A 144,179-nucleotide genomic window follows, 5' to 3' on the forward strand; every position below is an offset into this window, starting at 1 on the left:
CGTGTGGGGAGGGCTCAGAGAGTATGGGGTAACGGACTGTCTTATTGTGGCGGTCCGCTCCCTGTATAATCAGTGTCAGAGCTTGGTCCGCATTGCCGGCAGTAAGTCGGACACGTTTCCAGTGAGGGTTGGACTCCGCCAAGGATGCCCTTTGTCACCGATTCTGTTCATAACTTTTATGGACATAATTTCTAGGCGCAGTCAGGGCGTTGAGGGTATTTGGTTTGGTGGCTGCAGGATTAGGTCTCTTCTATTTGCAGATGATGTGGTCCTGATGACTTCATCTGGCCAAGATCTTCAGCTCTCACTGGATCGGTTCGCAGTCGAGTGTGAAGCGACTGGGATGGGAATCAGCACCTCCAAGTCCGAGTCCATGGTTCTCGCCCGGAAAAGGGTGCAGTGCCATCTCCGGGTTGGGGAGGAGATTTTGCCCCAAGTGGAGGAGTTCAAGTACCTCGGAGTCTTGTTCACGAGTGAGGGAAGAGTGGATCGTGAGATCAACAGGCGGATCGGTGCGACGTCTTCAATAATGTGGACGCTGTATCGATCCGTTGTGGTGAAGAGGGAGTTGAGCCGGAAGGCAAAGCTCTCAATTTACCGGTCGATCTACGTTCGCATCCTCACCTATGGTCATGAGCTTTGGGTCATGACGAAAGGACAAAATCACGGGTACAAGCGGCCGAAATGAGTTTCCTCCGAAATGAGTTTCCTCCGCAGGGTGGCGGGGCTCTCCCTTAGAGATAGGGTGAGAAGCTCTGTCATCCGGGAGGAGCTCAAAGTAAAGCCGCTACTCCTCTACATCGAGAGGAGGCAGATGAGGTGGTTCGGGCATCTGGTCAGGATGCCACCCGAGCGCCTTCCTAGGGAGGTGTTTCGGGCATGTCCGACCGGTAGGAGGCCACGGGGGAGACCCAGGACACATTGGGAAGACTATCTCTCCCTGGCTGGCCTGGGAACGCCTCGGGATCCCCCGGGAGGAACTGGACGAAGTGGCTGGGGAGAAGGAATTCTGGGCTTCCCTGCTTAGGTTGCTGCCCCCGCGACCCGACTTCGGATAAGTGGAAGAAGATGGATGGATGGATGGATGGATGGATGGAATATTTCATGAAAAAGAAATTGCACAGCACTTTCATTACATCTTCAATAAATGCACAAGTTTACATGAACATTTTGGACACTTTTCTATCAATTGGAATGGTGTGGAGGGATGATGACATCATTTTCAAGATGATAATGCATCTTGCCATAGAGCAAAACCTTTCATTAAACACCTTTAACTTGTTAACAAAAACATATATTTCATAAATAAGTAAATGTAAATTATATATATGAATGAGGTAGATCCCCACGACTTGATCAATTGAAAAGTAGCTTGCCTGCAGAAAAAGTGTGAGCACCCCTGGTCTAAACTGTACTGTTTCATATAATGTATTCTCTTCCTTTGCAATCTACTAATAAAAGTTTCAATCAATCTATCAATGCAAATAGTCAAAATCTTAATCTAATTGAAAATCCGTGGTGGAAATTAGAAGAAAATGGATATGACAACACCAATCAGAGAAAGCTGGGGCAAGATTGATAAAGAGTACTGTTTGTCACTCGTTAAGTGCATGCCTCAGAAACTGTTATAAAAGCCAGAGTTAGTGCAACAAAGTACAATATATTGCCAAAAATATTTGGCCACCCATCCAAATGATCAGAATCAAGTGTCTTAAGCACTTGGCCCGGCCACAGGTGTATAAAATCAAGCACTTAGGCATGGAAAATGTTTTTACAAACATTTGTGAAAGAATGGGTCGCTCTCAGGAGCTCAGTGATTTCCAGCGTGGAACTGTCATAGGATGCCACCTGTGCAACAAATCCAGTCGTGAAATTTCCTCGCTCCTAAATATTACAAAGTCAACTGTCGGCTTTATTATAAGAAAATGGAAGTGTTTGGCAACAACAGCAACTCAGCCATGAAGTGGTAGGCCACGTAAACTGACAGAGAGGGGTCAGCGGATGCTGAAGAGCATAGTGCAGAGAGTCTTTCTGCACAGTCAGTTGCTACAGAGCTCCAAACTTCATGTGACCTTCCAACTAGCCCACATACAGTTGGCAGAGAGCTTCATGGAATGGGTTTCCATGGCCGACAGCTGCATCTAAGCCATACATCACCAAGTCCAATGCAAAGCATCGGATGCAGTGGTGTAAAGCACATCGCCACTGGACTCTGGACAGTGGAGACTCGTTCTCTGGAGTGATGAATCACGCTTTTCCATCTGGCAATCTGATGGACGAGTCTGGGTTTGGAGGTTGCCAGAAGAACGGTACATTTCGGACTGCATTGTGCTGAGTGTAAAATTTGGTGGAGGAGGAATTATGCTGTGGGGTTGTTTTTCAGGAGTTGGGCTTGGCCCCTTAGTTCCAGTGAAAGGAACTTTTAATGCTCCAAGATACCAAAACATTTTGGACATTTCCATGCTCCCAACCTTGTGGGAACAGTTTGGAGCGAGCCCCTTCCTCTTCCAGCATGACTGTGCACCAGTGCACAAAGCAAGGTCCATAAAGACATGGATTACAGAGTCTAGTGGGGATGAACTTGACTGGCCTGCACAGAGTCCTGACCTGAACCTGAAATAACACCTTTGGGATGAATTAGAACGGAGACTGAGAGCCAGGCCTTCTCGACCAACATCAGTGTGTGGCCTCACCAATGCGTTTTTGGAAGAATGGTCGAACATTCCTATAAACACACTTTGCAACCTTGTGGACAGCCTTCCCAGAAGAGTTGAAGCTGTAATAGCTGCAAAAGGTGGACCGACATCATATTGAACCCTATGGGTTAGGAACGGGTTGGCACTTCAAGTACATATGTGAGTCAAGGCAGGTGGCCAAATACTTTTGGCAATATAGTGTACTAGTGGTGTATTGTGTTTTTTTGTATTTCATGATTCCATAATTTTCCCTCAGAAGTATTTTTCACTCTGCTTTATATAAAAATGAAACTGTTACTGACAACTCCATTTTTTATTTTCTTGATTTCTTTTATTGTTTCTTAAAGCCAGAAAGTTGCCATTTGAATTAAATATAGTTTTGTGTCATGCCTGTTATCGTTTTTTCCGCAAAATGACATCCTCCAAGACTGGTGATTCCATATTTTTTTTAAAGTGTTGAAGACCAAGATAACATTTTTATATGATGCATATAAACATGTAGCCTTTATTTTGTTGGTATCACAACATAACTGAAAATGTATAGTATATACAGTAAATTTAAAATAATGACAAAAATATAAATTAAAATGGTGCATAATTTTAAAAATGTTCAACGTTTTTCAAGCTTGTGGAAATATTTACCACTTACAGTACTTGTCTTCACCTAAAACTATATATATTCTGTCATTTGGATTTAATACATGCAGGCTTGTGTTTGTGTATACTCTATCCTCTGATTACACTTTAGAGGGAGGGCAAAGGCATTAGCGTCATGTGCTTGATGGTGTGCAAAGCTTTACTTATGCTGTGTAGAGATGACATACATCTAAAGTAAAGTGCTGGTACTTGTATGCAGGGATTTGTAAGGTTATCTCATGACCACCTATTTATTCCAAAAGAAAATATTGCTTTGGTTCTGAGGCATATTTGTCTTCTCAAGGTTTGTATCGGACTTGCTAAACTAAATGGCTTGGATTGACTTTATGTTAGATCCACTATGGACTGGACTTTCACAATATTATGCTAGACCCACTCAACGTCCATTGCATCCGGTCTCCCCTAGAGGGGGATGGGGGGGGGGGGGGGGGGGGGGGGGGGGGTTGGGGGGGGGGGCGGATTTTTTGGGCTCTGAACTGATGATGTCGTTGTGGCTTGTGCAGCCCTTTGAGACACTTGTGATTTAGGGCTATATAAATAATCATTGATTGATTGATTGTGGATTGGTTGTTTGTAAATGACCACGTTAACTGTGTTCTCAGTTGTATAGTTACCATAAAGTTTGTGTTTGATCCGAAGGCTAAGCTAAAAAGTTTGTTAATTTCTGTCAAAAAAAAGTGAGTGTGTTAGTGTTAGAATAATTGTTTGTAAGTTATCACAAACAACTTTATGTTGAAATGAGTTCTTAGCAAAAAGACCAAAAGTCGTCTTTGAAACCTACCAAGAGTAAGGCTCGTAAAACTCCACTGTGAAGGGAGCGGGGGGAAGCAAGATGGTGTTCCTTCGTTCTTTCATGTATGGTAATCAACAGAAGGATGTTGTTCTGGCCCAAGGACTTCAAAGCGGAGAGATGACAGGATCTGCCCAATTTCCAGACGAACTCTTTTTGAAGTATTTTACGAACTATTTTTGAACTATTTTATGGAACTCTTTTTGAACTATTTTACGACCTCTCCTTTTGAACTGTTTGGTAACCAAAGGCAACACTGTTTACGACCCACTTCTCTCTGGAAGCAGCTGTGGTCAGGTGGGGGGAGAAAGTAAAATAAAGAAAGAGGAGTGCAATCTTTTGGCAGAGCGTGCTGGAGATTGTAGAAGGATACAATGTCCCTGCGACTCTCCTCAATATATTGAGTCCAAATTGAATTCTGTCTCTGTTTAATTATTTGCCTCTTGTCTTGTTTAATAGATGTCATCAGTGTTTGAACCTGACAGTTAGTATTTTTTCTCTCACAACAATCTGTGTACTTTTGACATGCATCTAATTATTCAAACAGTGTGAAATAATTTACATACCAAAACCTTTATCATGGTTAGGCAAGAGTTAAACAGTGAACAAAAGTTCTCAAAAAAAGTGTTGGTTTGGGAGGCACAGGATGTACGTGACCACCAAACAATGACCTGTCCGGAAGTTGGGTAGTCTGTGATCCGGAGCAGGATCATTTTCCGTAATCTTGTTGACACAAGTAACAAAGTCAGGTTTTACTAGGAGCACAATTTCCAGTTGAATGAATTAATGTTTTTTTTTTCATATGTGTGACACTGCAAGATCCTGTGATCCAGGAGAATAATAAAGATTTTGAAAGTTTTACTATTTCTATTTATATCCTCATTATCCCCGGTGTCAAATTTAGAACCCAGCTGATTAAATGACAAGACTTTGTGTACTGAATAAGGTCTTGGAAGCTACTCTCCCCACATGGTAATGGTCACTTTTTCTCCATCACATTGTCTCACAGTCTGTGGAGGTCTTGCTCCTCCGAATTCTTTGGACCACCAAGGACAGACATGACAGCCTCGTTCATGGTTAAGAACAATGATTTATTTTTCAATAATAGCCTCTTCTTGTGCTTTCCAGCCATCAGGTCTGGCCAGTTTTGTCCGTCTCGCTCTCACTCTCGTTCGTGCTCGTGCTCGTGTTACACCATCAACAACTCTCCCTTCTCTTTCCCGACTGCTGCCTTTAACAGAGCGACAGGTGATCAGACAAACACTCCTAGCTGGGTCATCTACGCACCTGTCGCTGATCTCGAAGCCGGTCCTGGCACACCCTGCTCTGCTGCAGGTCCGCAGCCCCCCCCCCACACACACAGTCCTTTTCAAAGTTGTAATTGCAAAGGTTGTTTGATTAAAAAAATCAGCAGAAAGTTTCCGGAACATTGGAAGAATATAGAATATGCATCAGAGTCGATCTGATTATGCGTGACACCGCTTAAGATTTGAACTAAGTACTTAAGATAGGATTAACTCATAGGATTAACTTTGAATGATTATTGCTTCTTCTTTGGATTTTTGTGACATTAAGTGTAAAACTGTCAACAAGGGGTGTTTATAGGGTCTTATTTTTAATTTAACTCTACATTTAAAACAGTTCCTTGGGGTCTACAACAGTGGTCCCCGATCTTTTTTGCACCACGGACCAGTTTTATGTAGGCATTATTTTCAGGGAACGGCTTTCCACTTGTCCCAGATAAATACAGCAAGAATAAGTGCATGAAAAATACAACTCACTATAAGGCTGAATTAGTGGGAGCCCTGGGCTTGTTTCTTTGCAATGAGATGCAAATGGAAATCAGCCTTTATATTTTATATGTTCATTAATAAGCATTGTATCATGTCACAAAGTTATAACAAATGGCAACTTCTTATGAAGAGTTTTATTGTGCATCTCTAAACAAGCTTATTGGTGTGTCTAGTGCAGGGGTCGGTAACCCGCGGCTCCGGAGCCGCATGCGGCTCTTTGATCACTCTGATGCGGCTCAGCTGCATACATGCCGACCCCCATACATGCCGACCCCCCCAATTTCCCACTTCCAGATTTCAGTGCCTCTCGCAGAAAACTCCCGGGATTTATATTCTCCGATTTTCACCCTTACAATAATAATAAGGGCGTGCCATGATGGTACAGCATTTAGCGCCCTCTACAAACTGTATAAACAGCTTGCCAGCCCAGCCTCTTGTTATGTGCATCTTGTGCTTGCACACGTAAGTGACAGCAATGCATACTTGGTCAACAGCCACACAGGTTACACTGACGGTGGCCATATAAAACAACTTTAACACTCTTACTAATAATGCGCCACACTTTGAACCAAAACCAAACAAGAATGACAAACACATTTCGGGAGAACATCTGCACCTTAACACAACATAAACACAACAGAACAAATACCTAGAATCCCATGCAGCCCTGACTCTTCCAGGCTACATTATACACCCCTGCTACCACCAAACCCCGCCCCCACCAAACCCCGCCCCCACCCCAACCCTGCTCCCTCACACATCACCCCCCCCCCCCCCCCCTCTGTGCGTCGGTTGAGGTGGGCGGGGTTTGGTAGCGGGGGTGTATAATGTAGCCCGGAAGAGTTAGGGCTGCATGGGATTCTGGGTATTTGTTCTGTTGTGTTGCGGTGCAGATGTTCTCCCGAAATGTGTTTGTCATTCTTGTTTGGTGTGGATTCACAGTGTGGCGCATTATTAGTAAGTGTTAAAGTTTTTTATACCGCCACCGTCAGTGTAACCTGTGTGGTTGTTGACCAAGTATGCCTTGCTGTCACTTACGTGAGCAAGCAGAAGCCCCATGCAATGTGTGGCTGGGCCGGCACGCTGGTTGTAGTGGGCGCTAAATGCTGTACCATCACGACACGTTCTATAAAACATTTGCCTTGAAATTCGTAGTCTGCCAGGAAAAATCGGGAGGGTTGACAAGTGTGACGCTGTCAAGCGCAATTCATATAAAACCCGCGGGCCGCACTAACATTCAATTTTCATATTAAGGTGTGGGCCGCGTGTCTGAGACCCTTGGTTTATACATAGCACAAAGCAAAAAAAAAACTTTGTATGCAGTGTTATTTCATTTTAAATTTCAAAAGATTTTTGTGGCTCCCATTGTTTTCTTTAATTTGTGAAACTGGTCAAAATGGCTCTTTGACTGGTAAAGGTTGCCGACCCCTGGTCTAGTGGGACAGGACAAAGTTAAGTCGGAGAAAATGCGGTAGTTTATGAATTATTTAATAATTCTCTGCGGCCCGGTTGCAAATGTGTCACAAACTGGTACCGGTCCACGGACCGGTGGTTGCGGACCACCGGTCTACATAACATGTAATGGTGCCACTTTGGTAAAACTATTTGTAGCAAAGTGGACTAGGTTTAAGACAAATTGCCGCTTTACTTGTAGTAACAGACAAGATGGACTTTATCCTTTTGTTTGACATAAAAAATTGATAGCGCCACCTAAAAAAACAACAGGACACACGTTCAATACCAATGAGGCAGGAGATGAGAGCCAATAAAACATAATTACAAAGTGTTAAAATTCATTAAAAAAAAGACATACCACGCAGGTGGGTTAATGTAAAAATAATGCAGTGTTGAGGCTATAGCGACAGGGAAGGGGTGGGGCGTGGGGTGAGGACCGGATGAGTGGTATCCCAAAGTAACAAGGTCACCCCAATCACACAGCACACCAAAAGGGGAAAAGACACTACTCAGGGCACCACTGCGGCCTGTCCTCAGCAACTAAAAAACGAGAAAATAAAAATAAATAAAGAATACAAAAAGGAAAAAAGTGTTCTAAACAGGCGTAAACAGTTATTTGTAACTAGAAATACAATCAATGGTATAGCCCTTAAAAAAGGCATGCCATGTATATAAAGGTATATTAAAATGTTAAACATACAAACGTTTGTAGATTGGATATTTCTCATTGCCGAGAGCTCAAACCACTCGTAAACGTTTTTGTGTGTCTGTATGCGGAATAAAACTATGGAACAAACTGGACTTAATGTGAGGAACTCGCATGGCTGCCGTTTTGTGACTCCAAGATGCAAGAACCAGGAGAGCTGAGAGCAGGTATGATGAGTTTTAATCTCATGCAAAAAAGAAAATAAAGCAGTCATGCATAAATGTTCCAAACATAGAGTGTTATCATCGAGCACTGAGGCGTGCTCGAGACAAAGTATAAATAGGATACATGTTGATTGGCAGCAGGTGTGGACCGGCTGCCAATCAACGGCAGGTGAGGAAAAAACAGTGCTCAGCGGAACAAACAGAAAATATAACAAAATAAGAGCACTGACAGGAAGTAAATACAAAAACAAGGAAACAAACAGAAATGAAGTGACAGATCGTCACACTTACAACACAAGCAATGCCAAACTATTAATCGATTTAAACTATTATACAAACATCGGGTCTGGTTCAAATATAGAGATGAGGGTCTTTAACTTGACCTACTGCTGTACTCTGTCTCAAAGTGTTAACATGTGCTCAATGTTTCCTTACCGTTATTGCTATGTTGTCTATTGCCATTATTGCTATGTTGTCTATTACCATTGTTGGTATTTTGTCTATTACCATTGTTGGTATATTCATTATTCCTACATTGTTGATACAAATTATTGTTACAGTGTAATAATTATTGTTACCTGTGGTAATGCCACTATGATACAACATTTGTATTATAATCCTTAAACAAAGTAAGAGTGAAACTCATGTGAATAATCACTGAATGGAGAACTGGGGGTGGGATTAAATAAGTTATCTTCTTCCCACTCCCTTTCAGGCAAAACTGGACAATCATGCATTACATACTGTACATTACCTTTTGCACTATATTAATTTATATTATTATGTGTTGTCAACTTTGTACTTTTTTTTTATGTCATTGCCTGAAATAAATTAAAAATTAAAAATTAAAACATACAAACTGAGACAAAGTGGCACGGTAAAGGTGCCAAACCTATCCGAGTGCAACGATGGGGCAGACAAAGCTCTGGTGTTTTAATGATGTGGTCTTTTAATGATGGCAGAGTAGAAGTCAGGCAAAGCAACAGTTCAGTGAGTGAAAGGTATGTAGCAGTGGCCCCTTAGGTAGCACACAGCCAGACAAACTTTGCAGCCCAGAAAAGGGGGAGACAGGCACCGTCCATCGGCGAAATAGCAGTAAAACATAATTGACATTAATACAAAAAACACAACAATGGTTGCGTACCTGCAGACAGCCACAGGAGAGCAAGAGACAATCCCGATATAGTTTGAACCTCGACAACAACGCGCCAGAGTTGGACAGCTTACGTTGAAGTGGAATTACTCCAAAAAAATATATGTCAATTATTTTAACACCTGTGTTAGTTATCACAACCCAAACAGGCACTTGTCACATACCTGTAACCAGCATCATGAAGACACATGGCAAATAAGCAAGGTTGGTCTCAGTACTAGCACAGAGAAACCGTCTACAAGGTAACAATTAAATGGCTGACACACAGCTAACAGTTACCTGTCTACATACCTTCAGTGCATACGAGAGGATGTGAGTCGACCAGGTAGTGGGCCCGACACAATGCCAGAGAGCGGTGCGGGACTAACCCACCCAATTATATAGTGACCCCGAGTGGCAGCCTAAAGTCATGATAGGCCACTATCACCTGTGGATAATGAGGTTAATCTCCAAGTGATGAACAACTTCATCCTTCTACATATTGAATAGATTTTGTTTTACAAACCATCTTCAAGCCGCTTTACGATTGTCTCTTCAGAATGCGCCGTATTGTAGGCGGTCTTATATACGGGCCAACGTTCTCCTCCAGGCTAAGGCCCTTCGACTGGTTTTATTGCTTCCATATCGAGTCTACTGACAGATCAAGGTTCAAGGTTCAAGGTTCAACTTTATTGTCCCCGCGGGGAAATTTGTCTTGGACACAATGCATCATTGCTTTCTTAACATACACAAAAACAACAGAACAAAAACACAAGCACAGACACAACCACAACCATACAACTAACATTTAAACATCAGAACATGGAGCTTGATAGACATAGGTGGCACTTTGATGTAGGCATAAAATCTACAGTATGGAGATAAAGATAAAGTACCAGTGTGCATTGCACTAGAGCTCATGGATAAAGTGCTGTGTGCTAAAGTGCTTAGTTCTAAAGTGCTATGTGCTAAAGTACTATGTGCTAAAAAAATGCTAACCTATGTATTAACATTCTATTGCACATTGTTGGTCAGCTTAATGGAGGCTGGGACAAATGATAATTTAAGGCGGTTAGATTTGCATAGTGGGACCCGGAGACTTCTCCCTGATGGCATGGTTCCAAATTCAGGGAAGAGTGGGTGTTGTGAGTTGGAAATAATTTTCTTAGCTTTTTTCCTAACTGCCTGCTCATAGATGCTCTGTATTGGCTCATATTCTTTCCTTCCTACGATTTTCATTGCCGTTTTATGCATGCCGGCCAATTTGCTTTTTAGCTTAACGGTTAGGTTGCCAAACCATGAGGTGATCCCGTATCTAATGATGCTCTCTACAATGGCACGGTAGAAAATCATCATGATGTGGCTGCTTACGCCGTACAATCTTAATCTTCGCAAAAAATAGAGCCTCTGTTGCAGTCTATTGCACAGTTTGTCAATGTGTGTCTTCCAGCAGAGAAGATTATCAATATGAACCCCTAAATATTTATATGAGGATACCTGGGTGATTTCCTGATTTTTGATGACCACTGGCTCATGGTCAGTCACTTTCCTCGGATCCAAAACCATTTCCTGTGTCTTGGTCACATTTAGAATAAGATGGTTGGTATCACACCACCTAATAAATAGGTCTATCTCGTCTTGGTACACAGAGGGGTCCGTATCCTTGTGTAGAAGGCTTAGGAGCACGGTATCGTCCGCAAATTTCACCATATAATTGTTAGGGTGCACAGTCCTACAATCATTGGTGTACAATGTAAACAGTGTTGGTGATACAACGCAACCCTGTGGGACGCCTGTGTTGCAGTGTTTGGTGTCTGACAGTGTTCTGTTGACCTTCACTTGTTGTGTTCTGTTTGTTAAAAAAGAGTGGAACCATTTGATCAAGGTGGAGTTTACACCCATGTCTTTGAGCTTCTCCAAGAGTATGTGAATTTGCACTGTATTAAAAGCTGAGCTGAAATCAACAAATACAATTCTAGCATAAGCTTGTGTGTTCTCAAGGTGCTTGGAGATAAAGTGCAAGGTGCAAAGGATTGCATCATCAGTACTGCATTCCTGCTTGTACGCAAACTGGTACACATCTAAATTTGGCTTGACATCCTTCATGAGCAGTGACACAACAAATTTTTCAAAACATTTCATAACAATCGAAGTGAGAGCTACAGGACGATATAAGTTGTTGCATTAGAAATGGCAAGAGCGGAGGATTTTAGCATGCATGTGCATGTACAACAACAGTCAACTTTATTGTCAATTATTCACATGTACAAGACAAATCGAAATTACTTTTTCAGCCCTGAAATTTTTGAATGAAAGAAACAGCTGTTCTAAATGGGTCCACTGGATGTTGCAATAACAATTATTTGTATCTTTGTAGATGATGCTACATATGTACAAAAAAACACATGATGTAGCAAGGCGACTCAGTAAAGAATCTGGGTATTATCTTCGACCCAACTCTCTCGTTTGAGTCACACATTAAGAGTGTTACTAAAACGGCCTTCTTTCATCTACGTAATATCGCTAAAATTAATTATATTTTATTCACTAGCAACGCTGAGATCAATATTCATGCGTTCGTTACATCTCGTCTCGATTACTGTAACGCATTATTTTCGGGTCTCCCTATTTCTAGCATTAAAAGATTACAATTGGTACAAAATGCAGCTGCTAGACTTTTGACAAGAACAAGAAAGTTTGATCATATTACGCCTATACTGGCTAACCTGCACTGGCTTCCTGTGCACTTAAGATGCGACTTTAAGGTTTACCTACTTACGTATAAAATACTACACGGTCTAGCTCCATCCTATCTTGCTGATTGTATTGTACCATATGTCCCGGCAAGAAATCTGCGTTCAAAGAACTCCGGCTTACTAGTGATTCCCAGAGCCCAAAAAAAGTCTGCGGGCTATAAAGCGTTTTCTATTCGGGCTCCAGTACTATGGAATGCCCTCCTGGTAACAATTAGAGATGCTACCTCAGTAGAACCATTTAAGTCCCATCTTCAAACTAAATTGTATACTCTAGCCTTTAAATAGAACCCCCTTTTAGACCAGTTGATCTGCCGTTTCTTTTCTTTTCCCCTCTGCTCCCCTCTCCCTTGTGGAGGGGGGACACATGTCCGGTGGCCATGGATGAAGTGCTAGCTGTCCAGAGTCGGGACCCGGGGTGGACCGCTCGCCTGTGCATCGGTTGGGAAAATCTCTGCGCTGCTGACTCGTCTCCATTCGGGATGGTTTCCTGCTGGCCCCACTATGGACTGGACTCTTACTATTATGTTGGATCCACTATGGACTGGACTCTCACAATATTATGTCAGACCCACTCGACATCCATTGCATTTGGTCTCCCTAGAGGGGGGGGGGGGGTTACCCACATATGGGGTCCTCTCCAAGGTTTCTCATAGTCATTCACATCGACGTCCCACTGCGGTGAGTTTTTCCTTGCCCTTATGTGGGCTCTGTACCGAGGATGTCGTTGTGGCTTGTGCAGCCCTTTGAGACATTTGTGATTTAGGGCTATATAAATAAACATTGATTGATTGATTGATTGATGTAGTACATCAGTCGAGGAAAATGATCAAACTACATAAATAACATCCTGTAATTTGATTTTGATATAATTTTTACCTTGATGGATTAAAAATTGACACCAATGAGTTGACTAATTGACATTATCACTAGAGATGTCCGATAACCTAAAAAGTGTCATGAGGTGGAGGTTTTCGCAGCTTACTGCGAGGATTGTTCTTCCGGCATGCAATCGGACTATACTGGACAAGGTTTGAAGGTAGGAACATTATTTAATTATTCAAACTCAAAGTACTACAAAAAGCGCTCAAGGCGAAGGCACAGCTTAACGCAGGAAACAAAAGCTAAGACTTAGCATAAACTATGGACATGAAACATGTAACTAAAAACATGAAAAAACTCACTAAACCGTGGCTTGAAATAAATAGCAAGAACTATGGACATGAAACAAAAAGAATTACTGGACACGGCATGAATCGAACAGCATGAACTATGGCAAGAAAAGTCAAAACAGAGCAATGTCCCCAGGACGACTAAGTGGCAAAACAGGCTTAAATAATAGTCTCTGATTAGAGCAAGTGCCTGATCCGAACACATGAGACAGGTGAAACTAGTCAGTCGTCATGGAAACTAAAACAAACAAGGGAGCGCAAACAGGAATTATGGAGTCTTAAACAGAAAATAATAAAAAACATGATCCAGACCACAGATCGTGACAAAAAAGATGGATATTGATCGCATTAAAACAAAGTCTGTCTTCTCTCTCCGACCCTCTTTAACATGTTTCTCAAGAGAATCAGGACCCACATATTGAAAATAAGCATGTACGATGTAAGAACAGTCAGCATTGATGGCAGAATGATTATCAAACTTACATTTTGGTGATGACATAGACAGTCTAGCAGGGAAAGAGAAGCTCTCGGACCATGAGAAACTACATTTTCTGGTCTGGTGAGACAAAGATTGAAGTCTTTGGTGTGAATGCTAGGCATATTGTTTGGAGGAAACCAGGCACAGCTCATGACCAGCCCAATAGCACCCCAACAGTGAAGCATGGTGGTGGTAGCATCATGCTGTGAGGATGTTTTTCAGCGGCAGGAAGTGGAAAACTCATCAAGGATAGAGGGAAAGATCCTAGATTAAATTTAACACTTCTTATCCAACCTGAAGGCGCTTGAGAGGTGCTGCAAAGAGGAATGGGAAAAACTAGCCAAAGATAAGAGTGCCAAGCTTGTGGCATCGTATTCAAAAATACTTTAGGCTGTAATTGCTGCCAAAAGTGCATCAACAAATTATTGAGCAAATGATATGAATACTATTGTGATTTTTAATGTTTGAATGTTTAATACATTTGCAAAATTTTCAAATTAAAAAAACATTCTTACATGGTCATTATGGGGTATTATTCGTAGAATTTTAAGGGCAAAAGTAATTTATTCCATTTTGAAATTAGGCTGTAACATAACACAATGTGGAAAAGGTGAAGCTTTGTGAATACTTTCCGGATGCAATGTAAGAGAAGGGATTGAGCCTTCTCTGAGTCAAGCATTCAAGAGGGCAGAAGATTAGAAGAATACAGGAGAGGGGTGACAATAATCGCCAACGGTGCCCCAAAAGTCTTCCAGACTATGGTATAGGACAGGACAGATACATTTTTGCTCTGACAGATTTGAATCCAAACACAATTCAGGTCAAAGGATGTAAATATTAGTGTACCTAATTTATTTTTTGATTACCAGTACAGAAGTTTCCTGAAGCAGTTGAGGCCAGCAGATCCATCTGCGGTTGTGGGAACACAGTGTATGAATGTGCTCATCTGTATCTCTGTGATGTTGGATTACCACATCATTATCAAAGAAGTTAATGGAAAAAAGCACAGGCAGTGGTACAGTCAACTCAACTGTGCACTAGGATACTTTATTTTAAAACATTTGTATCTTTTCTGCATGGAGAAAACTTGTAAACAGCAACAGAAGTTCATAACAAACCTGGGAGTCAGGGGACACAACGTAACTGTCTATTGACTAAGGGTGAACGACACATCAAAAGTTTGGACAAAACATTGATTTGAGTGCTGTCAAATGTTTATATTTTTTATATATTTATAAACCCATTAATTCAAATAAATCATGGTTAAATATCATCAGTAATTTATCATTATTAATTCTGTTTCATTTTGCATGAGCAAAGAGAGTTAAGAAAAAAGGAAATATACAGTATATGAACTTGAGTGTTTTTATTGAATACCTTTAATCATGTTTGTGTTAACAATGTTAACAATTCACGTTTGTTTTTCCAAACAAACATACATCCGCAATGATATGGACCTGTTACTCTTTTTGTGTTGATAATATGTAATACAGGGGCGTCAACATTGGGGGAGGGGGAGGGGGGGGGGGGGGGGGGGGGGGGGGGGGATGTTTTGCCCCAAACACGGGGAGCACCCTGAGCTTTTTTAAAGTTTGAAGATTTTTTTCAGCAATTTAAATATGTAAGTTATGAAAAAGACGTCATACATGTTAATATGAAATCAATATTGCCGTAAAAGTTCGATAATAAGACTGAATCCCCACTAACGATCTGATGATAAATATACATGAATCAGCTAATCTCTGTTTTACACTCTGAAGTAAAAGGAAACTTGACAGGTTTATAATCATACTTAAGTGAATAGTGACAGTGTATATGATTACTTAAACACATATTCTGGCCACTTTATGTTGAGTTTGTTTGCACTTTGGGCCAACTACTTGTACAACCTGTCCGTATTGTGTTGCCAAAGAGGTTTCAGGGATTCTGAATCATTTTCCACTGCATATGGGTCAAGTGAGTTAACATTTTAATCAGATTAATAATTATAATAAATTAATCTGCTTTGACACAGTCATTTTAACAGTCCTACACAACAAAAATATAAACGCAACACTTTTGTTTTTGCTCCCATTTTTCATACATTCAACTCAAAAATCCAAAACTTTTACTGTATACACAAAAGACCTATTTATCTCAAATGTTGTTCACAAATCTGTCTAAATCTGTTTAAATCATTTAGTCTTTGCCAAGATAATCCATCCCACCTCACAGGCATCCCAAGATGCTGATTAAAAGGCTTGATTATTGCACAGGTATGCCTTAGGCTGCCCACAATAAAAGGCCACTCTGAAATGTGCAGTTTTATGACAAAGTACAATGTCATAGATGATTTTAGGGAGCATGCGCTTGTCATGCTGACTGCAGGAATGTCCACCAGAGCTGTTGTCCGTGGATTAAATGTTAGTTTCTTTACCATAAGCCGTCTCCAAAGGCATTTCAGGGAATTTGGCAATATTTGACAGAACACGCGTAACCACACCAGCCCAGGATCTCCACATCCGGCCGGTGTACATCCATGATCATCTGAGATCAGCCACCCGGACAGCTGCTGCAACAGTTGGTTTGCATAACCAAATAATTTCTGCGCAAACTGTGAAAAACCATCTATGAGAAGCTCATCTGCATGCTCGTCGTCCTCATCGGGGTCTCGACCAGACTGCAGTTGGTCGTCGTAACCGACTTGAGTGGGCAAGTTGTCACATTTGATGGCGTCTTGCACGTTGGAGAGGTGTTCTCTTCGTGGATTAATCCCGGTTTTCACTGTTCAGGTATTCATGGTGGGGGCAGGGTATGGGCAGGTATATGTTATGGAAAACGAACGCAAGTGCATTTTATTGATGGCAGATAAATGGGAATTGTAAAAAAAAATTAAATTCTGCCCAACATTTACAATCATTATGAGGGACAGGATTTTAAAGGTGATAAAAAAGATGATAAAAAAACGCTAGGTACTAATATTTATTTATTTATGTATTTATTTTTTAAATTGTAGTTTGTGTACATGTACATACAGACCAAACATCATGGAGTCTCAAATAATAAGGTTTAACCCTAAATGTGTTAACCTTATTTGGGGATTACTTTGAATCATATTCAAAACCCTGAACTCTTAAAAGTTTCTAGAGACAATGCATACCTTGATATAAACTATATAAATACTGTATATACAAATTAACTCAATGTTGCTGTAATTTCATTGTCAGAACAGTGAGAAGGCTTAAAAATTATGAGGGTTAGTTTATTGCTTTTCCAAAAAACTGTTAAGTTAAAAGAAGTGTTTATGGTAGGAAAACCAGTAAATGGGTTCTAGTTTTTCCCTCTATATGCATATTTCATTATTTTTATCACAAACAATAATATTTAAATCGAACTAACTAAAGTGCTTTCAAACAACCCAGCAGCCCAACATGTAGTGAAATTGTTCATACGACTCAGGCAGGGAAAACATTGAGAAGAGTCTTGTAGCCTAAAATGTGATATGGAACATGGCATTTTACACAACTTTTATCTGGTAAAAATAGGTAAATGTAGTGTCCACAATTTAATTGATATCTGTTGATGATTTTTTACACTTTGTGATACAAATCAAATCGCCAAAAACAAGACAGTCAAAACAAAAATCCAATATATTTCCCTGTTTTTGCTCTGTCAGATACCATTGGCCTTATTGAGTGAATTGTTACTCCCTTGTTTTGTACCCATTTGAGCCCTCATGGCTTCCCCAACAGCATCTGTCAAGGACAGCTTGTCTTCTGCTTCATTCTCTCTGTGATAAAAATAGTTGAAATTGGAGACAATTACAGGAACAGGTAGAGCGATGGTCAGTACACCAGCAATGGCGCACAAGGTACCGACCATTTTACCCCCCAGGGTGATAGGGCACATGTCCCCGTAGCCTACAGTAGTCATAGTTACCACTGCCCACCAAAATCCATCCGGTATGCTGACAAACTGTGTGTTAGGCTCATCTACTTCAGCAAAGTAGATAGCGCTGGAGAAAAGGATGACTCCAATAAAGAGGAAGAAGATGAGTAAGCCAAGTTCACGCATGCTAGCCTTGAGGGTCTGTCCCAGAATCTGCAAACCCTTGGAGTGGCGCGAGAGTTTGAAAATACGAAAGACTCTGACCAAACGGATAATCCGTAGAATGGCCAACGACATATTCTGTCCAGAACTCTCTTCTGGCTTTGTGACCAGCTCTGTCACCACAGTGACAAAATACGGAATGATGGATATGATATCAATAATGTTCATGAGATTGTGGAAAAAATCTCTTTTGCTTGGACAGACCAAAAATCTTATAAGTAGTTCAAAGAAGAACCAGGCAATGCAGGCAGTCTCAATAATGAAAAATGGGTCCGAGAAAATAGTGGGTAAGAAACTAGGCGTCACCATAGAAGTGTAAGCTCTGGATAGGTTGACTGGCTTTGTAGTCGTGGACACGACAACGTCAGTGTCATCTCTGAATTCTGGCAGTGTTTCCACGCAGAAAATAATGATGGATATAACTATAACCAGTACGGAGACCAATGCAACACCCCGGGCTGCATTGGAGCTTTCTGGATACTCAAACAACAGCCAGAATTGTCTATAGATATCATTATTAGGCAGTGGGATCTCAACATCCTTAATGAATCCTTCTTCTTCTCTAAACTGCTCCATGGCTTCATTTCCAAGCTCATAAAATATGATTTCATCTGTAAATACATCCAGAGGCACGTTTGCAGGACGTCTGACCTTACCCCCGGACTGGTAGTAATACAAGATCCCATCAAAACTGGGTCGGTTCCGATCAAAGAAATACTCGTTCCTCATTGGATCAAAGTAGTTCATTCTCTTCTGAGGGTCTCCGAGAAGCGTATCAGGAAACTGGTCTAATGTTTTTAGCTGTGTCTCAAAGCGAAGACCGGCAATATTAATAATAACTTTCTGCTCTCCGTCGTCCAGCCCTCTTTTATCGACAAAAAGGTCCTCACAGCACTCCTTAGCAAGTTGGCTGAAGATGGTCTCACTTTCCTTGGTGCCCTCACTGCTTAGCAGCAACTTCCAATTGGAGATCATACTGGCACGACTACTTCTTCCCTCTAAGCTCGGACTTAGCATCGGGGAATGGAGTACTTCCAGTGTTTGTATAAATGGGAGGGGTGTCGACGAGGTGGAATCCCACATACATGAGGGAACAGGACTCGGGTGGGATGGCGGGGCGGAAAATTGTGGTGTACGCAGAAGGTAGTTTCCGCCTGGGATGTTGTGGTCTGGGGGTACGTCCAGAGTAAGCGCTGTGGTCTCATCAGCATCAGAGTCCACCTCATCATCAAGGCCGACTTCAAGGTCATCCAGGCTCCCAAAGTCTACCAGGGCCATATCCATGGCTCTGGTTCAGCAAAAGCCGGTCTGTAGGACCCAGGATAAAACAACTGTATGAACGTGGATAAAAGGCTCAGTCAGCAGATACCAACTGCTTGGCACCCCAGCACTCAGTCCAGGAAGGACTGTCTTCTGTTTTCTGTCCCACACCTGCAGATTGACAGAGACAATAATGTACTTAGTCTCCAGAAAATAACCTGAGAACAAAGGGAACATCCATCCATCCATTTTTTACCGCTAGTCCCTTTTGGGCCTGCAGAGGGGCTGGAGCCTGACCCAGCTGCGGAAGGCTCGGGCGGAAGGCAGCGTACACCTTGGACAAGTCTCCACCTCATGGCAGGGACAACACAGATAGACAGACAACATTCACACTCACATTCACATGCTAATTTAGTATCGGCAATAAACCCATCCCCAAGTGCATGTCTTTGGAGGTGGGAGGAAGCCGGAGTACCCGGGAGGAGAACATGCAAAACTCCACACAGAAAGATCCCGAGCCCAGGAATCAAACCCTAATTGTGAGGCACGAGCACTAACCACTGTCTCTTATCTCATGACTTCTTATGTACAATATTTAAAAGCCAAGACAAGGTGCCAAAATAAATATGTGAGTTGAGGGGAGGCAAGTAGGAATAAAGAAATAAAGAAAACAATAACTAGCTACTTCTTTCTCCAGTCTGTTATTGATGTGTCATTCTAACTGTTAGAAAAGCAACATAAAACAAACTAAGACCTAGGTTGTTTGTTTAGCTAACACTTTTAAAGGAGAATGTGGTAGTGCGAGGACAATGGAATTGCGTATACATTAGTGCTTAATGTGTATGGGCCCCGCTTGATACCATGAATGCTATTCTGCACTATGATCTATAAAATCTTTGTGTTTACTAAAAGGGAGGGTCCATCATTTAAGTGTGTGCGGCTTTTTACAAATGTCATTATAATACCTCATGCATTACTAGATGTTACGACCTATCTTTGTTTATTTAAAGCCCTCACCTAAAACCAGAGTTAGTAATGCCGGTCTTGCCAGAAGATGGGCAGGATAGAGACAATAAGAAAGAGAGAATGTCCAGCTGAGCGGAAAAATAAATAGGATAGCATTAAAATTGTAGGGGAGACAGACTGGAGTTGAGGAACTGGGTGACATGACTGCAAAATAAAGCAACAAAAAACTGGACAGACAGGATGATAACACGGCAGCAACAAGAGAGGGGCTGTGTTTAGTCAGGAGAAGATCACAATAGCCTGCATGTGTTAGAGAAAGAACAAGAAAAAATATGTTTTGTTCTCTTGAAGGTAACGGTGTCTATGGAGCGCCAAATATGTTGTTAAATCTGTTGATTATGCAATCAAGGTTAGGCTTTTGACCTCTTTAAAACACTTGTAGAATAATGTTTTTGTTATTATATTTCACAATAAAGTAAAATATAGTTCACTGCTTTGACTGTGGAAACTTACTAATTATTTGTTAGTGCACACACACGGTTATCAGACATAGCTTGTAAAATTGATTTTAAATATTTTCAAATGTTTCTAAATTAACTCTATTTTTATGCATTGTGAATAAGAATGTATTGCCCCTTTCCACCAAAAGTTCAGAAACTTTAAGTTCCTGGAACCTTTGGTTCCTAGAACTACAGGTTCCTGTAGACTTGTGAAAAACACTAATTAGTGCGACTATCTTGTGTTTTACTCAGCTGTAGTCTTTAAAGGGGAACATTATCACAATTTCAGAAGGGTTAAAACCATTAAAAATCAGTTCCCAATGGCTTATTTTATTTTTCGAAGTTTTTTCAAAATTTTACCCATCACGCAATATCCCTAAAAAAAGCTTCAAAGTGCCTGATTTTAACCATCGTTATATACACCCGTCCATTTTCCTGTGACGTCACACAGTGATGCCAATACAAACAAACATGGCAGAAAGAACTGCAAGCTATAGCGACATTAGCTCGGATTCAGACTCGGATTTCAGCGGCTTAAGCGATTCAACAGATTACGCATGTATTGAAACGGATGGTTGTAGTGTGGAGGCAGGTAGCGAAAACGAAATTGAAGAAGAAACTGAAGCTATTGAGCCATATCGGTTTGAACCGTATGCAAGCGAAACCGACGAAAACGACACGACAGCCAGCGACACGGGAGAAAGCGAGGACGAATTCGGCGATCGCCTTCTAACCAACGATTGGTATGTGTTTGTTTGGCATTAAAGGAAACTAACAACTATGAACTAGGTTTACAGCATATGAAATACATTTGGCAACAACATGCACTTTGAGAGTGCAGACGCATTTAAATATTTTTAAGCTAAATTATTGGTAAACACAGTTTATGTATAATAATTTACGTAAAACCGTGAGTAATGAATAAAGTTTTCATCAATTAATATATTCTGTAGACATACCCTCATCCGCTCTCTTTTCCTGAAAGCTGATGTGTCCAGTTTTGGAGTTGATGTCAGCATCTGCTTTGAGTGTCGCAGGATATCCACACATTCTTGCCATCTCTGTCGTAGCATAGCTTTCGTCGGTAAAGTGTGCGGAACAAACGACTGACCATTTCGTCGGCTTTCCCCACAGCCTCGTATTTTGAACAAATTTCGTCCAATTTCTTGCCACTTTCGCATCTTTGGGCCACTGGTGCAACTTGAATCCGTCCCTGTTCGTGTTGTTACACCCTCCGACAACACACCGACGAAAGTGAGAAAATGGCGGATTGCTTCCCGATGTGACATCACAACGAATAATAGAAAGGCGTTTAATTTGGCAAAATTCACCCATTTAGAGTTCGGAAATCGGTTAAAAAAATATATGGTCTTTTTTCTGCAACATCAAGGTATATATTGACGCTTACATAGGTCTGGTGATAATGTTCCCCTTTAAACTAGTATGCAGTATAATGCTGTTAATGAATTTTTACAAACTACATTTTAAAATGCAAAGCGCCGAGAAATGGACATACTTTTTAAACCTACTGTACCCAGTGGTTCTTAACCTGGGTTCGATCGAACCCTAGGGGCTCGGTGAGTCGGCCTCAGAAGTTCGGCGGAGCCTCCACCGCAGAGGTCAAGACACACCCAACTCATCGTGTAAATAAAAACTTCTCCCTATCGGCGTATTATGGATACCACCAAACAATGTTCCCTCTAATTTTCCATCTGATTTGCAAGTGTGTAATTTGTTGTGAGTTCATGCACTGTGTTGGTTTTGTTCTTTGAACAAGGTGATGTTCATGCACGGTTCATTTTGTGCACCAGTAAAAAAAACATGTAACTTTGTCTTGAATTTGAAAAAAACTTTTTTTTTAATTTTTCACTAAAGAAGAGTTCGGTGAGTGCGCATATGAAACTGGTGGGGTTCAGTACCTCCAACAAGGTTAAGAACCACTGGTATAGAGGAATATTCAGTATTTAGCCGGCTTTCAAAGCGGCGAGGCAAACCTGCTCACTGGGACTTCGACATAGTTGTTTAAAGATAAATGTGAAATGAAGGACAAGGGAAACAAAGGTAAATTACATCAAATATTAACTATTTACTTTGTTACATGCCGTAAAAGTAGTCGGTGACACGCCATTTGTGTAGTTATTCGTATAACCTGAGTGAACCGAATGCTAATGCTAACGCTAAATCTGATACGTTTATGTTGTCGCTGTATATTGTTATTCACAACTGAAATGGATCATAAGGAATCAACCTGACCCTCATGAATATATCATTTACTCAGGGGACGACTTTCTGACTGCAGAATACTTTGGATAAAAGCTTGACTTTTTATACAAAATCTGGTACGTTTTCTTTTTAAATCATATCCTTTTTGTTTATTATCGCTTTATGTTTCATTTACTTACACTTTAGTAAAATAAATATGACCTAATGACTGTTTATTTTCATGGTATCAGTGTAGAAATATACTGCAACCAGGGCCGTTGCTAGGAATTCTGGGCCCCCTGAAAGAGTATTGGCGTGGGCCCCTGTAGCCCATTTATTGCCACCTTCAATATTCTTGTTTGTAGTGTTCTTGACGGTGCCTGGTGAAATATACCAATTTGTTTACTTTTATTTACTAAATGACTGAACAAGTAGGCTAATTGTCTCGGCCACCCTGAGTAGTGATATACTCTCACTATTCTTAGAAAACGTTTTTAATGCCCTTGGCCCCTGCTCTACTGCTCCTGCTCCTGCTCCTGGCCTTCTTCTCAACTCTTTTCTGGTGTCCGGACTTGTGCTTTTTGGTGGGCATCCTAACCCTGCTGGAGTTCGCCCGCACTCACTTAATTTTGATGAGGAAGAACCATGGAAAGAACGTGCGCTGTGGACCAATGTTACTCCTAATTTTTCATGTCCATCCATTCATCCATTTTATACTGCTTGTCCCTGTCGGGGTCGCGGGGGTGCTGGAGCCTATCCCAGCTGCACTAATGCATCTGAGCAAATGCACAAACTCCCTGAGCATTCTTGGGACCGCATGTGAGCAACATCAGACGCGTACACTGTCGCCTCACCAGCATCACACACAGCTGTCCCAAACCTGACATCATAACAAGTTAAATATACAACATAAAGTAGCAAGAATCACGTCAATAATGAAGAAAGCAAAACATGTTTTAGACCAAAAATCACTTCATATTCGCTACTGCTCGCTAGTATTACCATATCTGAGTTACCATGTAGAAATATAGGGAAATAATTACAAAAGTACACTTCATTCACTAATGGTGTTACAAAAAAGATCAGTTAGACTAATACATAATGTTGGATATAGAGAACATACAAACCCTTTACTTATTGAATCAAAGATACTGAAATTCCACAACATAGTGAATTTGCAAACAGCTAAAATTATACACAAAGCAAACTATAACCTGCTACCCAAGAATGTACAACAATTCTTCTCAAAAAAAGAGGAGAAATATAATCTTAGAGAAAAATGTAATTTAAAACATTTGTATGCACGTACAACACTTAAGACCTTCAGTATATCTGTATGTGGAATCAAACTACGGAATGGATTAAGCAAAGCAATCAAACAATGTGCTAATATGATCCACTTCAAGAAACTCTTCAAACTTAAAGAGTTTACAAAGTACAAAGAAGAAGAACAATGAAAAACATTCTGAATTTATTTCATCCATCTATTCTTTCATTCTCAAAATAATCTTACTCATCTCACCATATGAAATATGACTTACTTCACCAATTATTATTATTATTTTATTTTTTTATTGTGATTACTTATGGAGTATATTGTGAATAAATTGAGAACAGGAAGTGAACAAAAGTTTTAGCAACTGTTATGTAAAAGAAAAGGGGTAGGATTAAATAAGCTCTGCTTCTTCCTACTCCTTTTCAAACATGTTGAAAAGAGAAACTGGAAATTGTGATGTATCATGTTGTATGCTAGCATGTTCGAAATAAACTCAAACTCAAACTCAAACTCAAACTCAAGCTCAAATGTGTTAATTTAATAATGCATTACATACTATACATTACCTTTTGCACATTATTAATTTATATTACTATGTGTTGTCAACTTTGCACTTTTTTATGTCATTGCCTGAAATAAATAAATAAATGAAAAAAAAAAATCAAAATAATGACATATGTTTTTTTTTATTTGGTGTGATGACGGCAGAAAGTGACCGTTTCTGCTTGATAATACTATTGTTGCTGAACTCCTCCTTGTCCTCCTTAAAACGCCTCGGCTGGCACGTCATTGTTTTATCTATTGTGACCACTTGTTGACATGGTACAGAATAAATTGTTATGTGTTTATTTGGTTTAGAGTTGAGGTTGGATTTGTATTTTGTGCGCTGCATAGATTTCCCATGCATGGAGGACACGTGGGAGCAGTGCGCAATTGTGCAGGCGCACAACTTAGAGAAAACATTGGTGTGGACCTAAAACATTTTTAGGAAGAGGGTTATTGAAATGAATAAAATTTGAATATTGTATGACTTGTGGCTTTGCTTTAATTCAGATTAATGTATATACAGTATACATATTTATGGTAACTGTGGAGGTTTCCCTACTCGGGGTTCCCCGGACCACCAAACTTCTCCACACGAGCCCGGATCAGGGTTACAACACTGTTTTATTTTTCTCAATTGTGTCTCTCATGTGCTTTTCAGCAATTGTCTTTTGTGCTCTCTCTCTCTCTCTCTCTCTTATGCGCGTGCTCTCGCTCCAGCTTCCACCACCTCTCTCCTCCCCGGCTACTGCCTTATAACAAAGCGACAGGTGATTAGATAAGCAGGCCCAGGTGAGCCATCTACGCACCTGTCGCTGATCTTGAAGCCGGTCTTGGCACACCCCGCTTCGCTGCAGGTCCGCAGGCCACGCCCCCCTCCACATGGGGAATATATCCTACCACTAATTAGTTGCTTATTAACATGCAAATTAGTAAAATATTGGCTTTAATTAGTCATTATTAAGTATTTATTAATGCCTTATTCTGCATGGCCTTATTATACAACCAGTAAGCCACTAACTGAGAGTCTTCCCTCAATAACCTCAGAACTATTGCTTATCAGTAACCCTAACCCTAACCCTTATATGTTCCCCTAGTGTCCAAATAACTCAAAATTAAGTATTTGCATGTTAATAAGCAACTAATTAATGGTAGAATATGTTCCCCATACTAAAGTGTTACCATATATATATATATATATATATATATATATATGTATGTGTGGGGAAAAAAAATCACAAGACTACTTCATCTCTCTCGAGATGAAGTAGTCTTGTGATTTTTTTTCCCACACATACATATATTGCGCTCTACTACGGTATCGAGCACTATTTTTTGGATAACCTTATTAAGACATATATATATATATATATATATATATATATATATATATATATATATATATATATATATATATATATATATATATATATATATATATATATATATATACATACATATATATATATTCTGCATATATATATATATATATATATTCTCTATACATATGCATTATATTAGTTATATTATATTATATTAGTTTAGTGACTGCATAATCCTTTGTCATAAAGGCTGCTAGGGGCAATGTGTAGGCAATGTAGAGGGCTGTGGGCCCTTAGAATTGTCATCACCTTTCTCCCCTATACGACGGCCCTGACTGTGTGAATTGTGATGGAAACATAACCCACACATATTTACAGGAACTTAAAGTTCCTGATCTTTTGGTGGAAAGGGGCCTAATGTGTGCATGATAGTGCATAATAGAATATGAACCTATTCTGGGTATTTGCTTTCAACTTGTCAGAGTATTTTGCATGATCCCTTTATTACATTTTATCTCTCACTATTTAAGACCCTTGCATCATTAGAGTGCCACTGACTTTTATTTGGCAAAAGCAAGGGTTATACTGTACATGATCAAATGTCAAATTTGTGTTGCACAAATCACCATGCCATACTTCTTGGTCCACACACCGTAAAACACATTTGTGTGCAGAGCCATGCAAGGAAGCAGGCACTACAATGTAAAAAGAACATGCCTGAGCAGCCCCAGCAGACTTCTTGTCAACAGTGTCTAATGCTCATGTCTTTATTTGTAAACTTAGTATTCAAATCTTTAGCAGTTTGTGAATAAAGAGCATTGACAGTTGACATTTACAGTTTACCAGACAATAATGCACTGCTGTGGCAGGGAGGATAATTCAGTTTTTAAGAAAGTGGGGCGTGACCTTGACTTGTGGTTGTACAGCTTAAACGAGAGGTGTCACATGGGGCCCATGTGAACGCCTGGCGCTCTGTCTATTTTAGCCATTCTATTATTAAGCAGCAAGTCGATGAAGGACAAGCCCATGCAACAAGATTTTGACCGGCATGAGATGCAGCGAGTACATAAACATATAGGAAATCCATACGTAAATAACGTGGGGTCCGCTCCAGAAAAAAATGGTATTGCATGTTGCTGTGGGAAACCTCACATTTGTGTGAATTAACCCTTTTGACTTCACCAGATGTGTGTAAACATGAACAGATGTTCAGCCAGATCTAGCTTAGCTACCAACCAAATCTTCCACATTAGATCAGATCTAATCTCATTATGTGTGTCCAAAATGCAACTTGATATCTACTGTATATATTGCATTAATATGAACTATAAAGTAGAAATCACCTAAAATAGTAACAGCACATTTACTTGCATAGTAACTGTCTCTTTTAATGCTATAATAAATTATAGGGATTGTATTGGCTGATCCAATAACTTTAAGGGTTAAGAAGTGAAGTACTTAGTTTGAGTTAATGTTGTACTGGAGTATGCATTGCAGGCCTAATAATAACTTGACATGCAGTTTTAGCACACTTGTTAAAAATCATACATCATACATCCATTTTCTACCGCTTGTCCCTTTCGGGGTCGCAGGGGGTACACTTCTGTTCCAGATGTTCTGTTCAAAGAACTCCGGCTTATTAGTGATTCCCAGAGCCCAAAAAGAGTCTGCGGCTATAGAGCGTTTTCAATTTGGGCTCCAGTACTATGGAATGCCCTCCCGGCAACAGTTAGAGATGCTACCTCAGTAGAAACATTTAAGTCCCATCTTAAAACTCATTTGTATACTCTAACCTTTAAATCAGACCTGGACATTCTGCGGCCCGCGGGCCACATCCGGCCCTTTGTGCGTCCCAGTCCGGCCCGCGTGAGGCCAGTCATAAATTACAAAATACATTTTAAAAAGTATCTATGTCGAGTGTGCAATACAACGGTGCTGCTTTTGTTTTGAAAAGCGTTATTTGTATTACTTCCATGTGAACGTATGTGCGTGTGTGATTGTGAGTAAATGTGAACAGCGGCAATCACAAATTACAAAATAAAGTTTAAAAAACATCTATGTCGTGCGTGCAATACAACTGTGCTGCTTTTATTTTGAAAATTGTTATTTATGGGCGTATGTCCGGGTGTAACCTGTGAGTGAAGGTGCACAGCGACAAGTTGATGACGAATGCCATGTTTTCAACAAGACATAGACTGCCAAGTATTTCTTTATAGAAATTACGCGGGACTCCTCCGGCCGTGAGCGACGGCCCACGGCCTGGGCAAGCCGCTTGCGCGCTGACCGAAAGGCAAGTGTCATCGAACCCTCGGCTTGGCCGGTAGGCATCCCGGCCCAGGGTAAAGGTAAAGCCGTGTGCTTAATTTGTGGTACACAGGTTGTTGTGTTTAAAGAATATCATTTTAATCGCCACTAAACGATGACGCACGAGGAAAAATAGCAGAATCTGTCTGATAAAGAGCACGCAAGGGAGGCTGATGCGTTGATGGTAAAACTGCAAACCCAACAAGGACTTTTTGCCAAATTTCACACCCCCAGAGATGCAGCCATCAGGACAAGTTTCGTCATTTCTCACAAAATCGCCAGAAAAAGTAAGGCGTTTTCTGACAGAGAGTTTATTGAGGAGTGCTTATTGGACTCTGTTGCGCTGATATGTCCAGAGACTGACTTTTTTTTCGCTGGCTTTGGATGAGAGCTACAATGTATGGGACACCGCCCAGCTGCTCATCTTCTTACGTGGGATAACTGCCGACTTTCAAATCACGGAGGAGCTGGCAACCCACATATGCGGTCCTCTCCAAGGTTTCTCATAATCATTCACATCGACGTCCCACTGTAGTGAGTTTTTCCTTGCCCTTATGTGGGCTCTGTACCGCGGATGTCGTTGTGGCTTGTGCAACCCTTTGAGACACTAGTGATTTAGGGCTGTATAAATAAACATTGATTGATTTATTGATTGATTGAGATGTTTGTAGCTTCACATATTTAGGTAGTTAAATTTTCTGTAGCGGTACATTATCGTCTCAAAACAATTTAAACCTAGTCAATATTACTGTATTCATTTGCAAAGTTTGTAAAATTGTATTCGTTTGCAGAGAAACAAAACTCATACAATTTGTATTTTCTCCAAACTCCTAATATTACATATCAATATTCTAACTGGTCATCTATTGGAAGTTTGCGTGTTCATGTTAAATAAAAAAATGTAATTTACAGTGGCAGGTGATTGGGAGGTAGAGTATGTTTGGGTTCCTGCTCTTGGGAGGACAATGTTTTGGTAGAGCTGATATTTTTGGATGTAATTTTCCGGATTAATGCTGGCTGAGCAGCATGGTGCCATAAGCCGAGGGATCTCTTCTCTCAGATCAACACAGATGCCAGCGAGCCATCATGTGCAGACAAGCACAAAACATATCTACCCATCCCCCCGCCCCCATTTTTCTTCCTGCTTTGGCATGTTTTTTGGATGCCATCACTTTATAAAACATCTGGCAACACCATGGTTAATTTTGTGAGAGCAAGCATACCTTGGGTTTTGACATTGTGGATTATGCAGCCAGAGCAGTCCACCCCATGAACACTCTGTGTGTTGTTTGCTGTCAAAGTTCAATAATAAGGTTGCTTGAATCAAATAAGGAATGTGTAACACTACCTAGGCTTCACCCCCTTGCAAAGATGCAAAATAGTTCATTCCATGGGGTAGAAGCAAACCCAGCATGGAACATTTCATTGTTCACTCAACAAAGATGTCCTAACTTCTTCAAAACCTACTTTAATGCGATTAGCACAAACATTTGGGAACCTGAAAAAGGAGATAGAAGAAATATTTAGCATGTTTTTGCCTATTTGTGGCAACACTTGACAAAGTTATGTATCAGTCTCACTTTTGCATCTCATAACACATAACCGGTGCTATCAAGGAACCTTGATTAAAGTTCAAAACAGAGGTATTATACTTTTTAAAGTCAGTGGAGGCTAAACCCTCAGTAGATATACTAATAATCGTAATTGTATACATTACATAACATATAAGATTATACACCATTTTTCATCTATTCTTGTTTTTTATTCTTAAACCGACACTTTTTTGGCTCGGCATGACTTCATGCCTGTTCATCCAATATACACCGTTCTAACTTCATAATGTTTATCCCATTCAGGACTCTTTGGGACTTTTTCAACAATTTTCTAAAAATTCCCAGATTTTCCAGTCTCTCGTGAAATCTTTCCCATTTAAAATGAATGGTTTTTTTTTTTACTTCCACAATTTCCACATTTTTCAATTGATTCCAACTACAACACATTCCACTCATCCTGGTAATTGAAACTAGCAAATTTCCAGGTTCTAAAACATTCCAGAAATTCCCAGACTTCTCGGTTTTCCAAAACCCTATTCCAACCCTTTTTCCTTTCAGTTTTACCGTCCACATTTCTTAACCAATTCCAGCCATTGCTCCACCAAAACATTTAACATATTCAGGACATCAAACGTATCTATTTTATTTTTCCTGAAGGTTTCCCAGTTTTCCCGAAATTCTAGGAATACCCATTTTCAATTACAAAGTGTTACAAAGTTAACATTTCTCAGTCGATTCAAAATTTTTTGGCACAGAACCATTCATCACATCCAGGGCAATTGTGCTATCATCCATAATTTAAACATTTCCAGAAATTCCAATATTTTCAGGAAATTCCCATTCAGATGAATGGGCAATTTTCCAAATTCCAAAATTACTGCATTTCTCAACTGTTTCAAACCAATCCACCTTTAACACATTTTGAAAATTCAAATGAACAATTTTCGAAGATCAACAATACTACTATTACTTCTACTCTCAGGAGACACGGAACTAAACCCTGGACCTGTAACCACCCGGTTAATGTTGTCCCGCCTGGCGAAGCCTAGCAATGCTGCTGCTAACGACGCCATTGAAACTAACTTAGCTATGGGACCTTGTCAGAGCTATGCTAAAAATATTAGCTCTCCACCTACGCCAGCCTCTATTGCTCATCTCAACCCGAGCTCACGTGTGCTCCAGCGGTCGGCGACTAGAAGGAGGACTTCACACCGTTCATCGATGCGATCGGCGGGCCGGCGGCGGAGGAGGACGAGCCAGACACCGGTGAAGACAGCGGTCCGGAGGCGGACAGCGCGACGGCGGACAACGAGGTGAATGTCGACAACTACACCCCGGTCTGCAGTAGAGATGGCGGAACGGGTTTCCTCGCGGCCTCTCCCTGGTCCCTGGCGGTCGGGGCCGCGGCTCCTGGACCCGTAGCCTATACAGGATTCAGGGGCCTCTTCATCCATACCTGGTCTTTGTTCTAAGCTACACCAAAGCCCGCAAAATCAACAATCCCCCCTACCTGCCCCCCTCCCCCCCCTCCAACTCCGCCCCTCCCCCTCCCCCTTCACCTGGCTGACCAACAATAGGCCCCCCCTCCCCCTCCTCCCCCTCCTCTCCCTCCTCCTCCCACAAGCCTCTACATCAAAACAGAGAACTGGACTGCTCTTCATCTTCATCTTCAACTTTAATTTCAAAAACAACATCCATCCCTCCTTTTTCTGGACATTACCACTACACAGCACTCTGATGCTCTTTTTGGTTCCAGTGGAATACACATCATTCACCTTAATGTAAACAGCCTCTCTGAAACCAAACTCGACCAAATAAGAGAAATGTTCCTCAACAAGAAGGTAAAAATCATGTGTTTCTCTGAAACCAAATAAGATCAAAGTGTTCCTGACTCAGAGATAGAGATAGAAAACTTTTCGGTTATCAGAAAGGACAGGAATAAACATGGTGGGGGCGTTTGTATGTATATTCACCAGGATATAAAATACATAACTCGCACTGATCTCGACCACAATGCCCTTGAATCTGTGTGGGCGGAAATCAAATTTAAAAACGCTAAGGATAGGGACTGTATACAGACCCCTAATCAGAGTGATGTCTATGGGGCTCTCGATGAGTGCTTGGCTGGGGTAGACTACGTGGAGAAAATTATAACTGGAGATCTGAACACAGATATTCAACGCAGAGATGTGCCTGTCTTCAGATCCTAAAGCAAGCTTTTTAATCTGCACGGTCTGTCCCAGCTAATAACACTACCTAAAAGGGTGTGTGATTCCACCCAATCAACCATAGATCTCATTCTCACTTCAGACCGGCCTAAAATAAAAAATAGTGGGGTCATGATCTGTGGTCTTAGCGACCACTATCTAACCTTCTGCACCCGCAAAATAGCTAAACCCATAGTTAACGGCCACATAACAGCTCAATCCAGATTCCTTAAAAAATACTCCAGTGATAATTTCAACCTAAAATTAGGTGAGTGGGACTGGTCCCCTGTGCTCACGAGCAACCTGGTTGATGATGCTTGGGAACGTTTCAAAACAGCGTTCCTAGCGATACTAAAGTACATGGCTCCCGTGAGAACAGTCAGGATCAAAGCCCGCTCTGATCCATGGATGAATCCGGACCTATTAGCTACCATTAAAGACAGAGACAAAAAATACTCCGAATACCAAAAGTGTAAAACCGAAGTAGTTATACAACCCAATAATATCAACCTCAAATCACTCCTTTCAACACTCAAAAAGCAATGCAATAAATTAAGAAATAAGACAACCAACCTGACTAAATCCTTAAAAAAAAATTACATTAACGACAAAATAGAGGAAAACACAAATAAGTCACGTGAGCTCTGAAAAATCCTCAACAACCAGCTTCCTGGTTGCAGCCAGAAACTTAAAACCAGACTCACCAACATCAACATCAAGGAGGGTGACTCCCTCATTACAGACAAAATGGAGGTAGTAAGCAGTCTTAACACCTTTTTCACCAGCATAGCCACAACTCTAGTCAACAAGCTGTCCCACCACTCTGGTCGCTTTGGTGTAGAATAATTTACAGCCTTATACAGAAAGCTAGGAGTGTCCAACAAAGATTTCAAATTAGAAATGGTCTCAGCTGACGAGGTGCTTAAAAAATTGAGCGCGCTCCACCTAAACAAGGCCACCGGCCTTGACAATATCCCCTCCAGATTCCTCAGGGACTCTGCCACCACCATTGCCCCAATCATCACGCACATAATAAACCTCTCAATTACACAAGGCCAAGTACCAAAAGATTTCAAGATAGCAAGAGTAACTCCCCTCTTTAAAAAATGAAGCAAATTGGAACCTGGCAACTACCGACCTGTTTCTATTCTCAGTTCCATTTAGAAAGTAATGGAAAAAATAGTTTATGAACAGGTCGATGGTTACCTTGCCACTAATAAACTCATGTACAAATTCCAATCCGGCTTCAGAACTAACCACTTCACTGACACATGCCTTCTCTATCTGACCGACCACATCAAACATGAGGTGGACGCGGGCAAATACTGCGGCATGATCATGCTGGACCTTCAGAAGGCCTTTGACACCGTTAACCACGCTATACTGTTGGATAAGCTCAGAGCAATCGGATTTGATAAAACCTCATCGAGCTGGATACAATCTTACTTGGAGGGGAGGGAACAGGTTGTAGAGGTGAACGGCATCGTGTCACCCCCCCTCTCAGTAAGCTGTGGAGTCCCTCAAGGCAGTATTTATTAGGGTCTTTAATATTCCTAATATACATAAACGACATGTCATCAGCATGCGACTGTGAATTGTTCTTGTTTGCGGATGACTCGGCCCTGCTGGTATCCGGCAAGGACAAGTCACAGGTGGAGAAAATCCTCAGTGCTGAACTCTGTAGAATTTGCACCTGGCTCGCTGACAACAAGCTATCCATACACTTGGGTAAAACGGAATCTATCCTATTTGGGTCCCACATCAACCTTAAGAAAGTCAGTGACTTCACTATAAAAGTGACATTGTAATCACCAGGAAAGATGAGGTTACCTACCTAGGCTCCATTCTAGTGGCTAATCTTTCCTGTGATAAAATGGCAACCAAGGTAATCAAAAAGGTCAACCAACCAACGAGATTTCTCTATAGAATCTCCTCTCTGCTCCACAAAAGCACCATGAAGATTATAGCAGGAACTCTCATTCAACCCTTTTTCGATTACACATGCACCTCCTGGTACCCTAGCACCTCCAAAATCCTCAAATCTAGACTCCAAACATCCCAGAACAAGCTAGTCAGATTACTTCTAGACCTCCACCCCAGATCCCACCTCACTCCTACCCACTTCTCCAAAGTGGGCTGGCTCAGGGTGGAGGACAGAGTAAAACAACTTGCACTGAGCCTGGTCTATAAAATCCACTACACCTCCCTGATACCTAAGTACATGTCAAACTACTTCCTAAAAGTAAATGACCGCCATAACCACAACACCAGGGGGAGCTCCACTAACCACGTTAAACCCAGATTCCGATCTAACAAAGGTCTTAACTCGTTCTTTTTCTATGCCACATCAATATGGAATTCACTCCCAGCAGGTGTAAAAGAAAGGGCATCTCTATCCTCCTTCAAAACCGCACTAAAAGAACACCTCCAGGCAACTTCAACCTTAAACTAACACCCTCCCTTTCACATCCTACCTCCCCGGATTGTAAATAATCAAATGTAAATAATCAAATGTAGATACTTATTCTTACACTTTCTGATCTCTCTCTCTCTCTATGTCCACTAATTGCTGTACATATCCTACCAAGTCAGTCCTACACTGTTACAATGTTCATTTCTCTGATGATGCAATTGTTGATGACTGAAGTGTTGATATCAACCAAACCTAACCCCCCCCCCCTCCACATCCCACACCCCGGGTTGTAAATAATGTAAATAATTCAATGTATATACTCTGATGATTATTTTGTGTGATGACTGCATTATGATGATAGTATATATTTGTATCATGAATCAATTTAAGTGGACCCCGGCTTAAACAAGTTGAAAAACGTATTCGGGTGTTACCATTTAGTGGTCAAATGTACGGAATATGTACTGCACTGTGCAATCTACTAATACAAGTTTCAATCAATCAATCAATCAATCAATCAATCAATCCTTGGTTTAGGTTCATTCTCAGTCCTATCAAAGCATTTTAAAAGCAAGATACTTAAAGTTGATGCTGTGTCAGCCGTGTGTGAATGAGCTGTTTAGGTTCCTTCCATAGCAACACACAACGAAAGTAAAGGAAATCATTAAAATAGGTGGGTAATACAAGACATGATGTAAAATATATTTTTAAGATAATATGGTTCCATGAGAATACACAACCCTTTCAATCAAGAGACAAGTCAGTGTTAATTAACACAAAGTTGACTGTGACCTCGTAAATCTTTTGTGGATTCCTCCTTCACATTTCATTCTATTTTAAAGTATTTTACACTCTTTGTAAACAAAGTAGAGGTTAATTGTCTACCTTAAGGATAATCAGGGCCACTTTAATTATTATCGGGTTTGTACAGACTAGTAGGCAACTACTGAAGCAAGGCGAACACAAGTCTACACCGCTAAACATATTTTGCCACCTACCCCACACATTAATACTGGGACCGAAATTGTTAAATTTCTATACAAAGACATTTTCAAAGTTACAATGGACTTAAAGTTAGGGCTATTTGCAGACACCACGACCACCTTTTGTTCAGGAGAGAACACACAGAAAACAAATAACAAAAAATGAATACATTAAAGAGATGGTTTGACAAAAAACGACTATCCTTGAATCACAGTGAAACTAAAATAATTGTATTTGGTAACAGTTATAGAATTGAAAGACAGACACAAATACAAATGCAGATTAGACATTGACAAAAAGAAAATAACTCAAATGTATAGGTGTAACAATAGAAACCTCTTTTATTAAAATAAATACAACATTTAGTGGCAGAATTATAATAAATAAAGCAAAATATGCATTGGAGCAAAAATCTGTTTATATTCTCTACTGCTCGCGTGAGGTAAATAGGGCTCTTGATTGTGTCTTTTCAAAGAGGTCTTCAAGCTGCTCTTTGTTTGGTCCCTCACCTAGGACCTGTTTGTTTAGGGAGACCCTACCAGGGGGCAGAGAAGCCCCCAGGCAATATAGCTTCTAGGATCATTGGGACATCCTCACATGTTGATTTTATACTTTGTTGTTTTATCATTATCTTTGAATTATTTATCTGTATATTGTAAAGTGTCTTTGGGTCTTTTGAAAGGCGCTTATACATTCAATGTTTTTTATTATTACTATTATTACCACGATAAAGTGACAGCTGAGGGGAGGATTTTTTCCCACATTAAGTTATCAAATCAATCAAAGTTTTTTTATATAGCCCTTAATCCCTCTTCCCTCACCCTGGGTGACTGGTGCACTGGATGCCCAGTGGGTACGGTTAATAATGTGAGAGTCCAGTCGTAGGTTTTTGATACTTCACAATTACTATGTATTTAACAGTGGCGTGCCCCTATCAATATTTCATATACTGTATATAGGGAGCAACATCAGAGGAAATTAAATTAAATGCCTCTTTTATCCATATGTCTGGCGCAGATGTGTCGTTAATGTGCAGTCTCCTCCGCAAGGCATTTACAAGATGCAAGCTGACAGGGGTGTGTCAGCAGGCTTCAGGCCAAGTTCCTGTGCACAACAGCTGGGGACAAAATCCGTCTTTGGCCTTTTGACAACAGAAAGACCCACACATTCATGTACTAACACAGACTGCAACACTAGGGCTGGACAATTAATTACATTTTGATTTTGATTTTGATTTTGATTATGGCTTCTCACGATCATGAACATATAATGATATATTTTTTAAAAGAAACAATGTATGGGCCGCACAACGTGCATGCAAATTCCGGAGCTTGTGACGGTGAAATGGATCATCAATCAATCAATCAAAGTTTACTTATTTAGCCCTTAAACACAAATGTCTTAAAGGGCTGCACAAGCCACAACAACATCCTAGGCTCAGATCCCACATCAAGGCAAGAAAAAACTCAACCCAATGGGAACAACGAGAAAGCTTGGAAGGGACCACAGGTGTGAGGACCCCTGGGTGACCGGTGCAATGGATACCGAGTGGATACAGTTAATAATGTGAGAGTCCAGTCCATAGTGGGGCCAGCAAGGGATCCTCTTGCATGTAGACAAGTCGGGGCGCAGAGACATCACCGACTGATGCATAAGGAGTGGTCACCCCGGGTCTCGACTTCATGTGCAAGTCCAGTCCATTGGGAGGCCAGCAGGGGATCATCCTGAACGGAAACAAGTCAGCAGCGCAGGGACGTCACCAACTGATGCACAGAGGAGTGGTCCATACTGGGTCCTGACTTTGGACAGCTAGCGACTCATCTGTGGAGGCTGCTTCGTGGTCACCTGATAACTTCTCCATGCAGGTGAGGGGTGCAGAGCAGAAAAGAGAGACAGCAGATCAACTGGTCTAAAAAGGGGTATATTTAAAGGCTAGAGTATACAAGTGAGTTTTAAGATGGGACGTAAATGCTTCTACTGAGGTAGCATCTCTAACTGTTACAGGTAGAGCATTCCAGAGCACTGAAGCCTGAATAGAAAACGCTCTAAAGCCTGCAGACTTATTTTGTTTTCTGGGAATCACTAATAAGCCGTAGTTCTTTGAATGCAGATTTCTGGCCGGATTAATGGTACAATACAATCAGCAAGATAGGATGGAGCTAGACCGTTAAGTATTTTATACGTAAGTAGTAAAACCTTAAAGTCACATCTTAAGTGCATAGGAAGCCAGTGCAGGTGAGCCAGTATAGGCGTAATATGATAAAATTGTCTTGTTCTTGTCAAAAGTCTAGCAGCCGCATTTTGTACCAACTGTAATCTTTTAATGCTAGACATAGGAGACCCGAAAATAATAAGTTACAGTAATCGAAGGAGACGTAACGAACACATGAATAATGATTTCAGAGTTGGTGGTGAACAAATTGGGACAAATTGGGACAAATGTTAGCGATATTCCGGAGATGAAAGAAGGCTGTTTTAGTAACACTCTTAATATGTGACTCAAACGAGAGAGTTGGGTCGAAGATAATACCCAGATTCTTTACCGAGTCGCTCTGTGTAATTGTTTTGTTGTCAAATGTTAAGGTGGTATTATTAGATAGATGTCAGTGTCTAGCAGGACCGAAAAATCAGCATTTCCGTTTTGTTAGCATTAAGATGTTAAAATTTAGTGGACATCCATTGTTTAATTTCATTAAGACACGCCTCCAGCTGACTACAATCCGGCGTGTTGGTCAGCTTTAGGGGCATGTAGAGTTGGGTGTCATCAGCATAGCAGTGAAAGCTAACACCGTATTTGCGTATGATGTCACCTAGCGGCAGCCATAGGTGGATTAATGAACGGGCCTACCGGGCCCAGGCCCAGGGGGCCAGAGCCCCCAAGGGGCCAGGTCAACTTGGCCCCGCGGCCACGACCCACAGAGGGTCATAGGCCCCAAAGGGCCAGGGCAACTTGGCCCCGCGGCTGCGACCCACAGAAGGCCAGAGGCCCCAAGGGGCCAGGTCAACTTGGCCCCGCGGCCACGATCCATAGAGGGTAAGAGGCCCCAACGAGCCAGGTCAACTTGGCCCCGCGGCCGCGACCCACAGAGGGCCTGAGGCCCCAAGGGGTCAGGCCAACTTGGCCCCGCGGCCACGATCCATAGAGGGCCAGAGGCCCCGAGGGGTCATGCCAACTTGGCCCCGATCCATAGAGGGTCAGAGGCCCCAAGGGGCCAGGCCAACTTGGCCCCGCGACCACGATCCACAGAGGGCCAGAGGCTCTCAATCATTATTATCAAAGCTAATTCTCAAATTGGATCACACAACCTCACTCACATATTCTTTATCAATTATTAAAGGTTGTTTCTGAATTTTGATCACAGAACTTAATGCAAATATTCTTGATTGATTGGCAAAGCTCATTCTCAAATTTTGATTACACAACCTTACTCTAACAAATTATCATTATCAAAAAGCTCTATCTCGAATTTGGATCACAGAATCTCACTCAAGTATTCTTAGCTGTGCCCCTCCCCCATCGAGTCTTTCATAAACCGGTCTGTTCTTTTAGAATCTCCTCATTTGGTACTTTGAACTCGTGAGTGACTGCTCAAAATTTGGTTTCCTTTCCCTCAGTTCAGACTCAGAGATAATTTGAAATCATTCCACAAGAAGTTTAACGCGCACACACACACGACACACACACACTTGAGTTGAGCATTACTTGGAAATTCTTATATTTTCCATTTTGCTGTTATTATCAGCATCTTCCCATTTTGTCCTTTTCTTTCAAAAAAGTTTACAGTCTGACATTTGTCACTGCTGTCAGTTAATAACTTTTTGGTCTTTGACCCATTTTGTCATTTTCTCGATTCGATCGTCACTGACCACTCTCTCCTGTCTGGCAGACATCGTTGCTGCCATCATAGCCAGCAAGCTGCCTGCAGATAGCAACATTTTGGTGTCCTTTGTGAAAATATTTAGAAAGTAGACAAAAGTACACAAAGTTGTACAACTATTATTTTATGATCTTTTTTGTTTGTTTGTTTGTTTCTCTGTTACTGTGTGTGGCCAATTAAGCGACTTTTGGCCATACCTGGCTGGTGACATTTAGCGACTTTCTGGTTGTTGTTAAAATTAATAATAGCAACAGTTCTCTTCATCTTAATGCAATTTATTGTGTCTGTCTCTCCACATTTTGCCATTAGGTACTTTGAGCTCTTGTTGGTCAGTCACTCTAAGGTACATTGTTGCTGCCATCATAGCTAGCAAGCTGCCTGCAGATAGCGACATTTTGGTGTCCTTTGAGAAATATTAAGAAAGAAGACAAAAGTACAAGACATTGTACGATTACTATCTTTTTAAAAATTATTTGTTTCACTGTCAGTGTGATTGAGCGACTTTACCGCTAGATTTCACGTCTTTTGGCCATACCTGGCTAGCGACTGAAAACATCATTTAGCGACTTTTTGGTTGTGAAGATAAGTGGTAAAAGCAGATCTGCCTGTTGGTCTTCCCACATTTTGCCATTTGGTACTTTGCACTCTTGTTGGTCACTCCAAGGCATTTGTCCCTGCCTTCAGCTAGTCACTTGGCTCTTTTGGAATTTATTTCACTGTAATTGGCTCTCTCTTTCTCCTCAGTACAAATCAGTCTGTTCCCTTGCCATTCATCACTGACCACTCCGCTCTCCTGTCTGTCAGACAGTGTTGCTGCATGCAGATAGCTTGGGGTCCTTAGTGAAAATATCAGAAGAGAAAAGTACACAATTATCTTAATCATCTTTTTTTATTCACTGTCAGTCCTTCAGTGAGTCCCAGTGTGTTGGCGATTAAGCAACGTTGGCATTCGATTTAGAGACTTTTGGCCATACATGACTGGCGACTCAAAACGTCATCTAGTGACTTTCGCTGTCTGAGTTTAGCATTGATTGGAAATCTGTTATCAGTTCTTATAGAAATCAGCTGATTTCTGCTTTTGACTGGTAATGCTAGATTGCTAGTTTTGAAAATTGCATCACTCACACACACACACACACACACACACACACACACACACACACACACACACACACACACACACACATAGTTGGTTAAGCTGTTGTGATAGGCAAAGAGCCAATGTGCACAGAAAGAAGGGAAATATGGATCATAAACGTCTAAGTGGAGGAGCTAGAAAAAAAATTCAGCAAGAAAAGAAAAAAAAGGAATCAGTTTTACTTGAGAGTGTTCCAAATATCTCCAGCTTCTTCAGTACAAAGACATCTGCTGAAAGCAATTCTATAAATGCTACTGCAAATTCAGCTAAGGTTAGCAATGCACCTGAGCTAGCATGTAGCTCCCAAGATCCTGAGACCACTACAAGTGTACGCACTGAACCAAATGCTTCGGATGCTAATGATTCAACCAACTCAGCAGTAGCCAGTTGCTCGGATGAATGTGAGGTCACTGCACCTCTGGACAGCATAGAAAATGAGTTGAATCTTTCTTCAACACCATCTACAGTGACAACTCTACCTAGTGATCCCGCTAAATGGGCCGATACCCTCACTGAGTCAATGAAGGAAGTTCTTATTCAAAGAGGTGCAAAATCATTTCACAACCGTCACAGCCATTATCCAGCTTCTGTGAGGAACAGTGGGCTAGGAGGCAAAACCCGATGCCTAAACAATGAATATTTTACTTCACACCTGCCCAATGGACAACGAGTACAAAGAGAGTGGATGATGTACTCTCCCTCTACTGGTAATGTTTACTGCTTTGCATGCAAACTGTTTTCCCCAAAAACGCATTCTTTTGTGACAGGCTATTGTGATTGGAAACACTCAGAAAGATTTGGTGAACATGAGCGAAGTGCTGAGCACATAACCTGCATGCAAGCAGTCTTGAACCGCGCCACAGGTGCCACAGTTGATGCAGACCTGTTCAAACAGTTTCAGGCAGAGAGCAGCATGGAGGCAGGTGTTACAAAGAGTTGTTGCAGTCATTAAATTCCTTGCAGAAAGGGGCCTTGCATTTAGGGGTAAAAATTAATCGTTAGGGTCTCCTCTCAATGGGAACTACCTTGGTATTCTGGAGGTCCTGGCTGAATTTGATCCCTTTCTAAAGGATCACATCAGAAAGTTTGGGCAGATGGGTCGAGGTAATACCTCATATCTGTCCTCCACCATTTGTGAGGAATTCATTGAATTGATGGGTGCAAAAACCAAACAGGCTATAGCAGATGAACTGCAAGCAAGCAAATACTACTCTATCATTGTGGATTCAACCCCAGATTTATCTCATGTGGACCAATTGACATTCATATTCCGTTTTGTTAGCAAAGAGGGCAGTGTTGTTGAACGCTTTGTGGGTTTTGAGCCCATTACTAGCCATACAGGTGAAAGTTTGGCTAACTGTGTCATGTCTGTGTTGGAAAATCTAGGGTTAGAGCTGTCAAATTGCAGGGGGCAGGCTTATGATAATGCCAGCAACATGTCAGGGAGGTATAATGGGTTGCAGGCTCACTTAAAGAAAAGCAACCCATTAATACACTATATTCCATGTGCAGCTCACTCTTTGAATTTGGTGGGAGTCAACAGCATTGACAGATGTGGAAATGAAGTCTCTAAGTATTTTGACTTGATTCAGTCTATTTACAACTTCACAACTGCATCCACACACCGATGGGACAGGGTATTTGGCAATTCCAACATAGATCTCACACTTAAAGCTTTATCCAACACGCGTTGGAGTTGCCGTGCAGAATCTACCAAAGCACTGTGGCAGAACTACAGTAAAATAAGAGCAGCACTACAGGGTATTTCCACTGATGACACAGAGAAACGAGACACACAAACTGAAGCTGACAGTCTAGTGCGGAAGCTGGATTCACTTGAGATGGCCTTCATGGCAGGCTTTTGGGACACTGTTCTGTCCATATTTCAGGCCACAAGTCTGCAACTTCAAAAAGCAGACATGGACCTTGGTACAGCAGTTAGATTGCTGGAATCTCTGCGCACCTTTGTTCTCTCCCAAAGAGATCTATTTGATCATTTTGAGCAGAAAGCCTTAAACATGTTGGGTGGCACCCCATCTTACAGGGCTGAACGGACGAAGAAACGTAAAAAGTTTGCTGATGAATCAGCATCCCCAGATGTTGTGCTTGAGGGAAGGCAACTGTTTCAAATAGAGACATTTATTGCCTCTATTGATCAACTGAGTTCAAGCCTTAATCACCGTCTGGAGGCCTACAAACATCTGAACAATTTGTTCAGTGTCCTTTTCTCTTTGGATACAGAGTCCAATGCTTCAGTCCTTCACAAGGCCAAGATTCTCACTGAATCATACTCATCTGACCTCAATGAAAGTCTTGGACAGGAGCTTATACAGTTCAAATCTTTTATACAGCTCAACAACACTGATGAGGAGAGGACCCCTTCAGGACTGCTCAAAACAATAATACATTTTGGACTACAGCCTACGTTTCCTAATACATACATTGCGCTACAGATTTTTCTCACTCTACCGGTCAGTAACTGTGAGGGAGAACGCTCATTCTCTCTTTTGTCAAGAGTCAAAAATGAGCTGCGCACAAGAATGACTCAGAAAAGATTAAATGCGTTATCTCTAATGGCAATTGAGAGTGAGCTGACAAGAGAGTTGGACTTCAATGATGTGGTGGATGATTTTGCGAAATTGAAAGCACGAAAGAAACCCCTTGCTTAAAGGTGCACTGTGTAAGATTTTTAGGTTGTTATTTCCAGAATTCACCCATTCACTAATGTTAGGCTACCTGTTTTCATGAATACTTACCACCACCATAAAATTCTAAGTATCCATTATGACTGGGAGAATTGCACTTTCGCCATTTCTGGGAACTGTCTGTCACCTGGATTCTGAAGATAGGATTGACTTTAGGCAGAAGCTTGGTGCTTTCTCTGGCAAACTGAACCTCAAGCTTCATTCTCTGCAGCTTTGCATTCTTGTTCAGACTTTCATCGACAAGGAACTTTTCAACTTCCCCACTATCGTGAAGGGGCCACCAAAAGATTTCAGTGTGTCCAGCATGTCTAGTCTCTTCTTCTCCTGTCTTTGAGCCATCTCTTGTTTCTCGTCAGCCCAACTCTCGAATTTTGCCTTCATGAGTTTACTCCAGTTGAGTTCAACCTCTCTTTTTGCTTGTGCTGCTGCCTTGAAACCTCTGAAGCTCCTGGCTCTTCTGTAAAATTATTGACCTATTGACTGCGTTCAGTGTGCCCAACTTCTTCAGTCTGTAGTCCACCTTGCCACATTGTCTCTCCATCCCAATGTTGTGCACAGGGGTGCCATCAATGTTACTAGCCTGTTCACTGACAGGGTCCATTGGGAAGGTCTCCTCATCCATCCCATAGTCCATCCTCTGCCTGGCCAGGACAGTCTTCAGATGGGGCAGCATGAGATCTGTCAGCTGCTTCACTTCATCCAAGTATTCGGCAGCCACGTCTGACACTGAGTTCAGGACATGTCCAGTGCCTGTCCAGCCACTATAGCATTCTTGCTGTCTACATCCAGATCCACCATGAAACTCTGTAGCACTTGCTCCATCTTCATATCGGCCTCCGCCAACCGCATCACTTTATTCATGGCACTGCTGAAGCCCAGTGTAGTGTGGGTGCCACAAAAGATCTGCCCTGCTGGTTTTTCCAAGTTGTTCATCTCTGCCAACAGCTTTGAAAAGCCTTTGTTGTGCTCTGTGCTGTCAGTCATATGTGCATCTACAAGTTTATAAACATCCTCCACATTGACTCCTCTGACCGACGCCAGTATTTCGAACCCCATATCCACTTGCATTTCTATGTCCTCAGTGGTCTCTGGGTGAATGGGTAAGACAGGCAGAGGAAATGGGCTATCTTGACCTGCATGCAGCCCTTGTACCATGAACTGGCCTACACCTTTCTTTGTGGTGCTCTCCGATGCATGTGTTATCATTTTACCTTTCTCCTTCTCCTCCTCAAGCTTTCCCACAAAATAGATACAGACTTTGAGCCTCAATTTGCTGCACAGCTGCCGTTATGCCAAAGTGTTTTCCTAAGATATTATTTTATTTTTAATGATAGAAGGGAGGAAAAGGGGGCAAAAATCATGTCCAATTTAGTTTTTTGGGTGGGGTGGGGGGGTTATTTCATGATAGGTACCAACTTCCAATACATAATATCTCTCAAATGACCCAATGCACCATCACTGAAGTGGGCGTAATCATTTTCCAAAATGTTTATTTTTAGGCCATTTATCCCCTCCCCCTACCTGTGTCTGTGTGAAACCTGTGCTTGTCTGTGTGGTATACCTAATAGTGTGTGTGCAGTATGTGCACTCTTCTGTACAGTACAGTGTGCATGTCTGTTCACAGTATACAGTATTTCTTGCATAGTGCGTGCGTGTGTGTGCGCGTGCACGCGCGGGGTTGAGGGGCCAAGACCATGTCAGGCCCAGGGGGCCAAAATTTCTTAATCCGCCCCTGGCGGCAGCATGTAGATGCTGAAGAGTGCAGGGCCAAGAACTGAACCCTGTGGAACTTTGTACGTTACCATAACATACTCCGAGGTCACATTGTTATGGGAGACGCACTGCATCCTGTTAGTAAGATAGGAGTTAAACCAAAAAAAGGCTAAGTCTGACATACCAATATGTGTTTTGAGGGACGGCGTGTCGTGGTTGGGAGAGTGGCTGTACCAGCAACCTGAGGGTTCCTGGTTCAATCCCCATTTTCTTCCAACCTAGTCACGTCTGTTGTGTCCTTGAGCAAGACATTTCACCCTTGCTCCTGATGGGCCGTGGTTAGCGCCTTGCATGGCAGCTCCCGCCATCAGTGTGTGAATGTGTGTGTGAATGGGTGAATGTGGAAATAGTGTCAAAGTGCTTTGAGTACCTTGAAGGTAGAAAAGCGCTATACAAGCATAACCCATTTGATACGTTCTAATAAAATGTTATGATCTACGTTATCCAAAGCAGCGCTAATATCAAGTAGCAGCAACATGGATGACACATCAGCATCCATAGTTAGTTAGATAGGATGAGAAGTGAATGAGTGGAACAAAGACCAGGTCTACAAGAAGTCTCAGATCTCATCATGGTTGCTACTTATTATGTGACACAGCACAAGTATGCTTAATTTATAATTAATAATCACTAAACTCAACAGATACAGTAAGGCATATGATTTCCGCATATAGGTAACCACGGACGAAGTCACATAATTGGTCAATAAAATGGATTCCGCTGTTAAATGCAGAATATCAGGGAAATTGACATAAATGTGAGAGAAAGTATTTGTGTGGGAAAATAATGTTCAAATTAACCGCCCGAAACATGTCCTGGACTTAACAATGTTGAGATGGCCACTTTGACACAACGACTCAACTATGAAGCTAAAGCTGGCGAGAACAGTCCGTACACCCACAACACCTCTCATCTGCTTGTGTTGTTGTGAACGACATCATTGATGTAACATTAATGTACAACCATCAGTCGCAACTTGAGAGGGTCACTCTATTTTTTTTAAACCCTCAAATTGTCTCTACTAGTAAAGCTGATAACAACAGCACAGCACACTTTCTTCCTTCACAATAATAGCACAATGTGCCACATTTGGTCTGACTGCACTAACAAAATAAAGGTTTCAAAAAAGTACCTTACACAAGCATAATGTACTCAAATCACTTATTGATACTTTTACACAACTATTATGCTTTGACCAATAATTCTAGTCAAAAGTGTCCAAAGATGTATTACACCAATAAATGTGAGGATTTTTGCATTTACTGTAATTAACAAACATTTGATTACATTTTATTTGACACAAAAAGCACACACTCTATGGTTGTAAAATAAGTGTAAAAGATAAAAAATGGTATTAAAAAAAGTTTAATATTATTGTTTTTTATATTGTTATTGTTGTTTTATTACTGTTGTTATTTTACTGGATGTGGTTTATCCGTTACTAATTTGTATTCCTTTTTTAAAACTATATTTAAAGTTGAGTTTTGGTGGTGCAATAAATACTCATGTTTGCAATTTAATACATAATCGTGTTATAATCATAATTACAATACCCATCTAAATAATCGTGATTATTATTTATGCCACAATAGTCCAGCCCTTTCCTAGTAAAATACAAACGTCCTGTAAAAACTGCTCTATCAGCTCAAGAAGTGCTATTTACTCATTTACTTAACATGTGACCTAAACAACACAATATTAGATATTCAGTATCATTCAAATATATATGCTCACATCCACCTAGTGTGGCAAATTTGAATGTCCCAGAAATATCTCATATATAATAGTAGTTCAAATTAACACATAATTAACAATGCACCTGATAAAATCAATTAAACACACATTTGCACAGATTACTTTTTGCGCAGCTTTTTAAATGCAGACAGAGTGAATACATTCTTCCCAGAAGGGGATAACTTATACAAAGCCCTTTTCCACCGCAGGAACTATTAAAGGAAATTTCCCATTTCCCCTGGTAAATGAAATACCCCCCTGCGTTTTCACCAAAACATGGTTAAATAATGTTCCGTGGAACTAATGCAGTTCCAAGTAGCTAGATAGTACTTTGAAAAGTTCCTGCAGGAACATTAGAGGGGGAGGCCTGTGCTGTCAAATGTTGGTTGGTTTAACACAGTTGGGGTGTTTTTCAAACTTTTGAAGGTGATAGTTCAGCCACAATTACAGTATGCAGGGAGACAACTTGTTTATTTCTTGTGTATTTTTCTTACAACATACTTGACAACAGGGAGAAAATATGACGAAAGGATCTTTTGACTTGCAGGAACTTTTATGGGGTATCTGTGTGCTGAAAAACGCTGATTAGTAGAACTATCTTGTAGTGTGTTTACTCAGTCGTAGTCTTTAAACTAGAATGCAGTTTCATGCTGTTTATTAATTTTACAAACTTCATTGGGGACGGCGTGGCGAAGTTGGTAGAATGGCCGTGCCAGCAATCGGAGGGTTGCTGGTTACTGGGGTTCAATCCCCACCTTCTACCATCCTAGTCACGTCCGTTGTGTCCTTGGGCAAGACACTTCACCCTTGCTCCTGATGGGTGCTGGTTATGTGAATGTGTGTGTGAATGGGTGAATGTGGAAATACTGTCAAAGCGCTTTGAGTACCTTGAAGGTAGAAAAGCGCTATACAAGAATAACCCATTTATCATTTATTTATCATTTATTTCAAAAAGCTACAAGAAGTGGACAGACTCCTTCAAACATATTTACAGAGCATTATAAAGTAAATATTCACGAATAACTTTGTTACCTGCTGTAGTCAGTGACACACCATTTGTGTAGTTATTAGTCTCAACCCGAGTGAACCGCATGCTAATGCTTACTTGCTAATGCTAAATCTGATGCGTTCATGTTGTCGCTGTGCATAAACCTTGACATTGATTATTTATATGTTGTTGTTTACAGCTGAAATGGACCATAAGGAACCAAGTGACCCTCATGGATTCTTCATTTACCAAGGGAAGGACTTTCTGATTGTTGGACACTTTGGACAATAGCCTGACTTTTAATGTATAATCGGGTACACCTTGTTTTTAAATCATATCATTGTGTGAATGCTGAGAATTTTGCTTTGTATTTAATTTACTCATTGTATTTTTCGGACTGTAAGGAGCAGTTACAATCCTTTTATTTTCTGAAAAATCGGCCTTATATACGGAATAATTCTGGTTGTGCTAACCGACCTCGAAGCTATTTTCTTTGGTACATGGTGTAATAATAAGTGTGACCAGTAGATGGCAGTCACACATAAGAGGTACGTATAGACGTGTTGTTGCACTAGTGAGCCACGGATGAGGAGATGCTGCTCCGTTATTGATTTAAGTAAAGTCTGAATGTCATTCAAACCGTTAGCTCCATCTTTTGACACTTCTTCCACCCCGTCCTTGCACGCTACACCACTACAACAAAGATGGCGGAGAAAAGACGCTACCGAAGGTGAGCCACGTAAATAAGACCGCCCACAAAACGACACATCCTGAAGCGCTTGAAGATGGTCTGTAAAACATAATCCATGCAACATTTTGACCAAATAACCACCATTACATGTTACTTAGACCACAAACTATTGTTTTAAATGTAGAAAAAAAATCATATTTTTGACACCTTTAATGCGTTTTATAATCCGGTGTGCCTTTTGTAGAAAAATGGACCAGAATAGACCCGCTCATCGGCAGTGCGCCTTATAGTCCGGTGCGCCCTATGGTCCGAAAAATCCGGTACAGTTTGACCTAATATTGTCTGTTTATTTACATGGTGTATCAGTGTAGAAATATACTGTACAACTCATCCAGGTTAAAGGTTAGAGGAACTTTCCAAGTTCCTGAACTTTTGGTGGAAAAAGGCCTAATGTCTCTATTTAGAGAGAGATTTGCTCCACAGCCAATCTTATTTTAACCCACATCCTTAACTATGAAAAACACAATCCCTCCCTCCAACCACTCCACCTCCCCCTCCATAGGAGATTAAGCACGTCTCATTTACAGAAATGTTACATTATTTTCCAGAAGTCCTTTTTTTGTGTGTCAGACAGTAAAACTACAGCCATCTGGACTGACTATTATACTAATCCCAGGTGCCACACAAACATATAAAGCACTAACACACACGCACACACACACACGCATTCCCACACTCACACAAATATGCCAAAACAATGCAATGAATAACAAATATGATGGTTGATAATTACAACCAATTTATATGTAATGTGTTCATGTATTTGTGCTGTTTTAATGATTTATACATTTACTTTCAAACAGATTCAATTCAGTAGTAACAATAGGATCATTATTGCTCACATCCTACCAATGCACTCATTTTTATCTTTCTGGTTAGTTTTTGCAGCTGTTGCCTGTTGGTAAAGCAGATATGATTAGTTTCAACAACAACAACAAAAACAACAATAACAACAACACAATAGAGACTTTAAAATGTAGGTGCAGTAACTTGACACTCGAAGGTAACTTGAAATGTATTGCTTGACTTTTGACCTTGGTGAAGTGAAGGGAAGTGAATTATATTTATATAGCGCTTTTCTCTAGTGACTTAATATCTAAGTTACATTTAAACCAGTGTGGGTGGCACTGGGAGCAGGTGGGTAGGAGCTTTAAAATTTGTATTTTCATTTTTGGCCCTGGAAACAGTTACTTTTGATTTAGTGTTAGTAAAGATTTGACTTGGTAAAGGAAAATGACTATGATTATAGTGTCAGAAATAGAGGATAGCGGAAGTCCATGTGAGTACATTACGGTACAAACCACACTATTGTACAGTATCTAATTGGGTTAGTTATTGGCCTCTAATGTAACAATGTGTTCATATTCCTGGGCAGATATACGAATGCTCTTAAAATGTCACAATAAAGGCATTCTCTATAACCTGGCAGTCTGCTATATTCCTACATGTAGCCTACTTTTAAAGGGTGTATGTTAAATGCAAGAAGATAATTAACATTGCAGTGATCGACAGTAATTTACCATTTAATATGTTAAAGGGGAACATTATCACAATTTCAGAATTGTTAAAACCATTAAAAATCAGTTCCCAGTGGCTTATTACATTTTTCGAAGTTTTTTTCAAAATTTTACCCATCACGCAATATCCCTAAAAAAAGCTTCAAAGTGCCTGATTTTAACCATTGTTATATACACCCGTCCATTTTCCTGTGACGTCACATAGTGAAGGCAACACAAACAAACATGGCGGAAAGAACTGCAAGCTATAGCGACATTAGCTCGGATTCAGACTCGGATTTCAGCGGCTTAAGCGATTCAACAGATTACGAATGTATTGAAACGGATGGTTGTAGTTTGGAGGCAAATAGCGAAAACGACATTGAAGAAGAAACTGAAGCTATTGAGCCAAATCGGTTTGAACCGTATGCAAGCGAAACCGACGAAAACGACACGACAGCCAGTGACACGAGAGAAAGCGAGGAGGAATTCGGCGATCGCCTTCTAACCAACGATTGGTATGTGTTTGTTTGGCATTAAAGGAAACTAAGAACTATGAACTAGGTTTACAGCATATGAAATACATTTGGCAACAACATGCACTTTAAGAGTGCAGACAGCCCAATTTTCATCAATTAATATATTCTGTAAACATACCCTCATCCGCGCTCTTTTCCTGAAAGCTGATCTGTCCAGTTTTGGAGTTGATGTCAGCAGGCCAGGGAAGCTAGTGTCGATAGGGGGATTAGCTCGCTCGTCTGCGGGAACAAACTGCCGCTGTTGTGCCGTGCTACCGAGGTCCTTTGTCCCTGAATTGCTCACACACTCCGGCAGATTCAATGGGGGTCTGGCGGCAGATTTCTTTGACTTTATCGTTGGACATGCATCTGCTTTGAGTGTCGCAGGATATCCACACATTCTTGCCATCTCTGTCGTAGCATAGCTTTCGTCGGTAAAGTGTGCGGAACAAACGTCCAATTTCTTACCACTTTCGCATCTTTGGGCCACTGGTGCAACTTGAATCCGTCCCTGTTTGTATTGTTACACCCTCCGACAACACACCGACGAGGCATGATGTCTACAAGGTACGGAAAACAGTCGAAAAAACGGAAAATAACATAGCTGATTTGACTCGGTGTTTGAGAAAATGGCGGATTGCTTCCCGATGTGACGTCACAACGTCATCGCTCCGAGAGCGAATATTAGAAAGGCGTTTAATTTGCCAAAATTCACCCATTTAGAGTTCGGAAATCGGTTAAAAAAATATATGGTCTTTTTTCTGCAACATCAAGGTATACATTGACGCTTACATAGGTCTGGTGATAATGTTCCCCTTTAAGTCTTGTAATTTCTGATTAGACGTTTAGATGAACTTTTTGAAGAATCCTAGTTTAAAATCAATGGGATATACAGCTATTGAATGACACCATTATGGGTATCATCTGATGGCTACTGCACTGTATGTGGACTTTGATAAAAACTGCTGCACTTTATATACTTCTGCACTTTAAATGAAGCTGCTAAAATACTGTAACTTGACCACACACTGATTTGGAACTCACATACCCTCTATGTATTGTACTTGTATTTTAAATTGTTTATCATTATGTAATTTTAATATTGTTGTGTATTTTCAATCCTGTGTAATTTTATTGTGGATGTTAGATGCACCATAAAAGGACTTCAGATAGAAATTAGCATGGTGCTAAATCTGGTGCAGCCATCATCCTAATGTAACTGCACATTGTCCTTCAAATTAAAAATACAAAAAAAAAAAAAGGACTCTGCACACCATGCTAAAAGGAAGTAGATGCGAGATTTTCTAGACATCGGTGAAATAAAAGAAAATAAAAAGTATCACAATGTAGTGAAAATAATAATGGTTGTCAATGTTATTGAGTGTAGCAATATTTAAAAAGGTTAAGTAATAACAAATTGAACTGTCATAAATGTTTAAAAAAAAAAGGTCATACATTACATTTCAAATGTTCAAGTTAGTGCTGTATGCTCTGAACTCAACATGCATTGAATGAAATGATGTAGAGAGCTCATTTATAAAACTCAGAACAGGTAGGGAACATAAAGAGCGTACAACAAAGTACAACAATTGTTAAGGTTGCGTATCAGAAGGCCTCTGGTGGTTGTTTGCTTTGTTTTAAGTTTCCCTGGTGTTCAAAGTATTCTGGTATGACATTCAAGCGCCATCACAGCTTGGGAACAAGCATGCAGTGCTCAATCACACGCTCACTCAAACTGTTGCACTTGCTTCCACATGCAAGGATGGAAGTGACTTACCTCAAATCATTTGCCGCCGAGACCTTCAAAACTTCCCGACTCCCCTAAAGCTTGGGGTCCATGGTGCACACCGGTCCAAGTTGCCACATCAACATCTTGCATTGTTCTACCAACGGGGACAACTGACCCCACATCCCCCCCACCAGCCCCTCCCCTACCCCTCCCCCGAGGTCACCCCAGGGCCAGATGTGGTAGTGATATAACAAGAACATGATTACGGTTTATTTAGCCAATTCCCTGCTTGTCTTCGTCCTCAATAACATTGTGCTGCACGTTGAGAGAGAGAGAGAGAGAGAGAGACAGAGAGAGAGAGAGAGAGAGAGAGAGGGAGGGGGTGGGATGGATTGGGGGTCTATAAAGGGAGAGCGAGACTAAGGAGATTAAAAACGAGGTTGTGTTTTCTAACCTCTGCCTCATGCTCTCTTGGCTGCACTCCATGATCATCACTTCCTCACTTTCATCTCTGATTAATGCTGAAATAATATTATTGAATTTATATTCTAAGAAGATGTAATAAATGGAAATATGGTGGGGCACCAACTACTTTTGGGAGATACCAGGAAATTAATATTCTAGATTACTCCTTGTTGGACATTTCACTTCCACGCGTTACAATGTTATGAATTTTACGGATTAAATTAAATGAAATAATATTTTGATAGAAGTCCTCATGTTTGATTGCCTGTCACATGTGTTGCTAGGCAGACTTCTGACATTACTCTACATTTACTCCCAATAAACACTGCACAAACAAAACAGGACACAAATTGTAAAGAGAAGTGAATTATATTTACATACCACTTTTTCTCTATTCACTCATAGAGCTTTACATCGGAAAACCCAGCCATCCATCCACCCATTTTCTACCGCTTGTCCCTCTCGGGGTCGCAGGGGGAGCTGGAGCCTATACCAGCTGCATTCGGGCGGAAGGTGGTGTACACCCTGGACAACATTCACACTCACATTCACACACTAGAGACCATTTAGTGTTGCCAATCAACCTATCCCCAGGTGCATGTCTTTGGAGGTGGGAGGAAGCCGGAGTGCCTGGAAGGAACCCACGCAGTCTCAGGGAGAACATGCAAACTCCACACAGAAAGATCGAACCCAGGACCTTTTTTTTTGTGAGGCACAAGCACTAACCTCTGTTCCACCATCCTGCTCCATTGGGAAACCCATTATCTACATTTAAGATACATGTATACCACTGTGGGTGGCACTGGGAGCAAGGTGGGTGAAGTGTCTTGCCCAAGGACATCTGAGCAACGTCCCCCAAAGCCTTGGTTTTGATGGTTTTGCCCAAAGGTTTTTGATGTAGATGACTTTTAGAATGTTACAGAAAATACAAAAAAATCACACTTTTGTTTTGAACTTTTATTGACGTCAAACTGTTTGAGTAATCGCACACAAATATGGAGCTGCATCTGCGACCTTCAGGTTCGCCCGTTATTTTGGAGACATTGATTCATGTTTTGGTACGTCTGATCCCTTGTAAAGAAAATTATCTGAAAATGTAACCTAAAGTTCAAGCTGTCTTCAATAGCTAAATAATGGTACAAATGTTAAAATCTTGAAAAGGAGGATATTCCATCCATCCATCCATTTTCTACTGCTTGTCCCTTTCAGGGTCACGGGGGATGCTGGAGCCTATCTCAGCTGCATTCGGGCGGAGGGCGGGGTACACACTGGACAAGTCGCCACCTCATCGCAGGGCCAACACAGATAGACAGACAACATTCACACTCACATTCACACACTAGGGCCAATTTAGTGTTGCCAATCAACCTATCCCCAGGTGCATGTCTTTGGAGGTGGGAGGATATTAATATTTATAATTTATAGTAAGATTTTAATTAGCTACAATACACATCCATTTGACAAAAAAATCCCATTCATCAATGAATGGACCCACTCAAGTTTCTCCCACTTCATCACCTCCATTTTCTTGAACTGGTCCCCACCCTTGTGCACACTCTTTGACCCATTGGACTTATCTGTCACTTTTGGCAGAAGCTTGCTCTTGTGGAGGCATTCGCTCAATATGTTTATGTGCGCAATTGACAATGCTTTTGCCGAAGTGAGACCAATGCTGTTACATTTACCTATGACTTGTTTTAGCAAACACTGCACTTGTTAAACCTCCCAGTAGACCCAACCTCTGACTGTTCAACAAAAGATCAGAGGTAAGGTCTAACATGTCCACAATGCATCCCACACGTTATCTTGCAATTGTACGCACTAGGGCTGTTTTTGACAAAGGATTTTCATAGATTTCACATAGTTGACTATTAGTATAGTCTATAGCAGGTTGTCGGGAACCTTTTTGGCTGAAAGAGCCATGAAAGCCAAATATTTTAAAATGTATTTCCATGAGAGCCATATAATATTTTTTAACACTGAATACTAGAGATGTCTGATAATATCGGACTGCCGATATTATCGGCTGATTAATGCTTTAAAATGTAATAACGGAAATTATCGGTTTCAAAATTATCGGTATCGGTTTCAAAAAGTAAAATGTATGACTTTTTAAAACGCCGCTGTACGGAGTGGTACACGGACGTAGGGAGAAGTACAGCGCGCCAATAAACCTTAAAGACACTGCCTTTGCGTGCCGGCCCAATCACATAATATCTACGGCTTTTCACACACACAAGTGAATCCAAGGTCACACTGAAGGTCGCCGTATAAACAACTTTAACATTGTTACAAATAAGCGCCACACTGTAAACCCACACCAAACAAGAATGACAAACACATTTTGGGAGAACATCCGCACCGTAACACAACATAAACACAACAGAACAAATACCCAGAACCCCTTGCAGCACTAACTCTTCCGGGAAGCTACAATATACCCCCCCCCCCCCCCCCCCGCTACTCCTCCCCACCCCACCCACCTCAACCTCCTCATGCATGTCCCAAATTCCAAGCTGCTGTTTTGAGGCATGTTAAAAAAAATTATGCACTTTGTGACTTCAATAATAAATATGGCAGTGCCATGTTGCCATTTTTTTCCATAACTTGAGTTGATTTATTTTGGAAAACCTTGTTACATTGTTTAATGCATCCAGCGGGGCATCACAACAAATTGAGGCATAATAATGTGTTAATTCCACGACTGTATATATCAGTATCGGTTGATATTGGTATCGGTAATTAAGAGTTGGACAATATTGAAATATCGGATATCGGCAAAAAAGCCATTATTGGACATCTCTACTGAATACAACTAAATGTGTGCATTTTTAAGTAAGACCAACATTTTTACAGTATAATAAGTCTCTTATTATTTTTAATAACATTGTTATTCTGAAGGTAACCAATAATAAATTAAATACTTAATTACCATTAATGCGACTTCTGGTGCTGCATGGTTTTGTTGATAGCTTTGTAGTCGTTATTTTTAACACTGTGATTACCAGCGGAATTATTCATTACTTATCGTGTTAAGCAATGTCAGCTAAGATTTATCTGAGAGCCAGATGCAGTCATCAAAAGAGCCACATCTGGCTCTAGAGCCATAGGTTCCCTACCCCTGGTCTATAGCGTTTTTTAAAAGCGAGAAATAAACCAATTGTGATGATAGTGGTGTATTCTGATTGGTCAATCTAGTAGCTATAAGGTGATTATTTCAAATGCTCCTTGTCAACCTATATTCAACTGAATAGACTGCAAAAACAAGATACTTAACATTCGAACTGCTACATTTTTGTTTCTTTTGCAAATATTAGCTCATTTGGAATTTGATGCCTGCAACATGTTTAAAAAAAGCTTGCACAAGTGGCAAAAAAGACTGAGAAAGTTGAGGAATGCTCATCAAACACTTATTTGGAACATCCCACAGGTGAACAGGCAAATTGGGAACAGGTGGGTGCCATGATTGGGTATAAAAGCAGCTTCCATGAAATGCTCAGTCATTCACAAACAAAAATGGGGCGAGGGTCACCACTTTGTGACCAAATGCGTGAGCAAATTGTCGAACAGTTTAAGAACAACATTTCTCAACGAGCTATTGCAAGGAATTTAGGGATTTCACCATTGACGGTCCTTAATATCATCAAAAGGTTCAGAGAATCTGGAGAACTCACTGCACATAAGCGGCAATGCCCATGACCTTGGATCCCTCAGGCGGTACTGTATCAAAAACTGACATCAGTGTGTAAAGCAGGGGTAGGGAACCTATGGCTCTAGAGTCAGATGTGGCTCTTTTGATGACTGCATCTGGCTCTCAGACAAATCTTAGCTGACATTGCTTAACACGATAAGTAGTGAATAATTCCGCTGGTAATCACAGTGTTAAAAATAACGTTCAAATCATAAAACATTCTCATGCATTTTAATCCATCCATCCGTTTTCTATCGCACCTGTTCAAGAAGTCGAATTAATGGTAAGAAGTATTTTATTTATCATTGGTTAGCTATAGAATAACAATGTTATTAAAAAGAATAAGAGACTTATTATACTCTAAAAATGTTGGTCTTACTTAAAAATGCATGCATTTATGTTAAATAATATTATATGGCTCTCACGGAAATACATTTTGAAATATTTGTCTTTCATCGCTCTCTCAAAGGATTTCACCACATGGGTTCAAGAACACTTCAGAAAACCACTGTCAGTAACTACAGTTAATCGCTACATCTGTAAGTGCAAGTTAAAACTCTGCTATGGAAAGCGAAAGCCATTAATCAACAACACCAAGAAACACCGCTGGCTTCGCTAAACCCGAGCTCATCTAATATGGACTGACGCAAAGTGGAAACGTTTTCTGTGGTCTGACTAGTCCACATTTCAAATTGTTTATTGGAAACTGTGGACAGCGTGTCCTCCGGACCAAAGAGGAAAAGAACCATCCGGATTGTTATAGGCGCAAAGTTCAAATGCCAGCATCTGTGATGTATGGGGGTGTATTAGTGCCCGAGGCATATGTAACTTACACATCTGTGAAGGCACCATTAATGCTGAAAGGTACATACAGGTTTTGGAGCAACATATGTTGCCATCCATGCAATGTCTTTTTCATGGACGCCCCTGCTTATTTCAGCAAGACAATGCCAAACACATTCGGCCTGTGTTACAACAGCATGGCTTCAGAGCAAAATAGTGCGGGTACTAGACTGGCCTGCCAGTAGTCCAGACCTGTATTCCATTGAAAATGTGTGGCGCATTATGAAGGGTCAAATACCATAACGGAGACCCCGGACTGTCGAACAACTTAAGCTGTACATCAAGCAAGAATGGGAAATAATTCCACCTGAAAAGCTTCAAACATTGGTCTCCTCAGTTCTCAAACAATTACTGGGCGTTGTTAAAAGGAAAGGGCGTGTAACACAGTGGTACAAATGCCCCAGTGCCAATTTTTTTGCAATGTGTTGCTGCCATTAAATTCTAAGTTAATGATTATTTGCAAAAAATATATATATATATGTTTCTCAGTTCGAACATTAAATATTTTGTCTTTGCAGTCTATTCAATTGAATATAAGTTGAAAAGGATTTGCAAATCATTGTGTTCTGTTTTTATTTACGAATTACACAATGTGCCAACTTCACTGGTTTTGGGTTTTGTAATATCATCCACCTCTTTTTCTTAGCACTGTCCTTCACACTAAATGTATTCCCTCCAATGCTTGGAAAAACAAAGTTATGTCGAGCTGCTGCTGTTAGCCAATGCTAGTGAATAACACCAGATTTTTCGGGGAAGTCTTATGGGGGTTCACTGTGACATTCGCTATGCCAAACAATGATTGTAACCTACATTTTTGCAACAAATAGCATACCAATTAGTCAAGAGACAACTCTTATCTCAAAACACTCTTAAGTTGTTGGACCACTGTACTTGGGGGACAGATGACTAAGAATCAAGTTAATTTCCAGGGTTGCCACGGGTGGTAAGAATAAAAAAAGCACTCATATGTTCCAGGAAGTGTAGCGAGGTCAATCCAGTATTTCAATGTTAAGGCAGGAAATGCTGCCACTTGAGATGAATAAAATGTACATTGAACAGAAAGTAGTTTCTTTATTCATTTAGTCTTTATTTAACCATGAAGGTCACTTGACAACATTATCATTTCCAAAGGTGACCCGGTTGGAAGACTATTAAGGGTGGTGTATGAAGTCCAGATAGTGTCCAGATGGCAGAAATTTCACAAACAAGTTGTCATTATGTATTGTTTTTTTCCTGCATGTGAATCTGGTAGTAATTTGACTTAATATCAATTAGTTTGTGATTAATCGGTAGAGAACTAACTGTACTTGGAACTTCTCCTTTCCATCGCCAGACTCAATATGTCGGCCTCTCTTGGTGTGACGCCATCTACAGCAGTGGTACCCAAACTTCTTTGCACCACGGGCCGGTTTAATGTAGGCATTGTTTTGCCACATAAATACAGCAAAAATAAATGCATGAAAAATACAACTCACTATAACGCAGAATTAGTGGGAGCCCTGGGCTTGTTTCTTTGAGATGAGACGCAGATGGAAATCAGACTTTGGCTACAATCTGTCACATTTATATTTTATATGTTCATAATGTGCATTGTATCATGTCACAAAGTTATAACAAATATAACAAATGGCAACTTACTATGAGAAGTTTTATTGTTCATCTATAAACAAGCTTATTGGTGTGTCTGGTGGGACGGGCGAAAGCTAAGTCAAAGAAAATGCAGTTTTTTATAAATTCTTAAATGTGTCTCTGTGGCCCGGTAGCAAATGCGTCACGGACCGGTACGGGTGGTTGGGGACCGCTGATCTATAGAACTGGAGCCCATTTCCCTGCATAGATAAAGGCATTCAAATTCTGTGCAGAAATATTGTGATTCATAAATATGCTACCAAAAATACATAAGGCCTGATATATTAAGACTCAAACACCATGCGGAAAACAGCGTGAGCAATCTATAAAATAACGTGTATGATTAGCAGGTGGCGTTGCGTGCGATTTTCTAAGACTGCGTGTGCAAATGTAAAGCGGTGCAGACCGCCGTGATCTAGTGTGCCACCCCGAATTTCATTGGCTCTTGGCGCTGTCACTCAAGCAGTTGCGACCTTCAGTCTATTCTATCACCAACCAGATTAAAAAATAAAACACAGTATTTGTTTTTAATTTGTATATTTACACATACAAACCTCGTTTCCATATGAGTTTGGAAATTGTGTTAGATGTAAATATAAACGGAAAACAATGATTTGCAAAATCCTTTTCAACCCATATTCAATTGAATGCACACAAAGACAAGATATTTGATGTTCAAACTCATAAACTTTATTTATTTTTTTTGCAAATAATAATTAACTTAGAATTTCATGGCTGCAACACGTGCCAAAGTAGTTGGGAAAGGGCATGTTCACCACTGTGTTACATGGCCTTTCCTTTTAACAACACTCAATAAACGTTTGGGAACTGAGGAGACACATTTTTGAAGCTTCTCAGGTGGAATTCTTTCCCATTCTTGCTTGATGTACAGCTTAAGTTGTTCAACACTCCGGGGGTCTCCGTTGTGGTATTTTAGGCTTCATAATGCGCCACACATTTCCAATGGGAGACAGGTCTGGACTACAGGCAGGCCAGTCTAGTACCCGCACTCTTTTACTATGAAGCCACGTTGATGTAACACGTGGCTTGGCATTGTCTTGCTGAAATAAGCAGGGGCGTCCATGGTAACGTTGCTTGGATGGCAACATGTGTTGCTCCAAAACCTGTATGTACCTTTCAGCATTAATGGCGCCTTCACAGATGTGTAAGTTACCCATGTCTTGGACACTAATACACCCCCATACCATCACAGATGCTGGCTTTTCAACTTTGCGCCTATAACAATCCGGATGGTTCTTTTCCTCTTTGGTCCGGAGGACACGACGTCCACAGTTTCCAAAAACAATTTGAAATGTGGACTCGTCAGACCACAGAACACTTTTCTACTTTGTATCAGCCAATCTTAGATGAGCTCAGGCCCAGCAAAGCCGACGGCGTTTCTGGGTGTTGTTGATAAACGGTTTTCGCCTTGCATAGGAGAGTTTTAACTTGCACTTACAGATGTAGCGACCAACTGTAGTTACTGACAGTGGGTTTCTGAAGTGTTCCTTGCGTGGTGTGGTGATATCATTTACACACTGATGTCGCTTGTTGATGCAGTACAGCCTGAGGGATCGAAGGTCACGGGCTTAGCTGCTTACGTGCAGTGATTTCTCCAGATTCTCTGAACCCTTTGATGATATTACGGACCGCAGATGGTGAAATCCCTAAATTCCTTGCAATAGCTGGTTGAGAAAGGTTTTTCTTAAACTGTTCAACAATTTGCTCACGCATTTGTTGAAAAAGTGGTGAACCTCGCCCCATCCTTGTTTGTGAATGACTGAGCATTTCATGGAATCTACTTTTATACCCAATCATGGCACCCACCTGTTCCCAATTTGCCTGTTCATCTGTGGGATGTTCCAAATACGTGTTTGATGAGCATTCCTCAACTTTATCAGTATTTATTGCCACCATTCCCAACTTCTTTGTCACGTGTTGCTGGCATCAAATTCTAAAGTTAATGATTATTTGCAACAAAAAAAACATGTTGTCTTTGTAGCATATTCAACGGAATATGGGTTGAAAAGGATTTGCAAATCAATGTATTCCGTTTATATTTACATCCAACACAATTTCCCAACTCATATGGAAACGGGGTTTGTAAATACATACATATATACTGTACATATACTGTATACACATTCATATATACATATATATAAATGCATACATATACTGCATATACATATGACAAGTGGTAGAAAATGGATGGATGGATACATATACATATATACAGTATATATATATATATATATATATATATATATATATATATATATATATATATATATATATATATATATATATATATATATATATATTAGGTCAGGAAAAAACATACAAAGGCTATTTCATCCCTACAGGTCTGTTTCACAGGTTTCCCTGCTCTTCAGGGGAGTTTATTGAAGCATCTGTGACACCCTGGTGTAGATGGTGTGGATGGTACCTTGGGAAGAGAATGGAATTCTATTGTGTTGTATAGAAGGAGAGAACTCTCAACATCAAACTTTAAACATGGACATGCCACTACAACTCAACAAACCAACAAAAAGTATGCATGGATGAGAAGCCTAACATAATTTGCTACACTCAGATATAGTTATTTTAGCGAGTTAGTCATTCTGTAGAGTTGAAAAATAATAACAATTTTTACATGCAACTTTTATACTGCATTTGACAGTGAGCCATAAGGTATGAAGGTAGCCCACACCCTGTGTGGTTCAATAAATTCAATCCACTTAATTGCTACTTGTCATTTTAAACTGCTATCATGCATGTCATCACATCACATTATTAAAATTGATTGGTCCAACAGCACAGATGACCCTCCTGGTTGACCCTGCTGGTTGACCCCTAGGCCTTGACTGAGCTAAGGGAGCAGTTGTCTGGGAAATGCTCAGTGAAGCGATGAAAAGCATGTCGTTAAAGTAGAACAGGTCGAGGCTGCTCTCTACTGGCGTTTTTCAGTACTGCAACCAATTTGAGATGACCATTTTGTTGCAGATTTCAGTGAATGGGTAAAAGGGTTGAACTTGTATAGCGCTTTTCCCTTCAAGCAACATACAAACCAATTACCCAGTGTGTTCAATGTTTTTATGGAATTGAATAGCATTTCTTAAATGCACATAAACTGGAAAACATTTAAAATATATTTAAGGCATGGACTGAAGTAGAAGGGATTGTGGTTCCATTACATAATTCCTCATGTATGCAGATATTTTCAGCAAAGGGGATTCTAAAAATCCAGATGGTTCTTTAACCATAAGACCTGTTTTCACCTAGTTTATATTTTACAATTTCAGTATCGATATAAAATACCAAAATATACAGTCACGTGAAAATTCTCTCCTGGGGTGCAGGATTTTGGATGTTTCAGGAGTCTAATGGACTTAGAGTCAATGAACTGTTGAGTTGGAGATACAATTACTAAAGATAAACTATTAACTGCTAATGTTCTGCAATCGCCACTCCATTATGTGATTCACTTCTGATGCATACTCGATCAATACACTGAGAGGTTTTAAAAAGGAAAGAGCCATTAAGAGGACAGAAGGATCCGAACACAATGTCAACACATAAACACACCTGCAGGCTTGAGGACCGAGTGAAAGGAAACACAACATGAAAGAGCACTGGAGACCTGAGGGGGATCGTGCTACACGGTTTAGACTTCATGAATTATTAATGAGGCCAAGATATTTAAAGCTGCCTATATCATGGCTGCGATCAACGAGTGGGAGGAAGCACAGGCAGGAAAAGGAATGGTGTGACTATTACTGTGGTGCATTTACCTTGGACATGTACTGTATTCGCATTTAGCAACAGGTTTCTGACATCTACAGCTGAGCCTTTACACAAAACTAGACTCCATCCATCCATTTTCTACCGCTTATTCCCTTCGGGGTCGCGGGGGGTGCTGGAGCCTATCTCAGCTACAATCGGGCGGAAGGCGGTGTACACCCTGGACAAGTTGCCACCTCATCGCAGGGCCAACACAGATAGACAGACAACATTCACACTCACATTCACACACTAGGGCCAATTTAGTGTTGCCAATCAACCTATCTCCAGGTGTATGTCTTTGGAGGTGGGAGGAAGCCGGAGTACCCGGAGGGAACCCACGCAGTGACGGGGAGAACATGCAAACTCCACACAAAAAGCTCCCGAGGCCGGGATTGAACTCACGACTACTCAGGACCTTCGTATTGTGAGGCAGACGCAAACTAGACTTAAACCCATATATATTTATCTCACACCTAACTTTTCACTTCACTGTTCAAGGTTTGTGTGGGTGAAGTGAGAAACATGTTTTACACATGCAATTGCTGGGACTCAGTGACATATTTTCACGTGCATCAATGGGACATAGAATTTGTAAACGTGCGTCATACAGGTTGTATTCACGTGACATCACGTGCGGCTCATTAACTATGCGAGTCTCGAAGTGGTGGGCCGGCGAGCATCTGTTGTCATAGCATGCTGGGCGCCATTTTGCCCTTCTCCAAGAAAAATGCCCTTTGCTTGCATTGTTTTAGGCTGTTGGAACCGTTCAAATCACGAAAAGGATCAACGTTTCTACAGAGTTCCTCAAGAGGTAATCAAGAAGGGCGAAAGATGTCAAGATTTAACGAAAGACGGCAAAAAAAAGTGGCACGCACTCCAGTCCAAGGGAGCAGAGTCGAAGAATGCACAAGTTTGCAGTGATCACTTCGTTAAAGGTTTGTTTGATGTGAAGTGAAGTAAAGTGAATTACATTTATATAGCGCTTTTTCTCAAGTGACTCAAAGCGCTTTACATAGTGAAACCCAATATCTAAGTTACATTTAAACCAGTGTGGGTGGCACTGGGAGCAAGTGGGTAAAGTGCCTTGCCCAAGGACACAACGGTAGTGACTAGGATGGCGGAAGCGGGGATCGAACCTGCAACCCTCAAGTTGCTGGCACGGCCGCTCTACCAACCGAGCTATACCGCCCCAATACTTTTATCGTTTAGTATTTCCCATTTGAGTAATTTATTTGATGTTATTTGTATTTTATTTTGTTTCGGATTTCTTAGAAAACATTTTTGTTACGAGTGTTACGTAAACCAGTGGTCCCCAACCCAACCTTTTTTGCACCACCAACCGGTTTATTGTAGGCATTAATTTCAGGGACCGGCTTCCCACTTTTGAAAAATACAACTCACTATAACGCTGAATTAGTGGGAAACCTGGACTTGTTTCTTTGCAACGAAATGCTGCTGGAAATAAGCCTTTGGCTACAATCTGTCACATGTATATTTGTTATGTTCATTAATGTGCATTGTATCATGTCACAAAGTTATAACAAATAGCAACTTCCTATGAGGAGTGTTATTGTCAGTGTTGGGACTAACGCGTTACCTTGTAACGCCGTTAGTTTTGGCGGTAACTAGTAATCTAACGCGTTAATTTTCATAGTCAATAACTCAGTTACCGTTACTACATGATGCGTTACTGCGTTATTTTACGTTATTTTTTATGTAGTATCGGCTAGAAACAGAAGATCTGAGTGTGTTTTATTGCAGCGCTGTGGTGTCGTCCTTCTGTGTCACAAGGAAAAGAAGAGGCGTGCAAAGAAAAGGCGCGCTTTGTGTGGGTGGGGGCGGAGGGCGCTCCCAGACCGTAGTTGAGGGGAGCAGGGGAGACGTTCCTCCAGGGCCTATGTAGCTACTTCGGGGCTAGCAACCTTCACTTTACCCGGAAGAGGGTCTTTACAGCTGAGGGTGAATGACGAGGCCTGCGTTTTTGTTGCAATTTTGTGACTTTATTGGACGCAGCCATCCACCAAGCTAGAGCACCTGCACGCACTCACTGTCACCGGTCCCTCACCTCTCTCGCCCACTCACTCACTGACGTCACTCACCTCACATGCTGTCATATCTTAAAGGGTCACACACACACACACACACACACATACGCTACTCTCATAACAACTAACAAGACATCATGGTGAAGCCAGAAGTCGAGTTTCTTAACATGGAGACATTCTCAATACTTTTCTTTTGTCTAGCACAAAGAAAATAACATTTTAGTTAAATGTAAGTTGTGTCTTGGATCAAAGATCCTATCTGCTTAAAGTTAAAGTTAAAGTGCCATTATGTTGCAGCTATTTAAAATAGTTTTGTCAATTTGTTCTGGCCTGAAATAAATTGGCCCTTTAAAACATATCTTTGTCTTTGTGTGTTGTATGTAGACCACATTGCTTTCTGAGTTCAGTGATGCAAATGCATGTCAAGTTGATCAACAGATTGTATTATTCTCCAGTGCAATAACAGTACTGAAATGAAGGCTAAAAGGGCATTAATGGGAGCCTTAAAAAAAAAAAAAAGGGAAAAAAAAGAAGCAACTAAATAGTTACTTTTCACAGTAATGCATTACTTTTTGGTGTAAGTAAACGAGTTAGTAACTGAGTTACTTTTGAAATAAAGTAACTAGTAACTGTAACTAGTTACTGGTTTTCAGTAACTAACCCAACACTGGTTATTGGACATCTATAAACATGCTCATCGGTGTGTCTAGTGCACAGGTGTCAAACTCGAGGCTCGCGGGCCAGATCTGGCCCTCCACAGCATTTTATATGGCTCGCAAAAGCCTGGAAATAATGTGTCAATAAAATACCTTATATTTTCTTTCTATACTTTCTTATTTTCTTACTAAAGGTATTAGGTTTTTTTTTCTAGTTTGACAGGGAAAAAAATAGTGTCCAATATTTCAACAAATATTATATTATCTAACTTTGTTGGTCCAAATCCAAATGAATACTTGAATATCTGCTTAACTTATGTTTTTGAAGCAAGTTATCCATCAAATTGTACATTATAAAAATTACCAATAGATTTTACTGTCAAATTTAGGGATTTTTTTTACAGCATATTAGTGTAAGTGGAAAAAAAAAAGACCAATGTTTGTTTTTTTACAGTAAAATTATGTCGACTGAGCTGTCAGTTTTTTTTTTTTACTGTAAAATCCACGGTTGATGATTTTATGGTACCACATTTTATTATGGTAAAAACTGGCAGCTGAGTTGCAAAAATAAAATTAAACAGCGGTACTGTATTTCTATCTACAGTCATATTTTGTAAAAATAATAACAATACAATAAAACCATATATTGCAAAGTAAAAGTCTGGCAAATAAGCTGACAGTTTTTTCTGTAAAAAACAGTGGTTAAATCCACAGATTTTTTTTACTCTTTACGTAAAAAAATTTAAAATATTTAAATTCATAGGCAAATTCATTAAATGTTTACTGTTACAAGCGGCCCTCTATTTGGCAGCCATGACTGTGGTGTGGCCCTCAATAAAAACAAGTTTTACACCCCTGGTCTAGTGGGACAGGCCAAAGTTAAGTCGGAGAAAATGCAGTCCTTTATAAATTATTTAATGTTTCTCTCCGGCTTGGTCGCAAATGCTTCACGGACCGATGCTGGTCCCCGGACCGGTGGTTAGGGACCACTGATGTAAACCACCAAATTGGCGGGTCTAAATAAAAGACAGCAAATGTCAGCCAAACCTGAAGGAGTCACGTTTTTACTAAAGTCAGCAATCACAAATTAAGCTTTAGCACATACAAAATGTTGACATGTTATATTTTGATAAGGATGGGGAATAACACGCTACTCGTAAATGGTGCTGTGGAGAGGGGCGTGGTTCACGCGTTCCCTGCGGGCGGGGTGTGTGCAGGGGCCGGCCATGAAGCGGCAGACAGGTGAGTGGATATCTCAGCTGGAACGAGTTATCTAATCACCTGTTCCTTTTATTAGCAGCGTCGGAGACCATGAGGGGGTGGTGTGGGCTGGAGAGCACGAGAGCGACACCACGAGAGAGACGCTGAAAAGCGGAAAGAGACTTTGGGAGAAAGAAAATAAAATAATTGTAACCGCTGCATCGGATGGTTGTGCCAGTTCCTGTGGTCCCAGACGAACCCGAACGTAAACATTGTTACAGTGGCGCCCAACAGGAAAGCGGACCAGGAAGAGGATGTCGGCACCAACCCCTTTGGAGGCGCTGGGCCAAGTTCTGGCCGAGATGTCAGCGGCGAGCAGACAGCAGACCCAAGTGCTGCGAGTGCTGATGAACAGAGCAGAGGCAGCGGGAGGGATGTCCTCCATGAAGCGCATGGTGGAGGGGGAGGACCCCCAGGCATTCCTGGACGTCTTCGAGGCCACGGCGATGTCGTGCAAGTGGCCGGAGGAGGAATGGGGCGTGAATCTGCTGCCGCTTCTGGTGGGGGAGGCGCAGCGGGCGGCGCTGAGTCTCTCGGCGACCGCCCGCATGCAGTACGCCGATCTACGCCACACCATCCTGGACCGGGTCGGCAGCAGCCCCGAAGACCACCGCTGAAAGTTCCGGGCCATGAAGTTGGGGTCAGAGGACCGGCCCTTCGTGTTGGCATACCGGATGAGGGACGCGGCAACCCGGTGGCTCCAGCCCAATGGGCTGGACCCAAAGATGTTGGAGTCCATCATCCTAGAACAATTTATTGATGCCCTGCCGGCCAGGACCTCAGCATGGGTGCGGTACCACAGCTCCCCAGATGTAAAAACAGCGGTGAAACTGGCGGAGGAGCACCTGGCGGTCCAGTGGGAGGCGACCCCAAAGACAGCCGAAAGGCCCACCCCAGCACCCCGCCGACGACTCGCCCCGCTATGGGGGGGAGGCAGGAGACGCCCCAGGAGCAGCGACCACGCACGGCCGAGCCACCCGGAGCCAACGAGCAGGTCCCCCACGCGGGCATCCAACAAAAACTCGCACCCACACGCACCCACATATACACAGCAAGGGGGGGGACACGGGGCTATAATATCTCCTCTGTTGGTGCATTTCAGGGTACCGGCGCTGCGTAGAGGGGGCTTCCCTCGCAGATGGCGCCTCAAACACCAGTGGTGCGGACAGCCCGGGCACGTGCGCCGGGAGTGCTCCATGATGGAGGTGGGGCAGGTGATGCGGGTTGTCGGGCCTCCAGCACCCGCCCCCGATCTGGGGGAGACGTACTGCGTCCCGGTAAGGGTACAAGGGAGTACATACCGGGCGATGGTGGATTCGGGCTGTAAACAGTCCATGATCCACCAAAATCTGGTTCGACCCGGGGTATTGAGGCATGCAACACGGGTGAAAATTAGGTGTATTCATGGGGATGTGCACGAGTACCCTATTGTGCCAGTGGAAATTTTATATAAAGATCAAAAGCATAAAGTCAAGGTTGCCGTAAGCGCGCAACTTACGCACCCCGTAATTCTAGGGACGAATTGGCCGGGATTTAACCAGTTGGTGACGCAATGTGTGGGGGTGCGTTCACGGACAGTAGGCGAAGGGAGTATCCGCGCAGTTCTCAGCGGCGACGCGGCTGCATCCGGTACTGCCGAGCGGGAACCGGGAGGGGCTTCGCGGGAGGCCCCCCGGTGGCAACCTACTGAGGATTTTCCCCTCGAGCAGTCCCGTGATGAAACCTTGCGCGAGGCCTGGGATAAGGTGGATTATATTGACGGTCAGCTGGTGCGCCCGGGGAAAGCGCGGGTATTCCCCCATTTTTCAATTATTCGGGATAGATTGTATCGAGTGGGCCGTGACACTCAAACCGGGGAGGAACACACCCAGTTGTTGGTGCCAAAACGCCACCGGGAAATGGTTTTCCAGGCGGCGCATTTTAATCCCATGTCTGGCCATTTAGGGTATGATAAAACACTTAATCGGGTCATGGTCCGATTCTATTGGCCAGGCCTCCGGGCAGACGTGCGCCGTTGGTGCGCTGCCTGCCCAGACTGCCAGCTGGCGAACCCAGCGGCCACCCCAAAGGCGCCCTTGCGCCCATTACCGCTCATGGAGGTCCCGTTCGAGAGAATTGGGATGGACCTCATCAGACCATTTCACCCGAGCACACGGGGATACCGCTTTGTGTTAGTCCTGGTGGATTACGCAACGCGCTATCCCGAAGCAGTGCCCTTGCGCTCTATCTCTGCCAAGAGTGTTGCGCAAGCGCTGTTTCAGGTCATCTCCCGAGTTGGAATCCCGAAAGAGATTCTGACTGACCAAGGCACGTCCTTTATGTCGCGCACGATAAAGGAACTTTACGGGTTATTGGAAATTAAAGCGATCCGCACCAGCGTATATCATCCGCAAACAGATGGGCTGGTGGAGAGATTAAATAAAACGCTGAAAACCATGATCCGTAAATTTATGCACGAGGACAAACAGAATTGGGATAAATGGTTGGACCCCCTAATGTTTGCGATGCGTGAGGTACCCCAGGCCTCAGTTGGTTTTGCACCGTTTGAGTTATTGTACGGCCGAAGGCCTCGCGGAGTGCTGGACGTGAGCTCCAGCAAAAATGAAATTCAGTACGTCATGGACATGCGAGCAAAACTCCACAAGGTGGGGCACTTGTCACGTGAGAATTTGCTCCGTGCCCAAGAGCGTCAGCGGCGCACGTATAACAGGGGGACCCAACTACGCAAATTCGCACCGGGAGAAAAAGTACTTGTATTGCTTCCAACCTCAAACTCCAAATTACTTGCAAAGTGGCAGGGACCCTTTGAGGTCGCACGGCAAGTGGGTGATGTTGATTATGACGTTCGGCGCTCGGACCGACGCGGAGACACTCAGATTTACCATCTGAACCTGCTGAAGGCGTGGAAGGAGGCGGAGCCTGTTTCCATGGTGACAGTAGTGAGGGAGGAGGAGGGAGGTACAGTATCTGGGGTACCACTTGGGAGGGGGACAGGTGCGACAAAACAGCGGCAATCGCGGCCTGTCCACCCCCCAAGACAAAAAAAGAAGTGAGGCAGTTCTTGGGACTGGCGGGCTATTACCGCCGGTTCATTCCCCGGTTCGCGGACTTGACCAGCCCACTGACTGACCTCACCCGGAAGGGTGCCCCAGAACTGGTCCAGTGGACGGAACAGTGCCAGCGGGGGTTTGAGAAGGTAAAAACAGCACTCTGCGAGGAGCCGGTGCTGCACATGCCTAACTTTGACATCCCTTTCTGTCTGCAGGCGGACGCGTCGGGCCGGGGGCTGGGGGCGGTGCTGTCCCAGCGGGTGGGGGACATCGACCGCCCCGTGCTGTACATCAGCCGTTAACTCTCGGACCGGGAGGCAAGGTACAGCACGGTGGAGAGGGAGTGCCTTGCCATCCGGTGGGTGGTCGGGGTCCTCCGCTACTACCTGTTGGGGCGTGCCTTCAGTCTCTGCTCGGACCACAAACCGCTCCAGTGGCTCCACCGCATGAAGGACGCCAACGCGCGGATCACCCAGTGGTATCTGGCATTACAGCCCTACAACTTCCGGGTGGTCCACAGGCCGGGTGCGCAGATGGCCGTGGCCGACTTCCTCTGTCGCCCCGCTATGGGGGGGTGTGGGGAGGGAGTGGGCGCGGCCGGACGGCTGCCCGGCCTGAGTCTAGCGGTGGAGGCATGTGGAGAGGGGCGTGGTTCACGCGTTCCCTGCGGGCGGGGTGTGTGCAGGGGCCGGCCATGAAGCGGCAGACAGGTGAGTGGATATCTCAGCTGGAACGAGTTATCTAATCACCTGTTCCTTTTATTAGCAGCGTCAGAGACCATGAGGGGGTGGTGTGGGCTGGAGAGCACGAGAGCGACACCACGAGAGAGACGCTGAAAAGCGGAAAAAGACTTTGGGAGAAAGAAAATAAAATAATTGTAACCGCTGCATCGGATGGTTGTGCCAGTTCCTGTGGTCCCAGACGAACCCGAACGTAAACATTGTTACCGGTGCGTACAACAACAAGGCAACAGACATGGCTGTAGACGTAAAGTTAAATCATGAAATGCAACCTTACCTGAGCAAAAACAATGCATGATTTATCCAGTAGAGTCTTGATATCGATTTCTTTGACCCAGCCACACAAATAAGTTGTAGACCTTCATGCTTTTCCAAGATTTTATCAGTTTTGTTGTGGTTAAGTATGTCTGGAGCACCAGTTAGATTGACATTAGTTAGTTGGACGTTAGTGCTATCCTTCTATTTTTTGTGCTTCTAAATATTTTATAGACCTTTCTTTGCCCTTCTCCAACACAATCTATTGTCTTATCAAATTTACAAAGCCCTTGTTATCTTTGTTTCACTGCTTCACTTTCAGCTAGCTAGCTGCTAACCTAGCTGAGCTAAGCTAACCACGGCCCGATGGCCTCCCTTCCAAAGACAGCAATAAAACAGACTCAGTGAAGGTAAAAACAAGATCATGGGTTTGTTTTCTTTTTGCACCCTTTTCATGTAGAGGTTGTCATGTCATGTCGCCCAGTTAGAGCAGAGTACCTTTGTAACTTTAGATGCCTTGGACATGCTTGCTAGCGTTAGCCGTATTGAGCTAACAAGCCCAATTTGCAGCAGCCCTAAGCGGCCTACAAGCTACGGTGAGCCAGTTAAGACACATAACAGATTTTAGCCCATTAGCTCGTCCTACACCTCAGTCTACCACCCACCACACATTAGTTATAGGTGACTCCATCACCAGAACATACATCTTAGTAAACAAGCCACAATATGTTGTATTACCGGGGTCAGAGCACCCGATATTGAAGCCAATCTTAGGAAGCTGACTCGTAACAGGCCTAAACATATGGGGTGCCAAATGTAAAATTTCAGTCATACTTTTCTAGCAGATATATTTCTCAGATTTATACAATTTTTCTCAGATTTTATTATTTTTTATCACAATACACTTTAAATTAAATGTTGACTCAAAAGATCATATTTCATTGTTAAATCGAAACCTAAATGTTAAATATAACCCTAAGTATTACATCGAAACCTAAATCTTATGTATGAATTTGTATGTTAAATCTTAAATTAAATCTTAAATCTAAACCTATATATTAAATCTAAACCTAAATGTTAAATCTAAAACTAAATCTTAAATATAGATGTGAGTGCTAAAACTCTCGCCAAGTGTAAAGATTAATATTTATAAGATGTCAATATTCCACCTATCTGACGCCTCTCAGCCACAAATCCGCTCCCACATCTCTGCTTCTCAGTGCAGACAAACCTTGACCTTTCTTACTGTGGAAGAAGGAAACATGACAGATGATTAATGACAAATAATGCCAATGAAGTTGCATAATAAAAAAAAAAAAATGTTAGCTCCAAACATGTGAGTGTGCATGGTGTGTTGAGACAATTAGACACTCAAGGGACAATAAATGGAATTGCTTTTAATTACACCGAGGGATGCAGTCTCTTTGAATGCACCTATCTCTATTTGTGTGTCTTTCATCATTTTGCTGCGCTCGCACTTCATGAATGTGTCACATATGAACTGTACTATCGCTGTGAACAACACGGTCACTGTCATATAAGACGGACAGAATCACTTTGGAAAGAATAAGTCCTAATTGTGAGCAAAATGGTAAAAACGTGTTAGTAAAACAGCCTTCTTTCATCTCCGTAATATCGCTAAAATTCGACCTATTTTGTCCATCAGTGACGTTGAGACCATTATAGATGCGTTCCTTACATCTCCTCTCAATTACTGTAACATAATATTTTCGGGTCTCCCCATGTCCAAAATAAAAAGAATTACAGTTGGTACAAATGCGGCTGCTAGACTTTTGACTAGGACAAGAAAGTTTGATCATATTACAACGAGACTGGCCCACCTGCACTGGCTCCTGGTACACTTAAGATGCAACTTTGATATGATATTTTGTACATAAGTAATACAACCTTAAACGTCCAGAAACCTACGTTCCAAGAACGCCGGCTTATTCGTGATTCCTAGAGCCCAAAACAAGTCTGCAGGCTCTAGAGAGTTTTCTATTCGGGCTTCAGTACCCTGGAATGCCCTACTGGCAACAGTTAGAGATGGCACCTTGGTAGAAGCATTTAAGTCACACATTAAAATTAATCTCTATATTCTAGCTTTCAAATAGATGCTTCTATTTTTTGCCCCCCCTCTCTCAATCAATCAATCAATCAATCTTTATTTATATAGCCCTAAATCACAAGTGTCTCAAAGGGCTGCACAAGCCACAACGACATCCTTGGTACAAAGCCCACATAAGGGCAAGGAAAAACTCACCCCAGTGGGACGTCGATGTGAATGACTATGAGAAACCTTGGAGAGGACCGCATATGTGGGTAACCCCCCCCCTCTAGGGGAGACCGAAAGCAATGGATGTCGAGTGGGTCTAACATAATATTGTGAGAGTCCAGTCCATAGTGGATCCAACATAATAGTAAGAGTCCAGTCCATAGTGGGGCCAGCAGGACACCATCCCGAGCGGAGACGGGTCAGCAGCGCAGAGATGTTCCCAGCCGATGCACAGGCGAGCGGTCCACCCCGGGTCCCGACTCTGGACAGCCAGCACTTCATCCATGGCCACCGGACCTGTGCCCCCCCCACCCCCCTCAAGGAAAAGGGGAGCAGAGGGGAAAAGAAAAGAAACGGCAGATCAACTGGTCTAACAGGGGGGCTATTTAAAGGCTAGAGTATACAAATGAGTTTTAAGATGGGACTTAAATGCTTCTACTGAGGTAGCATCTCTAATTGTTACCGGGAGGGCATTCCATAGTACTGGAGCCCGAATAGAAAACGCTCTATAGCCCGCAGACTTTTTTTGGGCTCTGGGAATCACTAATAAGCCGGAGTTCTTTGAACGCAGATTTCTTGCCGGGACATATGGTACAATGCAATCGACAAGATAGGACGGAGCTAGACCGTGTAGTATTTTATACGTAAGTAGTAAAACCTTAAAGTCACATCTTAAGTGCACAGGAAGCCAGTGCAGGTGAGCCAGTATAGGCGTAATATGATCAAACTTTCTTGTTCTTGTCAAAAGTCTAGCAGCCGCATTTTGTACCAACTGTAATTTTTTAATGCTAGACATAGGGAGACCCGAAAATAATACGTTACAGTAGTCGAGACGAGACGTAACGAACGCATGAATAATGATCTCAGCGTCGCTAGTGGATAAAATAGAACGAATTTTAGCGATATTACGGAGATGAAAGAAGGCCGTTTTAGTAACACTCTTAATGTGTGATTCAAACGAGAGAGTTGGGTCGAAGATAATACCCAGATTCTTTACTGATTCGCCTTGTGTAATTGTTTGGTTGTCAAATGTTAAGGTGGTATTATTAAATAAATGTCGGTGTTTAGCAGGACCGATAATCAGCATTTCCGTTTTCTTGGCGTTGAGTTGCATGAAGTTAGCGGACATCCATTGTTTAATTTCATTAAGACACGCCTCCAGCTGACTACAATCCGGCGTGTTGGTCAGCTTTAGGGGCATGTAGAGTTGGGTGTCATCAGCATAACAATGAAAGCTAACACCGTATTTGCGTATGATGTCGCCTAGCGGGAGCATGTAAACACTGAAGAGTGCAGGGCCAAGAACCGAACCCTGAGGAACTCCGCACGTTACCTTAACATAGTCCGAGGTCACATTATTATGGGAGACGCATTGCATCCTGTCAGTAAGATAAGAGTTAAACCACGACAAAGCTAAGTCTGACATACCAATACGTGTTTTGATACGCTCTAATAAAATATTATGATCGACGGTATCGAAAGCAGCGCTAAGATCAAGAAGCAGCAACATAGATGACGCATCAGAATCCATCGATAGCAGTAGATCATTAGTCATTTTTGTGAGGGCTGTCTCCGTAGAGTGATTTGCCCTGAAACCGGATTGAAAAGGTTCACAGAGATTGTTAGACACTAAGTGTTCATTTAGCTGCTGTGCGACAATTTTTTCGAGGATTTTCGAAATAAAGGGAAGGTGGGACACCGGTCGGTAGTTTACCATGAGGTCAGGATCAAGGTTAGGTCTTTTGAGCAGAGGATGAATAACCGCTTTCTTGAATGCTAGGGGAACAGTGCCAGAGGAAAGTGATAAGTTTATAATATTTAGCACTGATGGACCTAATAATACAAAAAGCTCCTTGATAGGTTTCCCAGGAAGTGGGTCGAGTAAACATGTTGTTTGTTTTATCCCCCTTACACGCTGTAATAGTTCCTCTAATGTTATTTCATCAAAAAGAGAGAGACTATTTTGTATTGCAGTATCCGTCGTAGATACAGTTGTATCTGTGTTCATAGAACCCAGTTGTAGCTGGGATGCGTTGTCTTTAATCTCCTTTCTAATGAGTTCAATTTTCTTATTAAATAAATTCATAAAGTCATCTGCCGAGTGGGTGGAGCTATTGGGAGGAGTCCCTTGTTGGGTTAGCGATGCTACTGTACTAAACAAAAATTTAGGGTCGTTTTTGTTGAGGCGGATGAGATTTGAGTAATATTTAGCTTTAGCTAAGGTAAGCATGCGTTTATACGATATTAAACTATCACTCCATGCTTGATGGAAAACCTCAAGCTTGGTCGCACGCCATTTGCGTTCCAACGTTCTACATGATAATTTATGAGCTCTGGTTTCTTCTGTAAACCATGGGGTGCGCCTTTTAGCGGCCCTTTTTTGTTTTAGCGGTGCTATACTATCAATGGTTTTGCGCAGGGCATTGTCAAAGTTGTTAGTGAGGTTATCAATAGAGCCGACATAATTTGGGAATGGTGCCATTACCGAAGGCAGTAGGTCAGCAAGAGTCATCGTTGTGGCAGCATTAATGTTGCGGCTGCTATAGCAGTTATTATTATTATTAGTTTGTTGACAATGAGTCAGAACTTCGAATTTTATAAGGTAATGATCGGACATTACTTTAGTATACGGGAGTACCATAACTTTGGAGGTGGTGACACCCCTGACCAGCACTAGATCTATCGTATTGCCGTTGCGATGCGTAGGTTCATTTATTATTTGTGTAAGACCACAGCTATCAATTATAGTCTGGAGCGCCACGCACTGAGGGTCCGATGGGGTATTCATATGGATATTATCCTGCAAGGAGAGGTTACCAGAAGGCCACCGATAATCCCTGGAGAGATACCAGTCTGGCGGAGATGCTAGCTGTTCTAAGGACCACTCCTCTATGAAGACTTCCTGGGCTCTCAAATGATCATGAATAATTTGCAAAAACTGTACACACTTGGTATTAGGTGCAGCCGGTCACCCAGGAGTGGGTCCCTATATTTCCGTCCTCTTCCCAAGATTTCGGTGTTTTCCCAATTAGGGTTTTGATTTTTTCCATGTCCGGATGTGGGTTCAGACCAGGGATGTCATTGTGGTTTGTGCAGCCCTTCGAGGCACCTGTAATTAAGGGCTATACAAATTAAACTTTGATTGATTGATTGATTGATTGATTGATTGATTGATTGATTGATTGATTGATTGATTGATTCAAGCAAACCAGCTGCAGTGACAGCTAGATCTTTACTTTAATTTATTTTTTATCTGAAACAGGCCACATTATAATGCGGAACTTCCAATTGATACAGTAGATATTAAGTCAGAAGTGTGGTGGACATGAAACACAATGGCATGTACTTTCTTGACATGTACATTCGTCCTCCTCATCGCCACTAGAGGTCAGAAAAGAAGCCATGCTGTCCTAGCAATTAAAAAGTAAAGTACCAATGATTGTCACACACACACTAGGTGTGGTGAAATTTGTCCTCTGCATTTGACCCATCCCCTTGTACACCCCCTGGAAGGTGAGGGGAGCAGTGGGCAGCAGCGGTGCCGCGCCCGGGAATCATTTTTGGTGATTTAACCCCCAATTCCAACCCTTGATGCTGAGTGCCAAGCAGGGAGGTAATGGGTCCCATTTAATTATGTTATGTACTGTATGTGATTGATTACCTTGCTGACCCTATGACCCATGAAATAAAATTTGTATTACAACATTTCCCGATGAGCAAATCTTTATGGAAGCCTTATCCAGCAACTTACTTTTACAGAGCCAATAGTGATCCATGTAGTGTAGAGCTGGCTGGCCTTGTATGGCTCATAACAAAAAAAAAATACCTCCACTAGGAGGTTATGTGATCGTTTGTCTGTCTGTCAGTTAGTTACTTAGTTGGTTAGTTAGGTACTAACATAATCAAACATTTATAGGAGGGTTTCTTTCATGAAATGCCTGAAATTGGATAAGAAATAGGGGCCTCATGTACAGAAAGTTTTGTGGCTTTCTCACAAAAAATTGACATGCGACCAAATTCAGAAAATGGCGTACGCCAGTAAAAATTCAGATGTATGAAATTGTTCGCACGCACAAATCCGAGCATATTTCTTTGTTACATCGCAATCTACTTGAAATCGACCGCCGACGTGCGTGTGGCTTGGGACGCCCAGACCATGCCCAGACCCCGCCCCCTTATAAATACGCAAATCATATTGAAAGTACCCATGTGACTGAGAACGGCACACGGTACCCAATGAAGGGCAGCTCATTGGGCAGCGCTAAGTAAGAAGTACTTATTTCTCTTGCAACAGAAAACAGCGCACAGGCTAGAAAAAAAGATATTTGGTCAAGCATCAGGGACAATGAAAGTGAAGAAGAATGTACATCGCCAAAAGAGCACGTTTGAAAAGATATTCCCTGTAACTGTCCCCTTCCTTTGCTGCAACTTGATGTCTTTCCACATGCTCAGAAGGGTCAAGCGAAGGTGAAGCGACCATGGATCTTTTGTGCATAAGCATTAGCCTTCTTGAAGCCCCCTGAGTGTTGATTCGCCTGCCGTGAAGGCAGCATCCCTAACCTTCAACAGTGTTCTCATCTCGGCGTTCAACCAAGGCTTAGAAGACAGTGCTTGTCTTGATGGTGTAGACATCATCAGGACAGTTGTGGTGTATTTCGCAGGTCAACTTCCCCATCCTGTGTGGCTGCTGTTTGAAACATCTGCTAGTCTGTGCACTGGAGGAGCACGGAGGCTGCAACACTGGACTGATTCAACAGAGGACGGTAGGTTGGGGCCAATGGAAAGGAGATGTGGTTGTATACGCCGAGGTGGGGGCAGAGGAGGACTCTGTTTGTTCACCCCATGTTTGTGCACACATATTCCAGCGTTTCATTCCCACGTGTACAAATGGTGAGATGCTGGTGGAATCTAGGACGTGTCTTTCTGTTTAACAAGGTTAAAAGTCCCATGCAACCATATACTATACAATTCCACCGGTGCTTAATTTGAATGTGGCTGTGGACTTGTAATGTAGTTACTGTGGTTGGCATTTCATGATCAAATACTGTATTTTCTCGGCCAGTGACGTGCGGTGAGGTTCAAGGCTGGTGAGGCACTGACTTCATCACAGTCAGATTTACAAACATATGAACCCTAAAGAGTATCTTATTCACCATTTGATTGGCAGCAGTTAACGGGTTATGTTTAAAAGCTGATACCAGCATTCTTCCCTGCTTGGCACTCAGCATCAAGGGTTGGAATTGGGGGTTAAATCACCAAAAATGATTCCCGGGCGCGGCGCCGCTGCTGCCCACTGCTCCCCTCACCTCCCAGGGGGTGAACAAGGGGATGGGTCAAATGCAGAGGACACATTTCACCACACCTAGTGTGTGTGACAATCATTGGTACTTTAACTTAACTTTGACTTTACACATACAAACTGTAGCACACAAAAAAGCACATTTAATAAAAAACGTTATTATGGTTTTACCTTTACTTATAAATAAAGTCCATGCGCCGCTGTTGTGCTGGATTAATGAACCCCCTGACGGGAGTGTTATATCAACTAAAGCCCTCACTTCAACTTTCCACGTGCAAGATTGAATCTATTTAAAAAAGTGTAACCGAGGGTTTATAAATGTCGCCTATACTGTATGAAACTACAAAATAACAAACACAGAGGCTCCAGTTTACACGAGGACCACTTTATTTACCTTCTTTCAAAAACCTACGCTCCACTCCAACGTGTCATCACTTCCGCTCTTAGCGCCTTCAAAATAAGAGCTGAAGGCATATACTGTATAACAGCGCATAACAGGAACTTAACATCACAAAGAGGAAAGCCCATAAAAATAGGTTACGAAAGTTATTTAATAAGAAGCCAAAAAGTGCAAAAACAATAATGTTCGTGTTGGAGGAGTTGTGAATTAGGTACACCTGCAGTCTGCAGGTGTACCTAATGTTGTGGCCGTGCAGTAATTCACAACTCCTCCAACACGAACATTATTGTTTTTGCACTTTTTGGCTTCTTACGAAATAACTTTTTTAAATAGATTCAATCTTGCACGTGGAAAGTTTAAGTGTGGGCTTTAGTTGATATACCACTTCCGTCAGGGGGTGCAAATTCTACGGCGGGGGTGCAGGAGGCGGATTACTGTGAGCCTCAGCCAGTGCGTCTTTTGCAGCCGTTTTATGATCGCTCAGCACAAGAAATACGTTACACACATACAGTTGTTGACAAAATACACTGTACATTATATACCTCAGCTAACTAAACTATGGAAATGTATAATATAGTTCATACAGCAATACGGTCTCACTGCACAGCAGGCCAGCAGTTAGCCGAGTCCGCAATCCATGGTGAGGCACAACTGAGTGACGTGCCTCAACTGGCTGCTGTTCACCGCACCGTCTCTTCTCAGTATTTGAACGGCAAATGTGAAAATTCAGCGATTTTGAATAAAAATAATCTATAACTGGTGAAGTTAAATGGAAAATAACTTTATAGTATAATCACAGGATACATTTAACAATTTAATTTTTTTTTTTCTTTTTACTTTTTTTTTCTTTCCATGATGGCAGGTGAGGCCCCGCCTCACCTGCCTCTAGTGACTGCACGTCACTGTTCTCGGCACACTACGTTCCTATAAGTCCACCGTGTGGACTTATAGGAACATCATTGGTATCAATTCTGATAATTAAATATATTAAACAAATGATTCTCTAAAGCATGGGCAGCGCGTTGGAACAGGGTTTAGTGTTAGTTCACAATAAGAAGGTCCTGGGTTTGATCCCCGAGCTCGGGATCTTTCTGTGTGGAGTTGGCATGTTCTCCCCATGACTGCGTGGGTTCCCTCTGGGTGCTCGGGCTTCCTCCCACCTCCAAAGACATGCACCTCGGGATAGGTTGACTGGCAACACTAAATTGACCCTAGTGTGTGAATGTGAGAGTGAATGTGAGTGTTGTCTGTCTGTCTGTGTTGGACCTGCGATGAGGTGGCGACTTGTCCAGGGTGTAACCCGCCTTCCACCCGAATGTGGCTGAGATTGGCTCCGGCACCCACGCGACCCTGAGAGGGACTAGCGGTAGAAAATGGAAGGATGGATGGATAGCACACACACGCTGACAGGTATTTGTTATCTTTCTTCTGCTTTGCTAATGTAATACATTAGTTTTTCAGTGCTAGTAGAATCAATGCTGTGTTTTACCAATTAAAAATACAATACAATAAATACAATATACATTGTATTTATAAATACAACATACATTGTATTTATGGCCATATGAATTAACGCAACATCCAAACACCTAAGTCAATGTAATGATATTACCCTCCCAAAAAACACAACCTACCATATCATTGACTCACATGCATGACTTGTGCAATCTATGTTCAGCTGTAAGTAAACCTGAATAATTGGAAGCAGTCGGGGCAATGTAGGTCACACCCACAAATCAATTCGGCTCATTAGACAAACTTGCAGGTTGGAACTCCTTTGTGGTGTTCTTCTTTTCTCATATGCCAACCTCTATTTATTTCTATCTGTACTATTATTTTTTTATTTTATCAATGCACACTATCATTTAAAGAAAGACATTTCTATTGCAGTCCACACTAGCTGAATAAACATAGATCTATTTCTGCCACGCATGCTGAGAGCGACCATAAGCAATAATTCCACAGGATTGCTATTTTAGGCCAGAAGGAGGCATTCCCTGACAACAGAGAGGGAATGAGCGGTATGTGCTATTAATAGAACACAACTGCAAGGGGGCTTCCACTGTTGCGGCAGGAATGATGACAAACGTTCACTCCCCCACCCCACCCCTATACCTCCACGTAGACACGATTGGTCGAGGTTTCCCCTGTTGTAAAGAAAGTTCACGTTGACAGGCCATTAGAAGGCCTGCGAAATAGGTTGTAACTCAGCATATACTACACTGAGTTAATGTTGGAAGCATGTGAGGGTCCACTGGGCATTGCTTTGCACAGTACAACATACAAGCAAGAACAATTTATGACCATCACAATAGCCGGGCAATGGAGGGAACGTACATCCACAGTCACGAGTGATATAGAAGTTTTACAGATTTACATAAATATGGCATGTCAAATTCAGCCATGTAATTTACAACAGGGTATGATAATTGCTTTGCATGTTTTTTTGTAAATACAACTGATTTATTTTCGTATTTGTATCACAATAGTTCATTTATAATACTAATATTAGCTTGTATTTATAATGCACTTTTCATTTGACATCAAATCTCAAAGTGCTATATATTAAAGGACATAAAAATAAATAAAAGAGAGAAAAGTTAGAAAAAAAACACAGACGATTTACAAATTTAAAAAATTAGCTGTAGGCTTTTCTAAAAAGGTGAGTCTTAAGTCCTTTTTTAAAAGCATCCAACGTCTGTGGGGCGCTGAGGGGGTCATGGCGTTCAACAGACAGGGAGCGGCGGCTTCAAAAGCCCTGTCCCCCATAGTCTTGAGCGGTGTCCTGGGTGCGAGGAGACAGTGCTGTTGGCCTGACTGGTTCTGGTTGAGGTGTGCGGTGTGAACAGGTCAGTGAGGTAAGTGGGAACATCACCATGCATACGGTGGTGGGTGTGCAAGAGAACCTTGTATTCGATGAGGGCAGAGATGGGGAGCGGAGGATGGGGGTGATGTGCTCGTACTTCCGCACCCTGACAGCGCTGTACTGAACATGTAATCCCACCTGGAGGAGACAAAGGCATGGACGAGCTGAGACGAGCAACCGTGGCAGTTGGAGAATCAGAGTGAGGGAACCAGAGTGGGGGATTTTGAGGTAGAGTTCTGTGTTGTCAGCATAGCATTGGAAATGCTTTCCATGTCTGCTGACGATACACCCGAGGGGAAGCATGTAGATGGTGAAGAGGGTTGGACCAATTACAGAGACCTGAGGGATCCCATAGGTGACGGTGTGAGGACAATATTTAGCATCCCCCAGGACCACATACTCGGTCCTGTCAGCGAGGTCGGAACGGAACCAGTGAAGGGCAGTGTCGGAAAGGCCGATGAAGTGCTGGAGACGGCGAAGGAGGATATGGTGGTCAATAGTGTCAAACACAGCAGAGAGGTCAAGAAGAATGAGGAGGGATCTGGAACCGGAGTCAGACGACATCAGCAGATTGCTGGTTACTCTGATGAGAGCTGTTTCTGGTAAATGGGAGGGGCGGAAACCGGATTGAAATTTTTCATATAAACTATTAATTATGAGATTGGAGTTGAAAGGAGACAATTTTTTGGAAAGTTTTGGATATGAATGGGAGGTTAGAGATTGGTCTGTATTTTGAAAGGGGTTTGAGATAAATGGTTGTTTTTTTAGACAGGGTTCGATAAGAGCTGTTTTAAGAGCAGTGGGGACTGTGCCAGTTTTGAGGGAGTTTTGAGGGTGAGATTGATTACTTTAGTTATGAGGGGGTTAATTAACTAGTTAATCTTCTTGACTTCCTGCTGCATTGTGGGTGTGACGTGTGTAAGATGTTGTATAACGGGTGTTGTCGGGATGTCAAAGATGAAGCTATCAGTGATGTGAGAGACAAACGGATATTGTCAAATTTAGATTTAAAATAGTCAAAGGAAAGTTTGCAGTTTATTGTTGTACATATGAGGGTAATTGTGGTTTAAGGAGATGGTTTAGAGTGAAAAATATTTTTTTAGAATTTTCTGGGTTATTGTTGATAAGTGTTGAATAGTAGAGGGACCTGGTTGTTGAAAGAGCTTTTGCATATGAATGTTGATATTCTCGGAAGGCCAACTTTTGCACCATCAAGCTAGATGTTTTGCTGGCACGCTCCAGGGCACGACCCGACCTTTTCCTGACCCTGAGCTAGTCCCTGTGCCAGGGAGCTCAGCGGGTGAAAGTGACAGTCCGGGTTTTTTCTAGGGCATGAAAGTCAAGAATGGAGCCAAGGTTGTTGTTGTAATAATCAATTAGGTCAGTGACTGATGATTGTGGAGGGGAGAAAATATGCTGAAGGTGGTGGGTGAACGAGGCATTGTCAATGTTTTTGATGTTCCTAAATGTAATCGGTCGTTTTGGTATGGTGAGATGGGAGGATACGGGGAGTTTTATTGCTACTGCCTGGTGGTCAGAGATATCGGGGTCGTGGATATGAAGATCTGTGACCAGTATGTGGCCTTTATTGTGTGTTGGACCAACAACAAGCTGATGAAGGTTTAGGCAGTCCAGGACATGCTTAAAATCAGAGGTTAGTCGGAAGGTGTGAGAATCCATGTGTATATTGAAATCCCCAATGACCAGGATATTTTTTGTAGGATGTGCATAGTGAGATGAGAAAGCCATGTATGTCGGAGTTTAACGATGGTTGTGGTTTAGAAGGATGGTTATTGCATTTTAGAACGAGGCTTTCAAATAAGCTGATACTGTGGTTGGGTAGAAGGGAAAGTTCAATGCTGGTGTGAAAAAAAACTGCAAGCCCCCCACCACGGCCTATTGCGCTGGCCTTATTCAGGTAGGAATAACCAGAAGGGCAGGCCTCGTTGAGGGCTGACTAAAATAACTGGCTGTTGCCAGGTCTCAGAGAGGCACATAATATATATTTATTTTTCTAGTATATGGTCATGAATTAATCCGAATTTGTTAGACAAAGACCAGACAATTAGTTGTAATGAGAGGTGTGTTTTTGAATCCATTTTTTTTAGTGGGCCAAGGACACTATAATCCACTCCGGGGTTTCTGTTTTGCCGGAGATTATCAGTACCTGGGATGACTCTGCTCTGATGACGCAGATACTGTGCGACGAGACAGGCTGCAGACCAGTGGGAAGCGATGGAGCCGCATTCGCTGTGTTTGGAAGGAACAAACCGCCGGCCAGATCCCCTGTGGATGTAGCGGGGTCTGTGTGGTAGATCCAGTTGCAGTGGAGCACTGTTGTAGAGGAGTCCATAGATCTGCGTCAAACCCTCGGTCCTCATGATGGGTGGAGACGCACCGGAGCTTGCCGTTAGCCACAGCCCAGGTGAGCAGCAGCTGATGGTGGCAATACAGGAGAGGATAATCCACAGCTTCCATGGTGCTAGTAGTCCAACGCTGAAACCCGGAGGTAACACCGGACCATTGCGCCTGACTGTGATTTTTCCAAAAAATAGCACTTGGAAGAAGCCACTCGGACACTGTCAGCTGCAATCTTAAAACAGGTAAGTGCCGCAATCGTCACATCAAAAACACATCAAAGTTCCATAAACTGCCACCCGAAAGTGTAGTATTTATCACGGTCATAAAATTAGAAAACAATTCTAAAAATTAGAAAGGTAGAATTGATTTTGCAGAAGGGCAGAGAAGCAGCAAACAGTCAGCCCCAGTGTCCTCTCCGCCATCTTGTCATGTGACGAATTGATTACATTGTTTATAAGAATTGCTGAGTAAACCCCACAAAATAGCAATTGTTTTAAAGTGTGAGACAGGAAGACTTCAGAGAAGGAGCAGCAGCTTGAGAAAATAAAAAAAAAAAAAGATTTTCATCCATCCATCCATTTTCTACCGCTTATTCCCTTTGGGGTCACGGGTAGCGCTGGAGCCTATCTCAGCTACAATCGAGCGGAAGGCGGGGTACACCCTGGACAAGTCGCCACCTCAACGCAGGGCAACATAGATAGACAGACAACATTCACACTCACATTCACACACTAGGGCCAATTTAGTGTTGCCAATCAACCTATCCCCAGGTGCATGTTTTTGGAGGTGGGAGGAAGCCGGAGTACCCGGAGGGAACCCACGCAGTCACGGGGAGAACATGCAAACTCCACACAGAAAGATCCCGAGCCCGGGATTGAACCTAGGACTACTCAGGACCTTCGTATTGTGAGGCAGATGCACTAACCCTTCTTCCACCGTGCTGCCCTAAATGTTTTTCAAAGGCAAAAATAATTGACTTTTAGTTCTTGAGCAAAGGGAAGGCTTACTTTTTGCCACCATTTGAGAACAACTGCTCTATGGAGATTGTTGCAAATCACCATGTTTTGCAGTGTTGTACAGTAATTAGGTTCAGAATTATTTTGACACTGCAAAGTTTCTATAACATTTTACACCACCACAAGATGCAGAGTAGTGTATCTTCATTATTATGGGCTCAAATGTAGTTGAACAAAGTCACATAATTTTGACCATCATTTGGTGAATGCCTGCCTAACATCTGAAGCCCATTATTACCACCAAATTGTCAGTTCACTACTACTGCTTGTTTTGGCTTTTTATGCCTTCATTTTGTTTTACAGTAAGTGAAAGGAATGAAGAGGAGCTAACCGCCTTGGTTGACCATCTTGACAAAGCAGCCTCATCTTTTGGCATAGAAATCAAAACTCAAGCTTCAGCTTTGAAATTGAAGTGGGCGTGATTAGCTTAGAAACAGAAAGGACCTTCAAATATCTGTGCTCCCTCATTTTGGACAAAGGCTCCAAACCGGAAGTTTTGTCAAGGATCGCACAAACAAACAGTTCTGCTTGCAAAACTGAAGAACATCTGGAAAGACAAGAAACCTGGACACTAACAATAGAACTTGAAAAATCTATATTGGCAATGGAAATGTGATGCTATAGAAAGATCTTAGGCATCCACTGCACAGACCACGTTACAAATGATGAAGTTGGCAGAAAGACAGAGGAAGCAATCAGACCCCACAATGCCTTTCTCACAATTGTAAAGAAACACAAGCTTGGGTGGTACGGACAGCATTTCCTGTTCATCAGGCAATGCTGAGACTATCCTTCAAGGAACAGTCCAAAGAAGCCGCAGAAGAAGAAGAAGATGGAAAGACAACTTCTGAGAATGGTCTGGATTAGACCTGGCAAAAAGTGCAGGCCAGTGGAGGAAGTAAACGGGTAGAGAGCGCTGGCAGCATCATCTTTAACAGCACCCAAAAGACTTCTGTGGGAGTCAAGCCATAAGTGAAGTGAAAAATGTGTTCAATGTTGGCCATTGAAAAATAATCAATTTCTTGTGTTATTTCAAATCTATTGTGGTCTTGTAGAAAAACACTCATCCAAACACTCATGGCATCGACCAGTGTTCTTTTCAAGGACATTTAAACACATATTGAGTACATTTCTAATGTCCTTGGCTGACATCATGGAAGGCAGCCAACTGTAATGGGCAGAGGGTCCATCACTCCAGATAATGTGCACAGTAGGCCTGCATCTGAGAGAAGAGTCCGATCATTAATCATTTTTAAGAAGCTGCCTCATAGAGAGAAACATGAGAGGAGATGTGCGGTTCATGAAATGTGAGAAGAACGGAGAACGAGAAACGAACATTTCCCGCCACTACAGGAAGTAGAAGCACCAGTTAATAAAACTTATGAGGTTGTTTGTAATTGTTCCACATTCTGTTGAACCAGGAAGCAAGAACACGTTGCTCTCCTCTACAAAACCATACATACCTTCTCCTGGGTTTATAAATGGAGCACTTTGCTATCGCTGTACACCACAAACAAGCAGCATGAAGATTCACTAATGAGAAGAGAATCACAAAAGGTGCTGGTCTACAGTCCACTAAAATGCTCCTCCTGTGATGGGCTCGGCCCCAGTGGTGATGTTAATACTTTATATTATTGAACGAATAATATTGAACTTTTGGATAATGCTTTGTTTGCAAAAAATCATGCTAAATAATACCTCTAAGGTCAAAAGAGCAATTATCTTCTGAATTTAAGTCACACAAAGGAGCATTACAATATACATTGAAAAAAAGACACAGTAACTCAATGATATTTTGTTATTATTTTATCTTCATGACCAATAAAATTCATATTTGATTTCCAATTTACAATTCATTTTGACCTATTAAATATTTTCTATAGACATTATGTTTGTTTTTAATCATTGGAAGTCATTGGCAATGGACAGTCGCACACACGCACGCACATATGGACGCTAACATACAACCTCACGAATCACATATGTTCTTATTAAAACTGACTTAGCACAATTACACATAAGCAATTCAAGACCTACAGTACATGTAAAACTCGAGATAAGTTGTGCAAGCACATTCATTGATTCCCTGCCACTTAAGCATCTAATATAAAATAAAATATTAATAATTCTAGTCTAGTCTATGTACAGTGCATCCGGAAAGTTACCACAGTGCTTCACTTGTTCCACATGTTGTTATGTTACAGCCTTATTCCAAAATAGAGTAAAATCATTTTTGTTCAAAAAAATTCTACAGACAATACCCCAGAATGACAATGTGAGTCTTTTTTAAAACATTATATTTATTTTTAAAAATAAATAAAGAAAAACACATGTTATTATTCACAGCCTTTGCTCAATAGGGGTGGCATGGCGTAGTGGGCAGGACACTTCACCCTTGCCCCCTGTGCCACTCACACTGGTGAATGAATGATGAATGATAGGTGGTGGTCGGAGGGGCCGTAGGCGCAAACTGGCAGCCAATGCTTCCGTCAGTCTACCCCAGGGCAGTTGTAGCTACGAAAGCAGCTTACCACCACCAGGTGTGAATGAATGATGGGTTCTCACTTCTCTGTGAAGCGCTTTGAGTGTCTAGAAAAGCGCTATATAAATCCAATCCATTATTTTTATTAATACTTTGTTGATGCACCGTTTGCAGCAATTACAGCCTCAAGTCATGAATAAGCTTGACATCTCAAAGTTGGACACTTATCTTTGGGCACTTTGTCACATTCCTCTTTGCAGCACCTCTCAATCTCCATCAGATTGGATTAGAAGTGTCTTTGTACATTACTGCATTCATTTTAGTCCGGTCAGGGATGTGGCCAAGAAACTGATGGTCACTCAGAGCTATGGCATTTCTCTGTGAAGAGAGAAGAACCTTCCAGAAGGACAACCATCTCTGCTGCAATCCACCAATCGGGCCTGTATGGGCCAGACAGAAGCCATTTCTTAGTGAAAAGTTTGCTAAATGCACCGGAAAAACTCTCAGACCATGAGAACAAAATTCTTTGGTGTAAATGCCAGGCATCATGTTTGGAGGAAACCAGGAACCGCTCATCACCAGGCCAATACCATCATTACAGTGAAGCATGGAAGTGGCAGCATCATGCTGTGGGGATGTTTTTCAGTAGCAGGAACTGGGAGACTAGTCAGGATAGAGATAAAAATGAATGCAACAATGCAAAGAGATATACTGGAGGAAAACCTTCACTTTCTTATCCAATCTGATGGCGCTTGAAAGGTGCTGCAAAGAGGAATGGGCAAAGAGGAATGGGCGAAACTGCTCAAAGATAGGTGTGCCAAGCTTGTGGCTTCGTGTTCAAAACAACTCAAGACTGTAATGGCTGCCAAAGGTGCATCAACAAAGTATTGAGCAAAGACTGTGAACACTTATGTGAATGTTTTTTTTCTAGGTTTTTTTTAATATTTAATAAATTGGCAAATCTTTTCTAACAATAAAACATTTTTAAAACGTTTCACATTGTCATTATGGGGTATTGTCTGTGAGTTTTAAGGGCCTAAATCAGAGCCGGCCCAAGGCATAAGCGTACTAAGCGCTTGCTTAGGGCCCCGCGGCCACCAGGGGGCCCCAAAAGCAATTAACAAAAAAATATTATTTTTTATTTTTTGCATGTACGAGTCTGACTGATGATTTCTAAATGATCAAAGATATATTATTGTACAAAAACACAATTTTAGGTCAACATTTTTGCACATTGCTGTTTCAGGTTTTTGTTACCAAAAATAATAAAGTGAATCAGAATCAGCTTTATTGTCCAGTTATGTTTAACACACATGGAATTTAACTTCAGTAGACTGTGCTCTCTTTGTACAAAGTAAACATTAAATATGAACAATTAACTAAAAATATAAACTAGTAATTAAAGACTAATATGTACAAGACTAATGAGACAAGATGACACTTTTACTGTAAATACAAAGCTTTATCACTTGGACTGTTCAACCCCAGGCCACTCTTGTAGCTGAATGTTTTCTACATATTAAGATTAGGAACCATATGTGGCACTCTGGACATCATTCGTTCATTCATTGGTATTATTTATGTTCTTAACTGGGCCACCCCCATATCTTTATAAATGACATGTCATTTGTAAAGACATGCCAGGCTGACAATAGGATAATGTAAACAACACTGCCAGAGCCGCAATGAGTTTATATATTATTTATATATTATTGGCAGAAATAGAGGGCCCCAAAATCAAATTTTGCTTAGGGCCCCATGGAGGCTTGGGCCGGCACTGGCCTAAATGAATTTATTCCATGTAGGAATAAGGATGTAAAGGATGTAACATAACAAAACGTGGAAAAAGGTAAGCACTGTGAATACTTTCCGGATGCACTATATATATATATATATATATATGTATATATACTTGGCTATTGCATGTGTGTTGATGTGTAAGATTGACTTAGCAATTGTCAAATATGACAGCAGATGTTACAGCATGAGCGTGCGCTTGTAGGTAGTGTGCATGTTATCATTCATGGTGTTGTTTTGTGTATCCTATGGTGGTGTTCTCCATCCAAACTGCGCTGCCACATGAATTGCTCAAATACCATGCTCAAATAAATGTGATACAAGGCAGTCCAGACATAGTTTGCAGGCCACATACTGTAATGACACAAGTTCACTAAGAAAACAGGAAAAAAAACACAGAAAGTGTTTAGGCAGTGTTTATCTAACTTTTCAGTGGTTCAATTCCTGGCCTCATTCTACAACACAGATGAGCTTTTAGCACATGCATGTACAACAGATCTGATCTTATCATCCCTTCACTGTATTGTGCTTTGTATACATCTGAATGTGAATACACACTCAAGCAGTATAAACTATGTGCTGAGACAGGATTAGAATACGCTAAGCGCTCACTATTACACATGCATACGCACTGAGCAAGATACAGTTTAATTTGAGTTATGGACACTCTGAGTCGATTAAGGTACAGTTGGCAAAACAAAAAAGATGTAATTGACAAAATAGGTATTCAGAGACTCACTAAGCAATCATCTTGACAGCTGCAGGAGCCTAATCAACTCACAGGTGTCTTTCTATAAGGAGTTAGGTATTGTTTCTGGTTATCTCATGGTAAAGTGACTATTTGTCTTCCTGAACTGGCAAAATTGTCACTTATACATGGTATGAAGCTATATATATATATAAATATCAATCGAATACAAAGGTGCATGTGCACAAGCGTCACACATCATTATGAAACACCCATGTCTTCCATGTACTGTATACTGTACAATGCCTATATGTACACACAATGGAGTATACAATATTTGAGTCATCTTGCTAGTATTATTCATACTAATGCATGCTACAATGGTTACTTTTAAAGACATGCAGCACTACAAGAGCAGAATAGCATAGGTTTAATAAATGCTGATGAAGAATATAACCTATAGGTCTGAGTACCAGTTGAATGATTGTATAAATGCGAAGCATATATATTTTTACCTTCTCGCGATGCCAATCCAAATGGAACTATGTTTTTCTTTGGTTTGTTGTTATTATGCTTTCTTATGTAACAGCAAGCTAAAAAAAATATGAATAGTTTGTTGTACTAAATGCCAAAGCATACTATGACAAAGCTGCTAGCTCTTTTCTATTCTTATATTTTGTGGTGCTTTTTTGGGCTTGTTGGGTTAATACACTATAAGCCTTAATTAGCTGTACCTTTAAGCAATTATTTACCCTTGCTGTTATAAGTGTTAGTACAAATTATGTAATATCACTACATCTTTTGTGGCTTGTTCATATGACTGTTCCTACAATTATGGAATGCTATGAAGTAAAGGACAATGTTGTTTATACTGGGCAGTGGCGTCAAACTACATAGTTTTCCTGTTACAGTTGGGCTTGGAGGCAGTTAAAGAGACACTTACAGGTTTTTTTTTTTACATACAAATAGGCACTAACATAGAACACCACCTAGATTCTTGATGTGTTTATCTTAACACACAATCAGGCGACTACTAAATTACCTTGTGATGTATAAATGAGACATTCGCTCTTGTATATCCACTAATGCTTCATTGAGGAAAAAAAACAAAACAAAACAAGCACTGTTGTGGTCCCCATACACAGCACTTCCCCGTGGTCTATATATTGGTCTCTACAGAGGCCACTGGTACAGATAATAATGAGCAAAGAATGCTTGTGCACTTAGGTCCGGGAGCCTATTGAGGGAGCCTTAAATGACCATCAGGCCAGATGGGTATTAGCATCCTTCCTCTGTTGTTGTTCTTGAAAGTATGGCTAAGACCTTGGCAGTTCGAGTAACGTATTTTGCTGAAACTATGGTATGACTTAATCTTAAACCCTGACAACACTATGCTGATCGTATTGTGCATTGTCTTCTGGCCACAGTTTGTAATATGATGGAGCAACAGGTGGTCCCGTTAGACTGTTGATTATTATTACTTCTTAGGCTACTATTTGGCTACGTTTGTGAGCTGGGCAACTACTGTCATAATAAGTAAGACTAACTCCATGCAGAAGCCAAGGATGTCCCAAAAATGACAGGTTGTGGTTCTGTCATGTACTCAAGTTCCTTCGGATGTGAGCAAACATCCGGTCTTCGGTTGACTTTTACATCAAATCATCTGCTCTAGACTCCCACACTGGACCTGAAATACCAGGCCACTCTTTCATTTTTCTGTGCAAGTGTCTGCAGATGATAGATGAAAACAATCTTCAAAATAGCTCACATTATACATCCGTACGCATCTTAGTGATGTTTACATAGTTGGTGTTGACTACGGTGCAGTTTCCTGTTTTCATGCCCTCTGGTCTGAAGTCCTCAGTACTGTGGTTGGCAGCCTCTTGAATCTCCACATAATCCGACTTACTGAGAGTTGACCCGCTGCCACTGCGGCCACTCTTCTTTAGGTCATCAGTTGAGCTGGCCTTAGGCACACTAGGGATATTTAGATACTGCGCCTGTTCTTCACCCTCTGTCTCTCTGTGATAGAAGTAGTTGAAGTTGGACACGATTACTGGTACCGGCAGCGCAATGGTCAACACACCGGCAATAGCGCAAAGAGACCCCACAATCTTTCCGCCGATGGTTGTCGGGACCATGTCGCCGTAGCCCACAGTTGTCATGGAAACCACTGCCCACCAAAAGGCTTCTGGAATGCTGCTGAACTGGGATTCTGGCTCGTCTGCTTCGGCAAAGTAAACAGCACTGGAGAAGAGAATAACGCCAATGAATAGAAAAAAAATGAGCAGTCCGAGCTCACGCATACTGGCCTTCAGAGTCTGCCCCAAGATCTGAAGTCCCTTGGAGTGGCGGGAGAGTTTGAAGATACGAAACACTCTTACAAGCCGAATGACACGGAGAATAGCTAAGGACATAGCTTGCTGTCCCGTCTCTCTATCCTCTGGCCTCTCTGCTAACTCTGTGCCAAGAGTGATGAAGTAGGGAATGATTGCTACGATATCAATGATGTTCATGATGTTGCCAAAAAATCCAGCTTTACTGGGACATGCGAAAAACCTGACTAAGAACTCAAATGAGAACCAGATGATACAAAGGGTCTCCACAATGAAGAAAGGGTCAGTAAAATATGATGATGGGTAATACGTCATTGTGACATTGGAAAGGGTTTGGAAGGGAGAGTTGTACATCTCCTCGTCTTCGTTTCGGAAAATTGGCAGTGTCTCCAGACAGAAGCTAACAATCGAGATAAGAATCACCATTACGGAGATGATGGCAATGATTCGAGCTGGACCTGAGCTCTCTGGGTACTCAAAGAGCAGCCACACCTGTCTCTGGAACTCATTTTCTGGCAATGGGCGCTCCTCTTCCTTTATGAAACCTTCATCCTCCCTAAATATTTCCATAGCTTCCTCTCCCAGCTCATAGAAGCGAATCTCTTCAGAAAAAATATCAAGAGTGACATTAACAGGCCGGCGCAGCCTCCCTCCCGATTGGTAATAATAAAGAATGGCATCAAAACTTGGTCGATTGCGGTCAAAAAAATACTCATTCCGAAGAGGGTCAAAGTATCTCATCCTTTTCTTGGGGTCGCCGAGTAGCGTCTCCGGAAACTGGGACAGGGTCCTAAGTTGCGTCTCAAAGCGTAAGCCTGAGATGTTGATGACGACCCTCTCGCAGCACTCATGATCTGGGTCTGGGCCGTAGTGGTCATGAGGCTGACCCGGATGTGCTGCCGCTTCGTCTGTCGGGTCGCTGGTCGCAACCGTCATGCTGGAAGGCGATGGGACCTGGAGCTTTCAAATGAGGCAGGGCCACGTTTGGCCACAGGAGATACGCCTGTTAAGACCTAGAGCGGGGAATAAAGGGTAATTTTGATATAATTTCTAACATAATTATTTGGGTACCTTCCACATTTGAATTGATACCAGGATTGAAGTTGTGTGTATAGTTGTTAATTGTTTAATAATAAAATTATTTTTTTGATTCAACATTTAAAAAGTAGCGGATTATGATACCTGTGCTAACCAGTTGTTATATATATTTTTTAACAACATTTCTGGGTATCATTTTAAAGTATAGTAGACTTTGCATGCTGTAGCAAGACGTGTGTTGCCTAGCTAGGAAAGAACCTTTCCTTTGAAGTGCAACGTGCCAGTCTAGCCTTATGTTGCGCCCTATAAAATATTTATATTGTAAGTATTGTACTTTTTTCACACTTGCTGTTTGGTAGTAACGTACATTTTAATTGTAGTTTCCATTACACATTTGGAAGCGTTGAAATTGCCATATAAAATTGCTAATGATAATCAGCAGCATGTATATGGTAATCAGCAATGCATTAGCACATTTTTACTTCACGTTTGAGCGTTTTCTATCAGACATACTTGCTTTGTTGGCAATGAAAATTACAACTTTGCCAAGGGGCAGTTTGGCTGAGTCCACTGAGGTACCTCACCTAATGTTTGATCCCTTGTTTAGTCTGCACCCTGCCGTGACATTGTGAACAACAAAAGGTATCGACAAAAGGCACAGTTTGATTTTACGTGAATCGATACCCGGTAAGATGTACCGAATTTAGTACCCATTCTTAAGTGTCAGTAGGCCTACATTAAATCATAAACATTCCTGCAGTCAAGCAAGGCCAGGACATTTGAAAGACAGGAGCAAGGAGGGGCCGGAGCATTTGAGCACATCGGCTCCACTTTGTCTCTGAGTATTAGGTTATGAGTTCTCTCTCATTCGAGCCTGCTGTTGGATCAATATGCCATCCAGTAATATTGTATTAGCTCTTACAGGGTGCAATTACAACCAACAGATCCGATTATATGCTGAGTGCTCCGTACAATCTGAGATTACTTTCCAAAGCTTTTATGTGTAAAATTAAATATTGTATGCCCAATAAGCCACTGATTAATCTCATTGTCAGTTGCCATCAAACTTTATTTAAGATACATGCTTTGTAAGTTGACAAACATGCATTTGGAAATAAATAATAAAGACCCACCTTTGTTATTTGTGTTGCTTATTGTTGCTGATATGTGCAGTGATGATGCCCGACAAGCCCAGCAGAAGTATCAATGTCACCCCTTGCCGTCCAGCCAGCTCCTTCCCTTTACTTCCAGCCATATATCACCGAAAAAGTCCGGTTCTGCAACGAGGCGCCATGGGGAGTGGAGAGAGTACAAGGGATGAGGATGCAGGAGTTACATCCCCTCATCTCACAGCTCATACGCAGCCGATACATGCCAGGATAATGCAGCTATGGGTTACAGGTTGGAGTCGTGCTGTTGCATTGATTCAATGAAACTACAGGCATGAGCAACTTTTTGCAATGTTTTATTCAGCATAGTGTGCGATGGAGTGCCACATATCTTCCAACAGACTTGAAGAGGGGAGGCAGCGAGGGATGCTAATATCATTATGTATACTTTAGATTCCATTCTAGGACAAAAATCAGCTGTAATGCAAATTCCCATCATCCATTAAAAGATAAACATTTATATATATTTAGTATGTTATCGCCTGCCCTTTTACCCCTATAAAAAGATATTGCACATATACTTTAAATGTTCAAATTCCATATAATAAACCAGTCTTAATCAAGGAAGCAAATATGACATTTCAGACAGAACAGCAAAGCTCATGCACTGTCATTCCAACATGAGCATGAATAGTTGTTTTTGTTGTTGATTGGCAGACTAGTGACTTAGTTGGAAGTGACAGGTGCCAAACATGCTTAAGCCATTTGAAGCCCCTTCGTGTGGATGCAGCCACAGTTACATGCATGCACTAACCAAACCAGATGACAGCATTACCTGATATCATTATTATCAATATTGCAGCTAATGGCATGCAGGAATTCACCCCGTTTCTCCTGATGCTGAGATGCATGAAATGTTATCCAGTTTGCCTCCTCTTCATCAAGTGTTTCTTTACGTTGGTGGTGAGCCTTCATTCTCCTGCTTGCCTTTTATTGGACTCGCACGTCCAGCGGCTGTTCCATCTCGTCACGGCCGTGTGGAGCAACCTGCTCTTCCCGCGTCGCTCATCTGTCACTTACATCCCTGGTGGAGCTGCATGGGCTGCAGTTGGGCATCGTAGCGCATACTAAGAGCTTCTGCACAACGCGCCTCGCCCCTCACTGCTGCTCTCCCTCTTTCTTTCTATCTCCAGACTCCGCGCACGTTAAAGGGGAAGCACAGTGGAAACACTGCTCCAAAACTTAATGTATCTATTTTATTGCACAGAGAAAGACACTCATTTTGGTAATCTATTGCAATGAGGTATTTCTACTTAGTTTATGCAATGCAACTGTATACAGTTAACATTTTGTGTGAGCAGACCACCGAGAAAAAAATACATATTTGCTTTCTATCTGTGTTTTAATCTTTAACATATCTATCCACTTGATAATTTTGTCATGATCCGTGGCCCGGATCATATTTTGTTTAGGTATTGTTCTGTTAGTTTTGGACTCCCTCAGTTCCTGTTTTGTGCACCTCTGGGTTTGTTTTGGTTACCATGGGCGCTGATTGGTTTCAGCTGCCTCTGATAAGTGTCCGGGATGCTCACCCGCTGCCGGGCACTAATCAGAGAGCTATTTATTCACGTTGCTCGCCACACACTGTCTGGCTTCGTTATTTGCAGTATGCAACATGTTACGTTTGGTTATTCCTGTGTCCTAGTTCGTGAGTCCTGAGTTTTACCTTAGCTTCCATGTGCGATTGGCACGCATCCCTTTTGTTTGTTTCCTGTCTTTGGTTTATGCTATGATTTATGAGGAATAAATCATATCCTACCTTCACGCTTTCGTCTGTAGTTGTCCGTCTGCATCTCGGGAGAACGACCCCGCATAAACATGCGACACTACCTGGGTTCAGATCAAAACTTGGGAGACAAGCATTTTTGCCGCATATTCCTAGATGCCTTCAAAGTCCCAGTGGCGGGCCATGCGTTTCTCACCTAGGCCTTCAGTGATGTCCTACTTAGTCTGACTTCACCTTTCAAATTATCGTAATTTATGTCACCACATGGACACGGCTGGAGATACTATACAAAAACACACTTGCATGCTACTTAGAATTGAATCCCATCAACAATGTACAAAATGGTCTATTTTTTGGCACATTTAACATTCAATAAACCCGCTTCAGCAATTAAAACATATTATACGTGGTACTGTCAAAATTAAAAGAACTGTATAAAACAAATGAAACATGAAAAAACAAAGAAATACACTATTTGAACTCACAATTTGTAGCACCCATTCGACGCCGTATAAGCCAGTGGTGTGGTCATAGTAGTCGGTTGATTTGTGTGAAAGTGGCGGGGAAACCATTTTGCCGCCGGTGTTGTGACAAAATGTGATTGCCTGCCAAAAATTGATTTCCTTCGCGGGAGCGCGCACCGCTCGCTAAACCTGCATTGCTTGGCTTTGTCTGTCCACAGCGGATTACTAGGTGTAAGACAAACACTTTATCCTTGTGGTTATTGTACAGGTGAGTTTTCTGTGGGTTTATATGGCTTGTATGGTTCCGGTGCCACTTCCTGTTTTCGCAAATTCTGATTGGATACTCACTTGAGACTCACTCCCAAGTGAGTGTCCAATCACAGCGTTAGGCCAGCTAGAAGGCCTTACTGACAACAAGTCGTGATCTGATTGGCTATCGCAATTGTCTGTCACCTCTATGTGTCCGCCAAGACGCCCGCATTGTTGATTCTGAAGGCTCCGGGCAGATTTGGTACAGCATGGCAACATAAGCTAGCTGAATTCTGATTGGATACAAACTCTAAACTAAATCAGAATCAGAATCGTTTTATTGCCATTGTTTGAGAACGGCTTCACAAACTAAGAATTTTTCTTGGTGCAATTGTGCAACATAAAACACATATAACACAGATTTGGTAATAACAAGAGCTGTAACTGAGCTATCAGATCTTGTTATAGACTTACAAGGAATTCAAGGAGCTACTGTTAGGAGTTATTGTTCATGTGCCTGCTGGCCGAGGGGAAAAAACTGTTCAGGTGGCGGGAGGTGTGGGTCTGGATGGACCGAAGTCTCCTGCCTGAGGGGAGTGGGGAGAATAGTTTGTGTCCAGGGTGACAAGAGTCAGCTGTGATCCGACCCACACGCCTCCTTGTCCTGGAGAAGAACAAGTCCTGGAGGGATGGGAGCTTGCAGCCAATCACCTATATAAAAAACAACATATATAACATATATAAACATAAAAACAACAGTATTGGAAGTAGCATAATATGACATGAATAGAATACAAATACTTTTAGATATTTAGGGAAAGTAAATTAAAAAGTACTTTTTATATTTAATTATGATCATGATTTCTGGTTATGTTAGGCCAGCAGAGAAGACATTGTTGGCCCTAACGACACACCACTGCAAAGTCCACTAAAATAATTCCCTCCATCAACGTTCTAATGTATATACATTAATTAAGTATGTATATAATATAATTACAGATATGTTCATAGCAATACGTAATATGTTAATTTTTTACTGTATTTTGGTCATTTCATGCATTACCAGAACTTCTTTCCTGTGCGCAGTGATTTCACTGCTCATAACAACTTACTTCCTACTTTGTCAACAAACGTGTGTGTTTGCTAGTCATTGCAGACTTTGTAATAGACAATAAACACGACTATTTTTGGACAAAAGAGGATTCACAACCTTATCTTTTTTTTAAACTGAATATACGAAGGATTAACTACTGGTTGTAGAAGCAGAGTTAGCACGAAGAGACGGTGCAACGTGTGAGCAGACGGACGCAGAGAGAGTCAGGACCGGCATGACTTGATGGTGTAAATGTAGAGCTTGCCAAACTATGCTGACAGAAAGGCAGTACTCTTGCTGCACTGAGTGGCACACAATGTTATTATCGATGGTGAGGCTTTTGTGTCTGGCAAAGACACTGTGTCACGGCGCATGCGCAATCCCGCATGTCATCTGTCACTTACATCCCTGGTGGAGCTGCATGGGCTGCTGTTGGGCATCGTAGCGCATACTAAGAGCTTCTGCAAGCGCAGCCGGCACCTCCGCTAGAAGCGCGCCGGGACACGCCCCTGCTCGCTCTTCCCGCATCGCGGCCACGCGCCTGCACGGCTGCAATCAATCGGCAATCAGCACACCTGGGTCTGATGAAGGCGGACAGCATAAAGATCAGTGTACCCGAAGATCCAGTGCCGGAACATAGTTCACTCCTCGTAGTAAGCATCCCGTCTCTGGCTTCCTTCCGCGTACTTGCTCTCTCTGTGCTTTCGCTGTGCCCGTGTCTTATGTCCTCTGTGTTCCCCGCAGTGTTCCCTCTGTTTTCCCGTGATCGAGCTGTGTGCCTCAACTTCCACCGGATTCTGAACTGCTTCCCTCAATCCTCGAGCCTCGCTTGGACACGGACCTCGTCGCCTCTCTCCAGCCCCCGACCGCTCGCTTGCCCACGGACAGCCTTCTTGCCTTGCCCCTTCGATCTGACGAAGGATTCATCCAACACACACATACAACAACCTCTGGTATCATTTACATGGTTAATTCTACACATTGCCTTGCACCATTTAACTAGAGTAGCATACACACTCCAACTCATCATCATCATCAGTTTCAATAAATCTATTGAACTGAACCCTGCCGTGGTGTCGTCTCCTTCCCCCGCCGTACGTAACACACTGCTCATAGAAACTGTATCACAACGAAAGACAAACACTAACACTAACCCTGCAGTAATAAAAAAAAAAAAAATTATATCTGTGTAAAATCTACTGGAAATGACCACCGCCAACTTGACCAAACACACAACTGTCCATTGAGTAACTAACTATTGTATTGTACATAATACATGTGTAACGGTGGAGAAATCATCCAGTCATCCATTTATACCGCTTGTCCCTTTAGAGGTCGCGGGGGGGCTGGAGCCTATCTCAGCTGTACTCCGGCGGAAGGCAGGCAGGGTACACCCTGGACAAGGCATAAACAGTATTAAATGCTGTATGCTGTATTAAATGATGACCAAAGTATTGCTGGCGACAAGTGGAATGTACCTGCAGGAAGTGCTCAGAAATGTATAGCCTTCCAAGGGGTAAAACAAGTTTTTGCACTGTCTAGGATTGTCGACTTTTTAATGGATCTTGCCTGTTAATATTTAGAATCTTGAAATGAACACATAGGAATGTTCGATAACTCTTATTAACCACAACTGTATCTTAGAGTGATATTTTGAAGAGAAAAAAAAATCACTTTTTGAACTAACTTGTGATTGTTGATGTGTTATTTAGAAAATCCCATAACCCAAGCATTGTAATTGCTTTATTGTCAATATAACTGTCCCCATTTGTTAATAAGCTAATAATAGCTCGACGAGGTTGCAGCCCTCGTGTCCAGGGTTTACCACGCCTTCCGCCCGAATACAGCTGAGATAGGCTCCAGCACCCCCTGGGACCCCGAATTGGACAAGCGGTAGAAAATAGATGGATGGGTGGAGGTTGCAGCTTGATGCGTTCAAGGACATCCTGTAAAATATTGAGATTTTTGAGTTTTTCTGTTTATTTTGCATTTTAAAAAAGGGAATTATCGCATATTTCATTGTACCGGTGTCAGTACATGTGAAACCAACTGCAGAATGTGAATATGATAATTACTGTGAAGCACTATTTTAAACACTATACGATAACAACCAACAGTGTTCTTGGTGTTCTTTTTCTTGCTCCTTATAACAACATACTACCACCTACTGTACAATAATGTGCAATGTAGTCTACAAAACCCCTTAAAGGACAAATAGGTTTGAATTTACAGCAATTAGTTGTGACATTACAGAAGAATATGATTTCAGTATTTTACTGTGAAATTAAAGTGAATTGCTGTGAAATATAATGGTATCATATTTGTTACAGTAATATTTCATAATGGTACAGTAAATTTTGATTACAGCTTTTGGAAAAAAACATTGTCGTGACCCTCGGCATGACCCCAGGATGCAAAGACAGAGAGTGGCATGTGAAAATGTTCAACTCTTTAAGTAGAATGAAACAAGAACTAGTGCAAGGTAACACATGCAAAAATGAAACCGAACACACTGTGGCACACAGGAAACAACCAGTGTCGAGAGGAGGTGACACTGGTATAAAAACCCTGCTGATTGGCAATCAGGAACAGGTGAACCTTCTAAGTGCCAACCAGTAACAGGTGAGTAAAATGGAAGCTTAGAAGCTGGGGTAAAGTCATTGCTGAATAAACCACAAAACAGTAAGTAGAATAAAAGTAAGAGCGCTAGACAGGAAAAAAAAACACTTAACTAAGGAAAATCAACAGGAAACCCAAAAACTGCCATGCAGATCACGACAGAAAATATTGTTAAAGGCTGTGGAATCCTGGTATATTTGTATAGTGTACACCAACAGAGGACACTGGTTCTCAAAATAGAAATAATAGTTGAAGGGACCCCAGCAGGCACAAGACAATAAAACAGCGTCAATAACTTGTTAAATACTTGAATTCACACTAACTTATGATATTGTTTTGACCATTTAGCTCAAAATTAAGACATATTCCTAAGAACAGATCTAAGCATTGTCCAACGCGAAGTAAAGCGATCTGCTGTTTGAGTGTCTTGTTTTCAATGATGTCTTTATGCAACACCCATGCACAGTGCAGACTCACACGTTTGGAGCTCACATTTTTTAACAAAATGCAACTTTACTAACAATAATTTGTCATTAACCATATGTCATGTTTCCTTCTTCCGCAGTAAGATAGATGTAGAAGTGTTGTGCACTGAGAGGCAAAGATGTGGCTGAAAGTTTTTTATAAAGTTAATATATCATTATTATTTACATTTTTATGAATATTCCTCTTTACACTTGGTGAGAGATTTTGCCCTCACATTTAGATTTGGATTTAAGATTTACATTTAGATTCCACCTTTTGATTTAGATTTAACATCATGATTTAGATTTAACATTCATGTTAAAAGGGAACTTAACTTTTTGGGGAATTTTGCCTATCATTCCTTATGTAAGAGAAGAACATATTTTTTTATTTTTTATTTTATGCATTCTAATAAATGCGATCAAAAGTCTACTTACAATGGAGGCGATGGGAGTCGCTGTATTCTGCCTATAAAGCCATGAAAAAATATCAAAACACCTTCATTAAGGTTTTATATACATGATGAAAGTATATATGTAATGTAGGGACAGGCACTTTCATAATTACATTTAATATTTACGTATTTTGATAATATGCATATGCGGCTCATTAATTTCAGAAACGCATCACGACTTTCACTTTTTTCCCCCCACTACATCACTGATGATTACTCACTGATAGCCAACAAACATAATAAAATACCACTACTGTACAATGTCTGCTGTCATTAGGATGCCGATTGACAGAATCTTGTTTTATTTCCGTTTAAATGAAGAATGACTCATAATCCTCGTGAGGATGGTTATATATTGGGTTTTATGAATGGTATAGAGCAGGGTTCTCCAACCTTTTTTCCCACCAGGGACCAGTTTAATGTATGCATTATTTTCTACGTGTGGCAGATAAAAACACCCCAAAAACTAGCTTGAAAAATTAGCCTTGGCTACAATCCGGAATATTAACATTTTATATGTCCATTCATGTGCATTGTCCCATGTACAAAGGATTTGTAATATACATCTATTTACAAGCTTATTGGTGTGTTTAGTGGGACAGGAAAAAGTTAAGTTAGAGAAAATGCGGTAGTTTATAAGTGTATTATTGTTTCTGTGCGGCCCAGTAGCAAATGCGTCACGGACCGGTCCCCAGACCGGTGGTTGGGGACCGCTGGCATAGAGGACCTCCCATTTTCTCAGTTGTAAGCAGACTATTTTCTTTATGTAATATATAAAAATACATCCGTCAAACTAACGGTCGATTAAGATTGTCTCAGACGAGAGCTGACCAAGCTAAATCTATGAGCATAAACGTATGAAGAAGCCTACTTGGGTGAGAAGAAAACTGTCTCCTAAAACAAACTAAACCGTTCGCTTGCGATCAATTAAATGCCCAGAGATTATCAATCAATCAATCAATTTTCAATGTTTATTTATATAGCCCTAAATCACAAGTGTCTCAAAGGGCTGCACAAGCCACAACATTACAATAACCTGGATGAATAAGAACATCCATAGACATATTTTACACAGTATATCCCAATCTATTACGGCTTCTCGTATGTATTGACGTAATTACGTATGTATATAACACATGCATGCACATTAGATATAGGTGTAGTTAGCTAATAAAGGCAATTTCGATAGCTATCATTAGCTGTCATTGAACGTATATTCTATCGTAACAACAACATGACTGCATATTGTTCGTTGCGTCTCTTGGACTGCTTTTGTATGTGTGCACGTGCTCCCTGCGTGTTGGTTTTTACGAGACCTGGTGAGTGTCTGCTGTAAACACCAATTATATCATTCAGGCCGGTAAATTACATCCATCCATCCATCCATTTTCTACCGCTTATTCCCTTCGGGGTCGCGGGGGGCGCTGGAGCCTATCTCAGCTACAATCGGGCGGAAGGCGGGGTACACCCTGGACAAGTCGCCACCTCATCGCAGGGCCAACACAGATAGACAGACAACATTCACACTCACATTCACACACTAGGGCCAATTTAGTGTTGCCAATCAACCTATCCCCAGGTGCATGTCTTTGGAGGTGGGAGGAAGCCGGAGTACCCGGAGGGAACCCACGCAGTCACGGGGAGAACATGCAAACTCCACACAGAAAGATCCCAAGCCCGGGATTGAACCCAAGACTACTCAGGACCTTCGTATTGTGAGGCAGACGCACTAACCCCTCTGCCACCTAAATTACATAAACTTTGTAATTGTAAAAAATAGAGAGAATTGTCAAACAAATGTGTTCTGTTAAACCACTAATTGTAACATAAGCTAACCGGTGGTGTTCTTGTTACATATATTGGTTTAAAAAATGTAACTGTGAGCAAGTTGCAAACAGCACTTTTAAGATTTATACTTCGCTTTAAGATATAATTTTGATTCACGATTTGGATTTAGATGTAACATTTAGATGTATAGTTAACATTTAGATTTAGATTTAAGATTTGGAGACCATTTAGAATCAACATTTAATTTGACTTTATTTTTTGAAACAGGGACAGTACATATTGATGAACCCACAAGTGAAAATAGGCAAGATTGTAGCCAGTACTTTTGTCCCTGCGGGAATTAATGCCAAACATTAAGAACAGGACATCACTAAACAACTGCAAAACACTGCTTTATACAACAATAAAACAATAATTGTTACGGTGCATGCACAAACCATCTGGGAGCGCCTCTGGACACGCCCCTGCTCATTCCTCTCAGACCGCTGCCACGCATCTGCATGGCTGCAGTCAATCTGCAATCAGCGCACCTGGATCTAATGAGGCTCGACACCATAAAGACCAGCGCATCCTGAGATCCAGTGCTAGAACGTAGTTCTCTGTCCCTCAATAAGCTATCGCGTCTCTGGCTCCTCTCCTGTTGTTTTGCTCTCCGTGAACCTCTGCCCTTGTGCTCATCTGTCCTTGTCGTTTCCCTTGTTCCCTCAGAATACCCTCCGTCGCCTTGAAAGTGAGCTGTGCGCCTCACTTCCCTGGACCCCCTCTGGATTCTGACTGCCTCCCTGATAACAACTTCTGCTTTGAACACGGACCTCTTGATGCCTCTCTCCAGCCCCACGGACCTCCCGCTTGTGTTACGGACCTTCTTCAGCCTAACCCCTATGGACTTTCTGCCTTCTCAACCAACACACACCTACAACAACCTTCTGGTAACATTTCCTTGTTAATTCCTTCACATAGTCTTGCACTCACACACATAGTAGCATACACACTCCACCGCATCATCAAGCTCAATCAATTCCTGTTGAGCGATACTTCCTGTGTCGTGCCGTCTCCTTCCCCCGCCGTACGTAACAATAATAATAGGAAGTACAGTGGGACTAAAAAAATGAAACTATAACCCAAATTACTAATGACAGACCAGCAAGTAAATTACCATAACAAGTTGGATTTAAGTGTAAAAGTGATTCAGTGCTAAAGTGCTTAAGTGCTAAATTGATTGAGTGTTAAGATACACAAAAAGATAATTTCACATTGCCTGTTACAAAGTGCTAATTCACAAGTATGTGAAGTGCTGGTGTAAATTGCACATTACCTTATTTCACTTATTTTGCACACCCCCGTGTGTGTGCAGGTATTATTGCACAGGTTAGCATATGTAGGTGTGAATATGCACACATTATTTCACAACATTTGCATGCATAACAACGTGTATGTAAGCAGACAGGGTCACAAGAGTGGTTTATCACCAGCAACATTCCCCCCAAAAAACAACCCATACATTAAAAATACAGTTATCAACTAGATTAATTACATGTGATAATACAACACATCTAGTGGATTTTAAGATTCATTATGAGTGCAGTTTTGATTTTCAAGTAACCCCAGTTTTAGATCTGAGAGGTAAGAATTTGTAAGTCTCGTATGTTACTTGGTACGTTGTTGTGTTCCACAAGTGATATGCAAAAACTGATCGATTTAAGTTTTTCTTTATAAATTATTTTAGTGGCGGTGGAGATAGTCCATGGAGAATATTGTACAGTAAGGAAGCATCTGCTTTTTATTTTCCCAACTCAGCAATTCATCTTTCTTTAAGATTTTACAATGATGGTGTTTTTTGTTTTGTTTTTGTCGAAAACTTTTAGAGTTTGCATGTATGCAATTTCGACAGGCTTTAAAGGTACCATATGTAATATTTTCATGTCAAGTCATCATTGAATGGCCCTGATATGTCAAAAGGCATTAATAAATCATGTTCTTTTCTAATACCTTTATAATTGGTAACGGTAGTTCAGCCGGGATAAGCTCATTTCAAAATTAGATTTACAGCCTCGAAATATTGTTATTGTTTTCATTTCGATCGTTATCGTTTGACCAATTACAAAGTCTGTGAGTGTGTCACATCCAGGTTGCCAGTTACGCACCGCCACCTTCGTCGAGCTACTGCCACTGGTAAAGTTACTAAACATGTCAGACCTTAGTCAATCTAAAAGGTATCATTACGATTCTCAACTTATTCATGACAAAGTCAGGAACAAAACGAGGATGTGTATGGGAGATGCCTTTGAAAGATGGAGATGATTAAAAGTGGAGAGGATTTTTTCATCTGACGCCAAACTTGCTATTTTCGTCCTTAAAAGGTAAGTCAGGCATTTATGTTTTATTATTACTTGTAATAAATTGAAATGTACATTTCGTATGTAAACTATATAGTCCTATACAGACTATGATCTTGTTTAACAAAGCTAGTATGTTCGTGCAATGAATGCTTAGTGTGATGGTGCTCCGCTCCTAGTGTAATGCTTAGCATGCTAGCCTGGTCAATGACAGATAAATAGATAGTACTTTATTGATTCCTTCAGGAGAGTTCCCTCAGGAAAATTAAAAATGACCCATCGACATACAGGCTAACGGTGGAAATATATGCTCGTTAACCTTTATGTCGATGTGTCATCCAACTGACAGGTCTAAATATTATTTCGACAAATAAAACCTATGTGGATATGGTAATGTCAGTGCCTATTTCGTTCTCAATATGCTGATACGCTGAGGAAATTGGACAACATGGAGTTATGCTGAACGAAATGTGGCGGTAATTTTACTGTTGGCCTTGGTTTGCCATCAAAGTAAGCCTATGCGATATATAATATATTAATATATATAATTATTTCGATGGTGGTCCGTGCGGTCAAAGTAGATATTTTAGCAGGGTAATGCCAACAATCTGTCCCGACTCCCGACGGAAATATTGCTGCGTAACTTTACAAATACATTTGGCTAATCGACATCAGTAAAATGTGGCATAATTACTTTGTAAATCTTCTTGCAAGAAGCATGAACAAGAGACACCTACAGCGTAGGACTCGTCGATTGCCATTTGAAGTTCCTTGAAGGAGGATTCGGATTCGGCTGCGTATCTGGCAACCTCAGTCATGGAGAGTGGGAGGGGACTACATAATTTTGACTGCAATTGCAGTACCATTTCTGGCCACATTACTACATATGGCGCCTTTAGTGTGGACTTGCATGCTGATGCCCAAGTTGTTATACAGTAGGCAATATGTGGCATGATCAATGCATTTAGATACCATTTTGCAGAGTCAAGAGTTAAGTTATTTCGAGTGTATCTAAAATTTGACAGGCTGTATTTTATTCTATTCACAGGTTGTTGTTTTTTAACTTGTTGTTCACAGCTGTGAACCAATAATACTTCCCAAATATTTAACCTCCTGTAAAACTTCAAGGTTTGTTTCATTTAGATACACTTAAAGAGTTATGTCAGCATTTGCCTTCTTACAAACTGTTTTTACACATTAAGATGATAAAGGTTCAACCAGTTTGACACTATGGACATAGCAGCTGTTAGATCCTGTGCATCGTTGCATTTATTTTTTTTGCATGCACATACACAACAGTATCATTAGCATACATCTGGAAAGACAGAACAACAATGGTCTTAAAACCAAACCTTGAGGTACACCGAGCGTATTGTCAGAATTTTTAAATGTAGTATTGTGTACTCTAACACAGTGGTGCCCAACAACCGGTCCGTGGATCGATTGGTACCGGGCCGCACAAGAAATAAATTTTAAAAAAAAGTTGTTTTTTTTTATTAAATCAACATGAAAAACACAAGATACACTTACAATCAGTGCACCAACCCAAAAAACCTCCCTCCCCCATTCACACTCATTCACACAAAAGGGTTGTTTCTTTCTGTTATTAATATTTCTGGTTCCTACATTATATATCAATATATATCAATACAGTCTGCAGGGATACAGTCCGTAAGCACACATGATTGTATTTATGACAAAACAAACAAAAAAAAACCCTCTGGTCCATGGGACAAATTTTCAAGCGTTGACCGGTCCACAGTTACAAAAAGGTTGGGGACCACTGCTCTAATACACTGTTTCCTATATAATGATATTCATTGCAATGTATTTACAGACAATTTAAAATTAGAGGGCTTATAGTTTATACAATTTGATGACTCACATTATCAAACGTCTTCTTCAAGTTAAAAAAAAACACCACTGCTATACATTTTAAACTTTACATTTTTTACAAAGAAACAAGCACAGTGTCACAGGGCTTGGTGCATGTGCCTCACAATACAAAGGTCCTGGGTTCGATCCTGGGCTTGGGATCTTCCTGTGTGGAGTTTGCATGTTCTCCCCGTGACTGCGTGGGTTCCTTACGGGTACTCCGGCTTCCTCCCACCTCCAAAAACATGCACCTGGGGATAGGTTGATTGGTAACACTAAATTGGCCCTAGTGTGTGAATGTGAGTGTGAATGTTGTCTGTCTATCTGTGTTGGCCCTGCCATGAGGTGGCGACTTGTCCAGGGTGTACCCCGCCTACCGCCCGAATGCAGCTGAGATAGTCTCCGGCACCCACCACGACCCCAAAAGGAACAAGCGGTAGAAAATGGACGGAAGTTGCCGTTTTTTTCTAAAGCCAAACTGCATTGGGTTGAAGTTGGACTTTAATTCCAATGTTTAATGAATGTTTAACTAATTTAAACTCAAATGCGATGAAAATTAACTAAATGGGAGAAAAGTGTGTTAAATGTGAGAAAAGTGAGTTAAAAGGTGAGGAAAGTAAGCTTATTGACCCCATTTGCTAATTTTATTATTTTTATTTTTATTATCTTTATATGTCTTATTTGTATTTTATCCTTTATCTCTACTCATGGTTTTTACTATTTTACAGGTTTTATAATTTTTACTTTCCAACGTTCCTCAGAGGGAGCCATCTGCTTCAGGGGTTATCTGGGGCGCTTTGTGTCAGCGTCCTGGTGGCCATGGTCTGATGACCTCCTGGTGCAGATGGTTCCTGTGATAGTGTTTACTCACATGTCTCCTCTGTACTCAGTCATGCATTCATTTGTTCATATAGTTCCAAATGTGTGTGTGTGTGTGTGTGTGTGTGTGTGTGTGTGTGTGTGTGTGTGTGTGTGTGTGTGTGTGTGTGTGTGTGTGTGTGTGTGTGTGTGCTTGTGTGCTTGTGTTTGGTGTCTGTATGCGTGCATGCGTATGGGATAATGGGGGATCTGGGTCATCGGGGTATTGTTTTTAACTTTGTAAAGCACTTTGCATTGCGTTTCTTTTATGTATGAAAAGTGTTTTATTAATAACGTTTGATTGATTGATTGATTGATTGATTATTGTGGGAAATATATCTGCAAGAACAGTGTGACTGAATTGTTACATTTGGCACCCCATAGTACCAGGACTCGGTTTGACTCGCTGTGCAACTTGATGCTCGCATCATCAGCTACACATGACATTGAGCCAATGGCATGAGTGATGACAGCTGTCAGCATTGCTGGACCCGCAATGATAACAACTGGGTTAATGATCATAGCTGTGACTGTCGAGTTGACCAAGTCTTTGCAGAACAAATTACGCACGTTATTTATTTTTAACATGTTCTGTCCAGCCACTTTTTCATATATCTGCTGGACAGAATTGCTTTACAATTCCGCCCGATTTTGCTCATTTCTAACTTAAAAAAATGACCCAGGATGTGATTAAGTATTTCCACGTAGTGGCGGTGCTACAGTGGCCGGGCGATGGTCATAGCAGTGACATTTGAACAATCCTCTGGGCTACTGGTGAGCGGGTCTTTTCAGGACTATTTTTATACAAAAGGCGCACTGGATTATATGATTTTTTTTTTCTAGATTTAAAACTCTTAGTTGTGGTCTACATAACATGTATTGGTGGTTCTTTAGTCAAAATATTGCATGATTATGTTTTACAGACCATCTTCAAGTCGCTTTCTGACCATCGCTTTAGGATGTGCCGTTTTGTGGGCGGTCTTATTTAAATAGCTCACCTTCGGCAGCGTCTTTTCCCCGTCATCTTTGTTGTAGCGGTGTAGCGTGCAAGGACGGGGGTGGAAGAAGTGTCAAAAGATGGAGCTAACTGTTTTAATGACATTCAGACTTTACTTAACTCAATAACGCAGCAGCATCTCCTCATCCGTGGCTCACTAGTGCAACAACGCCGGAAATGTGTCCCGTGAAAAAACGTCCAACTGGAACTCTGTAATAACTACAGTTCCGTGGGTGAATAATGTAAACTCACTACACCGGTAGTTTTTAGCGCTTCCATAGCTAGTCTACAGACAAACTTTACACTACTTTATATTAGAAATGGCAACAGCGGAGGATGAATGCCCCATAACAAGAAGATAGAGAAAAAATGGAGAAGCTTATCAACTACTGTGTCAGCACGGACTACAATGGCGGATGCGTGCACATTTTCAGGACTTATGCAGACCCCAAATACATATCAGCAGGTACCAGAAGGTAAGAAAAGTTGGTTTTGCTAAATATTGCGAAACAAAACGCCAGATAATGTCTGCGAATAGATGACAGTTTGCGGTCCTTATACACACCATAATTATAACTGTATGTTGAAGCACAGCACGTCCGACTATGGTAGCCATGATGCTACGACAATCCATCAGACGGTGCAGCTTTATAGCTTACCAAAGTCATACGAAAACATTTTGACAGATTTTTGAGCGCCGTGTATAATGTTCTATCTTCTCGTATGGCAGTATCTCTTATGTGTGACTGCCATCTACTGGTCACACTTATCATTACACCCTGTACCAAATAAAATTGCTTTAAATTGAATGATTCCGTACATTAGGCACACTGGGTTATAAGGCGCACTGTCAATTTTTGAGAAATTGAAAGGATTTTAAATGCGACTTATAGTCTGAAAAATTTGGTCAGTATAAACATGTTCAATGTATTTATAATATTTGTTTACCACTGCCAGGCCTGCACTCGACTGTATGTGCATATTTTTTGGATTGTTGGAGGAAGCACGCACACATGAGGATAACATACAAATATACATTTTATCCACAAATGTCTTGTTGTTATTCCAGTAGCCAATTTCTCACCAGATTATCCTGGTTTCACAATACTTGACATGGGCGACGTCCGAGCTGGTATGATTATAATTATTTTTATCGCTCATCTGAGGCTTTGGATCCAGCGGTTACCAGAAACAACATCCCACATCTCCATCTAGAAAAGTGCATTGCTGGGAACAGCTCAGCTCCTGCACAGAACCCTGAAGATCCAAGGCCTATGGTAAGAGGACTAGAAAAAAATACAGCAATATGTGTCCTCTTCTTTTCATTTTCACAGTTATATTGACATCAGACATTAAAAACAAACAAAAACATTGAAATATTATGTGATACTGCAAGAATATTTTTTTCTTCTTGGCTACTCAAATCAATTTTAACATCTTGATGCCTTTGTCGTATAAGTCCTCATTTCCACTACTTAAGACATTGGAAAAATGTATTGTTTTCGGTATCTTAAAAATGACAGTAGCCCTTTTGTTACATGCGCTCATGGTTGCTGTTGGTGTGAGCCCAGGATGCAGAGACAGGTAGACAAACTGGTAAGGAGGTCATTTTTTAGAGACAAAAAAATAAGGTTGCACGAGCGTGGCCGCAGGATTGGACCACGGCTGAGTCAAAAAACAAGCAATTTACAAGGCAAGGCAAAATGCCAACAAAAACATGTTGAAGTCGAAACACACAAACAGTAAGCACGCTGAACCAGACAATGAACCAACCTTGTTTGTTTGGCGAGGCTGGCAAATAAAACTTCCTGATGAGACCCTTCCAGCAGGTGAGCTTCTTAAATCACTAAACCAGGTCAAGCCAAAGGTGAAGCTGCTGAGAGTAGGGGCAAACAGGAAGTGTAATGAAAAATAAGTGTCTCACTCTCTATTCACTTTGTTATGTTCAAGAACATAACACAATGAATACACCCTGTGTTTTTATCTTTGCAAATACACACATTTTGTCTTTAAAATTTTAGATTATTAAGTAAAGAAAATAAGTTTCGATAGTGAAAGAGGTGCCAGGAAAGAAGCGAAAGTAGAGTGGACACGTGTGTGTTTGTTTACTTTCAGTTTCACTGGACAAAGCCCAACAACAACAACTAGGGGCAGCAAGGTGGACAAAAGTATATGTGTAAATGGACGCATCAGACTTTGTAGGACACAATCCTCTCTCCAACGCTTGCATTGCAATTGTTTGTACTTACTCCACTTGTAGAAAAACATGCTAATCTTCAATTCTAGTCTCCTTGCCTTATTCAGAAAAGCCATTAGAGCAAACCAGGGAAGGGAAGATGCAAAAAATGTAGTACACGTTTTTGCCACAGTTTTGCGATTCTTTCTTGGAAAAGACACACCGGGCACAATGGAGCTTTATCACCTTCGAAGGTGCGGTGCTTTCACCAAGATTTTGCGGCTTGCAGAGGTGGCATGAAGTCTGTTGAGAAGCATGTCTCTCTAGAACACCGGCTGCGCCAATAAGTTGTCCATTTTTTATTTTTCTGAGAATCGGCAACTATATTGAAGACTTGCAGGCAACAGGATGCTGGGATTGACTAACTTGATGCCCATAAAAGGGTATAATAATAGGCTTATAATTGGAACAGTTACTGCTTTTCGTGAACGTTTGTATTAATATTTGATGGTTGGTGATGTGTACGTCCAAGTTCATAAATATGTTTATAAAAAAATAGAGTGTTTTTCTGGTTTAAAGAGGAAAGACTTGCCTGAAAGAAACGACTGAGCATGTTTTCTGTGATGTAGATTATCTACATACTGTATTACAGTTTTATAATGACTGTAAATTCATGGTGTGGGGCCTTCAAAACTTCTCAGCCCCAGGGCCTTGCATTAGATTAAGGTGGCCCTGGTCACATTGGCCTTGTTTTCACTGCACACCAAATCTGATTTTTTTGCACTCAAGTGACACAAATCTGATTTTTTTTTGCCAGTCTAAAAGTTTCCAAGTCCTTTCTTTCTTTCATACAAACCCCATTACCACATATGAGTTGGGAAATTGTGTTAGATGTAAATATAAACGGAATACAATGATTTGCAAATCATTTTCAACCCATATTCAATTGAATGCACTACAAAGACAAAATATTTGATGTTCAAACTCATAAACTTTTTTTTTTTTTTTGCAAATAATAATTAACTTAGAATTTCATGGCTGCAACACGTGCCAAAGTAGTTGGGAAAGGGCATGTTCACCACTGTGTTACATCACCTTTTCTTTTAACAACACTCAATAAACGATTGGGAACTGAGGAAACTAATTGTTGAAGCTTTGAAAGTGGAATTCTTTCCCGTTCTTGTTTTATGTAGAGCTTCAGTCGTTCAACAGTCCGGGGTCTCCGCTGTCGTATTTTACGCTTCATAATGCGCCACACATTTACGATGGGAGACCAGGAAAGTACCCGCAGTCTTTTTTTACGAAGCCACGCTGTTGTAACACGTGCTGAATGTGGCTTGGCATTGTCTTGCTGAAATAAGCAGGGGCGTCCATGAAAAAGACGGCGCTTAGATGGCAGCATATGTTGTTCCAAAACCTGTATGTACCTTTCAGCATTAATGGTGCCTTCACAGATGTGTAAGTTACCCATGCCACTAATGCCCCCCCATACCATCACAGATGCTGGCTTTTGAACTTTATGTCGATAACAGTCTGGATGGTTCGCTTCCCCTTTGGTCCGGATGACACGATGTCGAATATTTCCAAAAACAATTTGAAATGTGGACTCGTCAGACCACAGAACACTTTTCCACTTTACATCAGTCCATCTTAGATGATCTCGGGCCCAGAGAAGCCGGCCGCGTTTCTGGATGTTGTTGATAAATGACTTTCGCTTTGCATAGTAGAGCTTTAACTTGCACTTACAGATGTAGCGACGAACTGTATTTAGTGACAGTGGTTTTCTGAAGTGTTCCTGAGCCCATGTGGTGATATCCTTTAGAGATTGATGTCGGTTTTTCATACAGTGCCGTCTGAGAGATCGAAGGTCACGGTCATTCAATGTTGGTTTCCGGCCATGCCGCTTACGTGGAGTGATTTCTCCAGATTCTCTGAACCTTTTGATGGTATTATGGACCGTAGATGTTGAAATCCCTAAATTTCTTGCAATTGCACTTTGAGAAATGTTGTTCTTAAACTGTTTGACTATTTGCTCACGCAGTTGTGGACAAAGAGGTGTACCTCGCCCCATCCTTTCTTGTGAAAGACTGAGCATTTTTTGGGAAGCTGTTTTTATACCCAATCATGGCACCCACCTGTTCTCAATTAGCCTGTTCACCTGTGGGATGTTCCAATTAAGTGTTTGATGAGCATTCCTCAACTTTATCAGTATGTATTGCCACCTTTCCCAACTTCTTTGTCATGTGTTGTTGGCATCAAATTCTAAAATTAATGATTATTTGCAAAAAAAAAAAATGTTTATCAGTTTGAACATCAAATATGTTGTCTTTGTAGCATATTCAACTGAATATGGGTTGAAAATGATTTGCAAATCATTGTATTCCGTTTATATTTACATCTAACACAATTTCCCAACTAATATGGAAACGGGGTTTGTAGTTCTTTTTTTTGATTTTCCTATTCACATTAACAACACATTCCTACCTCTGCTGTCAGTCAAAACAAAAACAAAAACAAAAACAAAAAACAAAAGTAAGAGTACAAAAGTACCCAGAGTAAAAAACAAATAAAAAAATAAAATAAAAATGTTTAATATAAGGCACTTGAGACAAAGTAATAGAAAGCTGAAACACACTATAGAAGCAGCATGACAAGGCCTGAAACGTCGGCAGTCATATTCAGGTGCGTGTCTAGGGCTATTCCTGCACTTGTGTAGAGGATTGGTCCAAAAAAATCAAAAAAGGTCTCCGCACTTTAAACAACTTGTTTTCAGAGCCCCGTAATGTATATCTTATTTTCTCCAGCTTCAGGTTTGATTGCACATCCCTTATCCAGTGGGAGACTGAGGGTGGGACAGCCTCCTTCCACTTCAACAGTATCAGGCGGCATGTGAGGTGGGTGGTAAAGGCAACTATTTTCTATAGCTATAGCTCCATCCCTTCAGGAAGGATTCCAAATATAGATATTAAAGGGTTTGGATCAATTTGAACTGTTAAGACTATGTAGAGTGCTTCGAAGATGGTCTTCAGGTACCTGACACAGCCAAAACATGTGTATTAATGTTGCGTTATCACATAATGAGTTAATTTGGGGAAATATTTGAGCTATTTTTGCTTTTGAGAAGTGCACCCGGTGTATCACTTTAAATTGGACCAGTGAATGTCGTGCGCACATTGAAGATTAGTGAACCCTTTTCTCAATTTTTGCCCAGGTTTCGTCATCTATTGATGTTTGGAGGTCTCGTTCCCATGCTGTTCTAATTCATAGCATGGAAGTGCATTCTAATCCTGAGAGTAAATCGAGTATATGTGAGATTGCCCTCTTCTTTGTTGGATTTAAAGACATAATTTAATCTGTGGTTTGATTTAGAGGGTTTGTTAGGGAACTGCGGAAGAACTGTTTTAACAAAATCCCTTATCTGGAAATATCTAAATATATGGGAACTGGGTAGATTAAATTTCTTGGACAACTCCATAAAAGAGGTGAATATATTGTCTATAAAGAGATCATTGAAGCATTTCAAACCCCTTTGATGCCACATATTAAAACTGTGTCAAGTGTTGAAGGTGGAAAGCAGTGATTTGATGCTACTGGGCTGAAAAGGCTCATTCCTTGCAGGTTAAAATGTTTTCTAAATTGACAGTATATTTTGAGCGAGTGACTAACTACAGGATTAATGTTGATTGTCTTCTCTGATAGAGGCAACGCTGCACCCATCAGGGCTGCTAAGGAAGCAGAACCACAAGAATGTATCTCCAGCTTCACCCATGTAGGACTTTCCTGATGTAGGTGTCCAGTATGACATGCAATGCAAGTTGGCGGCCCAGTAATACATACGGACATTTGGAAGGGCCATACCTCCATCATGTTTTGCTCTTTGCAAAAACTCCTTGCGCAGGCGTGGCTGTTTGCCATTCCAAATATAAAATGAGATTATTGAGTCAATTTTTTTTTTAAATGTGCCAGGGATAAATACAGGCAAGCATTGAAACAAATACAAATATTTTGGAAGCACAGTCATCTTAATTGCATTGACTCTGCCTATGAGTGAAATGAACAAGGGAGTCCAAATAGCCAGATCTTGCTTGGTTTGTGTAAACAATTTTCCAAAGTTTTGCCTAGAGGTCTTTAAAATGATTTGTAATAGTAACTCCGAGGTAATTAAAACTGTCTGTAGTGATCTTAAAGGGCAACCTGATGTTTTCTAGTATTGAGATGTCCATATTCAAGGGCAGTAGCTCACTTTTATGTAAATTCAATTTATAACCTGAGATTTCACCAAACCGTTATAACAGGCTAAGGATTAATGGAATTGCAGACTCTGAGTTGGACACATAAAGGAGAAGGTCGTCAGCATAAATCGGAACTTTTGGCATCAGACCACATGAGGAGGTAATCCTGAGTCCAATTGATATCTTATCCTTTCAAATGTGACCTCAGTCTAAACGCAATGCGACTTGAATGTGACCTGAATGTGACTTTTTTGTTAGCTTTGGGCGAGCAACATCAATCGTGTTCGCCAGAAAGTTGCAGTCGCCAGCTGAAGTGAATATGTTATCAAAACATCCGGTTTCGGTGAGCAATGTCTATTTAAGACGACCAAATTTTCGGTGCATCACTTGTCAATAGTGTGCAAATAATAGGCTATATGAATATTGTGGAAGTCCCTTACTTCCGGGTTCTTCTGGACACCAATCATGGACACGACCGCTTCGTTCATCGTGTAGAACAATGCTTTATTTTGCAATTGGTTGTCTCCGTGCTTTTCAGCAAGTGTCTTTTGGTTCGTCTGTCTCGCTCTCGCTCTCGCTCATGCTCCACCTCCCCTCTTCTTCCCGACTGCTGCCTTTAACAGAGCGACAGGTGATCAGACAAACACACTCAGCTGTGTCATCCACTCACCTGTCGCTAATCTCGAAGCCGGTCCCGACACGTCCCGCCTCGCTGCAGGTTCGCAGGCCACGCCCCTCACGTACCTCCACCGCCAGACTCAGGCCGGGACGCCGTCCGGCCGCGCCCCCCCCTCAGTGAGGGAGCGGGAAAGGAAGTCGGCCACAGCCATCCGCGCCCCCGGTCTGTGAATCACTCTGAAGTTGTAGGGTTGCAAAGCTAGATACCAACGGGTGATCCGCGCGTTGGCATCTTTCATGCGGTGGAGCCACTGGAGGGGTTTGTGGTCCGAGCAGAGGCTGAATGAGCGCCCCAGGAGGTAGTATCGGAGGGCCCCGACCGCCCACCTGATGGCGAGGCACTCCCTCTCCACTGTGCTGTACCTTGCCTCCCTTTCGGACAGCTTCCGGCTGATGTAGAGAATGGGTCGGTTGACGCCCTCCACCTGCTGGGACAAAACCGCTCCCAGTCCTCTGCCCGACGCGTCAGCCTGCAGACAAAACGGGAGAGAAAAATCAGGCATGTGCAGGACCGGCTCCTCGCAGAGGGCCTTCTTAACCCTCTCAAACGCCTGCTGGCACTGCTCCGTCCACTGGACCAGATCTGGAGCACCCTTTCGGGTGAGGTCAGTTATTGGGCTGGTAAGGTCCGCAAACCGGGGGATAAACCTCCGGTAGTAACCCGCCAGACCCAAAAACTGCCTCACCTCTTTTTTCGTCTTGGGGTTTGGGCAGGTCGCAATTGCCGCTGTTTTATCTACCTGCGGCCGCACCTGCCCTCCTCCCAAGTGGTACCCCAGATACTGTACTTCCCTCCGGCCAACTGCACACTTCGCCGGGTTGGCGGTGAGCCCTGCCTGTCTCAGGGACTCGAGCACTGCCCCCACCCGCCGCATGTGTTCATCCCAGCCGCTACTCTGGATGATGACATCATCCAGGTAGGCCGCAGCGTATGCAGCGTGGGGTCGCAGCACACGGTCCATGAGGCGCTGGAACGTGGCGGGCGCACCGAACAAGCCAAACGGAAGTGACACAAATTGGTACAAACCTTCCGGAGTGGAAAAGGCCGTTTTTTCCCTGGACTCTGGTGACAAGGGAATCTGCCAGTAGCCCTTGGTTAAATCCAGTGTCGTGAAGAAACGAGCAGCGCCCAGCCGATCCAGGAGCTCGTCGACCCGAGGCATTGGATACGCGTCAAAACGTGAAATTTCGTTCACCTTGCGGTAATCCACACAGAACCGCACAGACCCATCCTTCTTCCCTACCAGAACAATGGGACTGCACCACGCACTGTGGGATTCTTCTATTACCCCCAACTCCAGCATGGATTTTAATTCCTCCCGAACTACTTTGCGTTTGTGTTCGGGGAGCCTGTAGGGCCGAGACCGCACCGTAACACCCGGGCTGGTCTCAATATGATGCTGGATGAGGGTCGTGCGCCCGGGCCGAGGGGAGAACACATCAGAGAAGCGCTGCTGCAGTTTAGCAACATCAGCTCTCTGCGCTAACGTGAGCTGATCGTCACAGAGGAGGGGAAAGGGCGGACCAGCGCGCGGGACCTCCGGCCCGAACTCCCCCTCCTCCTTAACCACCGTTACCATGGAAACAGGCTCCGCCTCCTTCCATGCTTTCAGGAGGTTTTTATGATAAATTTGGGTGGCTCCGCCCCGGTCCGAACGCCGGACCTCGTAGTCCACATCACCCACTTGCCGTGTGACCTCGAAGGGTCCTTGCCAGCGCGCAAGTAATTTCGAGCTGGATGTGGGGAGTAATAAAAGCACTTTTTCTCCCGGTGAAAATTTTCTAAGCTGAGTCCCCCTGTTATACGTGCGCTGCTGACGTTCCTGGGCACGGAGCAAATTCTCGCGTGACAAGTGCCCCACCGTGTGGAGTTTTGCTCGCATGTCCATGACGTATTGAATTTCGTTTTTGCTGGAGCTTGGCCCCTCCTCCCAGCTTTCCTTAATTACGTCCAATACTCCGCGCGGCTTCCTGCCGTATCGTAACTCAAAAGGCGCAAAGCCTGTGGAGGCCTGAGGTACCTACCGCATCGCAAACAGTAGGGGATCCAGCCATTTATCCCAATTTGGTTTGTCCTTATGTGTAAACTTACGGATCATGGTTTTCAGCGTTTTATTCAATCTCTCCACCAGCCCATCTGTTTGTGGATGGTATACGCTGGTGCGGATCGCTTTAATTCCCAATAATCCGTACAGTTCCTTTATCGTGCGTGACATAAAGGACGTGCCCTGGTCAGTCAGAATCTCTTTCGGGATTCCAACTCGGGAGATGACCTGAAACAAGGCCTGCGCTACACTCTTTGCAGAGATGGAGCGCAGGGGCACTGCTTCGGGATAGCGTGTTGCGTAATCCACTATGACTAACACAAAGCGATATCCCCGTGTGCTCGGGTGGAATGGTCCGATGAGGTCCATACCCATTCTTTCGAAGGGGACCTCCATGAGCGGCAATGGGCGCAAAGGCGCCTTTGGGGTGGCCGCCGGGTTCACCAGCTGACAGTCCGGGCAGGCAGCGCACCAGCGGCGCACGTCTGCCCGGATGCCCGGCCAATAGAATCGGACCATGACCCGATTGAGTGTTTTATTATACCCCATGTGGCCAGCCATGGGATTGTAATGCGCCGCCTGGAAAACCATTTCCCTGCGGCGTTTTGGCACCAACAATTGGGTGGATTCCTCTCCGGTCTGAGTGTCACGGCTCACTCGGTATAATCTATCTCTAATAATCGAGAAGTGAGGGAACACCCGCGCTGCTCCCGGGCGCACCAGCTGACCGTCGATGTAATCCACCTGGTCCCAGGCCGCGCGCAAAGTTTCATCGCGAGACTGCTCGAGCGGAAAATCCTCCATAGGGTGCCAGTGGGGGGCCGGGGGGGCTTCCCGCGAAGCCCCCACCGGTTCCCGCTCGGCAGTATCGGACGGACCCGCGTCACCACTGAGAACCGCGCGGATGCTCCCCTTTCCTACGGTCTGTGAACGCACCCCCACACATTGTGTCAGTAAATGGTTAAACCCCGGCCAATTTGTGCCCAAGATTACAGGGTGCGAGAGGTGCGTACTTACAGCTACCTCGACTCTATGCTTTTGGCCCTCATACCAAATTTCTACTGGCACCATAGGGTACTCGTGCACATCCCCATGAACACACCTGATTTTTAGCCGTGTTGCCTGCCTCAAAGCCCCGGGTCGAACCAGGTTCTGGTGGATCATGGTCTGCCCTCAGCCCGAATCCACCATCGCCTGGTATGTACTCCCCTGTATCGTTACCTTCATACCGTACGTCTCCCCCGGGCCGGGGGAGGGCACTGAAGGAGCGGCCACCCGGCTCACGCGTCCCACCTCCACCTGCGGAGGTCCGTGACGCGCGCGACCGGGCCGCCCACGCCTCCAGCACGCCTGCCCAAGCGTTTGAGGGGCCGTCTGCGCGGGAGATGTTCTGGAAGCAGCAGCCGGGACCTGCGGAGACAGAGTAGAGGGAGGGTCACGTGGGTAAAAGTGGGGAATGTGTCGTTCTCTCTCCTTCTCATGTCGCACGCTCGGTCCGTGCGCCGCTGGTGTCCGTTGCTCCTCGCGGTGGACAGCCAGGTGGTTCTCGGCGAGGTCCCGGGGCCGGTGGTACCGGATCCAGTTCGCCGTCCGCGTCGGGATCGCCTCCACAAACTGTTCCAGTAAGATCTGGTCCAGCAGTCGGCCATCTCCCTCTCCCGGCTGCAGCCAGCGCGTCGCCGCCTCTTGGAGCCGCTGGCCAAAGGCGAATGGCCGGTCCTCCTTCCCCAGACGCATGGACCGGAACCGTCGTCGGTAATCTTCGGTGGTGCCTCCCGTCCGGTCCAGCACCGCCCTCCTCAGGTCCTCAAAGCGCACTCTGGAGGGCGCCGGCAGGCTGAGCGCCGCACGCTGCGCCTCCCCCGTCAGGAGCGGCAAGAGCCGCACCCCCCACTCTTCTTCCGGCCACGCGCATGCTCTCGCAGTGGCCGCAAAAATGTCCAAAAAGGCATGGGGATCCTCTTTTTCTCCCATGCGGGGGATGGTGACGGTCGTCGGCACTGACAGTGCGCCGCCCCCTTGGTCCGCTAACGCCCGCAGGACCTGGCACTGTTGGCGGGTAGTCGCTGCCAGCTCAGAGAGCGCTCCCGCGAGAGCCGTCAGGGTGTCATCTTCCCTTGCCTCCGGTGGTCCAGCCGAGTTGGGCGCCAAATTGTGGAAGTCCCTTACTTCCGGGTTCTTCTGGACACCAATCATGGACACGACCGCTTCGTTCATCGTGTAGAACAATGCTTTATTTTGCAATTGGTTGTCTCCGTGCTTTTCAGCAAGTGTCTTTTGGTTCGTCTGTCTCGCTCTCGCTCTCGCTCGTGCTCCACCTCCCCTCTTCTTCCCGACTGCTGCCTTTAACAGAGCGACAGGTGATCAGACAAACACACTCAGCTGTGTCATCCACTCACCTGTCGCTAATCTCGAAGCCGGTCCCGACACGTCCCGCCTCGCTGCAGGTCCGCAGGCCACGCCCCTCACAAATATATATTTTGATTCCGAAGAAATAGCGATTATTGAAAGACCGGAATTGACGTTGTAGCGCATTTGCTTACATGTGAGTTGAAAAATAAAGCTCCCGTGGATTCACGCTGATGTCTGTGTTGCCTCTACCAAACAGCCATTAAAAGATTACAACCCCCCCAAATATATTACACTATAAACATTCATTCATACATTACATTACTTTAATTTACTTTTGTGTAAAAACACTCATTTTTAAGGTGTTGCCACTTTTCTTTTATTTTATAGTAGTAGAGTTTCGTCCCGTTCAATTTCCTTTGTTTTCACTTTATCGAAGTGCACATGCAAGTGACGTCAATGCCACTTTGGGGCCGCATTAGGGCCTGTGCACGCTTATATAGGAGTCTGATAAAAATCTTATTTACTTGGAGTGTAAATAGTCAGCTGAAAAAAAATCGGATCTCGAAAAAATCAGATTTGGGGTCTCTTTGGCCTGCAGTGTAAACCGACATAGTTTCAATTTAACAGATGCTAGAGAAAAGAACATGTGAAAGATGGAGGATACTTGGTGATGTTCTCAGGCTACTTTGCAGCCGACACTGGGTGTCGTTAATCTGTGCAAGGTACAATGACGTCTTGAGACTATCAAGGCATTCTGTAGCGAAATTTGCATTTTTATGCGAAATAATGTTGCCCAGTGTCAGAAGCATTTCTCTTACTTGCATCATAAGTGTCCTCCAACAGGGCAATGAACCAAAACATACACAGCTACCTGTAGCTGTAAACTTTCTTCAGGAAGTACAGTATAGTATTGGTGTCAAAGCATAGCATGTCACTATTTTGTATAGCTGTACACTTATCTGGTACAGTTTGGGAGCACACATGTACCATTTTGCCCATGAAAAAAGTTGTAGCCTGTAGTCCAGTAATGTATCCGATGGGGTAGGTTTATGTCCCTAAATTGTACCTTAGAAGGCAGAAATTGACTTTTATAAGCATAATGTTGAAGCCAAAGGTACACTACAATACATTTCATTTAGTGAAAAGACCTGTTTGTGCCTTTAACAGGAATAAATGGCTTGTAAGTGCACAATACAGAGGCTGTACCCTACATAATGCAATTTACCAAGCTGCTGACAATGCTCTGATTTTTTACAGACCTGCTTACTGTATCACAGCCCACTAATTACTGCCTAGACCTATTAGGTGCATGCAGGCATACACACACAGGACTGTAATGCAATCATGCTTTACAATTGATGGAATTCATACAAGAGTGTACAGCGATTAAATCTTTCCTGCACTGCTTGGAAATAGGACAGGTGGAAACCCAGTTACGTCTCCGGGCAGTAAAGGGGAATCCCATATGAACGATAAAGATACGGCACCATTCCCCAGAGAGGTATACCTCATTTCCTATATCACCATATATATGTCCTCCAAGCTCTGCTTTTCTGCACATTCCAAGGACAAGTTCGCCATCATATGCAATCCTACTCCAATCAAAGTGTCAACACACTGATTAAGATGATGACATAGCACCACAGGGATTGCAACATTAGCTCACCGAGAAGAGTGCTGGTAATCATTTTTCCACTCTGACTGAAGGTGTCTGTGGAGAGCAAGGGACTCTTTACATAAGCAGGATGAACGATGGCCAGAAACTCTTAAACCGCCACCGTCCATAAATGCAAATGAAGAAAGGTTAATCTTTGAATGGATTGCCAATGGAAACTGCACTCCAATGTCCATTTCATCATCCTTCCACCATGTTTACTGAGATGATCTATGGTACACTACTCAAAGAGTCCTGAGGTGAAGGGCATTTACTGTAGAGTATGGATATTTGGAGGAAATTACATTGAGTGGAACGTTGACCCTAACCCACAGACAACTTATGGTAGCAACAACCTTTCTGGTTGGGCTACCATATGTCGCCTTTGCCAAGATATTGCTTTTCATCATTATTTGATGTGATTTGCAATGCAGACCACACAACTAATGGTGGGTGTATTGATCTAAATATCAATAGTTTTGCTACCAAGGTGGGTATTGGTATTGGATTGATACCAATACATTGTACATTCAGCAAATTACTTGCTTTTCCTCAAAGTTCATCCCACTGCGGCATCTCTTCTAGTCTGTCGTTGCAAACAGTGCACCTCTCTCGCGACACTGCTCACTCGGCACACTTTGCCCCACTTACTTTTCCTTTTTTTTTTTTTTGTCCTGTCCAGCTACTCAGGCAAATCATATTGTTGATGTAGATACCCATATCACATATTTACTTTACAAAAGAGAGGTGTGGGATACTTCTCTTGTTGCCTTATTCGTATTATTTGACTTTACAAAATACATCACAAAGTCAGCAATTTCAATACAAAACAAAGTAAATATCTTTATGCACGATATCTACTTACAAAAGTTTGACCAAGTTTTGTGATTAAATTTACATGTTGGGATTTCTACCATTGTTGCTGCTTGTCTGGATCAATATGTCTGTCGCTTAAAAGGTCCGCCAGAAAACAATGGCTCTGGCATTTGTTTGAGGCGAAACATTCATACTTTGTTGTCCAGTTGTTAAAAGTCTGATTTTTGCAATTATTTTGATCTTTTTTCAGGGTTGAATGAGTAGTCTTCTTCTACTCACCCCACTGCTGCGTCATTGTGACACATATGCCTCGCTGTTCCTCCCTGGGGGGTGGTGGGCCAGATGTGGCCCTAAGGCCGCCAGTTGAGTAGGCATGTTCTATGTCATCTGAGTAAAGCAGTCACAGTGACAATCAAAATGTTATGTTATTAAAGCACCTTAACTGTAATCTAAACACGGATGTGAAACACCACCCACCTCTGAACGACATACGCAGCAGGCATTTGCTGCAGTGATGTTGTTTCACAAAGGAAAATAGTTCTTTCTTGTTGCGAGAACAACTTGCCATGGCTCTGAACCTGATATTTCCGAAATGTACTCTTCTTTGTCAGTTTGTACTGGCTATTTACCAGCTTGTGGTTTAACAGTAACTAGTGAACGCGGCCAAGTTTCCCCAGCAACGGAACATCCCGAGGGTCAAAATGGACGTGTGTGTGTTATAATTGCCTGTTAAAAAATGTTGATATCGTGTTAAGTTTGACAGGCCTAAATTGAATTCTTTGCACTTTAAAAAGCGTATTTTCAATATGGATTCTTAATTTTAGGAAATTAGTATTTCCCAACCATTTGATTGCATCATGTCTCTTTGTAGTGTATGTTATTTCAGGGGTTTGAACAGGTACATAGGCACATTAATGCTAGAAAAAGTCCAGTTATAATAGGGATGGAAATTGATACGATTTTTCTGGTTACGATTCTACTTTTGATTCTACTCTTTATTGATTCTCTTATCGATTCTTATTTTGAAAAAAAAAAAAAAAAAACAGTATAAAAAGTTGCACTGTAAAAAATGACCATAGAAACTTTGGCAAGCAATTGTTAAATAGCAACAGTAACAGTCAAATCAAAAATAGTTTATCACAGTATAGTGGACTCCTGCAAACCAAGAAACCGTAAATAACCTAAATTACTGTAGTTATAATATGTATAAAACATGTGACTGTGAAAATAATGGAAAATTGTACAATGCATTTGCAAATACTGTAATGTCACAAGCATGCAAATACTCAGAAGTGTGTCAGGAAGCAGATGATTTATTCTCCAAATTTAAATTCAATTCAACCAGCCTGTGCTTGGAAAGCTGGAGGTAACATAAACATAGCACAAAAGGAACATGAATCATTCATTAGTGTAGGTAGCCAACAAACATAACCATTGCGTATTGTGAAAAAGACTGCCAGACTGAGTGGAGAATGAGGAAGGTCCAAGAAGCTCTCTGATTTGTGATCAGGAGCAGGTGAGCGTCTTGCCCACTAACTAGAGGCATGTGCAACAAAGGGTGGTGGCGTTGGCGCCAGACCCACTGGAGAGGATGGTGGCGTTGGCGCCAGACCCACTGGAGAGGATGGTGGTGTCCGCGACAGACCCATTGGAAAGGATGGAGGCGTCGGCAGAAGACCCACTGGAGAGGATGGTGGCGTTGGTGGCAGACTCACTAGAGAGGATGGTGGCCAAGCTGGGCGTAGCGCAAAAGGCAGCGGCTGGGCTGGACGTAGCGGAGGGGGCGGCAGGCGTGCAAGGCGTAGCGCAGGCAGCTTAGCGGGACAAACGATTGGCAGCGGAGGCCATGCGAGAGGTGGAAGCTTGGCAAGATGTAAGACTGGCGGCGGAGTAGCTGGCTGCTTGGTTTGACAGGTGATAACAGCTTTGACAAATCAGCAAAGGGTGCGAACATAATTTTTTGTGTTTGTTAGTACCTGTTGTATTTACAGTAGCTGACTGCTGCTTGGATGAGATCGGAGTGCTTGAAAAACACAACATTAATTTACAGTTATAGCATGCTATGAGTTCAAATGTTACAGGATATTGTTCGTATTTTCTCCTTTTGTCGAAATAGCAATCTTGCAACAGTTGCAAGTAGCGCTGTTGCAATCTTTTTTCGTGAAATATAGCCAAACTTTGGAGTGTTTCTGCCGCCTGGGTGCCATGTGTCTTGCAGTCACTACGCACGTTGCATAGTGCCTACGCACTTTGCATAGTGACTATGCATGTTGCATGGTGACCTAATTCCTGCCCGCAAGAATTGTTAAAGGAAACATTTTAAAAATTGCCAAGGGATTCCGAGAAATGTAAGTGCAACAGCACACCATTGATATAGACACATGGTTAGCTACTCTCCAATTCATGTGACCATCATTACCAAAAAATGTTGACTGCAAAATAGCTGATGCGCTATTTAAATGACAGGTTTGAATTTTTCAGTATCCTGTAGTCTGTCCCCAGTACCATTTCACCTTCAGCTTGTGCCAAACGTAATTGTTTGATCCATTAATTGTGTTTTGTGTTTAGCTACACAGACCAGCCAGAACCATTGGCCTTTTTGAAGAGGACACATGTACAAATGCAGCAACTTTTATGAGATACAATATATTTTTATATGTATTATACTACATCCTGCAATACAGTATGTTCACAAATATTGTACATACCAACCATATCGGTTAACATGGACTGTCGACTACAGCCAATTTGAATGATAGGTTCTAGATGTTTGTACATGTGTTCTTGTACTTTGTGTACAATTTTTCATTACCATTGTGCATTTCCACAAACCAATAACCCCCAGAAACATCCACAGTTAGTTATTCAGTGACGACATTTGGGGGAGGAGAAGCAAGTAGGAGACATAGAGAAGGTGTGAAGAGGGCGTGATCCAACTTATAACAACACTCTGCAGGGGGAGCCATGTCCTGGACGACCTCTACTGCTGCCACAGCCAGTGATAACTCACTGACAGGTTGCAACATCACACTGTCAGCCAAACAGATTATTGTTAGTACATTTCCTGTCATTAGTAGCATTATACTTGTTTTTGTTTTTAATATTATTGAATTAAGCACCCCAAATTTGACATAGTGTTTTACTTCTATAATTAGAAATTGTCCTTCAAAGTACTGTTGAGAGCAGTCAGTATGATAGCCAGCCTTGCTCTGTATGTCCTTACCATCACATTAGAGTACTCTATTGATTCTGGCTGTGGTTTCATTTTCAGTTGTTAGTCCTGAACTCAGACTGAGCAGTCAAAGCAGCAACTGCCCTGGAGGTCAAGGAAGACTCTTAGAATACAAATAAGGTATGCTTGGTAATGTACAGTACAACAGACAGAAGAATGAGGTTGATTGTCACACTTTTTATCCCGAACATAGCTGAGTTATAAATAATGTATTTTTGTCTCTAGTTCCTGGAGTCCAGACCAACAACACACAAGCCTGGCTGTAACATATTCATCTCCTTAGTATTTGTCTTTTTTGGCTTTTTCGACAAAAGGGTTTATGACAAAAACAACTGTTACCCTTACAAAATGTGAAGGGGAAGCTATGGTTTAAATTCTAAAGTGAAGGGAATGCTATAGGGTAGGATTTAGGGTAAGAAACTAAAACATAACAAGAAACTTAAAACTCATATCCCGAAAATTCGTAAGCGTGGGCACTCGTATCCCAAGGTGCCTGACTTATTCCAGCCCGAGAGGCACATAAGAGACAAAATACTTAGGTCAATGGGAGAATATGAAGGCCAGATTTGATACAGAATGCTCACATTTAAGGCTTCGTCCACCCAAAGGACGCATCTTGGATTAAGCTGTGCAGTGACAGACTTAATCGGGTGGGAGAATGCCATGCAGCCAGAATCCGTGTTGTTGCGCACATTTTTTCACTTAAACACAAAGAAGAACCAGGGTCTTTATTGAGCAACGTCTAAAACAGGTTAAAGTTAAAAACAATGTCAGTGCCTCTTCAATCATGAACCTCACCACACATTACTGCTACCAACATAACTAAATAATTGCATTTTAGCCTGAAGATTTCAAAATGTTCAGTTTTCTGATGCATTTACAAAGAAGTACTTTCTACGGACAATAAAGCGCAAGTCTTTTTGCACAGCACACTTTTTACATGAGGCAACATGTATACTTTGTGCAAAGTGCTCACAGCTTAGTAGTCTTTCAGCGTCCTCTTGTACCGTCAAACCAAGCCCATTTTTTCTATTCACACTGTGGGCGGCAGTTAAGTGCTCTCTGTCTGGTCATTTCAATCAAATCAACAGTTAATGCATACTCCTGGAGGTCTGACAGCTGTACTAATCCGCCTTGATTATTTGTTTTATATGTGACAGTGCCTTTTTGGTAAAATGCGGTAATGAGGTCATGGTGGGTCAGAAGCAAAAGCTTGAAAAACCGTGATGAGTCATCGTGAGGTGCACAGGATTGTCTCTGTCCAGCTCACGTTCTCACTCTCCTTGCCATGTGTCTGTTTGGTAATGACGAGAGAAACTAAGACAGCTGCCGGTAGATTGGAAGTCAAATTAGGGTGGTTGTAGCGATGATGGACTATGAAGCACTTACTATACATATAGCTGGAGTAATTCTTATTCTATGTGGGTATGATCATCAATCCATCCATTTTCTACTACTTGTCCCTTTTGGGGTGGCGGGGGGTGCTGGAGCCTATCTCAGCTGCATTCGGGCGGAAGGCGGCGTACACCCCGGACAAGTCGCCACCTCATCACAGGGCCAACACAGATAGATAGACAACATCCACACTTAAATTCACACACTAGGGCCAATTTAGTATTGCCAATCAACCAGGTGCATGTTTTTGGAGGTGGGAGGAAGCCGGAGTACCCAGAGGGAACCCACGCAGTCACGGGGAGAACATGCAAACTCCACACAGAAAGATCCAGAGCCCGGGATTGAACCCAGGACCTTCGTATTGTGAGGCACACGCACTAACCCCTTTTCCACCGTGCTGCCCAAATTGCAAGTGTTTCCTTGACTTGTGAGAATTAAAGACTCCTACCCAGAGGTGGGACCAAGTCATTGTTTTGCAAGTCACAAGTAAGTCTCAAGTCTTTACCCTCAAGTCCGAGTCAAGTCCCGAGTCAAGACAGGCAAGCCCCGAGTCAAGTCCAAAGTCAAGACTGGAAAGTCTCAAGTCAAGTCCTAAGTCCTGCATTTTGAGTTTCGAGTCCTTTCAAGTCCTTTTAACCACAGACTAATATATTAACACAGATTGTGTATGCTTTTCAAACGCTGTATTTATTTATTAAAACAAGGCATTTTAAATTGCAGGAAAGAAAATTGTGCTGACATTGCACTTTATAATAGCACTATTAACCAGTCATTTTAAACATTAACTCATTCCTTTACAGAACAAACACATTGAAAAATAAAGTGCAAATGTACTTATTTGTACAAAAGTGTTAACATTGAAAAAACATGACATATACGTGAACATAACAAAAAAGTTGTACTTTTTATATGTCAGGGCCCTATGCTGCATTGCATTTGCAAAAGACCAAATTAGCCAAGAGTCTGTCAGTCATTTGTGCACGATGGGGGCGTAGTATGATGCCACCATGGCTGAAAACTCGCTCCACTGGAGCACTGGAGGCAGGCACTGCCAAGACTCTCATGGCCACTCGGAACAGTGAAGGAAGAGTCTTCATGTTCAATGCCCAGAACAAAAGGGGGGAGAGAGTTGTTTTGGGTTGGTGCACTACTTGTAAGTGTATCTTGTGTTTTTTATGTTGATTTAATTAAAAAAAGAAAAGAAAAAAAAATATTTCTTGTGCGGCCCGATACCAATCGATCCACGGACCAGTACCGGGCCGCGGCCCGGTGGTTGGGGACCACTGAGGTAAACAACCAACAGTATGTCAGAAAGCTAGCTAAAACGGTACACATATTCATAATATAGTATACATTTTAACTGACCTTTATTTTACTATTTTTGTCTTTTTTTAGGTGGCTAAAATACGCGGTGCTGCTGACCGCCGTCTAACGTTACGTGTGATATATTGACTAACGTAACCCTGCTTGAAAAAAATCACTGAACAAAAAGTATGAATAAGGTAGTGAACTGCAACAGATTCCCGTGTTTGCAATAACGTTATAACGTTAGCAGTGAGTTTACAGCCTCACTGATTTAACTACACAGCAAATAAAAGTCACGTTACTTAGCCAATAAACGTTATCTTACATTCAAAACTTACCGTTCTTTGTGCAACTTCAAATGCCGGACGAAGTTGGAAGTTGTTGCCTCTCCATCAGTAATTTTCGAACCGCATGTGTTGCATACTGCAAACCGTTTTGTGTTGACCACCTCGTAATTTTTATACCCAAACAAAATTATTTTAGGTATCATTTTTTGTTCACTGGCGTGTGGTTTGGACATGTCTTCTTCGTTGGTTGTCCTGCAATTTGATTGGATGAATGCTGTGTGATGAAAACAAAGTAGATCTAATTTGATTGGCTGTTGTACTGAGACCACACCAGCTGACACACGCAACGCTGATAGACAAGTACACAATGAAAAATACGGAGCGCTCCCGAATAACTTTTTCATCTTTGGGTTTTGGGGAAAGTAGCAAGTCATGTCAAGTCATGTCAATTCAAAAGGCTCAAGTCCAAGTGAAGTCACAAGTCATTGATGTTAAAGTCTAAGTCGAGTTGCAAGTCTTTTTACATTTTGTCAAGTCGAGTCTAAAGTCATCAAATTCATGACTCGAGTCTGACTCGAGTCCAAGTCATGTGACTCGAGTCCACACCTCTGCTCCTACCTGCAAGTCATCCTCCTGTCTCCTGCAACTTGAGGTCACAACAATTGCAGCGATCAATCAATCAATCAATCAATCAATCAATCAATCAATCAAAAACAAAAACTTTCCCCTCCTGCAATTAATGAGAACCCTCATCATCTCTCACCCCGATCCCTCCTTGATGAGTTGAATGGCCCAGGGTTAAAACGTGCTTTTGAGAAAATTTGTTTAGTTTGTTAAGACCATCCTGGAGGGCAGAAAGTCAAAGAGGCCCCAGCCAGGATGTGAGCATGACCATAACTACCTTTGAGGACGCCAAGGTCATGTCCTCGGTATTTTGTTAGGTGACTAAAGGATATGATGATATGACTGACTGTAAATGTACTTTGTGTAGGACATAGTGTGCACTGAACATCAGCATTGATTAGTACTTGCAGTGTAAAGCAGAAGATCTTGGGTTCAAACATTGGTCGTGGTTGAAAATGTGATATCTTTTTTAAATTGATGTTTTAATGGTGTTAAAATTGTTTAATATGCTAAACTTCAGGAGATTAATAAAAAGTGGACTTACAAAATCATGCTGATTATCAAATATGTTAGATAAGTGATAGATAGTTGTAGCTAAATTAAAGCTTTTGTTTTTCTGAAAATTCATTGTGTTGCTCAGGGTAATATAATTTATATGGTATCCATGATTTCAGCCTTTCAAAGATTCTCTTGGACAACCAATTTTTGACATCGTATTTGCCAAATCCTAGTTACGACCCTGGATGTGAGGAGTCTGACAGGTTCTCCTGGCCCTGGTTTTCCCATGTGTGGTTACAATGTCCTCCAGAAGGGTTAAGGGCAGACAATGATCTCCTGTGCTGCCTTGTTGAGTCCGTAGAAGGCTATCCTGTCCTTGGCTGTACATGCGGTGTACAACACAGTCACAGTGCTGTGCTGTCTTGTTGTTACATTTCTTAAGAAGTCTTAAGAAGTGCAGTCTGTGCTTAACTTTTACTGTCATCCTCTGCTTCACACACATTGTCAGAATGGTAGTGTGCACTCTGCTTTCTGTCTTTCTTTTCAAATCCCAGTGTCTTATTTTCAGAGGTGGGTAGTAACGCGCTACATTTACTCCGTTACATATACTTGTGTAACTTTTGGGATAAATTGTACTTCTAAGAGTAGTTTTAATGCAACATACTTTTACTTTTACTTGAGTATATTTATAGAGAAGAAACGCTACTTTTACTCCGCTCCATTTATCTACATTCAGTTCGCTACTCGCTACTGATTTTTATCGATCTGTTAATGCATGCTTTGTTTGTTTTGGTTTGTCAGACAGACCTTCAAAGTAGGATCTACGCATGCCTGCGTTTCACCAATCATATGCAGTCACTGGTGACGTTTGACTGCGTTTCACCAATCAAATACAGTCACTGGTGACGGTTGACTCCGTTTCACCAATCAAACAGAGCCAGGCGGTCACATGATTAACAAGCTTAAGCTTACATGAACTCAACAAAGCACATTGCGGTAAGTAACGTTAGTAGATATTTTGTCTGTCACCGTAGGCTGATGTTAGCTTCCCTGCTATGAATCACTGTCAAATGTACATCGTGTGGGGACATTTATTAACGTACTGCAGCCTCATAGACACACACACACACACACACACACACACAAACACACACACACACGCACGCACACCCGCACAGTCGCGCACATACACACACACATGCATAGAAACACCAATCAGTGTGTTCCCAGATGCAGCCCACACCTATCAGTTTATGGTTTGCGTAAAGGCTAACTTGTTATTTTCCTTTGTAATCTCTGCCTACTGAGCCTATGGTGCTGTTAAGTTATTGTGGCTCAATTTGCCTTAATTTTTTTTTATGTTAATGTATTATTATTTAATATATATTATTGTTTGCTCTTGAACATAATTATCCCCTCAACTCCCCCCAAAATGGATTAACTCGCTGGAATAAAAAAGACAATAAAACATACATCAATAAAAGCGGATGCATATGAAAAAGTGCAATCTGTACAGTAACCTATTTATTTATTTATATCTGCACCTTATTACTTTTTTGTGCTGCACTACCATGAGCTAATGCAACAAAATGTCGTTCTTATCTGTACTGTAAAGTTCAAATTTGAATGACAATAAAAAGGAAGTCTAAGTCTAAGTCTAAGTTTTAGTTGCTTAAGAGATATTCCTGGCTCTGAATTTGCTCATTGCTATTTTTATGTTTGCGTGCATTATTTGTTGCCGTCATCATTAAACAAACAGGTTACTCATCGGTTACTCAGTACTTGAGTAGTTTTTTCACAACATACTTTTTACTTTTACTCAAGTAAATATTTGGGTGACTACTCCTTACTTTTACTTGAGTAATAAATCTCTAAAGTAACAGTACTCTTACTTGAGTACAATTTCTGGCTACTCTACCCACCTCTGCTTATTTTTCATTTTTGCTTTGCTTCTGCAGGCTCTTGCGATGTGTCCAACTTTGCCACACGCATGACATTTCTCTCGTTTGTACTTACAGTCTGCAGCAGCGTGACTGGTCCCTTGGCATCGGTAACACTCTTTGCCGTCCCCTTTAAATGGGCATGCCTCATGCGGTCGATCGTTCACATTGAAACATTTCGCCGATCCACCATTATGCAGGTCTTACACATTTTTACTTACGGTCTCGTGTGATACTGCGAGTGCCAGAGCCTTGTCGAAAGTGAGATCAGTTTCTGCTAGGAGATGCCTTTGAATTCGGTCATCATTTATCCCGCAAACAACCCTGTCTCTTAACCTCTGCTGCAGCGTGGCGCCATTATTACAATCTTGTGCTAAACGGTGCAGCTCAGCCACATATTCCATAACTGTTTCATTAGGCTTGCGATTACGAGAGTCAAATTTGTACCTTTGGACAATTTCACTAGGCTTTGGGTCATAGTGATTTTTCATTAGAAGTACCAGCTCGTCAAAGGACTTGTCTTTCGGCTTGTCTGGGCTGAGAAGGTTGCGCATCAGGCTGTAGGTTGATGCTCCGACGACTCTTATTAAAATTGCCTTTTGCCTGCCGGAATCATCAATTTCGTTGGTCGCAAAAAACTGCTCGAGTATTTCGGTATACTTCTTATTTTTTTGATTGAACGCTGCTAGCGTGCCAATGGTAGCCAACGCTCTTCTTAGCTGATAGACTTTCCCGTCACTTGTTTAGCCAAAGAGTCCCCTTCCTTTAAAAAGTCCATCCAATGCTTGTCCTCTCCCAGACCAATCCTAGTCCCCAATAGATGTTATATCTCCAAAATGAATGCACTGCACAGGATTTGTTCTTATTTGTTGAAATAAGTGAGAGGGGAGAGGCCTCTACTGGAAAGGTGAGTAGGAGAAAAATGATACATATAAATAAATATTTAAAACTTTTTTTTTTTAATGGCTTATCAATAAGCCATTTGTTTTATTTCTTTCTGGGTGGATCATGTTAACTATTGGTCCTCCTAATTGTCAATCATTCTGGTGATATTACGTAAGGATATATATATATATATATATATATATATATATATATATATATATATATATATATATATATAAATTAGGGCTGCGAATCTTTGGGTGTCCCACGATTCGATTCAATATCGATTCTTAGGGTCACGATTCGATTCAAAATGGATATTTTTTTAACTCAAGACGATTCTCGATTCAAACACGATATTTTCACGATTCAAAAGGATTCTCTATCTATCGATCTACCCCTGTCTGCTGACATGCAAGCAGAGTAGTAGATTTTTGTAAAAAGCTTTTATAATTGTAAAGGACAATGTTTTGTCAACTGATTGCAATAATGTAAATTTGTTTTAAATATTAAATGAACCAAAAATATGACTTATTTAATCTTTGTGAAAATATTGTACACAGTGTGTTGTCAAGCTTATGAGATGTGATGCAAGTGTAAGCCACTGTGACACTATTGTTCATTTATTTTTATTTTTATAAATGTCTAATGGTAATGTCAATGACGGATTTTTAATCACTGCTATGTTGAAATTTTAACTAATATTGATACTGTTGTTGATAATATTCATTTTTGTTTCACTACTTTTGGTGTGTTCTGTGTCGTGTTTGTGTGTCCTCTCAATTGCTCTGTTTATTGCAGTTCTGAGTGTTGCTGGGTCGGGTTTGGTTTTGGAATTGGATTGCATTGTTATGGTATTGCTGTGTATAGTTTTGTTGTATTGATTAATAAAAAAAATAAAAAAATACAAAAAAATATATATATATATTTAAAAAATTAAATTAAAAAAATTCAAAAAAAAGATTTTTTTAAAATGAGAATCGATTCTGAATCGCAAAACGTGAGAATGGCGATTCAAATTCGAATTGATTTTTCCCACACCCCTAATATATATATATATATATATATATATATATATATATATATATATATATATATATATATATATATATACTGTATATATATATATATATATATATATATATATATATATATATATATATATATATATACTGTGTATATATATATATATATATATATATATATATATATATATATATATATATATATGTATATGGGCAGCACGGTGGAGGAGGGGTTAGTGCATCTGCCTCACAATACGAAGGTCCTGAGCAGTCCTGGGTTCGGGATCTTTCTGTGTGGAGTTTGCATGTTCTCCCCGTGACTGCGTGGGTTCCCTCCGGGTACTCCGGCTTCCTCCCACCTCCAAAAACATGCACCTGGGGATAGAATGATTGGCAACACTAAATTGGCCCTAGTGTGTGAATGTGAGTGTGAATGTTGTCTGTCTATCTGTGTTGGCCCTGCGATGAGTTGGCGACTTGTCCAGGGTGTACCCCGCCTTCTGCCCGATTGTAGCTGAGATAGGCTCCAGCGCCCCCCGCGACCCCAAAGGGAATAAGCGGTAGAAAATGGATGGATGGATATATATATATATATATATATATATATATATATATATATATATATATATATATATAACTTACATTTTTAAAATGACAGAAAACATCTAACTTTCCCCTCCACTTGGCATATGTTGGTGCACATGAAAAAAAAACAACCTCTGATCAAGTTTATTTACGGAATGTCATCATCTATTACTCCTCTCTAGTCAGTTTACTAGTCACTTTATACTTTTTATTGTCTCATTTTTTTTTACATTGCCTCTTAGAGTGGTCTTAGGACATATTGTATATTGCATATTGTGTATATTGTGTGGTTTCTTCTTTTTTTTAAATGCAAAGCACCTCAGGGAAGCAACCCAAATTTCGTTGGACCTGTACCTGTACATGCACAATGACAATAAAGATCATTCATTCATTCATCTACTTGTGAATACTGATTGAAAATGTTTAAAAGATAAACAGCATGTATATGCTACACACATTTATAGTGTCATCTCATATCTAAAATGTGACCGTATAAGACACATAGAACTTTGGCATATGTATTATTAGTTAAACACAAGAGACATTATTTTCTTTGGATTGACAGTATATGTGCTTGAGAGTTTAATCTTATATATATATAAAAAAAAACTAAAAACAAAAGGTGAGTCAATTGCTAGTAAATGGTGGAAATCACTCTCATATGGGCTGCCTCTTCCGTGAACATTTTGTATTGATAGTTGTAATTGTTTTATTAATGAATTGTTCATATCATATGTATTATTTTATTTACAATGTTATGGTCCATCATATTCAATGCTGATGTGTGATTGTATTTAACCATGTGATTACGTTGTGAGCTTTCTCTGTGAGAAGTACTATATAATAAAATGTACTTACTTATTACCATGGTTGTAGAAGTGGACATCCTGTAATTCAATCTAATACAATTGAATCAGATACTCATTATTTAATTGGTATTTTTGCGGTGTACCACATAACCGATACTATATTGTGCCCCATAATAAACATCTACAGTTATGATTTTGTATTTTGCTGCTTCCTGAACTCCCTGCTGTCTGTTTTTGTGCTCCTTCTGGCTCATGAATAGGTGGTCTTGGCGTTGTTTCAACTGCTGCCCAAATGGAGTCCCTGCTTGCCTGTCGGGCGATGTAATGTTCCATGCCAGAAAGCAAACACACACATGCACACACACTGCAGGATGGCACAGCCTTTCCCTATCAGAAAGTCTAAACAGAGATGGAGAGAATTTAGAAGCTGAGCTTTTCATTTCTGCATCTATATAGTCTTGGCAACAGCCGTGTCTTGTTGCTATGGTAATTTTCCCACTGTAGCCTGGTGGGTAGCTGTACACATTAATGGCATCATATATATTAGTGTGTTATAGGGACAGTTACATACAGTCGTGGTCAAAAGTTTACATACACTTGTAAAGAACACAATGTCATGGCTCTCTTGAGTTTCCAATAATTTCTACTTGACAGTAGGCAGTAGGCCTCACCTTTTCTCCTCCAAACATATTGCTGGGTATTGTGGCCAAACAGCTCAATTTTTTTTCATCTGACCATATAACTTTCCTCCAGAAGGTATTATCTTTGTCCATGTAATGTCAGATGAAACACAAATTGAGCTGTTTGGCCACTATACCCATCAATATGTTTGGAGGTGAAAAGGTGAGGCCTTTAATCCCAGGAACACCATTCCTACCGTCAAGCATGCTGGTGGTAGTATTATGCTCTGGGCCTGTTTTGCTGCCAATGCAACTGGTGCTTTACAGAGAGTAAATGGGACAATGAAAAAGGAGGATTACCTCCAAATTCTTCAGGACAACCTAAAATCATCAGCCCGGAGGTTGGGTCTTGGGCGCAGTTGGGTGTTCCAACAGGACAATGACCCCAAACACACATCAAAAGTGGTAAAGGAATGGCTAAATCAGGCTATAATTTAGGTTTTAGAATGGCCTTCCCAAAGTCCTGACTTAAACGTGTGAACAATGCTGAAGAAACAAGTCCATGTCAGAAAACCAACATGCACTAATTTTGTCAAGAGGAGTGGTCAAAAATTCAACCAGAAGCTTGCCAGAAGCTTGTGGATGGCTATCAAAAGGGCCTTATTGCAGTGAAACTTGCCAAGGGACATTTAACCAAATATTAACATTGCTGTATGTATACTTTTGAGCCAGCAGATTTGGTCACATTTTCAGTAGACCCATAATAAATTCATAAAAGAACCAAACTTCATGAATGTTTTTAGTGACAAACGAGTATGTGCTCCAATCACTCTATCACAAAATATAACAGTTGTAGAAATGATTGGAAACTCAAGACAGCCATGACATTATGTTCTTATGTAAACTTTTGACCACAACTGTATACAGTAGCTCTCATTTGGGTGTATATTCATTCAGATTGGGAGAAGCGCATCAACACAAAAAAAGGATATTAAACAATTTGTGGCACGCTGACTCTTACACAGATCCTCCATTAAAATGACTATCTATATAGTTCATATCTTCTTAGTGTCATCACTCAACAACATTTTGAAATTGTTCTCTGTGTGAGGAGCCAAATGTAAAAATTCAGTTGTACAGATTTTACTGTTAACAAGTGCTGTACTGTAAATAGGACACCCTCTCATAAAGCTCAGACCTGTTTTCTAAGAAACAAACAAAGGGGTTTCCCACTTCAGTAAACACTGTGGGGAGTGTTTTTTAAGCTTAGACTTAAAGCACGTTTTACTAGAATGGTTTGTGTTATGGTTTAAGTTCATTTCAAACATGCATACAGTTACAATATCACCATTTCCAGTTTCTTTTCCCAACGTGTTCGAAAAGGAGTAAGAAGTAGAGCTTATTAAATGTTACTCCTTTTCAATTTCATAGCAACCACCAACACTTTTAGTCACTTCCTGTTTTCAATGTGTACACAATTTAATCCATAAATAATATAATTCTAAATAAATAAAGTAAGTTGTAATTCAAATAGTGAGATGAATATGATTACTGGTATCTTATTATCAATAAATTCAAAATGTTTATCAGGATTCTTCTTCTTTCAAATACTTTGAGTTTGAACAGTTTCTTAAACTGGATCATATGAGTAAAGTGTTTGACTTTTTTGGTTAATCCATTCCACAATTTCATTGCACATACTGATATACGAAAGGTCTTTAAATTGTTTGTGCATAAGATTGTTTTATCTTACAATTTGTAAATTGCATTTTAGAATGTAACAGGATTTCACAGAAAGGATAATTGATAGGAAAACCACTTAATTAGTATTAGTCCCTTTATTTTACCCTTTTGAAAAATAAATACTTTCTGTTGCAAATTATGTTTTTGGCACACCGGCAGGCAGAGTGACATTACTGAAATATTACAAATCCAATTAAATGCAAGGCTTGACTTTTCTCTTTAAAAATGCTGTGTGATTATAGTCTGGAAATGTGTTTTTTACTCTGAAACCAGTTGATAGCATCTACATTTCTAAAACAATAAAAAATAGTAATAGTTTGCATCGTGGGTGCCTCAACTCTTTTAGTTGTTAAAAAACAACTTTTATCCCAGATGTGCATCTCAATAATTGACTGTAAACAGGCTGTACTGCTCGCTCCAAATTAAGACAGTGCAACTCCTAATCTTGTTGTATGGGTCATGTTTAAGACAGTAACAGAACATATACTGACAAACACAGCCTTCCCCTGACAATACTCTGCACAATCCCAGATTACACCTGGCAACTCTGGGACATATGCTGACTTCCCACAAGCATCTGCATGTGCATGCTTATCTGTACACTTTTTTTCATCCTTTGCCACGTGTAGGTCAGGGGAATAGCAGCAACAATTACATGTAACATGTGTTTTATATGTTAGCAATACAGAGCACACTGAACTAACAAAGGCATATGGCTAACAGTCTTTTTGTATTTTTGAATCACAGTTTATATCAGTAGATCAGCTTGTATTGTTTTCTTTGCAGCATTTGATGTAAAAACAAAAGCTGCTATCAGTCATTGTCATTAGGAAAATCAGCTCTCACAAACATGAATATAATACATAGAAATCCATGTAAACCCCAAGAATTGTGTGTTTTGTTTTAAAACTGCTGGCTGTTACCTGGAGTTGTCATTTGTCAGAATCATAAAACATAACACAACATGGATCATGCTGAGTGTTCTCACTGCATAATGTTGACTACTCATAGAGAGCAAAACAGAAAGACAACTGCAGCAAATAGAGGACGGTGTATGTATACATATTCAGTATATGCATATGCATATGCATATATATATATATATATATATATATATATATATATATATATATATATATATATATACACACAGTACAGGCCAAAAGTTTGGACACACCTTCTCATTTCAATGTGTTGTCTATATATTCATAACTATTTACATCGTAGATTGTCACTGAAGGCATCAAAACTAGAGATAATATCGGCCTGCCGATATTATCGACCGATAAATGCGTTAAAATGTAATATCGGAAATTATCGGTATCATTTTTTTTATTATCGGTATTGTTTTTTTTGTTTTTTTTATTAAATCAACATAAAAAACACAAGATACACTTACAATTAGTGCACCAACCCAAAAAACCTCCCTCCCCCATGTACACTCATTCACACAAAAGGGTTGTTTCTTTCTGTTATTAATATTCTGGTTCCTACATTATATATCAATATATATCGATACAGTCTGCAAGGGATACAGTCTGTAAGCACACATGATTGTGCGTGCTGCTGGTCCACTAATAGTACTAACCTTTAACAGTTAATTTTACAAATTTTCATTAATTACTAGTTTCTATGTAACTGTTTTTATATTGTTTTACTTTCTTTTTTATTCAAGAACATTTTTTTAATGTATTTATCTTATTTTATTTTATTAATATTTTTTTAAAGTACCATATCTTCACCATACCTGGTTGTCCAAATTAGGCATAATAATGTGTTAATTCCACGACTGTATATATCGGTTGATATCGGTATCGGTAATTAAAGAGTTGGACAATATCGGAATATCGGATATCGGCAAAAAGCCATTATTGGACATCCCTAATCAAAACTATAACACCTGTGAAGTGAAAGCAATTTCAGGTGACTACCTCTTGAAGCTAATCGAGAGAATGCCAAGAGTGTGCAAAGCAGTAATCAGTGCAAAGGGAGGTTATTTTGAAGAAACTTGAATATAAAACATGTTTTTAGTTAGTTCACCTTTTATTGTTAAGTACATAACTCAACATGTGTTCATTCATAGTTTTGTTGCCTTCAATGACAATCTACAATGTAAATAGTCATAAAAATAAAGACAACGCATTGAACGAAAAGGTGTTTCCAAACTTTTGGCCTGTACTGTATATATATACAAACCCCGTTTCCATGAGTTGGGACATTGTGTTGGATGTAAATATAAACGGAATACAATGATTTGCAAATCATTTTCAACCCATATTCAGTTGAATATGCTACAAAGACAACATATTTGATGTTCAAACTGATAAACTTTTTTTTTTTGCAAATAATCATTAACTTTAGAATTTGATGCTAGCAACATGTGACAAAGAAGATGGGAAAGGTGGCAATAAATACTGATACAGTTGAGGAATGCTCAACACTTATTTGGAACATCCCACAGGTGAACAGGGAAATTGGGAACAGGTGGGTGCCATGATTGGCTATAAAAGTAGATTCCATAAAATGCTCAGTCATTCACAAACAAGGATGGGGCGAGGGTCACCACTTTGTCAACAAATATCTGAGCAAATTGTTGAACAGTTTAAGAAAAACCTTTCTCAACCAGCTATCGCAAGGAATTTAGGGATTTCACCATCTACGGTCCGTAATATCATCAAAGGGTTCAGAGAATCTGGAGAAATCACTGCACGTAAGCAGCTAAGCCTGTGACCTTCGATCCCTCAGGCTGTACTGCATCAACAAACGACATCAGTGTGTAAAGGATATCACCACATGGGCTCAGGAACACTTCAGAAACCCACTGTCAGTAACTACAGGTGGTCGCTACATCTGTAAGTGCAAGTTAAAACTCTCCTATACAAGGCGAAAACCGTTTATCAACAACACCCAGAAACGCTGTCGGCTTCGCTGGGCCTGAGCTCATCTAAGATGGACTGATACAAAGTGGAAAAGTGTTCTGTGGTCTGACGAGTCCACATTTCAAATTGTTTTTGGAAACTGTGGACGTCGTGTCCTCAGGACCAAAGAGGAAAAGAACCATCCGGATTGTTATAGGCGCAAAGTTGAAAAGCCAGCATCTGTGATGGTATGGGGGTGTATTAGTGCCCAAGACATGGGTAACTTACACATCTGTGAAGGCGCCATTAATGCTGAAAGGTACATACAGGTTTTGGAGCAACATATGTTGTCATCCAAGCAACGTTACCATGGACGCCCCTGCTTATTTCAGCAAGACAATGCCAAGCCACGTGTTACATCAACGTGACTTCATAGTAAAAGAGTGCGAGTACTAGACTGGTCTGCCTGTAGTCCAGACCTGTCTCCCATTGAAAATGTGTGGCGCATTATTAAGCCTAAAATACCACAACGGAGACCCCCAGACTGTTGAACAACTTAAGCTGTACATCAAGCGAGAATGGGAAAGAATTCCACTTGAGAAGCTTCAAAAATGTGTCTCCTCAGTTCCCAAACGTTTACTGAGTTTTGTTAAAAGGAAAGGCCATGTAACACAGTGGTGAACATGCCCTTTCCCAACTACTTTGGCACGTGTTGCAGCCATGAAATTCTAAGTTAATTATTATTTGCAAAAAAAAATAAAGTTTATGAGTTTGAACATCAAATATCTTGTCAGTGTAGTGCATTCAATTGAATATGGGTTCTAAAAGGATTTGCAAATCATTGTATTCCGTTTATATTTACATCTAACACAATTTCCCAACTCATATGGAAATGGGGTTTGTATATATATATATATATATATATATATATATATATATATATATATATATATATATATATATATATATATATATATATATATATATGTAATGTATTAGATATATATGTACTGTATACTTGTTTACGTTTGCATTGTTTGCATTTTTCTTCTTGGTCTGAGAGCTGATGGACTGGCAGAGGGAAAGCTGCTATAGGCACTAGGAATTTTGATCCCAAGGGGAATTCTTTGTCAATCCTAACGTTTACCCCATTCGATCCACAGAAATACTGTCACTGTCCTCCTGCAGAGACAAAAGAGAATTACAATAAAATATTCATCAGTAATTTTCTGGGTGTGAGTCAGAATGCTTTTGAACTGTTACCTACACCAGAGACAGTTTTACAGGAGAACGGCAAGAGTTCCAGGCAACCCTGGACAACCCCCACCTATGAGAGGGAAGACAATGTTGTCAGTGGTTATATCAGTAGTTATGTTATTTTCATTTCATGAATTTATTTTAAACTCAACAAACCAAAAATATTCTCTATCTACATAATTCAAACAAAAGAGTGTCTCTAATACAATATAATCTGAAAAAAAAACAACAGTAATATTGAAAGACATTTTTAAAACAATTATCATGGTGTGTGTCCCGAATGGAGCAGAAAGAAGCAGAAGTCCTACCATATCACTCAGATTTTATAATCTGACTCTTTATTAACAATATCATACGTAATGACCTTATGCAAGACTAGTTGGTCTATAATTATAGGATACATATTACAGTACATATTAACAACTAAAATAGCCTACTCAATTTCTCTCTCTTCACACGAGTCAATTCATGAACACAAAAGGATAATATATATTTGACCTCTATAAAGTCATGTTCAATATGAATAACATTAAATGAAAACATGTTTCACAGATACAGTATAAACGATCACTGTCACATTCATAATTGTATGATAATCTATTTTCCTGCGTTTTCAAACCTAAACACAAAAACATGTATATAGTTTAGAACAAAGTTGTATTTATTTAAATCTATTGTTTTATTCATGTGTGTGTGTGTGTGTGCGTGTGTGTGCGCGTGTTTGTGTGTACTTCAACCGGGCTTCAACCCCAGTACCTTGATCTGCCTTGCAAGACAAGCACTGAACCTTTGCGCCAAAGAAGCCAGTGTAACTGTATGGGACAGTCTGCCATTATCTTATTTTCAGTGACAATGCAGGAAGCAGCTAGGAATACATTTATTGTAAACAATTTTAGAAGTGCTTCTTCTGGCAAAACGGGGCCCATACGCACACCTATAGGTATGAACCATACTTAAATGTACTGATTGAAGTACTCAATTTGAAATGCAGCCTCTGTTTATGCTCTAAACTAAGACACAAAAAAGTTATCTTTGAATGTTTTTGTTTTGTTTTTTCAAGCTGCTACAGTACGCCTCCCAGTTGAGGACGACCTCACACTTTGAACACTGCTGAATCATATTATATATGAGCATAAAAACAATGTTGTCTGACGCCATATTTTACATGCTTATGGTTCCTTTTCAGTTGGAGTAAACTGCAATAACAAGAACAGCCTCACATTAGACAAACGACATGTTTGCTATTGTAAAGATGTGCAATAAGGATGCATAATGCACTACGTTGTTTGACAAAAAATGTGTTATTCCCACAAAGGGTTATACACCATGTAGTCGCCATGTTAGGGCAGTGAACAGAGCTCACTCGCTGCATCTGAATGTCTCAAGGACATGTGACGTCTCGGTCACAAAGGAGACATGAGCCACCTGTTCTGCTGGCAGACGATGACGACCACCAGGGGGCAGTGAGGAGATGGTCAAGGCGGGCTATGTTGCTCGTCCACAAAGTCAACTCAAGGTGAAAAACATTAAATGAGCCCAACACGCCCCCTTTTAAAAACATTAACCACCTAGGATCCACGATTATTCCATTTTAGACATCTGTTTTTGTCATTTTCTAGATTGGAATTGAAAACAAACAGGGTTGTAAACATGTGTGTAAATGTACATTTTTTTTCACTGTGAAAGGGATACAAAAACTTGTCAATGGGAGAAACGTGAAAGGAATGTTGAGGACTTACCAGGGCCATTGGTGGGAGAAGAGCAGCCCCTGCTGGGCGCCGGTAGAAGTGCACACAGGACAGCCAGACACAACATTCAGGATACGCTGAAAGGCTGCCTTTTCCTTTGTCCTCTGGGGTCAAGGCTGCTTCCTGGCAGGCATTTGGATCGTCACATTCAATTTGCATGAGCTGACTCTCCGATCCTTGAAGATGTTTTGCTCTTTAGACGCTATGAGTTCCGATGTA

At 41.5% G+C, this 144,179-nt stretch overlaps 3 protein-coding genes across 6 annotated transcripts in view; all 3 read right to left on the reverse strand.

Annotated features, from left to right (window-relative positions):
* Positions 1-16,091: 16,091 nt before the first annotated feature.
* On the reverse strand, positions 16,092-52,301 carry kcna10a (potassium voltage-gated channel, shaker-related subfamily, member 10a). 2 transcript variants are annotated; one of them, XM_061979863.2, is made up of 2 exons: positions 52,174-52,301; positions 16,092-19,316 (listed from the first exon to the last, which is right to left on the reverse strand). In XM_061979863.2, the coding sequence occupies exon 2, from the start codon at positions 19,167-19,169 to the stop codon at positions 17,448-17,450; it is 1,722 nt and encodes a 573-aa protein (XP_061835847.1). In that variant the 5' UTR covers positions 19,170-19,316; positions 52,174-52,301; the 3' UTR covers positions 16,092-17,447. The 2 variants fall into 2 exon arrangements, 1 of the variants encoding a protein (XP_061835847.1); XR_009817376.2 differs by lacking the exon at positions 16,092-19,316 and adding an exon at positions 35,761-37,267 and having other exon boundaries at positions 52,174-52,267.
* A 37,093-nt stretch (positions 52,302-89,394) lies between these two features.
* Positions 89,395-95,284, reverse strand: kcna2b (potassium voltage-gated channel, shaker-related subfamily, member 2b). 2 transcript variants are annotated; one of them, XM_061979875.2, is made up of 3 exons: positions 95,097-95,284; positions 94,237-94,380; positions 89,395-93,078 (listed from the first exon to the last, which is right to left on the reverse strand). In XM_061979875.2, the coding sequence occupies exon 3, from the start codon at positions 92,999-93,001 to the stop codon at positions 91,499-91,501; it is 1,503 nt and encodes a 500-aa protein (XP_061835859.2). In that variant the 5' UTR covers positions 93,002-93,078; positions 94,237-94,380; positions 95,097-95,284; the 3' UTR covers positions 89,395-91,498. The 2 variants fall into 2 exon arrangements, with proteins under 2 accessions (XP_061835859.2, XP_061835867.2); XM_061979883.2 differs by having other exon boundaries at positions 95,048-95,284.
* A 46,607-nt stretch (positions 95,285-141,891) lies between these two features.
* Positions 141,892-144,179, reverse strand: part of LOC133619024 (potassium voltage-gated channel subfamily A member 3) — a 4,602-nt gene continuing 2,314 nt past the window's right edge. The window contains exons 1-3 of one of the 2 annotated variants that reach the window (XM_061979891.2): positions 143,952-144,179; positions 142,223-142,282; positions 141,892-142,137 (exon numbers count right to left, since the gene is read on the reverse strand). The exon at positions 143,952-144,179 is cut by the window's right edge and continues 2,314 nt beyond it. The gene's annotated coding sequence lies outside the window, so the exon portion shown is untranslated. Of the gene's footprint in view, positions 142,138-142,218; positions 142,283-143,951 lie in introns of both variants that reach the window. The other variant, XM_061979899.2, reaches the window with a different exon arrangement.

This window comes from Nerophis lumbriciformis, linkage group LG01 (genome assembly GCF_033978685.3).
Source record: "Nerophis lumbriciformis linkage group LG01, RoL_Nlum_v2.1, whole genome shotgun sequence".
NCBI classification, from domain to species: Eukaryota; Metazoa; Chordata; class Actinopteri; order Syngnathiformes; family Syngnathidae; genus Nerophis; species Nerophis lumbriciformis.

Excerpts from the sequence above, each read along its gene's own strand:
- kcna10a (XM_061979863.2), bottom strand. The coding sequence starts at position 19,169 with ATGGATATGGCCCTGGTAGACTTTGGGAGCCTGGATGACCTTGAAGTC.
- kcna2b (XM_061979875.2), bottom strand. The coding sequence starts at position 93,001 with ATGACGGTTGCGACCAGCGACCCGACAGACGAAGCGGCAGCACATCCG.